Raw genomic sequence first — 138,212 nt, forward strand, 5'->3', positions numbered from 1 at the left:
GGCTCTGAGCGTCACGTGGGGGGCGGCCTGCTCTCCGGCGCCCCCCTAGCGGAGCATCGGCTCACACACACCTGGGAGGTGGGAACAGGCCGGCGCTTCTCAGCCAGGCCCCTTGGAGTTTATATGCCCCCACCCTGGGTAAGAGATTCTGGTTCAACTAGAACTATTTTTCCTAGATCTTGTTCCTCTATAACTTTTTTGCTCACAGGAAAAATAGCAGGATTATAAAGCCTCTGGGAAAGGGTCACAGTCGCCAGAGTCGGCCCTAGGAGGGCTGAGCTCCTCATTCATTGTTGGTAGGAATATAAAATGGTATGACCTCTTTGGAAAACAGTTTGGAGTTCCGTAAAATTTTAAACATACACCTGTCATCCAACCCAGCCATTCTACTCCTAGGCATTTACTCAAAATAAGCGAAAACACCTGTCTATACAAAGATTTGGACCTAACTGCTCAAAACTGTTTGTAATGGCACCAATGTGGAAACCGCTCGAATGTCCATCAGCAGCTGAATGGATAAATAACTTGTAGTACAGACACTCCAACAAATACCACTCAGGAGTAAAAAGGAATGCACTGGTCAGGCATGATGAGATTACACGCCCGTAATTTCAGCACTTTGGGAGGCTGAGGTGGGCAGATCACCTGAACCCAGGAGTTGGAGGCCAGCCTGGGCAGCATGAAGAAACCCCATCTCTATGAAAAAAATACAAAAAATAGCCAGGTGTGGTAACGCAAGCCTGTCATCCCAGCTACTCAGGAGGCTCAGGCAGGAGGATCACTTGACCCCAGGAGGCTGAGGCTGGAGTGATGAAATCTCAAATGTCGCCCTATCTCAGAAAACAAAAATAGGGGTGCCAGGCACGGTGGTTCATGCCAATAATCCCAACACTTTGGGAGGCTGAGACAGGCAGATCACATGAAGTCAGGAGTTCAAGACCAGCATGGCTAACATGGTAAAACCCTTGTCTCTACTAAAAATAAAATACAAAAATTAGGCTGGCATGGTGGCAGACACCTGTAATCCCAGCTACTAGAAGGGGCTGAGGCAGGAGAACGGCTTGAATCTGGGAGGCGGAGGTTGCAGTGAGCCTAGATTGCGCCACTGCACTCCAGCCTGGGTGACAGAGCAAGACTCCACCAGCCCCCCCCAAAAAAAAGAAAGAAGAAAGGAATGTGCACACCACAAAGACTCTCAAAACAATTATATTCAGTGCAAGAAGCCAGACTGAGAAGAGTACCTACTGTGTGGTTCCATCTTAGAAGCTTCTAGGAAATGCAAATGAATCTATAGTGTTAGAGCAGATCAGTCATCACCCAAGTGTGGTATGGGGCAGGAAGGACACATCTCAAAGGGCACAAAGATATTGGGGAGGATGAGGGACAATCAATATTGTAGTCATTGTGATTGATTGTGATCATTTAGAAAGTTATTAAGTTATGAAATGTTAATATGTATAAGCTTATCATATGTAATATATGACAGTGTCACCTCAATAAAACCATTTATTTCCTAAAAAAAAAAAAAACAGCAAATCTCAGGTCTCTGGGCTTAGTAGCCCTTGGAGAGAGAGGCTACAGGTGGTCAGGAGTAGATCCTGCAAATCTTTATTTTTCAACTTGTCCTAATGATCCTGGGGCACGGTCCTGTTTGAAAATCAATGATTTAAGTAGACCAAAGCAGAGAAATGGGCAGCCCAACGTCCACAAACAGCACCACACCCAGTCATCCTCGAAAATGCTCTACACCCCAACAATCAACAGCAAGCACTGGAAACACCAGAGGACATTTGGAGAAAGACCCTCAAAACTCCCACCTTCCCACACCCTTAGCCACCCCGGGAAACACAGCATCTAAATAAAACGGCACATTTAGTTCCCCCCCACTCAGAAGACTATCCCTAAAACACTCTTAAGTAGAAATTCTAAGTTATACATTTATTTCCCCCTTCTTAGGAATCAACACATGCCTTGGTCAGTGACTAACAGGCCTACCACTACACATGGCACATTGGTTAGTGCCCCTAATCTTCTTCGTCTCCCGAACGTTGGGACCCCAGCCGTAGCGGTTTAGTCTTGCTGAAAATGCTCCCACTGGCCACTAGGGGAAGTAGTGCCTGGATTATACCCATTCCCCTCAGTCCCCAATCCCCAGCTCCTGAAAACTGCCCCTCATGCAAATTTCTTTTTTTGGGGTAGTCAGTAAAGCATCTTCAGATTCAAGACCCATGTTATAATGATTCTGGACTTGTTTGTAATTGAGGGGAAATTCAAGCAGTCTTTTAACTTCTCTGAGCCTATTTTCTCATCTGTAAAATTAACACAATGAGCCCTTTGGGGCTAGCTTCCCTAAAGCACCCACACCCTTAGTGTAGCATGCCCCTCTCCCTTGGCTATTCCTGCATCCACAGCCAGCAGCAAATGTGGACAAATGGGGGTCAGAGTAGGCAAGGAAGTCCCTGGCAGACAGCAGGCAGCAAACTGGGCCGTGAGTATAAATGGCAAGCCAGTTTTTCCCTAGTGCTGCCAGGAGGGTGGAGTGTTAGCAGAAGTCTATGATGCTTCCTCCCAATTGACCACACTGGGAAACTCTCCCAGCAATGACTCTTCAAAGCCATCCTGGCAAATTCTTCCTCTTGAGTGGTTCCCAAACAGTTGTCCCATTTTCCCCAGAACTTGACAATTTCAACATCCATGATTCGGATCGTGGTTTGGGCTCAGATTTGTGTTTGTCTCTATACAGTTACATATTTTTTAAGGAAGAAGTGAAGTTCAGCTGTGCATTCCTTGTCCAAACGGGTTTGCAGCTTCAATAGTGTTAAAACTAGTGCTTGGATTCAGAGCTGATTTTCCCTGGCAACTGAGGGCAGTTTTGTTGCTAAAAGGCTGAGTTGCTTCAAACTTCCTTTCATTTCCCTTAATACCACAGTCTGTGTGGGACAGTCCTTGCTGAACATTGTAAATATCCTCATTCTCCTTAACAACATAATTCTCTAGGCCTAACTAAAATACAATAAACTAGAATGGAAAACAAGGACCCTTTAACATAGAAATTTCTAAGCCAATAGTCCATGTTTTACATCACTATCCAACAAGCAAGGGAAAACTGGATAAAAGAAAACAAAATGTCAGTTGTCAATAGCAGTGAAATAAGCTGATTACATTAAGAATTCCCTCAAAAAAAATATGCTGGCCCAGGCAATTTAGAGGCAAGTGATGTAAAATTTCCAAGGAATTGAAGATATTTTTGCTATTTAAACAGTTCCATAGGATAGAAACAAATGAAAAAACTTCTCAGTTCATTTTACTAATCTAGCACAATCCTGATGCCATGGCTGGTGGAAGCATAAACTAGTAGATGTGTTCTGGAGCAGCCAGTGAGTTACGAGGAAATTAGAGTGTGATGTCATGAAGTCACATGAAGAAAGTGTTCCAAGAAGAGTCAATGACAACTAAAATAAGAACCAAGAAGTGACCACGGACTGGCAACATAAGGGTCATTGCTGACATTGACAAGCATATTATCCACGGAGAGGTGGGAACAAAGGCTAATTAGAGTGGCTGAGGAGAGAATGTGAAGTGAGGAAGTAGAGGCTATGACAAAGAAAAACTCAAGAAGTTTCAGGAAGGGAAACAGAGAGGAGGCAGCAGCTGCAAGATGATGTGGAAACAAGGAAGAAATATTTGTTTAATAGAGTATCTAGAGCTTGTTTGGGTGCTCATGAAAATGAACCAGGAGTTGGAGGAAAACTGATGATGAGGAAAGGAGATGAGATAGTTACAGATGATATGGGATGGAAAACAGAGGACCATAGGCCTTGGTTGAGATCCTTCATCCTTGGTGAAAAGAGGAAAATAGAGTGTAGGCATTTGGAGAGTGTGTAATTATGATGTGCATAAAGATTTTTCTGTATAACCATTTATTGATAGATTCCTCATAATAGCAAAAAATAGGTAACAACCTAAATTCCCCAAAGAACATTGACTAAATATTTCAGAGTATTATGCAGTCATTAAAAGTGATGTTATGTACCTATAGCTACCATTATGCTTAATGGTAAAGGCTGAATGCGTTCCCCTAAGATTGGGAACTAGGCAAGAATTTCTGTTTTCACCATTCCTATCCAACATAGTACTGGAAGTCCTAGCCAGTGCAGCAAAGCAAGAAAAAAAGGTATGCAGATTAGAAAGAGGGAGCAGGGCCTGTCTTTATTTTCAGGTGACATGACTGTCTACATTAAAAATTCCAAAAAAACCTTTTAGGACTAATATATGGATTTAGCAAAGCCACAAGAAACAAAGTCAGCATGCAAAAATCGACATATTTCTATAAACTATTAGTGGACAATTGGAAACTAAAATGTAAAACACAATACTGTTTATCATTGATGGGAAAAGAAAGGAAGGAAGGACAGAAGATAGAGTTAAGTATATATCTAACAAAACACATGTACAGGATCTGTATGCTAAAAACTACAAAACCTTTAAAAACCCAATTAAGATCTAAAGAAATGGAGAGGCATACCATGTTCATAGATTTCTAAGACTCAACATAGTAAAGGTGTCAATAGAGTAAAGGTGTCAGTTCTCAAATTGATTTACAGGTTTAACATAATTTCTATTAAAATCCTAGTGGGGTTTTTACAGATATGGACAAACTAAATATAAAATTCAGATGAAAAAGCAAAGTAACCAAATCACTAAAACTGTTTTTAAAAATAAAGTTGGAGGAATTGCATTACCTGATTTTAAGATTTCTTGTAACTACGGTAATTAAGATAATGTGTTATTGACAAAGTCATAGAGACATAAATCAGTGACAAAATAGAGAGTTCTGAAATAGACCCACACAAGGATGGCCAACTGATTTTTGACAATGATACAATAACAACTCAATAAGAAAGAGACAGTCATTTCAACAAATGATGTTTGAATACTTGGACATGAACTTCAACCTAAACTTCACATATTACTCAAAAAGCAACTAAAAATGGATCATATATCTATGTGTAAAACATAAAACTTTAAAACACTTACAGAAGGCCAAGCTCAGCAATACATGTCTTTAATCCCAGTATTTTGGGAGGCTGAAGCAGGAGAATTGCTTGAGACCAGAGTTTGAAACCAGCCTGGGCAATATAGCAAGACCCTGTCTCTACAAAAGAAAAAAAATTTAATTAGCCAGTCACAGTTGCACATGCCTGTAGTCCCAGCTACTTGAGAGGCTCAGGTGAGAGGATTGCCTTAGTCGAGGAGCTCAAGTCTGTAGTGACCTATGATCATGCCACTGCACTCCAGCCCGGATGACAGAGTGAGGCCCTGTCTCTAAACACAAACAACAACAAAAAGAAGACTTGTAAAGGAACAGGACATGGGAGAAATTGTCTGTGGCCTAGGGTTAGGCACAGAATTTGTAGATATGACACCAAACATATAATCCATAAAAAATATTGACCAATGGATTTCATCAAATTAAAAACATTTGCTCTCAAGACCCCTATAAGAGCATGAAGGGAAAAGTCACAGACGGAGAAAAAGTTTCAAAATCATATCTGATAAAGGACTTATATCATCCAGAATACATAGAGAACTCTCTAAACTCTACGCTAAGAAAATTAAAAATCCAGTTTAAAAATGGTCAAAAGACTTGAACAGACACTTCATCGAAGAACATACATGGATGGCAAAAAAAGATAGCTCATGAAAATATATTTATTATCATCTATTTGTAACCAACAAAAATAACTCTGCACTAAGTCAAAAAAGACAGCACTGCAGTTTCTACAAATTTACTGAGACATTCACTGTTGAAGCCCCGGGTTGTCATGTAAGAAGATATCTATGCTGCAATCACCTGGAAGGGCTTCAGTTGAGAGCCCCAGCTGAGGCCCCAGCCAATAGTTCACATCAGCTGCCAGATGTGTGAATAAAGAGACATCCAGATGATTCCAGTCCCCAGCCATTGTCACTCCCATCCATCTAGCCTTCCCAATTGAGGTTCCACATCTTGAAGCATATACAAGTCTTTTCCACCATTCTCTATCCAAATTCATAACCTGCTGAATTCATAAGCCTAACAAAATAATCGCTTTAAGCTGCAAAATTTCGGAATCAATTTATTACCCAGCAATAGTAACCAGAACAAAGTGGTTCTCTTTGTTCCCATTGCAAAACATATTGACTGCAAATCACTGAACATGCTCACTAACATCCACTAACAAGTATGAAGCCACTCTCTGTCATGCTCGTCTTGATTTCTTCCTCCCAGTTGAGTTGTCGGTTTATGAAGAGACACGTGTTGTTTCCAAATCTGTCAATGTAAGCTGTATTTATTTGATAATTACATAATTGAATTAAAAATATTTAAGCAAATAAAGCCTTGGCATGAAAAGAGAGTTACTATTATTATGAAAAGTCAACAAGGAAAAATCAATAAAAGTGATTATTATAGGTGTCAACAAGGTATCTATAAAAGATTGTTGGGGGATTTTGAAAATCCAAAAGGATTCTGCATCCAGACCTCTTTCAAATGTTGTTAAGTTCTCATTCCACTTTAAGGAAATCAAAGCTACGTATTATAGTTGGTGTATTAGATGAGTGTGATTTACGCAGGAAAGACAAGCTGTGATTCCAATAAGTGGCCCCACATTTAAAGGAAAGGACTTGGTCCTACATCTAAAGATTGGCAAAGGAATATACTTTTGTATGTTTTAAGTTAAAATAAAATGTTTAATACACCAATCCTTTGACCCAGTAAGTCCACTGCTGGGTATAAACCTAAGAGAAAGGAAAACATACATCCACAAAAATACTTAAGCAAAAACGTTCATAGCAACATTATTCATGAAAACCCAAGCTGGACAACCAAATGTCCTTCAAAAGGAGACTAAACAAATCGTGATATATTCCCACTGAAATACTGCTCAACAATAAAAAGGAGCAAAGGCAACAACATGGGTTAATTTTATGGACATGACGCTGAATAAAAGAAGCCAGACCCGGCTGGGCATGGTGGCTCACGCCTGTAATCCCAGCACTTTGGGAGGCCGAGGTGGGCAGATCACGAGGTCAAGAGATCGAGATCATGTCGAAACCCCGTCTCTACTAAAAAATACAAAAATTAGCTGGGTGTGGTGGCACGCGCCTGTAGTCCCAGCTATTCAGCAGGACAATCGCTTGAACCCAGGAGGAGGAGGTTGCAGTGAGCCGAGATCGCGCCACTGCGCTCCAGCCTGGCGCCTGGCAACACAACGAGACTCTGTCTCAAAAAAAAAGAAGCCAGACCCAAAAGAGCCCATCCCATACGAATTCATTTATGTAACCACAGGCAAAACTAATCTATAGTGGGAGAACTCTAGAAATTTTCCAGGATAATCAAATCACACTTATGTGTCCATTTTCCAAAACTGTACAGCTAAGATTTGCCTATTTGAATGTACATAAATTTTACCTAACAAGTAGAATTTAAAAGCTCTAGTGGGGGATGGGGAGAAGATGGAGTTAGAAATGAAACAAGACGTGCCAGGCGCGGTGGCTCACGCCTTTAATCCCAGCACTTTGGGAGGCCGAGGCGGGTGGATCACGAGGTCGAGATCGAGACCATCCTGGTCAACATAGTGAAACCCCATCTCTACTAAAAATACAAAAGAAAAATTAGCTGGCATGGTGGTGCGTGCCTGTAGTCCCAGCTACTCAGGAGGCTGAGGCAGGAGAATTGCCTGAACCCAGGAGGCGGAGATTTCAGTGAGCTGAGATTGCGCCATTGCCCTCCAGCCTGGGTAACAAGAGTGAAACTCCGCCTCAAAAAAAAAAAAAGAAAAAAGAAATGAAACAAGAATGGCAGAATGGCGATAATTGCTGAAGCTGGGTGATGAGTACATGGCACACATTATACTATGCTGATTATTTTGTGTATGTCTAGAATTTTCCACAGAAATTTTTTAAGGTAAAATGTTTAAAGAATGTGTTATTGGGGGAGACTCAAGATGGCGCTGCGAGAACAACCCAGGATTGAAGGTCTCGGTTAATCCGCGGAGAGGTGAGTCAGAGCTGCATTTTTGGACTGATCTTTGTTGCCCACAGAACGGGGAAATTCCAAAGTATAAAGGAGACGTGGGACACCGGGCGGAGGCTCTGCCTGGAGAAGCCGGCAGCCAGGGTGGCGGCGGCCGGCCCTACCCAGCGATCCCCACAGGGCGCGCTTGTACGGGTGCCCTGTTGAAATGGCAGCCTGAGACTTGAGAGGGCTGAACTCGAGACTGAAAGGGACTTGGGCAGTGGGCCAGCCCAGGGGATTGCAGGGACACAGCGTGTGGGATACTGCAGTGGGACTGACAAAACGGTGATTCCAAACGGTCTCGCCATGGAGACCGTCCCTGAGGCACTCCGTGGGGGAGGGGTGTCCACCATTGCCGAGGCAACCCGCCCCGACTGAGACACACACCCACTGCTGACGCAGCCTGCAGTTGCCGAGGCCACCCGCTACAACAGAGAGACTCCGCTGCAGGGCGGCAGAACAGCAAGAGCCTGCAGCAACAGGGCGAGCCTCACAACAGCAGGGTGGAGCCTCGGCAGTCAAATAGTGATTAGACTGCCTCCTAGCTGGGCAGGACACCTTAACAGACATCCAAAAGCAAAGCCCCAACCCCCCAAGACAGAGCATTTGAGAAAAAAATGGGTTTTTGAATGAGCTCTGTTGCAGCAGAATCAAACATAGCAAGCTAACAACCCTGAATGAACAACAGAGCTCACAGCTCAGCAATTGAGCTCCTATAAAGTACAGACTGTCTCCTCAAGCAGCTCCCTGACCCCTCTATATCCAAAAGACTGACATTTGGCAGGCATCATCCTGGGACAAAGATAGCAGAAAAAGAAACTGGTAGCATCCCTCACTGTTCTGCAGCTGCTATAGGTGTACCCCAGACAAGCAGGGCCTGGAGTGGACCTCAGCAGTCGTACAGTGAAGGGGCTAGACTGGTAGAAGGAAAACCAAGTAACAGAAATACTTCATCACCAACAATCTGGGTGTCCACTAAGAGACCCAATTGAAAAGTCAGCAACTACGCAGAGGACAAGTGGATAAATCCACAAAGATGGGAAGAAACCAGTGCAAAAAGGAGGAAAACACCCGAAACCAGAACACCTCGCCTCCTAGAAAGGACCGAAACTCCTCACCAGCAAGGGAACAAAGCTGGACGGAGAATGGCTGTGATGAAATGACAGAATTAGACTTCAGAAGATGGATAATGAGAAACTTCCATGAGCTAAAAGAACATGTTCTAAATCAATGCAAAGAAACTAAGAACCTTGAAAAAAGATTTGAGGAAATGATGACAAGAATGGATAACTTAGAGAGGAATATGAATGAACTAAAGGAGCTGAAAAACACAATACGAGAACTTCGCGAAGCATGAACAAGTTTCAATAGCCGAATTGACCAAGCAGAAGAAAGAATATCTGAAGTAGACGATCAACTCAATGAAATAAAACGAGAAACCAAGATCAGAGAAGAAAGCACAAAAAGGAAGAACAAAGTCTCGAAGAAATGTGGGACTATGTGAAAAGACCTAACCTACGTTTGATAGGTGTACCAGAAGGGGACGAAGAGAATGAATCCAAGCTGGAAAATACTCTTCAGGACATCATCCAGGAAAATTTCCCCCACCTAGCAAGACAGTTCGACACTCAAATGCAGGAAATACAGAGAACACCACAAAGATATTCTGCAAGAAGAGCAACCCCAAGGCACATAATCATCAGATTCAACAAGGTTGAAATGAAGGAGAAAATACTACGGGCAGCCAGAGAGAAAGGTCGGGTCACCCACAAAGGGAAGCCCATCAGACTCACAGCAGATCTCTCGGCAGAAACACTACAAGCCAGAAGAGAGTAGGGGCCAATATTCAACATTCTTAAAGAAAAGAACTTTCAACCCAGAATTTCATATCCAGCCAAACTGAGCTTTAGAAGTGAAGGAAAAGTAAAATCCTTTGCGAACAAGCAAGTACTCAGAGATTTTGTCACCACCAGGCCTGCTTTACAAGAGCTCCTGAAAGAGGCACTACACATAGAAAGGAACAACCAGTACCAGCCATTCCAAAATCACACTGAATGCTAAAGAGCTTCAACATAATGAAGACTTCACAACAACTAAAGGCAAAACAGCCATTTAGCATCAAAATGGCAGTATCAAATTCACACATAACAATATTAACCCTAAATGTAAATGGACTAAATGCACCAATCAAAAGACACAGACTGGCAAATTGGATAAAAATCCAAAACCCATCAGTGTGCTGTATTCAGGAAACCCATCTCACATGCAAGGATACACAAAGACTCAAAATAAAGGGATGGAGGAAGATTTACCAAGCAAATGGAGAGCAAAAAAAAGCAGGAGTTGCAATTCTCATCTCTGATAAAATAGACTTTAAAGCAACAAAGATCAAAAGAGACAAAGAAGGCCATACATAATGGTAAAAGGATCGATACAACAAGAAGAGCTAACGATCCTAAACATATATGGACCCAATACAGGAGCACCCAGATACATAAGGCAAGTTCTTAATGACTTACAAAGAGACTTAGACTCCCACACAATAATAGTGGGAGACTTTAACACTCCACTGTCAATATTAGACAGATCAACCAGACAGAAAATTAACAAGGATATCCAGGGCTTGAACTCAGACCTGGAGCAAGCAAACCTGATAGACATTTACAGAACTCTCCACCCCAAATCCACAGAATATACATTCTCCTCAGCACCACATCACACCTACTCTAAAATTGACCCCATAATTGGAAGTAAAGCACTGCTCAACAAATGCAAAACAACTGAAATCATAACAAACAGCCTCTCAGACCATAGTGCCATCAAGTTAGAACTCAGAATTCAGAAACCAACCCAGAACCGCACAACTTCATGGAAACTGAACAACTGGCTCTTGAATGTTGACTGGGTAAACAATGAAATGAAGACAGAAATAAAGAAGTTCTTCGAAACCAATGAGAACGAAGACACAACATGCCAGAATCTCTGGGACACATTTAAAGCAGTCTCTAGAGGAAAGTATATAGTAATAAGTGCCCATATGAGGAGAATGGAGAGATCCAAAATTGACACCCTATCATCAAAATTGAAAGAGCTAGAGGAGCAAGATCAAAAAAACTCAAAACCCAGCAGAAGACAAGAAATAACTAAGATCAGAGCTGAGCTGAAGGAGACTGAGACACGAAAAACCCTTCAAAAAATCAATAAATCCAAGAGCTGGTTTTTTGAAAAGATCAACAAAATAGACAGACCACTAGCCAGATTGATTAAAAAGAAAAGAGAGAACAACCAAATAGATGCAATAAAAAATGATAAAGGGGAAATCACCACAGACTCCACAGAAATTCAAACCATCATCAGAGAATATTACAAACAACTCTATGCACATAAACTAGTAAACCTGGAAGAAATGGATAAATTCCTGGACTCCTGTGTCCTCCCAAGCCTAAACCAGGAGGAAGCTGAAACTATGAATAGACCAATAACAAGGTCAGAAGTCGAGGCAGCAATTAAGAGCCTACCACACAAAAAAAGCCCAGGTCCAGACGGGTTCACAGCCGAATTCTACCAGACACACAAAGAGGAGCTGGTACCATTCCTTCTAAAACTATTCCAAATAATCCAAAAAGAGGGAATCCTTCCCAAATCATTTTATGAGACCAACATCATCCTGATACCAAAACCCGGCAGAGACCCAACAAGAAAAGAAAACTTCCGGCCAATATCCATGATGAACATAGATGCAAAAATCTTCAATAAAATATTGGCAAGCCGATTGCAACAGCAAATCAAAAAACTTATTCATCACGATCAAGTAGGATTCATCCCAGGGATGCAAGGCTGGTTCAACATACGCAAGTCTATAAACGTAATCCACCACATAAACAGAACCAAAAACAAAAACCACATGATTATCTCAATTGATGCAGAGAAGGCATTTGACAAAATACAACAGCCCTTTATGCTAAAAACCCTCAATAAACTCGGTATCAATGGAACGTATCTCAAAGTAATAAAAGCTATTTATGACAAACCAACAGCCAATATCATACTGAATGGGCAAAAACTGGAAGCATTCCCTTTGAAATCCAGCACTAGACAAGGATGCCCACTCTCACCACTCCTATTCAATATAGTACTGGAAGCTCTAGCCAGAGAAATCAGGCAAGAAAAAGAAATAAAGGGTATTCAAATAGGAAAGGTGGAAGCCAAATTGTCTCTATTTGCAGACGACATGATAGTATACCTAGAAGACCCCATCGCCTCAGCCCCAAAACTCCTGAAACTGATAAGCAACTTCAGCAAAGTCTCAGGATATAAAATCAATGTGCAAAAATCACAAGCATTCGTCTACACCAATAACAGACTTAAAGAAAGCCAAATCAAGAATGAACTGCCATTCACAATTGCTACAAAAAGAATAAAATACCTTGGAATACAACTCACAAGGAACGTAAGAGACCTCTTCAAGGAGAACTACAAGCCACTGCTCAACGAAATCAGAGAGGACACAAACAGATGGAGAAACATTCCGTGTTCATGGTTAGGAAGAATTAATATCGTGAAAATGGCTATACTGCCCAAAGTAAATTACAGAATCAAGCTACCATTGACTTTTCTTCACAGAACTGGAAAAAACCACCATGAACTTCATATGGAACCAAAAGAGAGCCCACATAGCCAAGTCAATTCTAAGCAAAAAGAACACAGCGGGAGGCATCACACTACCGGATTTCAAACTATACTACAAGGCTACAGTAATCAAAACAGCATGGTACTGGTACCAAAACAGAGATATAGACCAATGGAACAAAACAGAGGCACCGGAGGAAACACAACATATCTACAACTATACAATCTTTGATAAACCTGACAAAAACAAGCAATGGGGAAAGGATTCCCTATTTAACAAATGGTGTTGGGAAAACTGGCTAGCCATGTGCAGAAAGCAGAAACTGGACCCCTTCCTGACACCTTACACTAAAATTAACTCCAGATGGATTAAAGACATAAGACCTGGCACCATAAAAACCCTAGAAGGAAATCTAGGCAAAACTATCCAGGACATAGGAGTAGGCAAGGACTTCATGAACAAAACACCAAAAGCATTGGCAACAAAAGCCAAAATAGACAAACGGGACCTAATCAAACTCCACAGCTTCTGCACGGCAAAAGAAACAGTCACTAGAGTGAATCGGCAACCAACAGAATGGGAAAAAATTTTTGCAGTTTACCCATCTGACAAAGGGCTGATATCCAGAATTTACAAAGAACCCAAACAGATTTACAAGAAAAAAAAACAAACAAGCCCATTCAAAAGTGGGCAAAGGATATGAACCGACACTTTACGAAAGAAGACATATATGAGGCCAACAGTCATATGAAAAAATGCTCATCGTCACTGGTCATCAGAGAGATGCAAATCAAAACCACATTGAGATACCATCTCACGCCAGTTAGAATGGCGATCATTAAAAATCTGGAGACAACAGATGCTGGAGAGGATGTGGAGAAAAAGGAACACTTTTACACTGTTGGTGGGAGTGTAAATTAGTCCAACCATTGTGGAAGACAGTGTGGTGATTCCTCAAGGCCTTAGAATTAGAAATTCCATTTGACCCAGCAATCCCATTACTGGGTATATACCCAAAGGACTATAAATCATTCTACTATAAGGACACATGCACACGAATGTTTATTGCAGCACTGTTTACAATAGCAAAGACCTGGAATCAACCCAAATGCCCATTGATGATAGACTGGATTGGGAAAATGTGGCACATATACACCATGGAATATTATGCAGCAATCAGAAATGATGAGTAGGGACATGGATGAATCTGGAGAACATCATTCTCAGCAAACTGACACAAGAACAGAAAATGAAACACCGCATATTCTCACTCATAGGCGGGTGATGAAAAATGAGAACACATGGACACAGAGAGGGGAGTACTAAACACTGGGGTCTACTGGGGGGAAAAGGGGAGGGCCAGTGGGAGGCGGAGGTGGGAAGGGATAGCCTGGGGAGAAACGCCAAATGTGGGTGAAGGGGTAAAAGCAAACAGAACACACTGCCATGTGTGTACCTATGCAACTGTATTGCATGCTCTGCACATGTACCCCAAAACCTAAAATGCAATAAAAAAAAAAAGAATGTGTTATTGCCTATGATTCTCAGTGTTAACCAACTTTTTTGATGAACTGATCAACTCCCTGCCCCAGTGAAGACCCTTGCTGTGCAGATTCTCCCATGCTCTCTCCTGAGCTTTGGCAAAGGATTGGCACCAGTGAGCTTTTTAAACCACAGCCAGGACTGGGGGACTACCACTCTACACCACATATTTTAACACTTAAATAATATTTGCCATGTTGTACAACTGATTCATTCATAGTTCATTAAAACGTTAAGTGAAAGGTGAGGTGACAGAGCAGGAAAACAAACAAATATGAACTTTGTTTTCAGACCGAGCTGGGGTCAAGTCTCAGGTCTAGTATTTTTAATCTCTGTAACTGAAGGCAATTTAATGTCCCTGAGCTTCCATGTCCTTGCCTCTGAGGGCCAGGAAAAAGTTGTGCAGAGGCTGCTGCTGTTTCCCCATTTATCTCTTACCTCTTGTTCCCAGTAATAGAAGTCCTGAGATGTGTGAACAGCATTACAGAATGTCAGCCCCCCTTGCAGCTAGGAGTGTGTGTACGACTGTGAAAGATAAGAGTACATCATGTGGCGGCTGCTAGGAATCTTCTTTACGTACACTCTTTGCTTCTCTTTCATCATCGTTTTTTTTTTCCATATTGTTGTCTGAATACGGATGTGCTGACTGGAGATGCAGCCACTCTCTTGGACGCCATAGGAATGGAGTAGTGGTTAAGTAGGCAGGGGCCCTAAAACCCTCCTGGTGCAGAGCTGCCATTCCTGCCCTGGACTGCCTACCTATGGATTTTTAAGCAAAAAACAAATAAACGTCCTCATTTTATAAACCACTCTTGAAATTTCTGCTATGCAACTGTAAATCCACAACTGAACTTAAATCTAATGAATAACAATACCTACTTCACGGTGTGCAGTGATGAGAGGGCATGCACATCTCCGTAATGTATATTAGGTATTGAAGAAATAGCTCATCACTGTCATTACAGCCTTCGAGTTACTGTCTTACTGGTTTTCTACACCCTGCTCTGTTTTAGCAATAAATAACCCACAGTGGGCTTTAACAAAGATTTGTGGAAGTGACTTGAATATCTCACACTACAGCTTTTAGTGATAGAAGACATACTGGTGCAAAGGAGAATAATTCAAAAGTATAATGGCAATCATTGGCAAGGTAGGATTTAACATTATTCTAAAAGAAAGAATGGTTGGTTGAAAACAACAAAATATTAAGATGAGCACCCCATGAACTACCGGTCAAGTTTCTCAACACTGGCAATACTGACATTTGGGGCCAGATGATTCTGTGTTGGTTAGGGGTAAGGGCAGCCCACTGTCAGATGTTCAGAAGCATCGCTGGCCTCTATCAATGACAGATGCCAGGAGCAATCTCCCTCCCTGAATTGTGACAACCAAAAATGTCACAAGACATTTTTGCAAAAAATGCAAAATGTCTTCTGGGGGACAAAATTGTTCCCCAGTTGAGAACCACTGCTAAGATGGAGGTATAAATTTATACAACTTTTCTAGAAATCACTTGGTAATAAATATAAAGAGCCTTAAAAATATTTAGACTTTTTGGCCGGGCACAGTGGCTCACACGTGTAATCTCAGCACTTTGGGGGGCCAAGGCAGGAGGATTACCTAAGTCAGGAGTTTGAGACCAGCGTGGCCAACATGGTGAAACCCCATCTCTATTAGAAATACAGAAATTAGCCAGCCATGGAGGCAGGCACCTGTAATCTCAGCTATTCAGGAGACTGAAGCAGGATAATTGCTGGAACCCCAGGAGCTGCAGATTGCAGTGAGCTGAGATCATGCCATTGCACTCCAGCTCAGGCGGCAACAGTGAGACCCCATCTCTCTCTCTTTCCCTCTCTCTCTCTCCCTCTCTCTCTCATTTTTAAATATTTATGTATATTTTATATATGTGTATATTTAGACTTTTTATCCGGGAATCCTACTCTGAAGAAATAATCGGTAATGCACACTCAGCAATAATTCAAAGGTGAACAGCCTCATTTTAAAAATGAATGAAGCCTCTGAGTATATATATATATCTCCAAAGAATATAGACAAATGGCCAATAAGCCCCTGAAAGATGCTCACATCATTCACCGTCAGGGAAATGAAAATGAAAAACAGAATGAGACCCCATTTCATATACCCACTAGTATAGTTCTTACCCAAAAGACAGAAAAACAACAAGTGCTAGTGAGGATAGAGAAAACAGAACCATCACCCTCTGCCAGTGGTAGATGGTTCAGCCACTCTGGAAAAGTGAGGCATTTCCTGAAAAGGTTAAACATAGAGTGACCACTTGACCCAGCAATTCTACTCTGAGGTAAATAACCAAGAGAAATGAAAGCATATCTGCACAAAAACTTGTACATAAATGTTCATAGCAGCATTCTTCACGGTAGCCAAAAAGTGGAAACAATCTAAATGTCCATCAATTGATGAACTAATAAATAAAACGTGGTCCATCCATTCAATAAAAGATTATTCAGCAATAAAAAAGGACCGAAGTGCTAACACATGCTACAACAGATGAATCTTGGGAACAAGGTGGTAAGTGGGAGAAGCCAAAGACGGAAAGCCATGTGTTATATTCCAGTTACGATAGAAGTCTAGAATAGGGCCAGGCGTGGTGGCTGTAATCCCAGCACCTGGGGAGGCTGAGGCAGGCAGATCACCTAAAGTCAGGGGCTCAAAACCAGCCTGGCCAACATAGTGAAACCCTGTCTCTACTAAAAATACACCCACACACACAAAAAAACTGACTGGGCGTGGTAATGCACTCCTGTAATCCCTGTTACTCGGGAGGTGGAGGAAGGAGAATCCCTCGAACCAGGGAGGCAGAGGTGGCAGTAAGCTGAGATTGCACCACTACACTTCAGGCTAGGCGATGGAGCGAGACTCTGTCTCAAAAAATAAATGAATAATAAAATCAAAGTCCAGAATAGACAAGTCAGTGGAGAGCTAAAATACATCAATGGTTGCCTGGGGGTTCAGGTATGGCATGGGGAGTGCTTGCTAATGGGTATGTGTTTCCATGCGGGTGATGAAAATATTCTAGAATTGTTCTAAAGTTGATTGTGATTGTGGTTACACAACTCTGTGACTATACTAAAAACAACGGAATTGTATACTTTAAAAGGGTGAATCATATAGTTTGTGAATTAAAGTAGAAAAAGAAGTTGAAACATCACAACAGGAACATGCACATACAAGGATAGATGTTGTTATAAGGTTCTGTGGTTTGTTTGTTTGTTTGTTCTTTGAGACGGGGTCTCACCCTGTTGTCCAGGCTGGAGTGACATGATCTCAGCTCATGCAGCCTCCATCTCCTGGGCTCAAGAGATCCTTTCGCCTGAGCCTTCCAAGTAGCTGGACCCACAGGAGTGCAGCACCACACATAGCTAACTTTTTCAGTTTTTGTAGAGAAGGGGTCTCCCTATGCCTCAGGCTGGTCTCAAACTCCTAGGCTCAAGCAATTATCCTGCCTTGGCGTCCCAAAGTGGTGGGATTGCAGGTGTGAGCCACTGTGCCTAGCCTATAAAATGTTTAAAATCAGAAAACACCTAAATGTACATGAAAAAAGGATGGTAAAATAAATTATGTTCATTACTAAGAACAAATATTAAGCAACCATTAAAAATCGTCTTTGGAATAGCTACTAACATGAAGAGATAGGTTTTACTCTTAAGAGGACAAGTAGAATGTAAAATCTACCCTTAGACTCACAAGCACACACACACACACATAAAAATTATAAAAGGAAATTCACAATCAGCGAAGAGTGGTTCGTTCTGGATAGTGGGATGATGGTGATTTTTTATCTTCTGCTCTTTTTTCTGTAGTTTTTATATTTTCTACACGGTGTATCTAATTAGGAAAATTGTTTTTTAAAGATTTTTTAAAAGGCAGTTTATTTCCACAACTTGCTGGAGATGTACAGACTATCATCTATAGAGCTGAATGGAAAAGGATAGGTCATGTATAAACCTCTAATTTTACTGATGAGGTAATCAGAGCCCAAAGAGGCTAAGTGGCCTGGCCCTTCCTCAGTCACCTTCCAGAGCCTGCTAAACTGAACAGGTCCTTTCCTCCTCTCGCCTCCTTTTCTTTTTTTCTTAAACGACCCTGCCCCTTACACACACGCATATGCGCGTGCGCACACACACACACACCCCACACAAAGCAGCTCAAAACATTGAGATTTCTTTCCCCACATTGACCTCTGCTGTAACATTTCTGCCCGATTCGGTGGGAAGGACCCAGCAGCTCCTCTTCCAGAACATTAGAGGGCAGTAGCGAGTCAGGCCCCGCCGAGCCCGCAGCACAGCGGGTGAACTACAGCTAGGACCCTCTTCTGGCATGAGAAGCACAAGAAACTTATTAAAATTGGCCCTGAGCAGGTCTTCAGCTTTCTCTGGTAAGCCCTGGCTTACAGAGTCTTTGAAGTGGGGTGCTCTGGTTCCCATCCACAAGAGCAAGAGCAAGAAAGGGACGACACCCCAGGGAGCCGCACATCGACAGCTGCCAGTGCTTCTCCCATAATCACCTCATTTTCCTGTTCCCAGTGCCATCTGAAAGGGACGCTGCGGCCTTCGGCGTCCTGGGAGGCAGCACAGATGGAAGGCTGCAGGAACGCAGAGGGAATGCGTCTGTCAAAATGTCCGGCTTCTGATGCTGGCCTCTGGAGTCCCAAGCCCTCCAAAGAGAAGAGAATCGGGCGAGAAACAAGAGGTCAGTGCTCTTCCGCAGAAACAAAAGGTCACTGAAACTTGTCAGGCCTCCCTGTTCCTAAATGATTCCCAGAGGATAGTAAATTTGGAATGCGGTCAGTGTTGAAATCCAGACATGTGGGCCTGCCTCCCCTCCTGTTGCCTCCACGACATGTGAGAGTGAAAAATAGAGCTGAGGGCACGATGCTCACCCCTTGCCATTAATTTCTATTAAATAAACTTAGCCCAGACGCAGGGCTCTACTGCTGTGCTTTAGCTGGTGTGTGAGAAATGCCAGCTCTGCCACTCACTGGTCAAGGGAACCTCCATACATACATTTTCTGTGCCTCAGTTTCCTCATCTGTAAAATGAAGGTGATAATAAAAGTATCTACTTCTTCACTTGTTATAAGGCCTTACACAGTCCCTGAGTATGATTAGTGTTCAACGAATGATACCTATTATCTACTACTAATGGTGATGAGGATAAAGATCTTAAAACATGCAGTTTTTCTGCCCTCACTTCCTAAAAAGTCAGTTCAACAACTTGGGGCCTTTAAGGTTAAGAAATTCTCTCTTACTTTAGGGACCCTCAAGAAGCTTGTTGGACAACCGTGCAAATCAACCTAGGAGTAATACACTAGAAACCCCCTATATCACACATCGAAAACTTCTCTCTCAAAATCTGCCCCAGGTCATTTAAGCTGAAGTGTGTCTCTGTTCTCGCCTAAGGTGCTGGTTGTAGAAGTTGTTCCTCAAAGGTCAATTCACCAGGGTTTTATTGAAATGTTCTAGAAACGCAATGTCTACACTTCTGTAAGTTGCTCCAGTGCCAATGGAAAGGCCAAGTCGTTCATCATAATGGGTAGATGCTGGGACAAACACATACTAAGATTAGTGAATGGAGAACACATATTCTAAAGACGGGCATGACGATATTCACCATTCCATCTGGTACTCCTCCCATGGTGGGGTTTGCATCTTCTCTCATTGAATCCAGGAGGGGTTGGGCACAACGCCACATGACTCTACCCTTAGACTCACAAGCACAAACGCACACACACACAAACACTTAACACACAGGGTTAAATCACACAGGATGATACAGTTTCCGCCTAGTTTTCTTTGGGATGCTCGTTCTTGGAAGGCAGCCACCACACTTCGAGGAAGACCATGCAGCCACTCAGAGACGCTGTGCATAGGGGCTTCATGTGACACGTCCTGCTGGGTCCCAGCCAACAACTCCTGAATCTCCAAACATGTAAGGATGCAGTCCTTCAGATCATTCAAGGCCTAGGGCTGGATACATGACCCCATGTGTCCCCAGCACCCCAAAAGTTGGCGACCTATGGAAACCTCATTTCTAGTTACCAACTCTTGCATTTGAGCAAGGATTTTTTAAAAAATATTTTGAGTATCCTGTCCTATGTTTTTATTTTTACCAACAGTCTTACATAGAACCCCAAATATAAGTAAAATAGATAAAGCTGGTGTTGCATTCATTAATATGGTTCAGGAATTTACCAGACACTGGCCTGATGTAACTGTCACCTGATATCTTCCTCTGTCCAACGTAAAAGGTAAATAAATCTTGGGACTCCCAAATCACTAAGCCAAAGGGACAAGTCAAGCTGGGAACTGTGTCAGGCAAACCTGCCTCCCATTCTACTCCTAGATAAGGTGACTACAAAAAAAAGAAAGCTGCAGACCTCCCTTGCAATTTGCCTACTAGGAAATTCCCTGTGGGTCCCAAGATCTTTACCCTAAAATGGTTCTGTTGAATTTTACTCTGACAATGTAAATTGATCACTTATCTTCACAGGAGTGGGACAAAGGACAGAACTCAAAGTCATCCCTCTGCTCACCTGAGACAAATGCATATCAGCTTCACTGCTGATTCACTGAGCAAGACTAGGGATAAGTGACAATTCCTCTACCCCCTCCCACGTGTAAATTGTGTATTTGCTGAAAGGTTGATCAAAGACTCAAAAGAATGCAACCACTTGTCTCCTATTGACCCATACCTCTCACAATTTCTTCCTCTTCCCCCAATATTCTCCCTTTAAATATTGAAGCCTTTGAAATTGTATTTGGAGAAAGGTATAAACCTGCCTCCCAGTTGCGCATCCTTAACCTTGGCAAAATAAACTTTCTAAATGATTCAGACCTGTCTCAGACACTTTTTGGTTCACACCAATTTGCCGGGCCTTTGAGGAACCCTATTTGAGAACAGGTGAGCACTTCAGAACGAAAGCACAGATTGACACCACAGTTTTCCCAAAGATCTTCAGACTCAAGTAAGGTGGCAAAAAAAAAAACCTGTATTGTATGCCTCTGTGACCCCAGCCCCTCCATCTTCGGGGGACTAGGTTGAAGTGCTGGTCTGCTCCTCTGGTTGTCTTCAGCCAGCGCGGGACTGGTGAGGGAAAGGCTGTGCTGGCCCCCACGCTGCCTGGCTACTGGACCTTGGTGTTGAGCTTCAGGTACGCCACATAGCGTGTCAGGAGCAGCCTTTGGAAGGCACCGCTGTAGAAGGCCCAGGCCGGGATCAGGCTCAGAAAGCCCGCCTTAAACAGAGAGAAGCATCAGTGTTGGGGAGGAAGGAAGAACGAGTTCATCTTTGTGGTCTTTAGAAGTGTTTTTATCTGACTACTAACAGAGCCCCAGAACCTTGCATGTCATTGATAAAGTTTAAGGGTCTCGTGCCACTTTCTCAGCACACAAGGTTTTCTCAGACATCAGAGGAGGCAGTCCCTTTGAATGCTTTTGGACAACCTAGTAAGATCAGCCTTAAGGAATTTTTTTCTTTTTTGAGACAGGGTCTTGCTCTGTCACCCAGGCTGGAGTGCTGTGGCACGATCACAGCTTACTGTAGCCTCGACCTCCTGGGCTCAAGGGATCATCCCGCCTCAGCCTCCTGAGTAGCTGGGACCACAGAGTGTGCCATTATGCCTGGCTAATTTTTTCTTTTTTTTTTTTTTTTCCCAGAGACAAGGTCTTACTGTGTTGCCCAGTCTGTTCTCAAACTCCTGGACTTAAGTGATCCTCCTGCTTTGGCCTCCCAAAGTGCTGGGATTACAGGTATGAGCCACTGTGCCTGGCCTGGAAATTCTAAATGAAGAGAACTCTGTGTTAACTACCTCCCTGATTTATTCTTTCTCTTGGTGAGTATGTCCCCCCTTGTCTTCAAGTCCTTTCTACCAAGCTTCCCTTAAAATGAGAACTGGGCTGAGCACAATGGCTCAAACCTGTAATCTCAGCACTTTGGGAGGCGGGCAGCTCACTTGAGGTCAGGAGTTTGAGACCACCCTGGCCAACATGGTGAAATCCCATCTCTACTAAAAATACAAAAATTAGCCAGACATGGTGGCACATGCCTGTAGTCCCAGCTACTCTGGAGGCTGAGGCAGGAGAATCACTTGAACTCAGGAAGCGGAGGTTGCAGTGAGCTGTGATCACACCACTGCACTCCAGCCTGAGTGACAGAGCAGGAGTCTGTCTCGAATAAATAAATAAATAAATAAAATGAGGATTTAGGAGCAAATCAGAAATGCTTTTCATCATTTGGCACAACTCCAAAGCATAGTGGGTGTTAAGCAAATAACGTGAAGCCTGGATGAATGGAAGTCAGTCACAGAAAGGTATGGATTATCAGCATGAGCACTTGCTTTTAAAAGAGGGGGAAGCCTTCAGTTCAATGCATTTCAGGCTGTAGGTACAGGCTTTGAAAGGTTCCTTGCCACCAGATTGCAGCTGTGTGCTGCAAAAGAGGTGCAGGACCCCAGAGGCAATCATCTTGTTCACAGCATGGCCTGATTAATCCAACATGCTTCAATCCACCTACTCCCTACACAACGGGATTCCAACCACAGGAAAACCTGAGCGTTTTGAGGAGCTATTAATATTTTGTCAACCAGCTCAGATCCTCAGATCTCTGCACTTCTCCAAGGTACTCAAAGACGAGGGACGGATGACAGTTTCGGGGAACCAAAGCTGACCTCTCCTCACACTAGGCATGTCGCTGAATCAACACAACTTCTTCCTCAGGAACTTCATTTTTCTCTCTGAGCTTTCTTATCTCACAGCAAAATCAAGCCCTGTCAGTAGCTCTGTCTTGAACTAAATGTTGGCAGAATGAGGTCAGCCATAAAGAAAATAAGTGAAGTAAATCCAAATTCTAGCCCCCTTGAAAAAGCCCTAAAAGAGTCCGTCTTCCATCTCCATCTTTGTCTACCCTCTCCCAGCCTGAAGTGCCACGCAGGAGCCAGGAAAGGCTGTGGCCCCAGACAAAAGTGGACTTAAATTCTAGCTTCACCATTACCAGCTGGGTGGCCGTGGGTAAGCTGTTGCAGCTCTGAGCTTTTTTTCCTCCGTTGTAAAAGGGCGACTCTAAGACCTACCTCACAAGATTATTAGAACGACTAAGCGAGGCGACATGCCTGAAGACCCCAAGCTCGACAGGGTCTCCGCAGATAGGGCTCCATTCCCACCTTGGTCCCAGCCCCATCCTCCCGGTGGCTGGAGAGCGTGCTGTCTTGGCCTGGCCTCTTGGTAATAAAAGGGTCGCTTATTTACCACTTGCTTGTATATGATTGCCTCTCTCTTTGGATACAATGATCTTTCTCAATCCTGGCAAACTCGAAATTGACATTAATGATTAATGTATTTTCACTTATTTTCTCTCTTGCTTTGCCAGGCACAAAAACTCCTTTTCCTGGTCTGTTCTTGGCAACTGTTTGTCTGAAGAAATTAGACTCTGTTATCTAAGAAATTAAGAGAAAGGTCAAGAAAACATTCAGGCCAGGCACGGTGGCTCACACCTGTAATCCTAGTACTTTGGAAGGCCAAGGTGGGAGTATCGCTTGAGCCCAGGAGTTCAAGACCAGTCTGGGCAACAAAGCACGCCCAATCCCCTATAAAAAAATTTTTAAAAAGTGGCTGGATGTGGCGGCATGTGCCTATAGTCCCAGCTACTGTGGTGGCTGAGGTGGGAGGATCCCTTGAGCCCAGGAGTTGAAAGAGGCTGCAGTGAGTTGCGACCCTGCACTGCACTCTGTCCTGGGCAACCTGGCTATGTCAAAATTAAGTAAAATATTCAACTTTGACCCTGTGTCAAGATAAAATAAAATTTTATTCTAATTTTATAAAAATAAAGTGTTTATTTTGCTACAAGGAATCATTCTTCAGACGCTGACGAGTTCCGTTTAAGCCATCAGCATCCTGGACGACTAAAGTCACAGCGTCTTCCTGAAGGTGGAAGGGATGCCATCCCCACTGGAGAGGGCTAAGCTGTGACACCAAAATCTGTCATTTTGGCCAGGCATGGTGACTCATGCCTGTAATACCAGCACTTTGGGAGGTCAGGGCAGGCAGATCACCTGAGGTCAAGAGTTGGAGACCAGACTGGCCAACATGGTGAAACCCTGTAATACAAAAATTACATAGCTGAGCGCACCTGTAATCCCAGCTAGTCAGGAGGCTGAGGCAGGAAACTCGCTGGAACCTGGGAGGCGGAGGCTGCAGTGAGCCGAGACTGCACCACTGCACTCTAGCCTGGGCGACAGTGAGACTCTATCTCAAAAAAAAAAAAAAAAAAAAAAAATCTGTAGTTTTTCTTCCCCAGAGATTGTGAGAAGTGGGAGAAAGAAAGAGAAAGGTGTGGTCAGAAGTGTCCTTTGTTGGATGTGAGCTCTGGGCCTAGACTGGGGGCTGAAGGATAAGGCCTGGGGCATGACAGTGGAGAAGTGTGACTCCTAAGGGTGGCACTGGGGCAAAGGAGGGGCCACTGTCCCCACTCCTTTGGGGTGCAACCACAGGAAATTATCTCAGCATGGTGAGACAGGTGCTGAGATTTGGTTTTCCCAGCTTTCCTCAGGTTCACATTGGTGCCGATGCAGAGATGGGAGCCAAAGGTCTCTGTGGACCAAAGCTGTAGATGGACTGTGGGCCTATAGCTGGAGGGGGCTATGGCAGAGGACAGCAGTCTGCTGCCCTCAGTAGCTGCGGAGGCCTTGCTAGGGCATCCACTGGCCAAGTAAAAAGGACAGAAAGATTCATCTCCCCCATCCCCCATAGACATAAACTTCAGAAAGGTAAGCAGCCGCCCAGGACAGCAGCCCACACATGGAAGGACTGGCATGGACCACAGGGCGTCCTCTGCCACCGCCACCTAGTGAGAGCACCAGGAAGAAGGCAGGCTTCAGGGAAGGCAGAACACTTCTCTCCAAATAACAGAATACAGCACATTTCCTAATGCCCAGTGGAGATGATGAGATCAAACTCAGTTTGGACTCTTTGGACACTCAGTGAATTTTCCCGCAGCAAGTAGTGATCTCGAAGAAGACCAGATCAGCAATAGAAAAAATAAAGACCTTATATTCTCTCTGTATGTCTGCTTTGTAGTGTGAGTTACGCAGATGATTCTATATATTGTTGAGGTTCTACAGTAAAAATAGCAAGTAATCATATGAGAAAGTTCAATATCTCTTGCCAGAGTCTTCTTTAAGTCCCAGAAGGCAAAAGAATGCTTTGAGAGACTTTAGCTCATGAAGACATGAATCATTCCAGCATCCATGAAAGAGAGAGAGAGAGAGAGATCCAATTCCCACAGTAGAAAAGGCAATGAGGCAGAGGAGGAAGCTGCAGATGATAGGTGAGTGCGGAAACGCCACCTCCCTTTCTTCAGCACGACTGGAGTCAGAGCTACACCGATGTTGTGTTTGTTTCAGTATTAGTGAGTGATGCTCAAGTCTACCTTTGTTTCATGTTGTGCTTGTTTTTAAAAGCAGCCCAGCAGTGGTAAGAACCTCTTGTGTCATATGTTGGATCTGTGGCATGCCGGGGCTGGCTCACACGCACTCATAAGAACCTGCTGTGATCATTCCCATTGCTCTTAGCAAACTAACACAGGAACAGAGAACTCTCATAAGTGGGAGTTGAACAATAAGAGCACATGGACACAGGGAGGGAGCATCACACACCCGGGCCTGTTGGGGGGGTTGGGGGGTAAGGGGAGGAAGAGCATTAGGACAAATCCCTAATGCATGTGGGGCTTCAAACCTAGGTGATGTGTTGATAGGAGCAGCAAGCCACCATGGCACATGTACACCTGTGTGACAAACCTGCACTGTCTGCACATGTATCCCGTAACCTAAAAATAAAAAATGAAAAAAGAGCCTGCTGTGTACCATGCACTCCTCAACTCGTGTACGCAGCGCCATGTCAGTGTCTGCCGTGCTGGGAATATTTATACCATGGAAGTCAAATGCCACACATGAAAGTGGTTTCTGTTTGTTTTGTTTTTTCCCCGGAGGACTGACAGCTAAACATTGACTGGAACGGAGGATCAGAGAAGACAGCAGCCCCCATGTGGAAGCACCATATATCTTGGTCTTCCCTGCCCAAGAGCTGCTGGGAGCCACCTTACTTTGTGAGGGGACGAGGGAGGCAGTCAAGGTCACATTAGATCTGCCAACTCCAGGGCTGTCTGGAGGCTGAGCTCCCGGGCTCCGGCTTCTCCCCACCTTGCCACATATTCCTTGTCCCTGGCTATATTACTGCTGGGACCTTACCTAACACATTGATGAGTGTTCCGGCAGCAAGGAAGAGTGAGCCCAGCCCTGCCAGGGCCACCTGCATGTCCTCACTCCCTGACTTCAAGAAAAGAAGTTATCAATTACCAAGAGTTCATGGGCAAGGCAGCCACAGGTTTCAGCTCCAATTGTGACATAATTCAGTGACTCTTTGACAAATTCATCAGCAGTCTTGGTTATCACATTGGGATTTAGATACTTTGTCATTGCAGTAGAGACAGCATATGGGGTCAGCACCTACAATAGGAAACAGAGATCACAGCACAGGATCAATCCATCCCAGAAGACTCTGAGAAAGTAACACTTGAGTCACCATCCCACCATTTCCCCAACCCTTCTCCTCCTGGGCAAAGTTTTAAGATCTTCAGTGGAAAAAAGTACAGTAGTAGCACAGATCTGGGAAACAGAAATTTGGTTTCTCAAGATGAGGACTTAGTTAGCCAACATTGGGGGACCCAAATGCCCTGCCCAGCACACAGCATGACTGGGAAGAACTCGGTTCTCTCTCTCAGAACTGAGTTGCCAGACAGCAAATAAAAATACAGGATGTCCAGTATAATCTGAAGTTCAGACAACGAAAAACACTTCAGCACAATCATATCCCAAGTATTGCATGGGACATACTCATACTGAAAACTATTCATAGGCAGCTGAAATTGTAATTGAACTGGAGGTCCTGTATTTAATCTGGCAACTCTATCTCAGAAGTTTGTTTCTAATACCTATAACCAAAGTTGGAGCAACTTAAAGCATTTTAGATTCCCACTTTCGCACTTCAGTTAGGAACCAAGAGTGGCACATACCTCATAACCTTTTCCTGTTGTGGTGAGAAAAATGATCTCACATCGTGCCCTAAACACCCAACACCATATTTCCACCTGTGGTCTAACCACATTGTGGCCTGGCACAGGATTCATATGGGATTCGTAATATGTGGTTTTATTACCTTATTCCCAGAACAAAGGCTTTGGCATCTTTAGAAAGAAAAAAGTCTGGCACGGTGACTCATGCCTGTAATCCCAGCACTTTGAGAGGCCAAGGTGGGACAACTGCTTGAGCCCAGGAGTTCGACACCAACCTGAGCAACAAGACGAAACCCCATCTCCACTGAACATACAAAAATCATCCAGGCATGGTGGCACGTGCCTGTATTCCTAGCTACTCAGGAGGCTGAGGCAGGAGGAACAAATGAACCTGGAAGGCAGAGGTTGCAGTGAGCCAAGATAGTGCCATGGCATTCCAGCCTGGGCTACATCAGAGTGAAACCTTGTCTCAAAAAAAAAAAAAAAAAAAAAAAAGTAAAAAACGAAAAGTAAAAAAAAAAATCCACAAAAGCTTCCTTGGTTTTATTTTTCTTCACATCACATTTGAAATTACATTGTTTCATAATTGAACCCAATTATGAGTCAGTTAATCCAAATGAGCAGGTTCCTATGGAAATTAAAGCATGATTAAGCTGTATGACACTTTTCTTCCAAGGATCTCAAAGCGTTACTCTTTGAGAAATTTAAGGAGCATGCTTTCTCAACCACAGTTTCCAAATAGGGAAGGAATAATAGTATTTTCATTCTTCAGTGATTTGGGGTTGTCAAAACACCCGTATGTACAAAATAGGGGCTCAATAAATAATGTTTAAACATATGTACTTATTTCTTCATTACGTCTTTACTATAACCCAGAGATACATGCAGGAATTATAAGGCCAGCATGGATGGGAAGTTTTTATGGATGGGAAAACAGGCTCACAGAGTTAAACAATTTGACCAGGATGACTCAGAGGATAAGCGGCAGAGCTGGGATGAAATTCAAACCCAACTCCACGGTTCATACTTCCTCATTAATTCAGCAAATATTTACTGAGCACGAACTATCTCTGTGTTCGGAGAGGCCAATTGGTTTTCAAAAGGTCATAGTCTTTTCACTTTCTCCTCCTTGCTAGAAGAGCACCTCCAAGGCCTCTGCATCAGAGAAGGGGCAAGGGACACCATTCCCCCACCCACACCTCCTGCTGCTCCATGGTACCAACTACCTCAGCAGCTGTGCCCTGCAAGGTTCAAGATCAGAGGCTGCTGAGGGTCACATGGCCAGGAAGCAGGTGGCCATGATGATCATTCGTCTTTAGAAATTGACAAGGATTTCTGGTTCCTCTTTCTTCCAGACACATGTCTGATAGAATTGCACTTCCTGAACCCCTGTGGCTATGTGAGATCACACAACCAGATCTGGCTGACGAATTACGAACAGAGGCGACATATGTCATCTCTGGGCCAGGGCATTTAGTTCATTATCCAAGCAAGGCCCACTAAAAATTCCCACCCTTTCCTCTGGCGTGTCAGCTGCTCCATCAGCCTGGGCCCTGTGTCACCACAGTGAGCCAATGTCTTCTGTGAATCCACAGTGGATGTTTCATGTGAATGCAAAATAGGACTTCGCTGTTTTAAGCCACTGAGATACTGGGGGTTATTTTTTACTGCCGCAAACCTAGCCTGGGCAGGGTTGCAGCGTTGCAAAAGGGAACCCCCAGCTTCAGCTGGTCGTGGGAGCACGGAGAGCCCTACATGGAAGGAGGACCCTCTGATGTGTCATATGGCTTCTGCTCAGCAGAGAAAGGGACTGTGGCACAGTGACATGGCTGTTACAACCACTCACTGTGGCTCAGAAATGTTATTATTGGCCAAGTTCCTACCATTAACTCATATCTGCCTACTTAATAGGCTTTGCCCTGTAGCTGGCTAGTTTATAGGAACAGCAGCCTAAAACTGGATATTTTATTTGAAAATCAGTGTGTGCAGCAATAATTTCAAAGATGTAATTTTGAGTGTGCCTTTCTCCATCTCTAATAATATATCGTAAAACTTCTTCCCACACGACAACAAAACAAAACAACATCTCGGTTTCTTCTGCATTCCAGAAACTATGTGACTCTAACTGTGGCTGAACCAAGCACAGACAAATCACCGACACGTTAGGAATCACATCGCTCGGCCCGCAGCAGGCAGTCGCAGCCCAACTCTGTCTAGGTGAGGACAGGTGATCTCCGCAATGTAGGTGGAAGGGAAGCAGAGTGCCTCCTCCCTACCTGCTTGAGAACCAGAGTGTGGGGACCTCTGTGCCCTTCACAGAAGGACCCCTCCCCCGATGACTAGTCCCTCCCCTCGTTCAAACTTGATCAAGTGCCCAGTTTTGTTTCATTTGCTTCTCCTCCGTAACTCCTCCCTTATAAGCCTGAGTCCTGTACCGGGGTCAGAGAGGAAAAGCCGTGAGTGACCCTAATGTCTGCTCTGATGAAGCATCAGGTAGCAGAAAGGTCCACAGCACTTCTAAGCAGCCACCCCCTCCCGCATTTCCTCCTCCAGCACCCAGGACGCGGGGGAGGGCAGCAGAAACCACAGCAGCAGGTGGGACTGAGGCACCCTGAAAGTCCATATGGCATCCACAGCTCATCTTCCTGCCGGCCACAAGTGCACAGCCAGACCTGCAGGAGGCAGTGTCCCCAGCCACAGGAGGTCCAGAGCAACCCTTCCTGAGGACTTACAGACCCCACCCAACCTGGATGACGACACGGAGCCGCCCAGCTCACCTGGATGATGACTTCCTTTGCTTTATATTCCACTTGCAGGGCCTTGGAAAATGTGCACACAAACGCCTGGAGCAAGAAAGAGAAACACCTGAGGCCCCCGCGTGTGCTCCCTCATAGAGCCAACTTCCTCGGACTTCAAGGGGCATGCAGAGACACTACCTGCTAGACCTTAAAATAGAGTGGGGGGGCCACCGTACAAAGGATACAAAGTTTCACCTGCACAGGGTGAATGTGTTCTGGAGCTCTACTGTACAGCATGGTGACAAAAGCTAATAATCAGAGACCGCCTACCTGAAAATTGCTAAGCAAGTAGATCTCAGTTGGCCTCTCCACACACACAAAAAAAACACGAGTATGTGAGATCATGGATATGTTATTTCACTTGATCATGGATATGTTAATTCACTTGATCATGGATATGTTAATTCACTTGATCATGGATATGTTAATTTGCTTGATCATGGCTATGTTAATGTCTGCTTGGGGGTAAATCCCTAGGGCCACTGCATAGATTAACTTGATCATTTTGCAACATATACATAGATCAAAATATCACCATGCATACTGTAAGAAGATACAATCTTTATTTGTCAAATATGCCTTAATAAAGCTGGAGAGTGGGGCAGAAAGAGAGTAAGGGAAAAACTGAACCAGATTGTCTTCTTTTTTTTTTGAGACAGAGTCTCTCTCTTTTGCCAGTTGCCAGGCTGGAGTACAGTGGCGCAATCTTGGCTCACTGCAACCTCCGTCTCCCAGCTTCAAGCAATTCTCCTGCCTTAGCCTCCAGAGTGGCTGACACTACAAGCATGCCACCACGCCCAGCTAATTTTTGTATTTTAGTAGAGGCAGGGTTTCACTATATTGATATGGCCAAGATGGTCTCGATCTCTTGACCTCGTGATCTGTCTGCCTTGGCCTCCCAAAGTGCTTGGATTTCAGGCCTGAGCCACTGCACCCAGCCAAACCAGCTTGTGTTGATGGGAGTTAGCACTCTATCCCCTGGTCTGGGAAGAGGACCCCCACTCAGCAGGAATGTCTGTTTGGGATAAATATATCCCTGGGACCACTGCATGGATTAACTTGCCTTGTAGAGCACCCCCTCCTCCTCAGGCTCTTTTTATGACTAGGGCATGAAGACACCAGGCTAGACCTCCCTGTCTGGAAGGGAGCTACAGTGTCACTTGTCAGCAGGAAGACAGCAAGGGCTCCCAGAGGAGGTGAGTGGGGCTGGAACCCTCAGAGGCTGGCCAAGTTGTGCACTTAGGGCTTCATGTGCCCAGAGTGAGTGCTTTCTTCTAATTTGCTCTCGGACTTCCCAGTGATTAGCTCAGCCTTGCGCATATGAGAGCGTCTCCAGGCAAACCTTTCCAGCAACCTGCCAGACGATCCAAAGAAATTGCCAACTGGGTGACATAAGAGGAAGAAGGAAGAGACTTGGAAGACACGGTATCACTCACCTTGGAAGCAGAGTACATGGAGTAGAGAGGCCAAGGAAACAGGGCTATGCCAGAAGAAATGTTCAGAATGAGACCTTTCCGCCTGAAAGGCAAAAAAGCAAAGCTCCCATGGCTTTGCTGCCCTGCCCAACCTTGAGTACAAAGAAAACAAAGGGGCGCCTATGAACTCTGATGAACTCTGCTCTTGCTAGGCTTTGGCAACTTCGAGGTGCTCTGCTTCTAGGAATCGTGAGTGAACTTCCCCTACCTTCCCCTGGAGGGCACTGCATGGGAGACGCTACCTGACAGTCATGTGACATGATGTGAGGTGTTTGCTCCTGGAAACGGAGGCTCTGCTACAATTGAGGTCTCTCCACCAAAATACTGATAACCAGCTCAGCTCAGGATTTAAAGGGAGTGAACCTTCCTTCCCTAAATGTGACCATATGAGCTGCTGGTCCCTTTGACCTCATGGACCCACAGCAGGACAGATGTCACATGGTGGAACATTGTCTTGGGTAGAATTTCACAGTATGAAATTCTATATGCAAGTCTCCAGGAGCCTTACCTGTCCTTTTGAAATTCAATATCCTTAATCCTTCCCAAATGGAGGAGCAGGGGACGAGAAACCGCAGATTAGAATACAAGGCCAAGCCCCTTCTTCCTCCAGGGGGGATGACACTATCAAGCACTTGCTTTTAATGAACACCACCTGGGAAAAACCACCCCCCAATGGGCATTGGAATAGGGTGACATAAATATGGAATAAGTGGAGTAGCTGACAGAGAGGCGATTTTCACACTAAATGGGAGTATTCTTTCTGACAAAAGCTGAAATTCCTAACAAAGAGATGGTCTTGATCTCAGGCCAACTTCTGAAGTTTTCTTTTATACTCAACATTAGTTAATTTTTCTTTAATCCAATGTGTGCTGAAACTGGCATTCTCTTCCTCCCTCTGATATGTGCTACATTTAACCTTCACATGAGCCTATTTGAAGAGCTGGCTGGCCCAGAACATTATGTTTTTTTCCCATAATCACCATGTGCTTTCATCACAGCTGCTATCGTTTGTTAAAGCACAGCCCGAGAGCCTCTGTGCCCCAGACCCTGAGATAGCTGACCGCCAAGGCAGGGAGGCCATGTGCGACACACTTTTTTGAAGAAGACCTTACCTTGATTCCATATGTTTCAGAATCAGCTGTGTCATCTACAAGAGAAAACCAACCGTAAGCCCAGCAAGGAACTAAGGAGCAGTGCAAGGGGGCGAGGTGGAAACGGGAAGGGAGCACAGGAGGAAGCTGGGAAAGAGCCTCATCTTCTCCGACGGCCTTGAAAATTGCTGGCACTCATTGGAAGTCACTCTGGCCACATCAGAGTCTGGCTGGAACCCACAAGAGCCAACCTGGACAAACAACAGGCTTCTCTGGGGCCTCTGGTTTCTTCCCCCTAAAGCTAACGTCTTCCTGAAAAATGAGGGCAGTGAAAAATTGGGGGAATCGACTTATGGCTGTGGGATCAACACTGAGGCTCCCATGATGCTCTTCATTCTACATGACAGGCAAAAGTAGACTGGCCATGAGTTGGAACTGGGGAAACCTAATAAGACCCTGTAGAGAGAAGGACACCTCTTCAATCCAACAGCAGAGGCGTAAGCAGCCTGCAGCTAGGCTGTGAAATAGCTATGTGAACAAATCGCGTGGCCACTCCTGTGTATTGAAATTACAAGAGCCTTGAGAAGCCCCTCCCCCTCCCAGCCTACAGACCCCTGACACTTTGGGAGCCTAAAGAAACTTTGTTCAAAATTACAGGAAGCAACCCCCATGGACTGGAATGTTCTCTCTGGTGTAATTGACCGGAATCAGGCCTGACAGGTCTGGAGCAGGTCCTGACTACTGCAGGATTGAGACAAGGGACCAAGTGAAAGGAGAGGGGCAGAGACATCAAGCTGCCTGGGAGCTGCACAGGCCACCCACTTCCCTGCTGCCCAGGGGCCCTGCAGCAGCTCTTCCTGGGCGCCGGCACACAGCCGGGCCCCGGCCTGTCTCGGAGCCTCCAGGGAAAGTCTTCACTGCTCAGGGGTCAGGACAGTGGAGGGAATGGAGCTCTCTAGAACCACTGGGCTGCCTCTGGAACACTGGATTTTGAGGAAGAAGAGGGAGGCTGAGGGGTGAGGTGGTGTCAGCCCCCTCTCTGTGACTGACTTCATAGGGATGTTATGTGAGCCTTGTCAGCCAGCCCCACATTGCCTCAAAGCCTCCGAAATGAACTCAGCCCTGTTGGCTGAATGAGCCCAATCAGAGAGACAACGTTGAATCTTGGGGTCCTTGCCTCAAAGCTTCCAGTGTTTAGTTTCTTATTCCACCTTCCCTTTGCCCTCAAATGCATATTCTCCCATCCCAGGCCCACTAGAGAACTCTACTGTCTCCAGATGGCTCCTTTGAAACGGTGCGGCTTCACTAGTCATGCTTCTAACCAGCGTGGTTAATTGGGCATGGTCTGCTTAGAAGCTAAACTTCAATTTATTTTCTTTGTTACTTAGGGAACTTGGTGTCTATCAATATATAATTTTTTAACAAATCAAAGCATTTCTCTGCTAAAGGAGTCAGAGGGTTGTCAAGTACATTTGAGAAATGCCTGTGATCAAACAGCCTCAGACTGAAAGGTCAGGGTAAAATCACGTGAAAGACTTTAGTGGTAAGGCTGCAGATGACAGTTAGACATCTAAAACTCATAATTACATCAGCTGGGGAGCTCTAAAAAGCCACCGATTGCTAAGCATAAAAAGATGTGTGGACCCAATAGCAACTGAGCCGAAAACTATAAAATACCAGCATGCTCACAGAAAGAACAACAAAAAAGCTGTTGTCAACCCAACTCATCCACCTGAAAAAAAAAGATCTGTCTACGCTGCATCCGTTTCCCCTTCTTATGTTAATAGCAGCCTGGCTTTCTTTGGGAATCCTTCCTCCTTTACTGCCAGTCCACGTTGTTCAGATAGGTGAGACTGAGCCTTCTGCTACGCTCCAACCAGAGTCCCAACTCCTTGAAATCAGGGATCAGATCTGATCATCACTGCAGTCCCACTGACCTTCCACACTGGTCACCCAGGCTGCCACATACAGCTGTGAATGCTGTGTACTGAGTAAGGTGCCGACTGTGAGGTTTGCGAGGGTGGGAAGCTCATGGCTCCCTCACAAGCCATGTCCCCTAACAGAGGAAGAGGGCTCTATCCCTAGAGGAAGGTGAAACATGTCATTCACACAAAATCGTCAGCTACTCACCAAGTCACGCAGCTGCAGGCTGTGTCCGTTCTTAAACAGCATCTTTCTCTAAATTGTCTATATAGGATCGCTTTCAGGGGTTCATGCTATAAATGTTTGTGCAGATGACCCTCATCAAAGAACCTGAATGATGAATGGTGCCTAAGACATCTTTTGATCCACAGCCTTTTAAAAAAATTTTTTGAGATGGAGTCTTGCTCTGTCACTCAGGCTGGAGTGTAAAGGCATGATCTCAGCCTACTGCAACTTTTACCTCCCAGGTTCAAGCAATTCTCCTGCCTCCGCCTCCTGAGTAGCTGGGATTACAGGCACCCACTACCATGCCCAGCTAATTTTTGTATTTTTTAGTAGAGGTGGGGTTTCACCATGTTGGTCAGGCTGGTCTCAAACTCCTGGTCTCAGGTGATCCACCCACCTTAGCCTCCCAAAGTGCTAGGATTATGGGTGTGAGCCACCATGCCAGACCGATCCACAGCCTCAAGTTCAAGGGGGCTATGTACCTTGTCCAATGCTATCCAACTAATTAGTAGCTGTGCTGGGACCAGAACACAGATGAACTTAAGCTTTGATTCAACAAATATTTATTGAACAAACAAAGGTCCAGAAAATCCAACCCAGGCCCTCCATTAGTTTTCCAGAGTGAGCTTTCCTCTTATCTACAAAGCATAAAATTAGAGGAAGATACTAATTCTTTTTAAAGTTGCACTGGAATCCTGAATACGTTTCAGCATCATCAAGCCTAGCATGTTCTGACAGATGACAAAACTGAATGCAGAAATAGGATTCAGATCCAAGGCAGAGTGGAATCCATTACTGTATTTTTTAGATGAAAAAGAGCTCAAGGCTGGGCGTGGTGGCTCATGCCTGTAATCCCAGCACTTTGGGAGGTCAAGACATTGAGACCATCCTGCCCAACACGGTGAAACCCCGTCTCTACTAAAAATACAAAAAAAATTAGCCGGGCACGGTGGCACGCGCCTGTGGTCCCAGCTACTTGGTTGGCTAAGGCGGAAGAATCGCTTGAACCCAGGAGGCGGAGGTTGCAGTGAGCCAAGATTGCGCCACTGCACTCCAGCCTGGTGACAGAGCAAGACTCCATCTCAAAGACAAAAAAGAAAAAAGAAAAATAGTTCAAGACAAAAGACCACGACATGGCCTCTCAACTAAGTCCGGTTCAATTTCAAAGAATCCTGTTTCTATAGCAGACCAGCACAATTCTCCTGAGTTACCAAATTTCTAAAGCTACTACATTTTAATGCATTTCACACATATATTCATCACATACCTTGACTACAGAGGTGATGTTACAATGGATGAGGCTCTGTAATAAATGATCACAACCACAAATCAGCTGGATGATTAGAGAAATTCTCCTGGAAAGTAGTAGGTGCTAAAGAACCACGAAGTGGGCAAAAGTGCATGGCTGAGCGGTTTCGTCACTCACCCTGCAAATCAGGCTCGTAAGTGACCTCCAGCAAGCATGCACTAGCCTCGGGAAACAACTGACACCCATTCTGCGATTCTGTACCTATGTAATCTCGACTAGGTGTCAATTAAGTTTCCTGGAAAACTTGGAACTATATTCCTGGAGGAATATAGATATGCTTTTTCAGAGGGAGCTATTCCATTTCCAGCTGGAGGAAGAGTAGTTGGCATGTGTGAGTCTAGGAGAACAGAAAGGCAAATGGTTGTATAATACAAGGTAGAGGTTCTGGGCTATGGAGGGCAGGTAAAGAAACTACTAGAATCACCCAAGGAAAAGAGGACAGACACAGACACCAGCACGAACACAGACATACACAGGCAGAGGAACAACCCTGGAACGTGCTAAATGGAGAGACGCAAACTTGTGCCAGAAACAGTGTGGAAGAGAGAGACCAAGCGGGAGGTGTGTGGTCCAGAGAGGAGTGTGGTGAGGATGTGTAACAACATCCAAGCGGTGTGACATTATAACCCAATGCAGCGGATGCAGGGCTTACACAGGACCGCAGGATCCCTGCAGAAGTGGGGAGTGGAAGCTTGAGAGACTGTTCAGACTGGTGCAGCCCTGTGACTCCAAAGGTCAGGGCCTGAGGAAGGGTCAAAAATAGTGTCTTCAAGAGCTGTTCAATGCATTAAAAACGTACTCAACCAACAACGGCAGCCGAGGGTCTGAGCCAAGCTCACTGAACTTACAATCCTCCAGCCATACAGTTCATGTCATGTGCTTCCCTCACACTGAAAGTTAAACAAATCTTATCACCTGGGGAGACAGAGAAAGCCAAAGGGCTATCCTTCTCCCATATATACTCACCACTGTGAATCTGTTAGGCAGAATTACCCTTTATAAAGCAGAGGGCAGAGTCCCAAAGAACGGGAAAATGGACAGGTAAGTCTGATGTGCAGAGAATGAGGAAGATGTCTGTATCCCAGAGATATCATGAAAAGTTGTACTCTTGACGGTGGATCAAGTGCTAAGGTGACGAGTAAAGGGGGCCTCAATACATACAGTAAAGGATCAGCCAGATGCATGCTTCCATCACTCCTTCCCAGGCCTGAGTGATTATCCAGCAAAGGGTCCCAGAGCCTGGGTAAGAGGAATCCACACACAGGAGAGCACAAGTCTACCTGGATTTCATCCGCTGTGTTCAGGAAATGGCTTGGAAGAAGGTTTGGAAGCATTCCAACATTGTTGACTGGCAGGAAGGAGCAAAACAAAAATATGTCAGAAGAGCAAGTGGGAGATTTTCCCGAAGAAACATGTACAAAAAGATTTACATATAAGGTTGTTCATCGCAGCATGATTTGATAACAGTGAGGAAATTGGAGGGAAAATTTAGTCCATCAATAGAGACCCCTTCAATGAGTCATGAGTTTGTCATATGTTGGAATGTGTGTAGTCATTAACAACTCTGGCTGCTTACAATTTTAAAGGCATAGGAGAGCACGCATGATGTAAATTTATAAAACATGTATGACAAAACCGCACAAATGTATAATTCCAGTTTTGAAAATACGTGTGTGTGTGTAGGATTAGAAAAATATGCACCAAAGTGCTCGGAGTACTGGGACTTTAAGAGATTCATATTTATTTTATCAGCGTGTCTGTCCTTTCCAATTTTTCTGCAACGATATGCTTTACACTTTTATATATATAAATGTAATTATTTTCAAAATTCAGCAGAAGGTTTAGAAATCAAATTTTATTTTCTTCTGTATATACTATACACACTGCACTGTGCATGTGGCCATAAAATACCTTGTCATTTTATGACAAATATAAATTGTTTTATGAATAAGAAAGATTCAATTCTCCACTAACTATACTGACTATTTCATGGAGCAATAACAGCAATGTTTGTTTGCTAAACTAATTTCTTTAGGCTAATGTTTCTGAGATTATTCTTCTGCCAAATGTTAACTTCAGTTCCATAGAAGAAAATTCATTTTAATATTAGAAAATATGGTTGGGGTCGAATCGTACGTTTGATACTTTCCAAAGCCATATGTAAGTTTTTTTTATTCAGTAATGCCTCTTGAAGAATTGTGCTTTGACATTCAGCTTAATGCTACAGCTTAAAATACTGTATATTTTAAGTATATTATAATCCATAAGTATACCATACTCATGGATTGAATATAAACTACCATGAAATAATCAAGTGTCACTAATCAGTGCCAGGTTATTTCACTGATGTATTAGAGCAAGCTTTGCATCTTGCAATTTACTCACCTAAAACTCCAATTTCTAAGCCTGTTAGTTTTTCTTTAATATCCTCATAGATGTCATCTTTGGTAAAATCTGCTTGTATAATCTTCACACTACTCCCTGTAGTCTGCTCTGCATGAGAGACAACAGTTTTTTTTAATGAACAGGGATCCAAATGCCCCCTTGCCCTTGAAGTTACCCCAGTGCTCCTGTATTACCTGAGCACACTCAGGACAGCCCATTGCCCCAAATCGAAAAGGGAGATGGCTCTGAGTAAATGCTGGGAGGTGCGAAGAGATTGGCAAACGGTGGTTTCTACGTGTCTCTAAGAGTTGCTACAGGGACAAGTATGTGCATTAAGATAGATTTAATGCAGCAGTTCTCAAAGTGAAGTCCACAAAGCACAGCAGCAGGGTTACTGGAAACTTGTCAGAAATGCAAATTCTCAGGCTCCACCCCAGATCTACCACATCAGAAACTCTGTGGGTGGGGCCCTGCCAGCCACCTGCTTAACACACCGCTGAGCGACTCTGTTGCTTGCTCAAGTTTGAGACCCCTGGACTGACAGCTGTAAAAGCAAGGTCCGACGCTGCCTCTGCTCCCAGGCGTCGTGTCTCTTCCACACAGACACAGCAACTGTATTCACAGAGTGTTTACATACACACTGTCTTATGGCCATCCTCCCTACAGCCTTCTAAAGTGGACATTATGATCTTCATTTCCCAGAGGTGAAAACGAAGGCTTAGAGAGACGAACTGACCCAGGAGCATCCACTCTGGTCGCTCCACATTCAGTGCGCTCCCCACTACCGTGTGTCAACTCGCCTTCTGCAGGAGTCTTCCTGCAGGTGTGAAAGCTACAACCGGAGTTTACCAACGGCTTGCTGAGCCGCTTTAGCTTTGGAGTTGGCCAGTATTTGTGGGCCAGGCAATCCTGAGGAATCGTTTGGGAGTAGACAGTGTTTCAAAGACACTACTTGCCTTTCAAAAGGGTGATAAAAAGCACATTTCAGCGTTGTGAGGCAAACACTGAAGAATGTCTCGGTCCTTGTCAAAGTTACTTCTAATATCCAGACATAGAACAAAAGCAGGATTCATTGGTTCAAGGGCACGGGCACTCTGCAGTGTGACTGCACAGCCCGCACCTCCCACACCTACCTCCTATCCCAGATCTCCCCCAGGGAAACAAGGCTCACCCCGACAGCCCACCATGGTCTTCACGAGTCTCTATAACTAAAGTGTCATCCCTTTGAGTTAGAGTTTATTAATTATTAAATTAATAATTATTAAAATTCAAAGGTCCCAAAAGCTATACAATCATCATTATTTACAAGGAACACTTCAGAGCAAATCACAATAATAAAACATTATGATATAAAAGTTGCCTCAGGGTTGTACAGTGTACAACCTCTACATCCATACATGACGACCCCGGATCAAAACTGTTTTTAAAATCTGATAAACACCAGTAAGCATTGTCCCTCATCCTCCCACCAAGAGCAGGGCATAGACATAGGGAAGGGAAGTCCCAAACACAGATGGTGCTTTTGGAGGGAGTGGTGGAAGCAACCAGGCAACCGGGCCTCAAGAATGAGCAGGGCTGATCTAGAAATGAAGGCACCAAGGTAAAAGAGAAAGCGGGCTGATTTGTGCCTCCGTTGGTTCCTGTTTGCCCCAGCACCCAAAGCCAATGAGCAGGAAAGCTGACACCTTCTATCCCACCCTCCGCTTTGTAACCGGGCTCCTCAGGAGAGTTGGTGTCCCAGGCTCTGAGAGCAGATGTGGGGATGCCAAGTGCATCAACAGGCAGAGCGGGAGCAGGCTCGGCTGGTGGGCTCCACATACCTCCCTTACGTAGGGGTCACTCACCGATCTCTGCGCCAATGACCTGTAGTTTCTCCAGCGTCCGGCTAATAAGCACAACATGGAGTCCACGTTTTGCTAGCTGAGCGTGGGAGTGAAAAATCAAATAAAGACAAAGATGATGAGCAGACAGGGAGGGCTTGTTTTAAGGTGACTTGGTCCTAAGGCTGTGTGCATACTGGAGGGGTGACGTGGTTTCCTCTCCTGGGTTTAAGTGTGCAGAAGGTGACAAAGCTTTCTGGGCTAGGAACGGCACAACCCCAGTGGGCCAGGCTAACTGGTAGGGCCATCATGATAGGAGTGAACGCTTGTTAAGTGTTTATTGTGTGCTGGGAACTTTTCTAAGTGCTCTGCTTGTCCAGGCCCATAAACTTAAAGTGCTTCTCTGAAATTCATGGGCTCAGCTATGCATCAGAATTCAAAATACTGGGGACTTTATGCTACGCCTTATATAGCAGGGGTGGGGCAGCATCCCATAATCAAAGTAGTGTTTCTTCCCCCCCAATTTTTTTTTTTTTGAGAAGGAGTCTCTCTCAGTCACCCAGGATGTAGTACAGTGGCATGATCTTGGCTCACTGCAACCTCCACCTCCCAGGTTCATGCAATTCTCCTGCCTCAGCCTCCCAAGTAGCTGGTATGACAGGCAAGTACTGCCACACCCAGCTAATTTTTGTATTTTTAGCAGAGACGGGGTTTCACCATGTTGGCCAGGCTGGTCTCGAACTCCTGACCTCATGTGATCTGCCCACTTCAGCCTCCCAAAGTGCTGGGATTACAGGCCTGAGCCACCGTGTCTGGCCACCCCAACTTTTGAGCTGCTTCCTATCCACACAGACATCCTTCCTGTGGCTCACTCGACCTGAGACCTTTCTTCCTGTTTTCTGACTCCCAATAGAAGAAAAAATGATATGGGACAGCGAGCAGAGGGTGAAGAGCTGGACACATCCCATGAGGTCAGCAGGGTGACCCTGCAGAGTGGGTAATGCCTGGACTCTCAAGAGCTCCGTGACAGGGTGTGGAGCTGTGTGCTGCACACGGAGTCACCAGAGATATTCCACGGGGACATGTAGAGCGCTGGGGGGTCACAGACTGCTGGAGGTGTGTCTGTACCTAAAACTGCTGCCAGTGAGAAAAGTTAGTTATTCCTGAAAGGAAAAAGGAAAAACCAACATTCGTTTAGAGACTGATGACATTTGAATTAGTGACAAAGGCCCCAGTTTATTCAATCTGTCTCTGTGGTTTCAGTCAAATGATTCATACTGGTTTTTTTTTTAATTGTGGTAAGATACACATAACAAAATCCAGCATCTTAACAAAAATGTGGAATACTTTACAAAGTTCTGTGTTATCCTTGGGAACTCATGCTAATGTTCTCGGTATGGTTCCAATTTTAATATCTGTGTTGCAGAAACAAGCACTACGCTGTTATTTTAAAGAGTTACATATTATAGGCTGGACACGGTGGCTCACACCTGTAATCTCAGCACTCTGCAAGGCCAAGGCAGGCAGATCACCGGAGGTCAGGAGTTCGAGACCAGCCTGACCAGCATGGTGAAACCCCCTGTCTTTACTAAAAATACAAAAAATAAAAATCAACTGGGCATGGTGGTGCATGCCTATGATCCCAGCTACTCAGGAGGCTGAGAGAGAAGAATTGCTAGAACCCAGGAGGCAGAGATTGTGGTGAGTGGAGACTGCACCACTGCACTCCAGCCTGGGTGACAGAGCAAGATTCCATCTCAATAAAAGAAAATTACGTATTATAGAAAACACATAAGAAGCTGAATTACGGTCTACAATACATAGCCTCCAATAGCCAGTAATTCACTATGACTCACAGCTTCAGAATCACCCAAGGAGATGTCAAAAAAACAAAACAAACAAAAAAAAAAACACGGATTCCCACCGAACCATCTAATATGGTTTACATCTGTATTCCCACCCAAGCCCCATGTCAAATTGTAGTCCCAAATGTTGAGGGTGGGGCCTAGTGGGGGGTGATTGGATCATGGGGGCCGTTTCTCATGGTTTAACACCATCCCCCAGATGCTGTCGTGGTAAGAGTGAGTCATACCAGGATCTAATAGTTTAGAAGTGTGTGGCAACCAGCACTTTGGGAGGCCGAGGCGGGCAGATCACCTGAAGTCCGGAGTTCGAGAGCAGCCTGACCAACGTGGAGAAACCCCATCTGTACCAAAAATACAAAATTAGCTACCCGTGGTTGCGCATGCCTGTAATCCCAGCAATTCGGAAGGCTGAGGCAGGAGAATCCCTCCAACCGAAAAGCGAATACTGCAGTGAGCCAAGATCGCGCCACGTGTGTGTGTGGCACCTCCCCGCAGTCTGCTGGCTGCTCCAGCCCTGTGAAGCGCTTGCTCCCACTTCGCCTTCCACCATGTTGGTAAGTTTCTTGAGGCCTCTGAGCCGAGCCAATGCCAGCATCATGCTTCCTGCACAGCCTGCGGAACTGCGAGCCAGTTAAACCTCTTTCTAAAGTACCCAGTCTCATCTTTATAGCCGTGTAAGAACGAAATAATACACCATTGCAGTAAAAATCTCCGGGGTGGAAGCTTCAGGATTTCCATCTTTTCCTGTTTGGATTTATTAGATTATACTATTATACGTACAAATACATTCTCATTGTCAAAGACTCCCAACAAAGTCAAAGGAAACATGTCTCCAAGGTAGGCCCCGCCCATTTCCCCGCCCACCCCCAGGCTCCCACCAACTTGACTCTGTTGTTGAGACTTCTCTTTTTCTCAACATTTACAGGCATATATAGGCACACATAGAACAAAGGTTTGTTTTGCGGGTTTTCTTTAATCCTATATAAATGACATTATAAGCAGTGTCCTGCAATATTCTTTTTAACTTAATGACGTATTTTATCTCTAAGTATCGTATCTATTTCCACAGCAGCCCATGAAGAACCATTTGATTCTTTTGTTCTGTCCTGTGGTATTCCAGAGTTCACCTCTGAACGAACACTCGTTGTTTTCAAGTTTTCCTATTACCATTATTGCTACAGTAAAAGCCCTTCTATATAGCTCTTTGTATATATGAGTAAATTAATTCCTACCGTAGACGGACAGAAGTGAAATTGTTGTGTCAAAGGGTGGGTGCTTTTTAAGTGTTAATGGTATTGCCAGGCTGGGCACCATCGCTCACACCTGTAATCCTAGCACTTCTCAAAGGTTGGGGCAGGGGAATCGCTTGAGCCCAGGAGTTCAAGACCAGCCTGGAAAACCTAGTGAGACCTCGTCGCTACAAAAAATAAAAAAATCAGCTGGGCCTCGTGGTGCACACCTGTAGTCCCAGCTACTCAGAAGGCTGAGGTGGGAGAAACGATTGAACCTGGGAGGCTGAGGCTGCAGTGAGCTGTGATTACACTACTGCACTCCGGCCTGGGTGGCAGAGTAAGACTGTCTCAAAATAAATAAATAATACTATTGCCAAATTGCCATCTCTTAAAACTATATTATCCAAAATACAATTAGAGCCATTTCTCCACACTGTCAGCGATATTTGACATGAGCAACCTTTCCCAACTTGATGCTTTTCCCAACCTGATGGTATCCTTTTCTCGATTTTGTTTGTTTGTATTTTAGAAACAGGGTCTCATGCTGTTGTCCAGGCAGGTGCAGTGAACTCCCAGGCTCAAGGAATTCTCCCCCGACTCAGCCTCCAGAGAAGCTGGGCCTACAGATGTGCGCCAGCATGCCTGGCTAATTCTTTATTTTTTGTAGGGATGAGGTCTCACTATGTTGGCCAGGCTGGTCTTGAACTCCCAGACTCAAGTAATCGTCCCACCTCAGTCTCCCAAAGTGCTGGGATTACAGGCGTGAGCCACCATGCCTGGTCCCTTTACTGTTTTAATTTGCATTTCTCCAATTATCAGTGGAGCTGAGCATCATTTGGTATGTTGTGTGAATTACCAGTACATACCCCTTTCCCATTCTTCTATGGAGTAACTTACTATTTTCTTATTGATTTGTAGAAGTTATATATCCCGGGTATTGATCATTTGCCTGCTATGTACAAGCATTTCCTACTTTGTTTCTGGTGCCCTTGTCATACATTTTATACCACTTGTAAGGTTATCAAATTTGTGAGTGTTTTCCTTGTTTTATATTTTCTTTATGATTTTCCTTAATTTCAAGGAGATAAATATGTTTTTCTGTATCCGGTTTTTTGTTAGTTTATTTTTGAAAATGGTATGAGGTTGAAATTCTTCCACAATATTTTTCTCAAATTGGGTGCCTAATCATCTCAACAACTTTCTCCACTTTGTCTGTCATTCCAAACTCAAATGTTAACTTAGTCATTTGCTAAATTCTTATGTGTGCCAGGGGCTGTTTCAGGTCTATCATTTCTGTTCCACTGACCTATTGATCAGTCTCCACGCCAGGGCCACTTCTGATTTAATCATAATCTTACATTAGCCTTTGATAGAGTTCTATATTTGCATATGTTGGCCTCATTATCTTAGCTGACACCTCTTATATGTTAAGGAAGCTCCTACCATTTATTATTCTCTGGCAAAGTGGCATTTCATCTTTTTTGTTTAGTCTTCCAAATAAATGACAAAATGGTCTAGACAAGTATTAAAGTAGGGATATTTAGGGGAAAATTTATATATTTGCAGGAATCTTATCCATAAGTATATTATAGTATCCATTTTTTTTCAAGTCTCATATAGAGTTTAGAAGTTTTGCATGTAAATCCCAGACTTTTCTTGTTAGGGGTGTGTTAATTAGGATAATATTAGTTGCTGTAACAAATAACTCTATAATTTCAGCAGTTTAACACAAAGGAAGTCTGCTTCTGTCTTATGTAGCAGACCCTATTTCAGTTTTGGGAACCCATTCAGGACCCAAGGCTGAGAAAGGGTTTGTCATCTTTACCACTAAGTCTCTGAGCTTACCCTGGGCTTTGCCATCCAGCTAGTGCCAGGATTTAGAGAGCCTGGAGAAGATATGTCCCTCTGTTAACCAACTTGATTAAGAACTGACCAGCATCCTTTCTGCTTGCTTTCATTTGTAGAACGAGTTGCATGGCCCCACACAGAAGTCAAGGAGCCTGGGAAGCACCCTGCTGGGAGCCACTCACCAGCTGCAACTCCACCCTATGGAAGAGAGAGTAGGGATCTGGGTGGACATTGAGTTGCTGCTGCCACCCGGATCTTATGTTTATTCACAGCCATGGTGACCTGAATTATTTTGGATAGAAGACACTTCAGGATTAAATACGTAGGTTCAATTCCTGTCTCCACCACTTATTCCTGTCAGCGCAAGTTAATTGTTCTGGGGGTGGTAGAAGAGAATACATTAAAAAGTGTGTGGCAGAAAACCTGCCACATAAGAAGCCCTTGGTCATGTTCCCTGTTTTCCTGTATAGTCTAATTTGTTATTAATTGGAATGGGAGCTCTTTATACAGCCACCTCGCTGAATTTGATTTATTCTGGTAGTCTGTTCATCACTGGTTGGCTTTTATCATAGATAATAGTATTCTCCACAAAGAATCCAGTGTTGCCCCTTTCTTTCCAATATTTGCATATTTTGGGCCTCATCCTCTTGGCTGACACCTCCTATACAATGTTAAGCGGTTGCAGTAACAGCAAACATACTTGCCTTGCTCCCCACTGCCCTGAGAACACTTACAATGTGTCTTAGTTTCCTGTCACTTCTGGTAGATGTCCTTTATCAGTTTAAGAACACGTACATCTGTTCTTTTTTTCCAAGTTACTTTTTTTAATAAACTGCTGGATTCAGTTTGCAAATATTTAAATTGGATCATACTTCTCTGATGCCACCCTTGTCCCATTTTGGCATTTGAGGCATGCTAATCTGCCTAGATAATGTGTAAAACATGTATGGGATCAACTTGTCCCAGGAGCTTCCCAGTTTGAAAACTGAAAGTCCCACATCTGAAATAACCTTTGCAAAAATTATAACTGAGAAAATTATGGCAGTGAAAGAGATCTGATCTAACCCACCCATTATCTTGCTTTTAAGCTTTCAAATTGTCCTTAATTATTCTTGGATTTGGGCCAAGCTAACTTGGGAGACATTTAGTTTATAATTTAAATTATAGTAACCCTTTCCCAAAACTCAACCACCTTGGTAAAGCTAATGAAAGTCCACCAGGCTAGGGAGAGGAGCCTGAATTCTGCTAAGGTGTAGACATAAAGGATTACCTGTCATTATATCAGAGGTCACAAGATAGGGTAACTTCCCCCAGTTACTCTTGCAGATAATATCATTATTATAGAAGCCAAGATTGGCCTTTTGAGATGTCTTTTCAGGTTTTTTGCATTTCTGATGACTGATGGTTCCACCTAAGCCCGCCAGTCACTCCTGTGGTCTCCCATTCAGCAGGCTCGGCATGAATTAAGCCCTTTCTCTATTGCAGTTCTGCTGTCTTAATAAATCAGTTCTATCTAAGCAGCAGGCAAAATGAACCCTTGTTCATTTGGTTACACATCCAAGGAACCCTCCAAGCAAAGGAAAATCAAACCAGTTAGTCATCCCAGAAATAGGAGGGGCTTTTTCTTATTTCTTGAAGATTTGGTAATATTGTAAAAATGTCTGGGCATTTTATTCAACTGGAGCTCTTCATAACTGCCTTTTTTCATTTATGACTACTAATCTTTTGGTGTTTTTCTACTTCTTAATATTTATATTTATATTCAGATTATATAAATGTGATCATTTATATTTTCACAGAAAATTATTTGTTTCATACAGATTTTCAATTTCTTGGTACAAAGATTTAAATGTTTTCTTTCTCTCTTTTTCTTCTCCCTCTTTTTTTGTAAATAAGTCTCCTCTTCTGCAGCTGGGCTCCTAAAATTGGTTCTTCGCTTTCTTTTTTCTTCTTCTTCTTCTTTTTTTCCTGAGACAGCATCTCACTCTGTCACCCAGGCTGGAGTGCAATAGCTAGATCAGAATTTACTGTCATCTTGAGCTCCCAGGTTCAAGCAATCCTCCCACCTCAGCCTCCTGAGTAGCTGTGATTACAGGTGTGTGCCACCATTCCTGGCTAATTTTATAAATTTTTGTATATATGAGGTCTCACTATATTGCCCAGACTAGTCTCAGACTCCTGGCTTCAAGGGATCGTCCTGCCTCCTCCTCAAAAAGTGCTGGGATTATAGGCATCAGCCTGGCCTCTTTTTTTTTTATTTATTTAAAATCTTTCAAAGCTCTGTCTCTTAAAGAACTTGTTTTGGTTGCTTGGTTTGGTTTAAACTGATCAATTCCGTTTCTTCCAATGTTTTCTAGATCACTTTTTGTTCACTGTCAATTTCCTCCTTGTGTCTCTTTTGGATTGTTTCGTTGTTCCTTTTCTAGAGTTTCTTGGGAGTTAAATGTATTTATAATCGTTCTTATTTTCCGATAGATGCATTTAAAGCCAAAAGTTTTCATCTGCATAGCACGTTGGCCACAATTCATGAGAGTACCCACTTTTATTTTTTCTGTAGTCTTAGAAGTACGCTGGAGAGTACTTTCTCAGTATAGGTGGGGATGGATGTCGATTTCTAACGTTATTTTTAAGTTTACTGCATGGTGGTCAATGAATGTAGTGGTATGTCTTTCACTGTTTGGAATCAGTCACAGTTTCCTCTGTAGCCTAGTGAGCAGACCGTTTTTATGAATGGCTCCTGTGTCTCTGTCCTTCAGGAATGTATATGCAATCTTTGTTGGTGACCCAGTTTTACAAATAGTTGTCTATTAAACTAAACTTGAGGTTTACCAAACGCCCTGCCAGATATTTGTTAAACCAGTATGACAGGTTATTCAAATTCCTTATGGCCTCAGTTATTTCTTATTCATGTAATAAGATGTTACATCACGAGTTTCAATAGAAGTGCTAAGATCCAACAGACATTAGATCACGAAAGGATTTCAGAGGAAGAACCTAGAAAAAACTGTGATATTGTAAGATAACAATGAATATACTTGATGTTTGTACTGTGCTCTTGGCACAAAGCTCATAATTCCCTTTTAATTTCCTAATCTCCTGATTGATAGGAATGATATTTGTTACGATGTTTGGTCTTGGTTCCCCGACCCTGAGACAAGTTTCTAAGATCCTTGGAACCTTCCGTGACGAGAGTGTGTTTTTGTTGTTGCTATTGTTGCTGTTCCTTACTGCTTTGTAAGAGCCTCTCATGTGTACAACATTGGCAGTCTCAACAGGAAGCAGATGGCCTATTAAGAAGCACCATTTAAATTTATTTCCATAGGTGTCTGTGGAACAGGTGGTGTTTGGCTGCGTGAGTTAGTTCTTTAGCGGTGATTGCATGCTTGTGAGATAACTGGTGGCTGAGGGCCCCTAGAGAGCTTCAGGATGGGGGCTGGTTGCCAGAGAAACCAACTGTGTGATTGCAGGGTTAGAACCTTCAGCCCCACCTGCTGACCTCCCTCTTTGTTCCGATGAGGGGAGAGGGGCTAGGGATGGAGTTAATCTCCAATGGTCAATGACTTAATCAATCATGCCTGTGTAACAAAACCTCCATCAAAACCCCTAAGCAACAGGGTTCAGGGAACTTCTAGGCCGCAGACCCACAGAGGCACTGGGAGGCAGTACCCGCAAAGAGGGCATGGAGGCTCCAGCCCTTCCCCACACCTGGCCCTATGCATCTCTGTGGTTCGGCCACTCCTGAGCTGTATCTTTGATAATAGACTGGTACCAGTAAGTAAGGTACCTTCCTGATCTCTGTGAGCCATCAGAGCAGAGTCTTGAACCTAAGGAGGGGATTGTGGGAATCCATGATTTACAGCCAGTCAGTGAGAAGTACAGGAGACCTGGGACTTTCGACTAGAATCCCAAGGGCATGAGGGCAGTCTAGTGGGACAGGGCCCATAAACTGTGTGGTCTGTGCTGACTCTGGGTAGTGTTAGAAATAAATTGAGTTGGAGGACATCTGGTTGTGTCAAGAGAGTTGGAGAATTGACCGGTGTGAAGAGAAAAAACCCGCACATTTAATGCCTGAAATGTGAGCAGAAATAGCACAAAAGAACAAGATGGAGCAGGGACCCGTCATAGAAGCCCGCTGACCACTGCCACCCCTACCAGCATGAAATAAAGGATCATCTTAATCCCTCCAAGAAAAATTCTGCGTCCCTAGCTAGCCCTGGGAAGCAAATGAGCAACATAATGAGCAAAAAGATAGTAACAGCTTAACATCATGGCCACAGAGGCCAGCTCAAGATGCTAGTTCCCCACAGAAACTAAAGACAGCATTTGAGGCTGGGCGCGGTGGCTCATGCCTGTAATCCCAGCACTTTGGGAGGCCAAGGCAGGTGGATCACAAGGTCAAGAGACCAAGACCATCCTGTCCTACATGGTGAAATCCTGTCTCTACTAAAAATACAAAAGTTAGCTGGGCGTGGTGGCGCACACCTGTAGTTCCAGCTACTCAGGAGGCTGAGGCAGGAGAATCGCTTGAACCTGGGAGGTGGAGGTTGCAGTGAGCCAAGATTGTGCCACTGCACTCTAGCCTGGTGACAGAGGGAGATTCCATCTAAAAAAAAAAAAAAAATGAATACATGTCTCTGAAGTTGTTTTTGAGAAACCTGGACTCCCCACCAAATGGAAAATACTGTTCACTGGTACACAGACCTCAGATAAGGGGCAGCTGAGAACTGAACATGGCTGCTGTTTTGTTCTAAACTTCTTCCTGAGGGCTGGAAAGAGTTATGCCCACAGACCAGACCTCAACATTTCTTTCTGGGGACCCCAAGTTTTTAGTCAAAGCTTTGTTTCCTTAACCAATTGAAACCGGAGAATTGCTGAATCCGCCTATGACTTACAAGCACGCACTTCAAGTTATCCCGCCTTTTTCAGTCAAACCAATGTGTAACGTCCATGTATTGATTTACAACTTTGCTTATAATGTCTGCTTTCCTGAAATCTACGCCGCCTTTAAAAACTGTTGCTGGTAAGCCATTAGAGAGGTCAGCTGTTAGGCAGAAGCTGCCTGATTCTCCCTGCTCGGCGCCCTGCAGATCATCACTCTCCTTTCCCTCAATGCAAAACCTCAGGGTGGATGTTGGCTTCCCTGTGTCAGGTGAGGCAGCTCAGGTTTTGTTCAGAAGGAGTAATATCTATGAACTAGAATTCTTGTGATTCTTGTGATTCTTGAGCCCTTCCCCAGTGGACCCCTCACTCATAAGACAGATAACAAGAGAAAGAGGGAGGGTGGGCACAGTGGTGCACATCTGTAGTCACGGCACTTTGAGGAGCCAAGGCAGGAGGATCACCTGAGACCAAGAGTTCAAGACTAGCCTGCAAAGCACAGTGGGACCCCATCTCTACAAAAAATATAAATAAATTATCTGGGCATGGTGGCACATGCCTGTGGTCCCAGCTATTCAGAAGACTGAGGTAGGAGAATCCCTTGAGTCCAGGAGTTCGAGGCTGCAGTGTGCTATGATTGCACCACTGTACTCCAGCCTGGGCAACAGAGCAAGACTCTGTCAAAAAAAAAAAAGGGTAAAGAGAATAGCAACTAAGAGGAATGTGTGAAAGGATTTCTTAGGTTCTCTCTGCGGCCAAGCTGTGACTCTCATCCACCTCGGGTCGGGTGTAGAGGGAGCGTTGCCCACCTCTCACCTCGTGAGAAAGGAGAGGGCTTTCAGTAGTCCCTTCCTGTCTTGTTTCAGGTTTTATGTTCACTGTGCATTCTGGTTTTTATTCCCCTCTCCTTTTTTGCCTAAATTAGTTCAGACAGGATAGGTAATGCTGTGGCAACAAGTTAGCACAGAAACCTCAGCAGTTTAACGCAACAAAAGTTTGTTTCTTACTCGTTATGCTCAAACTGTAGACTGATCTTTGACCCAGAGCCCCAAAAAACCTAGTGAGCAGGAGATTGTTGCTCCTCAGCTGCTCTGACGATGGAGCTTTCTGCTGCCAAGGGCTAGACCTGCTGCCAAGACTCAATTTAGGCCACAAAAATATGAGTGTTTATTCACCATCTTGGCTCACTGCAACCTTGGCCTCCCAGGTTCAAGGGATTCTCCTGCCTCAGCCTCCCGAGTAGCTGGGACCACAGATATGTGCCACCATGCCTGGCTAATTTTTGTATTTTTAGTGAGACAGGGTTTCACCGTGTTGCCAGACTGGTCTCAAACTCCTGACCTCAGGTGATCCACCCACTTCAGCCTCACAAAGTGCTGGGATTACAGGTATGAGCCACTGCACTTGGCCCAAAACTTCTATCTCAAAGCACAGAGACCTTGGAGGAAGCAAGGTTGGAGACAGAGTGCTGGGTAGCAGGCCCAAGAAGTCTGGTGCAGGATGGGGGGCACTCACCAGGCCAAGGTCCTGCAGAGCAATGAGCGGCACCTCCATGGGGAGAACCCACAAAAGGGCCCCACAGGGAAAGAGTCAGTGTCAGTTGCCAGACCCAGAGAGGGAGACACACAGACCTGCCTGATGCCCCTTCTTTGTCCTCCCTCCCATGCTGTCCCATCCCCCTACTCCTCAGACTCGGGTAGGTTCAGACATCTCAATTAGCAACAACGGAATGGAGAAATGCTAGGCCAGGAAAGAGAAAACCCCACAGAACTGTCTTCTGATGGCATGGTGTCCAAAGCAGGTCCCAGCTGAGGGGAGGGGAGATGTAACTTCCATCACGGGTTCAGCATTTGGACCACTGCAGGTGACTGGTTCTGTAAGTCCGGAAGTGAAACCATGTTTGCATCTGAAAGTGACCAAAGGGCTTTGTTTCACCTAGGAAGGGTGGGTGAGACAACAGGAGTGGAGGCAGAGAAAGAAACACCACTATGAGGTTTCAGGAGACACCTGAAAACAGAATGGTTGTAAACAACCCCGGAGACATGCTAATTTCTCACAGTGGTTGTAAACATGTCAACTGCTTTTTTTTTTTTTTTTAAGACAAAGTCTTGCTCTGTTACCCAGGCTGGAGTGCAGTGGCGCAATCTTGGCTCACTGCAACCTCTGCCTCCCAGGATCAAGCAATTCTCTGCTTCAGCCTCCAGAGTTGCTGGGATTACAGGCACCCACCACCATGCCCAAGTAATTTTTGTATTTTTAGTAGAGTTGGGGTTTCACCACATTGGCCAGGCTGGTCTTGAACCCCTGACCTCATGATCCACCCGCCTCGGCCTCCCAAAGTGCTGGGATTAGAGGTGTGAGCCACCTCGCCCAGTCAATTGCTTTTATTTTAATCTCTTTATACTTTCAACAATTTGAAGTTATATTGTCAGGAATAGAATATGCCCAATATTAATGATCTGAAATTTATCAATATAAATATTTTTCTTTGATTAGGTTGATGCAAAAGCATTCACAGTTTTTGCCATCAAAATAATGGCAAAACGGTGATTACTTTTTCACCAAGCTAGTATTATTTCTTGTTTTGGATTATGTTTTTTCTGATACTAATATTGCTTCCTTTCTTTCTGTTTCCATTTTCCTAGTTTTTTTTTATTCCTTTATTCCTTTTGTCTTCACTTTTCCATGATAATGTTTTTCCATTGTTTTATTTTCAACCTCTCCGTAATCAAGATTGGATTTTTAAGCCCCATCTGAGTATTTGCCGTTCATCAGTAAGTGTAACCATCATATTTACTGAGGTCACAGATTTGTTACGCTAGCTTCTGCTGTCTTGAGTTTCCCTTCACTGTGCTTTCTTGGCCATTTGTCTCTCTTTTATGACTAGTAAGCAGGATAGGATGGGCAATACTGTAGTTACAAAGTAGCGTCAAGTCTCAGGGCTTCACACAAGAGGCTTCACTCCTCCTCATGCAGTGTCTTCTGCAGGTAATGCAGCAGTCCAGGGCACCCCTCCCTGCAGTGGCACAGGGATCTAGATGTTTCCCCAGGGCTGCAACCAGGATGAGGCAAATAAAGCACTCAGGGCGCACAGTGTAAGCAGCTGCTCTTTCTAAGGCTCAGGGTCACCTCTCAAGTCTCACCTTCATCCTGGCCCTGCTTTCCCATCTCGTGGCTGCACTCTTCAACACAAAGCTTACACTGGTTTGCCTCATATTGGGCAACTGAGCACCAAATTTGATTACGGTGTGGCAAAGACAAACTCATGTCTGTGATTTAAAAATAAGTCACAAGAACAAATATAGCCACTTTCTGTGGTGGAGGTATTGGGAGGATATTGCTCAAAGGATACAAAATTTCTTTTTGGTATCCTTTGATGGGAAGTAAGATGGGAAAAAGCTCAGGAGATCTGTTGTACAGCGTGTATATATGTTGTATTAACTGTAGATGTATGACAGTTAATAACAACGCTGTACATCTATAGCTAATAACAATGTCTCATATTCTTTAAAATTGATGAGAATAGATTTTAAGTGATCTTAGCACAAAAACAATAAATATGTAAGGTAATTTATATGTTCATTAGCTTGACTGAGTCATTTTACAATATATATATATATATATTTAAATGTCATTTTGTACCCAGTAAATATATATGACTTTTATTTGCCAATTAAAAATTAATTAACTTAAATAAGTAAAAGAACAGCCATTTTGGCTGGGCGCAGTGGCTCACGCCTGTAATCCCAGCACTTTGGGAGGCTGAGGTGGGCGGATAACAGGTCAAGAGATCAAGACCATCCCGGCCAACGTGGTAAAACCCCATCTCTACTAAAAATACAAAAATTAGCCTGGTGTGGTGGCACATCTCTGTGGTCCCAGCCACTCAGGAGGCTGAGGTGGAAGAATCACTTGAACCCAGGAGGTGGAGGTTGCAGTGAGCTGAGATTGCACCACTGCGCTCCAGCCTGGCAACAGAGCAAGACTCCGTCTCAAAAAAAAAAAAAAAGAATAGGCTTTTTTTTGCAAGCTGCATATAAAAAGACTAGTTCTACCTATAGATTACTAAAACATTGACATAAAAATGCACACAAAACAATAAACATTTTGTAAAAATACATACAAACAGAAAGATGCACATCAGACGTATTAGGAAGTTTGCATATGGCAAGACAGGGAATAGCAACGGGGAGCTAGGAATGAAAAAATATAAAATGAGAGAGGGACTTTGTACAAATCAATGGTAATAACGCAATCCTCTATGTCTTTGACAAATAAGAAGAAGAGAGAGGAAGAAAGAGAAAGTGGGATAAAGGATCAGAAAGGGAGGAAAACAGGAAAACTTAGAGTATGCCTACCAGGGTAGACCTGTTTTATTGTTGTTGGCTTTGTTCGTTTATTTTTGTATTTTTAGTGGAGACGAGGTTTCGCCATGTTGGTCAGGCTGGTCTCAAACTCCTAGCCTCAAGTGATCCACCCGCCGCAGTCTCCCAGAGTGCTGGGATTACAGGCGTGAGCCACCGCACCCAGCCCCCACACTGCTTCTGGCCTCCATGGCAGACCTATATTTTGATGAAAGTAGTATATACGTCATTTGCTATTTATTAAGTAAATTATACCAATTCCAACTTTTACAATAGCCATGCTACAAAATTTAAATTTCTTGTCTATAAAAGCTTATTTTACAGCTGCCTTTATTTACCTAGTTTATATTTTAGCTAAGGCTACCCTTAGCTTTATCAATAAGACCAGAATCACATACATTCTGACAAAAGAATTTTATATTTTTATGTTAAATTGTTAAATAAAACTTTATTCCAAACTTCAAAAAAGCAAGCTGATGACTGCTTGGGTTTTTAAAAATTAGTATCACCTTAGAATATTTTTTAATAAGTCGCCTTGATCTTACCTGACACCCTTAGGCAGGTAACTTTGCTGTTACCAAATCTTCGTTTAAGAATTCTCAGCAAACTGACACAAGAACAGAAGATGAAATACCGCATGTTCTCACTCATAGGCGGGTATTGAACAATGAGAACACATGGACACAGGGAGGGGAGCACTACACACTGGGGTCTACTGGGGAGAATAGGGGAGGGATAGTGGTGGGGGGGAGTTGGGGAGAGATAGCATGGGGAGAAATGCCAGATATAGTAGGTGAAGGGGAGGAAGGCAGCAAATCACACTGCCATGTGTGTACCTATGCAACTATCTTGCATGTTCTTCACATGTACCCCACAACCTAAAATGCAATTTAAAAAAAGAAGAATTCTCAGCCAGTGAAGGTGCAGACAGCTCACAGCCAGTGAAGTTGGAAACAGAGGGGTTGTTGGGACATTATAGCTTGAAAGAGAAGTTGACTTCCAGGTGACACAAACAATAGCCTTTAGAAAGTCAGCCCACTGGGTATCTAACGCGGCAATGTTATTTTGCATTCCTTTTTAGACTAACTACAGAATCCTTACTGCTTAAATGCTGTTCACTCATATCACTCAGATCTTTTGTCTTCTTGCTTAGATCCTTCATTACTAAGTCAATATAAAATTTTAACAAGTGCTAACATATGTCTTTGAGAATTGTGCTCTTACGACACTGACTGTAAAATGTTGTTTGATCCTTTGAGTTATTTGGCTAAATGGCCACAACAGTTATGCTATAATCCTAATGTCTACAAGATTTCAGAAATAATGTAATAAACATACTACCATGCTCTACTAAAAACAAAGAATATCAAAAGAAGTTTTTAAAATCTGGTTTTATGATATTTTAAATAACAAGCCTAAAAGAGAAAGTTAAAGTGAAAAGAGAGACATATATATAGAGAGAGAGACTTATTCATATCAAGTAAAATAGGCATTAAAGCAGATAAGTATCACTAGAAATAAAAGCAAGTTAAAAGTCTAAATTTACCAGGAAGTTATAGCAATTGTAATCCTGGATTACTTAATAAAATAGCTTTACATAAAACTACAAAGGGAATTGAAAAATGCACCATCAGAGTGGGAGATTTCATTTTGCCTTTTTAATAATTGTTGGATGAAACACACAAACATTTGGCAGGGATGCAAATTATGTATACCACATAAATAATGCATCTGATCTAAGCGCCATGTCTAAACACAGAACAGGGCAGAAGATGTTCCTTTGAAATTTGGCTCTTTGAAAACAGTGATAATACTGACAGCTCTCCAGCAGAATTGATCAAGGAAAAGAAGAGAGCACACGAATAAGCGGCACACAATATGAGGAACTTTAAATGAGCATAATTAGAGATACAGCCAAGATTTAAAATATAGAAAAAGGGTTAAGAGAGGAGAGTGAGCACACACAGTTAATTTTTCTACCTTTTAAACCACAGGAAATGTGTGTGTGTGTGTGTGTGTGTGTGTGTGTGTGTGTCTACATACATATTTTCTCCTTTTAGGTTTTTTTCTAGGAAAACATAAATCCATGGGGAAGGTGACAACGAGAGACAAGAGCAATCTCAAATTGTTTGTTTTTGGATACAGGGTCTCACTCTGTTGCCCAGGCTGTAGTGCAGCGGTGTGATCTAAGCTCACTGCAGCCTCGACCTCCCGAGCTCAAGTGATCCTCCCACCTTAGCCTCCTGAGTAACTAAAACCACAGGCATGCACCACCATGCCTGGCTAATTTTTTTTTTTTTGGTAGAGGTAGGGGTCTTGCTATGTTGCCCAGGCTGGTCTCAAACTCCTGGCCTCAAGCTACCCTCCCTCCTCGGCCTCCCAAAGTGCTGACATTACAGGCATGAACTACCATGCCTGGCCCCAGCCTACAAAAATTTTGTTGCTAAAAAATGGACAGGCAAGATCTCAAATCCTAAACCAACAATAGACTAAGCTGAGAACTGACAAAATGTATACAGGTAAAATCCTCAGAAGTCTCAGGCACTGCCGGTACTGAACCTGGGAGAGAGAAGCTAGACTCAGGAGGCTTGTGTCAGAGTGAGAAGTCACCAACCCCGATGGCCTTCTCCACTCCAGGAAGGGAGGACAGGGCCCTCTCTGAGAGTGAGGAGATAAAGCAGTGGGTACTCAATGTGCTGATTCCAGAACAGCATGTGGCCTTCACTCTACAGGCAGGAGGTTACATGGTTTTTCTCTGGGGAATCTGACCCACACCATGGAAAAGACTTTGAGACATTCACTTAGGACTCCTCTCACCCTATAGTACACCCTGATCACACTCACAGCTACAAGACTCACTCAACACAAGGGAAGTCCAGGCAGGTTCCTAACCTCACCCTAGTGAAACAGACAAGTGCTTATGAACAGCAGCTAACCTGAAAGACAGACTGCCAGACAAACACGGGAAAGAGCAACTTGGTTAAACAGTGCCAGGCAGGAGACAACCTTTCTTTTTTTTTTTTTCTTTTTTTTGATATGGAGTCTTGCTCTGTCGTCCAGGTTGGAGAGCAGTGGTGCAAACTTGCCTTACTGCACCCTCTGCCTTCCGGGTTCAAGCAATTCTCCTGCCTCAGCCTCCTGAGTAGCTGGGATTATAAATGCATGCCACCACACCCAGCTAATTTTTGTATTTTTAGTAGAGACAGGGTTTCACCATGTTGGCCAAGCTAGTCTCGAACTCCCGACCTCACAAGTGATCTGCCCGCCTCAGCCTTCCAAAGTGCTGGAATTACAGGCATGAGCCACTGTGCCCAGCCAATCATTTTTAAAAGAAGAAAAAAATACCGTCAGAGAAATTAGAGAAGCTATTACATCTATGAAAAGAGCAGGCTGTTCCACAAATGAATACTTAGAAATGTAAACAATTTTTAATTTCTTTAAAAATTTTAATTTTAAAAAATTGAAAAAGAAAATATCAAAAATGAAAACATTCATTTGAAAGGATAGAAGCTACAATTGATGAAATTCTTTTGCAGAAAAAAAAGCAAAGTCACAAAGAAATAGAAATTATGAGAAAAAAAAAGAAAGAGAAATAAAGGATGATTTCAGGATCTGCATAATAAGAGTTCCAGAAACAATATTTTCCAACATCTGAGTGACAGGAGTATCCAGCAATCCAGCAAGAAGAGAAAAGCAAAGAAGATGAATGGGAACATCCTGGCCACCTGCTCTGTGGGGCAACCCTTGCTGTGCCCCCACTGCCTCCCTCTCCATATGTCTGCTCATTTTCTTTTCTTTCTTTCATTTTTTTTGAGATGGAGTCTCACTCCATCACCCAGGCTCAGTGCAAAGGCGCGATCTCAGCTCACTGCAACCTTTTCCTCCTGGGTTTAAGCAATGTCTCACCCTCAACCTCCCAAGTAGCTGGGACTACAGGTGCATGCCACCACGCCCAACTAATTTTTGTATTTTTAGTAGTGACAGGGTTTTGCCATGTTGGCCAGGCTGGTCTCGAACTCCTGGCCTCATGTGATCCACCTGCCCCCTTGGCTCATTTTCTGAAATGGTTGTTGAGCCTTCCCAGTGGTTTTCTGAACTCGATGATGACTTTACAATCAACTCATTTCTTCTTAAGTTTTGGAAACATAGTAAAAGAATATTACAAAAAAAAATTTATGCCAACCAATTTAAAAACTCAGGTGGAAGGGATATACTTCTATATAAATATAAATTACCAAAATCGGTGCAAGAAAAAAATTAACCCAAGTAGTTCCACCACCATTAAAAATTAACAATAATAATAAGATGAGAATGATAAGTGATCCCACAAAGAAAACTGCAGCCACAGATAGTCTTACAGATAGATTCTATCAAACACTTAACAAAAACAATCATTCCAAAATTATACAATGCTTTTCAAAGAATAAAAAGAGGTAAAATTCCTCTATTCAGTTTATGAGGCTCGTGAAAATTTGACACAAAAACTTTGAAAAGCTGGGCGTGGTGGCTCATGCCTGTAATCCCAGCTACTCAGGCGGCTGAAGCAGGAGAATCGCTTGAACCCAGGAAGCAGAGGTTGCAGTGAGCAAAGATCATGTCACTGCACTCAAGCCTGGGTAACAGAGTGAGACTTAGCTCAAAAAAAAAAGAAAAACAAAACCAGATTATGGAATACATATGACTCAATTTACATTAAGTGTAAAACAAGCAATAAAACCGACATATTATTTAGGCATACCTGCATATGTAATAGAACCACTTTGTTAAAAAGCAAGGAAATTATTAAAATAAGTGTTTGACATTTGTGGGAGTGAGGGAGGGTAAACATAAATATGGCATACAGGCAGCTTCAAGGACATTAGTGATGTTCTATTTCTTAAGCTGAGTGATAAAAGACACAGAAGTGATTTTATCATTTTTGTAACCGTATCTATGCATTACATACACTCCTGGCTGATCTATCCTACACACACACACACACACACACACACACACACACACACGGTGGGGGCGGTGCTATAACATACTACGATGTACTTAGGATATTCAAAGCTTGGATCAGAAATTGCAGGGTTGAAGTCAAGTAGCACAAGAACAAAGGAATGAATCTAGAGGAACATAAAAATAATTAAAAGCTGCTGTTTTCATTTAAGACCACATGAAAGAAAATATGCTGCGAGTACAGACGGAGGAATTTAGACGAGACATTAGGAAGAAGAATTTCCTTACTGGCCTAAAACACTGCCATATATTGCAATGTAAGCATATGCTGTTATTCAAAAATAGGGCAAGACAGTTATTTTTCTTGGGTTGATCTGAGACAGAACTAGCCAAGTGATTTTAATCCAAGAGCCAACTCTGTGCCATTACCTGAAGCTATTGGGAGCACTAGCTTCAGAAGAATTCTGACTGCCCTGTCTGCCACACTGAAGGTGGGCAGGCCTCCCAGACATTGCCTTCCCAAGTATTGGGAGATGGCACTAGAATGGCTCAGATGTGGAAGATGAAAGTCAGCTAAGCTTTCATCTTGTATTTTGCTTCTAGCATTCTCTGGGCAATAACAGCCAAGAATACATGCTTACACACATCAGAGTGACAAGAAGTAAAGTTAACAATACTTTATGCAAAATGAAAAAGATCTCTCAAATCCTCTTGGGGGGTTTAAGATTGCTATAATCAAACAGAAAACAATTGGTAGTGGTATCCAGTACTTAAATTCACATACGCATTGAGCCAGCAGTCTTATGGATAGGGAGGTAACCCGGGATGTAGGCTCGAATGTATGTTCAAAGAGGTGACCTACAGCATCATTTGCAAAATTAAAAATGAAAAGTCACCTAGTGTCCATCCCTAAAGGCTGATAAAAGAGACATGGTACATGCACGGGATGGGATATCCTGAAACCACTGAACAGAATCAAGCCCACCTGTATGCCTTTGCTGTGGTCAGAGCTCCATGCTGTATTATTAAATAAACAAGGCAAAGTTTAGAACAGGGTTTGTGGCTCTGTGAAGTAGAATCCCACGTGTGCTCGGTGGGCAAAAATTAAGCAGAGGTAGAAATTCTGATAGAGACCGCTGGTGGGACTAAAACTTGTTCTCTCCTTCTTCCTGGGTACAGAACTAAGTGACATTTCCCAGCCTTCCTTCCACTTGGATTGGCCACAGGACTGAGTTCTGTCCATGGGAAAGTCAGTAGACCCACACCGGAAAGCTCCGGGTGGACCATAATTTCTTCCCCTTCTTCCCTTCTCACAAGTCAGAACAGATATGTGTTATGCTGCAGCTTCAACCGTGAAGAAGAGAGAGAAAGCCCACATGATAGACGGAACTTGCTCAGGTCTACTTGCCAATAGGGAGAGCTCTCATTTTTCATGACGCCTCTAGACCTCGTGGGGTTTGTTGCTGTTGTTGTTGCTACAACTGCCAATCATCACACTATCAACATCTATATACCAACACGTAACCATAGATTTGTTTTTTACTTTTTCTGAAAGAATCTCAAGACATTTTAGCACTGGTTACCTTTACAGAGAGGGGTAAGGTAAAAGTAGGGTTGGGAAGAGGCCTTTATTTCTCTTTTTGTACGTTCCTGAACTGCTTGAATTTTCTAATTTTATACCTGCATTACTTTTATTTTTAACAGGAGATATTTAGGCAAAGAGATGGTAGCCTTTTGTCATTTTCTTCTTTACCCCTCTTTCAATTAAAAATATATGTATAGGCTGGGCGCAGTGGCTCAAGCCTGTAATCCCAGCACTTTGGGAGGCCGAGGCGGGTGGATCACTAGGTCAAGAGATCAAGACCATCCCGGTCAACATGGTGAAACCCTGTCTCTACTAAAAATACAAAAAATTAGCTGGGCATGGTGGCACGTGCCTGTAATCCCAGCTACTCGGGAGGCTGAGGCAGGAGAATTGCCTGAACCCAGGGGGCGGAGGTTGCAGTGAGCCGAGATCGCACCACTGCACTCCAGCCTGGGCAACAAAAGCAAGACTCCATTTCTCTCTCCTTCTCTCTCTCTCTCTCTCTCTTTCTATCTCTCTCTCTCTCTTTCCCTCCCTCTCTCTCTCTCTCTCTCTGTGTGTGTATATATATATATACACACATATATATAACTATATGTATAAATATATATTTATATATATATATACACACACATATATATAAATATATGTATAAATATATATTTATATATATGTATATATGCATATTATTACCCATCAGGGAAATACAAGTTAAAACCACCATGAGACATCACTACACAACTATCATTATGGCTAAAGTAAAAACTAGTGGCAACACCAGATTCTGATGAGGATGTAGAGAAATGGATCACTCATACATTGCTAGGGAATACAACAACTCTGGAAAAGAGTTTATAGTTTCCTAGAAAGCTAAACATGCAACTTCCACACAACCCAACAACTGCACTTCTGAGCCTTTGTCCCAGAAAAATAAAAACTATGTATGAATGTTAACAGAAGCTTTATTTGTATAGCCAAAAACTGGAAATAGCCTGGATGTCCCTCAGTAGATTAATGGTTAGATAAACCATGGTTCATCCATACCATGGAATGCTACTCAGTACGAAGAAGGAAAAAAACTATTGATATAACAGTGTTGGTGAATCTCCAGAAAATTATGCTAGGTGGGGGGAAAGGGAATCCAAAAAGTCTACATAGTGATCCCACTTATATGACATTCTTGAAGTGACAAAATTATAGCAATAGAGAACAGATTAGTGGTTCCCAGGGGTTAAAGAAGGGATGGGAATAGGAAGGAAGTGGGTGTGGTTACAAAAGGGCAGCACAGGGATCTTTGTAGTGATGGAATTGTTCTGTATCTTTACTATATCAATGCTTAGACCCTGATTGTAATATTGTACTATAGCTTTGCAAGATGTTACCTTTAGGAGAAATTGGGCAAAGAATATATGTTATCTCTCTATATTATTTCTTACAATTGTGTACGAGTCAACAATTATCTCAAAATGAAAAGTTCTATTTTGAGAGTGACATCAGCAAGATGACAAACTATGATATCTTAGTCCACACTCCCTGCAATTTAAGATTTATCCACCAATAAAATAGCTCTGGGAGAAGTCCTGATTACAAAAAAATAAGTTTTGGCAACTCAGTGGAGCACAAAAACTGAGGATGGACACATAGGAAAGCATGAAAAGCATTTTATCTGCATCACCCCATCTCCCAGCCTGGCACACCTTGGCTCCAAAAGGATCCCCTTGGCTGTGACTGTCCCCCATGGGAGAAAAGGAGAACAGGATGACTCCAGCAGCCTCAGCCACCACCAACATCTGCCTTTTTTACCCTTGAGGACTTCAACACAAAGAGGGGAGAGTAAAACTGTCAAGTTTTTGTATGTAATTAAATTGTTATTGATTTAAAGTAAACCATTATAACTATAAGATATTTTATGTAAGCCTCAAGCTAATCCCAATGAAGAAAAAGTAATAATAGATACAAAAAAAGATTAAAAAAATAATGAAAGCAAATCAATGCAAAAAATCATGAAATAAGCAAGGAAAACTACAAAAGAGGAAGAGAGACAAAACAACCACAAAACAGACAGAAAACCATTTACAAAACGACAATACTTAAGTCCTCACCTATTAACAATTATATTAAATGTAAACAAATTAAACTCTCCAGTCAAAAGGCATAGAATGGTTGAATGGACTTGAAAAACAAAATCTAGTGATATGGTGTCCACAAGAGAGTCACATGAGCTGGGCGTGGGGCATAGGGAAGTCAAAGCTGCAGTGAGCCATGATCATACCACTGCACTCCAACCTGGGTGGCAGAGTGAGATCTCGAGATAAAAAAGAAAGAGAGTGAGGAAGGAAGGAAGGAAGGGAGGAAGGGAGGGAGGGAGGAAGGAAGGGGAAGGAAGAGAGGGAGGGAGGAAGGGAGAAAGGAAGGAAGGAAGATAACAATGTCATTCACAATAGTGACAAAAAGAAGAAAATACTTAGGAATGAACTGGTAAAAGACTTGTACACTAAAAGTTATAAAACATTAATGAAAGAAGACACAGAGAAATGGAAAGAGGTCTGTATTCATGGATTGGAAGAATTAATATTGTTTAAATGTGCATACTATTGAAAATAACCTACAAATTCAATGCAATCCTTATAAAAAATCTCAATGGCACTTTTTACAGAAATAAAGGAAATCCAAAAACTCATTGGAACCACAAAAGATCACAAATAGCCAAAACAATTTTGAGCAAGAAGAACAAAGCTGGAAGCATCATACTTCTTAACTTCAAAATATATTATAAAGCTATGGTAATCAAAGCAGAATGTTTTACTAACATTAAAAGAAGACATTTAAACCAATGGAACAGAATAGAGAGCCTGAGTATAAATTCACACATCTATGGCTAACTGATTTTTAACAAAGCTGACAAGAACACACTATTAGGAAAAGATGGTCTTTTCAATAAATGGTGTTGGGAAAACTATATATCCACATGCAGAAAAATGAAAGTGGAACTTATTTCACACCATATACACAAATCTACCTCAAATGAATTGGAGACTTAAATGTAATGCCTAAAGACATAAAACTATTAGAGGAAGATGCAGGGGAGACACTTCTTGACTTTGGTCAGGGCAATGATTTTTTAGATATGACACTGAGAGCACAGGCAACAAAATGAAAAATAGACAATTGAAATTCCATCAAACTAAAAAGCATCCACACAGCAAATAATCAACAGAGTGAAAAGGTAACCTACAGAATAGATACAGTATTTGCAAACTATATATCTGATAAAGGATTGATATCAAAAATATATAAAGAACTAATAAAACTCAATAGCAAAACAAAACAATCTGATTTTAAAAAGGAGGAAGGACTTAAATAGACATTTTTCAAAAGTAAACATATAAATGCTCACTAGGCCTATCAAGGGTGTTCAATATCTGTAATTATCAAGGAAATGCAGATGAAAACCACAGTAACCTATCATTCACACTCGTTAGAATGGCTACTATAAAAAAGACAAAAGGTAAGTATCGGTGAGGATGCAAAGAAAAGGAAACCCTTGTACACTGATGGTGGTAATATAAATTGGTACAGCATTATGGAAAACTGTATGGAAGTTCCTTCAAATAATCAAAAATACGCTCTTTCCCTGCCACCGCCGTGTCATGCGGAGGTGGAGGCTTGGGTGCATTCAAGATTCAGCTTCACCTGTAACCCACCGCCATGGCCGAGGAAGGCATTGCTGCTGGAGGTGCAAAGCACGTTAATACTGCTTTACAAGAGGTGCTGAAGATCGCCCTCATCCACGATGGCCTAGCACATGGACTTCGCAAGGCTCCCAAAGACTTAGACAAGTGCCAAGCCCATCTTTGTGTGCAAGCATCCAACTGTGATGAGCCTATGTATGTCAAGTTGATGGAGGCCCTTTGCACTGAACACCAAATCAACCTAATTAAGGTTGAAGACAAGAAACTAGGGGAATGGGTTGGCCTCTATAAAACTGACAGAGAGGGGAAGCCCCATAAAGTGGTTGATTACAGTTGTGTAGTAGTTAAGGACTATGACAAGGAGCCTCACGCCAAGGATGTTATTGAAGAGTACTTCAAATGCAAGAAGTGAAGAAATCAATCTTTGGCCCACACAAAAACAATAAAAATAATAAGCAAAAATATAGCTACTTTATAATCCAGCTTCTGGCTATATATCCAAAGGAAATGAAATCAGTGTGTCTTCAAGGTATTTGTACTCCCCTGTTCATTGCAGCACTATTCGCAATAGCCCAGATATGGAAATAATCCCAATATCCATTAACAGATGAAGGAATAAGGAAAACGTGGCACACGCACACGAGTGCACATGCACACACACGCACACACGCACACACACAATGGAATATCATTCAGCCTTTAAAAAAAATGGAAATGCTGACATCTATGACAACATGGATAAACATGGAGGACATTATGCGAAGCGAAATAAGCCAGACACAGAAAGACAAATACTGCATGATCCCACTTTATGTGGAATCTAAACAGTCAAGCTTATGGAAACACAGAGTAGAATGGTGAGGCTAGGGGCTGAGGGGAGGGGTGAATAATGAGATGTTGGTCAAGGAGACAAAGTTTCAGTTACACCAGATGAATGAAATCTAGAGAACTAATAGACAACAATGTGAACATAGTTAACAAGTCTATATTGTATTCTTGAAATTTGCTAAGAAGAGTACATCTCGTTCTCTCACCCCTCCCAAAAAAGAACAAGAAAAAAAATCATGGTAACAATATGAAATAATAGATATGTTCATTAACTGGATTATGATGATTATTTCACAATATATACATATTTCAATATATTAAGAAGTCATACACTTTAAATATATATAATTTTTATTTGTCAATTATTCATCAATAAAGGTGTGAGGAAAGATTCCATTGTTTTTAAGTTAAAGGAGAATAAAATAAATACACAAAAATCAGATGGTGGTGCTCTTGAAACAGGCATAGGGATGTGTGTGGAGAGGGCGGGTGCTGCCTGGGGCTTTAGTGTGGCTACCCTGCTTGTGTCCAGCTGGGATGAGTTCTTTTCTAAGGCCAGAGCAATGACACATACTGCCTAAGGGAACCTGTCTACACCTGGGCAGAAATGGTGGGAAACATGCAAGGCAGGCCATCAATTTGATGTCTTTATTTGATGTAAGCCTATTTGGCTGCTCATAAGTATTGGGTTTTTCTCATAGCCTCCAGTAATTAGAGGTAAATGAGGGTGGCGGGTCTGCTCCCCACAAACCCAGCCCACAGATGGTGCCTTACAATGCAAGCAAGATGAACTCTACCACACATAAAAGATCAAGTGTATCAAAGAGTCAGGAACCTGTTCTTGAAAGCTCAGTGGGGTCCTAGCTCTCTGTCCCTTAGGCAGTCTACTAAATGTCTTGCATGAGGGCTCCTACCAGGTAGATAAAATATTCTAAGGGATGGATACAGTGAACCTTCTAGCTACATCAGGTGGCCAAAACCACTATGTGGCAGGGCATGGGACCAAGTCACAGTTCAAGGCCATGAATGCTACTCTGCTATACCCACAGATATTACACCTGTAAACGAAAAAGTGTCTGAGACAGGTCTCAATCCTTGCAGAAGTTTATTTTGCCAAGGTTCAACACATTCCTGTGGCACAGACTCAGGAAGTCCTGAGAACATGTACCCAAAATGGTTGGGCTACCATTTGGTCTTCTATGTTTTAGAGAGACATAAGACATCCATCAATACATGTAAGACATATGTTGCTTCAGTCCAGAAAGGCAGAACAACCCAAAGGGGTGGGTGTGGGGTGGGGGTACAGTTCCAGGTCATAGGTGGATTCAAAGATTCCTGATTGGTAATTGGTTGAAAGAGAAAGACCTGGAATCAAGAGAATGGAGTGTCTGGGTTAAGATAAGAGATTGTGGAGACCAAGGATTTTATTATGCAGATGAAGCCTCCAGGTAGCAGGTGTCAGATAGAATATATTGTAAATGTTTCTTGTCAGACTCTCAGTTAATTCTCTCCTGAATCAGGAAAATCCCCTGGAAAGAAAAGGGGATTCTCTACAGACCATAGATTTTCCCCACAAGAGAGAGCTTTGCAAGGCCATTTCAAAATGTGTCAAAGAAATATATTTTGGGGCAAAACACTTCGATTCTTTCAGAGCCTGCTACCTGTGACACTGGTGTCTTTTTGCCCAATGAGTCTGCTTTGTCAGTCTTCAGGTCTCTGTGTTGATATCAACGCTGCTCAGCTGTGCCTGAATTCCAAAGGGAGGAGGGCATAATGAGGCATGTCCAACCACCCATCCCCATCATGGCCTGAACTAGTTTTTCAGGTTAACTTAGGAATGCACTTGGCCAAGAGGAGGGGTCCATTCAATTGGTTGGGGGACTTAGAATTTTATTTTTGGTATATATACCTTTGTTCATATAAGGGTTGAAGTGCCCGTACATTTTTACACTTTTTTTTTGTCTGTTTTTTTCCCCTATTTGTGGAGAACAAGGTCTCGCTATATTGCCTAGACTGGTCTTGAACTCCTTGGGCTCAAGCTATCCTCCTGCCTCTGCCTCCCTAAGAGCTGGGATTACAGGTGTGAATCACCACGCCCAGCGCTTGTACAACATTTTGTAACCAATCCACTCATTTTGAATGACTTTTCCTCAGTATGAATAATTTCCTTAGGAAAATTACTTGTAATATCTGCCAGGCTAGCAAGCCCTCTAATGAAGGTCAAGTTAGCTGAGGCATAGATGTTGATGAACTCTGATTTGTCATTTTTAAAAATGAACTAGAAACTCAATTTATCCGGGGTCTGGCAGAAATAACACATTCAAACTGAGTAATTTGGAGACAGTTTAACAGGGAGAAACCACAAGGGACAGTGCAATACCACAGAGCTAGCAGCACTGAGCTGCTGTCACCGTGTCAGAGGTATTTGAGCCAGAGCAACTCCATCTTAAATAAGACCTGGGTAAAATGAGGCTGAGACCTAACTAGGCTGCATTCCAAGATGGTTTAAGGAATCCTGTGTTACAAGGTGAGACAAGAGATCAACATAAAATACAGGTCATAAAGACCTTGCTGATAAAACAGGTTGCAGTAACAAAGCTGGCTAAAACCCACCAAAACCAAGATGGTGACCAGAGTGACCTCTGGTCATCATCACTGCTACACTCCCACCAGCGCCATGACAGTTCACAGATGCCATGGCAACATCAGGAAGTTACCCTATATGGTCTAAAAAGGGGAGGCATGAATAATCCACCTCTTGCTTAGCATATCATCAAGAAATAAACATAAAAATGGGCACCCAGCAGCCCTCAGGACTGCTCTGTCAATGGAGCAGCCATTCCTTTGTTTCTGTACTTTCATAATAATCTTGCTTTCACTTTACGAATGCACCCTGAATTCTTTCTTGCAGGAGGCCCAAGAACACTTGCACAAGACCCAAGAACCCTCTCTTGGGGTCGGGATTGGGTCCCCTTGCCTGTAACATCTTTCTGGTGACCACAAAGGGACTCTAGTGTGGGAAACCCCTTCCCAGAGGCTAACTTTGGGTAAGTGGTGAGTCCAATAACATCTTTCTTATGAAACCTGAAGACTCAATACTAAAGAAGCCCCCAGACCCAAAGAAAATAGACTGCAGCCTGATCGGACGGCTTTGGGTAAGTGGGGTGCCTATACCCAGGCAAAGCATAGGATTGGGTTACAGGCCCAACTTAGGAGAGTTACAGTCTCTCCTAAGACAGACTGAGTTAGAGGCCCTTCTTAATAAAAAATTACAGACGTGAGCCACCACATCCAACTGAAGCCAAGTTTTACAAAACCTTGTGTGAAAAATAATTATTCTTGCTGTACTTTATACAAATAATCAGGCCAAGTATAATAAAGCAAATCGGTTTTACCATGATTTGTCTTTAGTAAAAATGGGAAAATGGAGCAAGAAATAGTATGTTTTGAGAACCATGGTACACTTGTTAGTAAATTCTAGTCTCATCAGCTGTTTTTAAGGTTGTTTCTGCAATTTAGACTAACCGTGTTTATTCCTGTGAACCAACCAGTAATATTTGACTGCTGCTCAGAAGAAATAAGAGGAAGGGGTAATGTCAAAATCTGAATCAGTATTCTAATTCTGGGCACACTGGAATCAGCTAGCAACCCCCTATCAGCTTGGTCCCAACGGTTTCCCCGTTCATGGAAAGCCTTCTAATTTAGTTTACTTGGGATAATTTTAATTTTGCTTTGCTGTTGTGGAATACATCATAATTGTACACTTTGTGTAGAAAGGCAAGACAAGCTCACTCAATGCTTTCCTAAACTGGCACTCGTTAATCTTCCAGATAGCGCCTTTGTTGTAACTCGGAGTTATGAATGACCCTTGCCATGCTGATGCTTTCTCACTGAGCTCCTCTCTACTCTGAGCACAAGAGCCCCCAATAGTTAGGCAGGAATATTGTGGCCCCTATTCAGCCTGAAGAAGTTACAGAAGGTGGATCTTCATCCCACTGCAACCCTTAAGATTAAGGGTTCTCTTATAAAAGGGAGCGGGGAAATGTCTGAGACTTTTGAACCAGAGCTATTCCATCATAAGTAGGAGCTGAGTAAAATGCAGCTGAGACCTACTGGGCTGCATTTCCAGATGGCTGACATTCTAAGTCACAAGATGAGATAAGAGGTCAACCCAAGATATAAGTCATAAAGACCTTGCTGGTAAAACAGGTTGGAGCCAGGCCCATGGTTCGCTCCTGCTAATCTCAGCATTTTGGGAGGCTGAGGCAGGCAGATAACCTGAAGTCAGGAGTTCTAGCCAGCGTGTCCAACATGGCAAAACCCTGTCTCTACTAAAAATACAAAAATTACCTAGGCATGGTAGTGGGTGCCTATAATCCCAGCTACTCAGGAGGCTGAGGGAGAAGAATCACTTTAACCCGGGAGGTGGAGACTGCAGTGAGCCAAGGTCGCACTACTGCACTCCAGCCAGGGTGACAGAGTGAGACTGTCCCAAAGGAAAAAAAAAAAAACAGGTTGCGGTAAAGAAGCCTGCTAACACCCACCAAAACCAACTGGGCTTAGTGACTCATGCCTGTAATCCTAGCACATTTGGGAGGCCGAGGCAGGTGGATCACTTGAGGTCAGGAGTTCAAGACCAGCCTGCTCAGCATGGTCAAACCCCAGCTTTACTAAAAGTACAAAAATTAGCCAGGCATGGTGGCACACATATGTAATACCAGCTACTTGGGAGGCTGAGGCAGGAGAATCACTTGAACCCAGGAGGCAGAGGTTGCAGTGAGCCAAGACTGTGCCACTGCACTCCAGCCTGGGCAACAGAGCAAGACTCTGTCTCAAAAAAAAAAAAAGAAAAGAAAAACCAAGATCACTGCTACACTTCCACCAGTGCCATGACAGTTTACAGATGCCATGGCAAAATCAGGAAGTTATCTTATATGGTCTAAAAAGGGGAGGCATGACTAATCCACCTCTTGTTTAGCCTATCATCAAGAAAAAAACATAAAAGTGGACAACCAGCAGTGAGTAGCCATTCTTTTATACCTTTACTTTCACTTTATGGACTTGCCCTGAATTTTTTCTTGCAGGAGGTCCAAGAACACTCCCTTGGGGTCTGGATCAGGACCCATTTCCTGTAACCACCAGGCTCCTGAAAGTGTTGAAGAAAGCTACGTAGAGAAGTCCACCCAACAGGGGCGGTGACCTTCAGCAGAGGATACAAGCTGCCCTCCCCGACCAGGGAGACCGCCGAGTCTCCTGCTCTACTCTCTCCCCTCCAGTGTTTCCCATTAGCCAACATGGCTGAAACCAGAGGCCAAGGGAGCCCAGTGCTGCACGTCAGACTTCCAGGCAGAGGCTGGATCCACAGGGGCAGGCAGGAGAGACAGACACACACCGCCACTGGGCAGAGCAGACGAGGGTGCTCCAGCTGCTACCCACCTGCTACAGAAATGTGACTGCCACCCGCCGACCTGAAAGATAAGTTTACCACACAACCCAGAGACTCCACTGCTAGGTAATCTACCTGAGGGAAAGAGAAATGTGTCCACACAAAAATTCAAGTGTCAGTATTCACAGCAGCATTATTTAAAATAGCCAAAAAAAATGAAACAACCCAAACACTCGGCAACTGGAAAATGAATAAACAAAATGGGGTACATCCATACAATGGAATACTATTCTGTGGTAATTTAAAGAGCTAATGACACGTGCTACAATATGGATGAACCTCAAAATCAAGATGCTAAGTGGAAGAAAACAGTCACGGAGAACAGCAAGTAGTATGGTGACCTTCATATGAAATGTCTAGAAAAGACTAGCGGCAGCCTAGGACTGGGCATAGAAATGGAGGATTAATAGCAACCAGGTGTAAGTGATCTTAACCGAGTGATGGAAAGCTTCCAAAACTGGATGGTGGTGATGATAAACAACTCAGTTAATTTCCTAAAAATTACTGAAGTGTGCACTTGGTACACTTCAGTATGGTCGGTATATACTGAATTTTATGGTATATATATTATATCTCAAAAAGCTGTTCAAGATTAAAAAACTAACTGACCCACATGTATATGATGCCATCAATACTGAAGTTTTTAAAAGTTCACTCTCACAGGTGATCTTCAGCCATGACTGGACGGCAGAAAGTGGTAACAGCACAAAGCTATTGTCACAAGTTCCCCGACCCTGCAACCCACGCGGTGAGGTTTCACTTCATTAAAAAGATAAGCAATTAGGTCAAGTGAGGTGGCTCATTTCTGTAATCCCAGAGCTTTGGGAGGCCAAGGCAGGAGATCACTTGAGGCCAGGAGTTCAAGACCAACCCGGGCAACACAGCAAGACACCCCCACCTCCACCACTATCTGTACAAAAATAAAAATTTAAAAATTAGCTGAGCATGGTGGCACAGCCTATAGACCCAGCTACTCAGGAGGCTGAGGTGAGAGGATCGCTTGAGTCTAGGAGGTCAAGGATGCACCACTGCACTCCAGCCTCAATGACAGAGCAAGACCCTGTCTCTAAAAAAACCAAGAAAAGAAAAAAAAAAACATAAGCAGTCACTAGTTGCTGCATCAATTGTTTCTGTAAACAGTTGATTTCCTAGTTCACGTGTGTGTGTGTGTGTGTGTGTGTGTGTGTGTGTGTAAATGGATAATAGGGGAGGTTGCATGTGTTGGGGCAGAAGGCTTACGGGACACCTCTGTACGGTCAGCTCAATTTTTCTGTGAACCTATAACTGTTCTAAAAAATAAAAGCCAATTTTAAAAGCTTTTTCATTTTTAAAGAATCACTAAACCAAGGACAGTCCTATTTCAGGACTGACCCCTGCCAATGACATCCCCAAGTCTCCTCTCTTGTTCTCTCCATGGAACATTCCCTACCCCCCGCCCTGGCCTCCATTTTTGAGTCCTAGAATCCATCAACAGGATGGCTGAAGAATTAGGCACCTTTGTCTCCTAGTTCACTTCGTCAACCTCCTGAAGGGGAGGTTGTTCAATAAATGAAAGACCATTTTCATTTTCAGCACAAAGGATGCTCTCTGCCTGGTGGGCTTCCAGCCTCTCCTTAATTGTGCGTTTCTCTCAAGAGCCACAGGCCTTTTAGACGTTCCCTGTGAAGTGGTCTGGGCCAGGAGCGGGGGCAGAGAATACTTGTTTGTCTGGGCTTGCACTGTTCCCTTTGTCTGCTTGAACAGGACTCAATCTTATTTCCAGAATGTCCAGGCTGACAGGCTCCATACACCGGTTTTGCCACCCCGCTTTCAGAAAGTTAAGCTGCAAAAGCTTCCCTTTCCCAGAATTCACTGCTGGGCCCCATCCTGACGCAGAATGGCCACCGTGGATGAATGGGCCTTGTTTTCCTTCTCCTATATGTTGGGGCCTGGGTCAAGGAAGGTGCTTGTAGCTGCTAATCTACAGCGGGTAGTGGGAATGCCAGGAAAAACAGGGCTTCCTCTGTGTGGCTGAGAATAAAAGAAAGGGCTTGAATTCAGGTGCCAAAGGAGTGGAAATGGTGTGAAAAACAGGGTGAGCAGTGGCTTCTGAAGTACGAAAGAGCAGGCCACTGTCATTCTCCCTCCACCCCTAGCCGGTCCCTCTCCTCAATCTTTCCCACCTGCCTCAAGTCATGCTTGAAATTCTTTTAACAGGAAGCAAATCCTCTCCTGTCACTCTAAATGTAAATGCAGATTCGGTTAAATGCAGTGCAGAATGAGCTTCTAGAAGGGTGGGTGGAGGAGAAGAGCTTTCCCTATTCACACCATTAAGTACATCAAAAAAAACCTGGACACAATGCATAAAACAAACAGAAGAAGACTTCAAAACGTGAGAAGAGATTCATTTAGGGGCCTGGAAGCCTAAGGAAGGGCACTGTGGTATTTCCTGGGCTTTTTCTTCACATATTCCAGACGTTCCTGGAGAAGCTGACAGTTCAGAAATACCACAGGTGCAGATGTTAAAAAAAAGTCTCACTGGGTACAGTGGCTCATGCCTGTAATCCCAGCACTTTGGGAGGCCAAGGTGGGCGGATAAGAGGTCAGGAGTTCCAGACCAGCCTGGCCAACATGGTGAAACCCCATCTCTACTAAAAATACAAATAGCCAGATGTGGTGGTGGGTACCTGTAATCCCAGCTACTGGGGAGGCTGAGGCAGGAGATTTGCTTGCAGAGGTTGTAGTGAGCTGAGATCACACCTCTGTACTCCAGCCTGGGTGAAAGAGCAAAACTCCCTCTCAAAAAAAAAAAAAAAGTCAGAACAAAAGCCTGCCCTCTGTAACTAGAGGACCAGAAAAGGGGATGCCTAGTGAGACGGAGAACACTTTAGACAACAGCTGCTCTACTACAAGCAAACACCTTGGGAAAAGCTATGACCCCACACACACCCCTGCCAGTAGAGGCTGGGTAGGGAGTTGGGACTTCCAGGCTGGGGAGGCTCTGTGGCAAGGAGCCTGGGACTTTCAACCCAGCTGCCACCATCCCCACCGATGTCAGTGGAGATATGAATTCCACCCTCACCTGGCAGTAACAGGGCACCTCTTCCCCTTTGTCCTCTCCCTTTGCCTGGGACGATAACAGAGACGTCCTCATGTAGAGCCAGGACTTTCACCACTGCCCTGTGGAATGAGGCCATCCCTCCCAAGTGTCATCAGAGACCTTATAGAGAGCAGTAAGAGGTACTCCTGCCCCTTCCTGTCAGAGTGGTATTAGCAGAGGCCCAGGAAGATGCCAGAACCCCACCTCCACCCAACAGTAACATGTAAGCAACTCCCTGAAAGTGGAGAATTGAGCCCCCACTCCACCTGGTAGAAACTAGTCAGTTCCTCCTCCTCCCCTGCCAAAGCAATGTCAGTATGGACCAGTATAAACTGAAGATTTAAATAAGGTCCAGAGTTCCATAACATAAAACCAAAACATCAAGGATTCAATCGAAAGCCACTCATCGTACAAAGAAACAAGAAGATCTTAATCTGAATGAGAAAATACTAACAGCAGATGCTGAGGGAATAAAACCTTTTGGGTCAGTGGGGAAACTTTTGGGAATCCTAGCATGGAAAAAGGTCACCACGATTACTTCAACCATATCAGAAGCCTCTGTTCAAAGTATCAGCTGTTCAAGCACATCCAATACTGCTCACAAGTTCAATAAAAACTGGGAAATAACCTCCGGAAGGAGAGATTAGATGACTCATGGTCACAAGCCCCCTCCCCACACAGGACTAGGGGACAAACACTCAGCAACTTAGAATGACCTGGGGATATAAGCCCAGGCAGCCCTGACGATCAATGGCAACCCTCTCGGGCCCCCTTCCACCCTTCCATGCTGTGGAAGCTTTGAGTTTTGCTTGCTCAATAAACTGCACTGCTGCTCACTCTCTCGATCTGCAAATGCTTATTTGGAGCTGGAACACGCACCGTGGGGTTAAGGGTCTCTGCTTGATTCTTCCAGCAAGGGAAGCCAAGAACCTGAGCCCAGAGCCCAAGCTGCAAATCCAGTTACATACTTGGCGAGCCAGCCAGGAGCACCATCTAATCTCCCACACAATTAGTAACTTTAGACCTCCTTTGCTTGCTATTCTTTTTATGTACTATAAAACATACTGGAGGTAAAATACGGGGCACCTGTCGGCCAGTTAAAAGTGACTAGCGAGGCTGCCAGACTAAAGACACAAGTGTGAGACTTGCTGGGAAAGGACTCTCTAACAATCCCTGGCTCTTTGGAACTGGGAGCGTTGGTCAGTCCAGAACCAGTTCTTTCTCAGCTCTTTCTCTGGAATGAGCCAAGGGTTGGCTGGGGACAAAGGGCAATGGTCCCAAACTCCCAGTTCAATCCAGTCAAGGTTGTGGCCTTGCTTAGACATCCTAAAAAAACAGCTACCCATGTGAGCCACACCCAGTCTTTCAGACCCCGACCTCCTGGGTCCAGATATCTGTGAGGCAAAGTTCTTCCAGGTTCTTTCCTCTAAGATATTTCCTACACATGAGGCCATGCCTCTTCTTGCTAGGACTTGAAGGCTTTTGGGGTGGCAGTCCAGGGACCCTTGCCCAGGGTGTCCTCAGGCTTATGCCTACAGTATAAATACACAGGACCAATTCCCTTAGTCCGCTGTGTTAGGCTATGTCCTAACAGAACCAAATTCTATCAGTGGGTACTGGGGGCGATAGGACATTTTGTTTTCTGCCACCCGCAATTTCCCAATCCAACTGAATGGTGCCAGGATCTAATGACGTACAATTTGTCTTGCTTAGGATCCACTCTCTTTACAGCAGAACTTCTCCATCTAAAGTCAGAGCTGGCCTGAGACTCAAATAGCTAATTACAGGGCCCACAGCCCTAGGGCATATTCCTATAATGGAAAGTGGGGGGAGGAGGCTCTGGTCCAGAGGGCATTGTCCCAGCTTTGGCCATGTGGCCAGCCATTACCTACTTTAAGATTGTTATGTTTAGAGACCATTCTCAAGGAATTTATCCTCCTGGGCCAGTTTTATGATGAGGCCTATGTTAATTGGGCCCTTGCTGTGGAATATAAATGACACCCATCACCCAAGCCTCATCAGCCTAGTACTTCAAGGACACGCCAGTACAGGGTCACTAAGCCTGGCAGTCCACCTGTCCTTTAAGGTGGCCAAAAAGGACATTAGACAGGGTGTCCATGATGCCGGTGAGCATGATTAAACCTGGCACATGGGGAAGGCCCAGAAAATGATCATGCATCTAGGGCGCAGGAAAACTAAAAAGTGCTGTATAGCTGGGGACACCCCGGCGCTGGCAGCTGTAAGCAATAACTGGGGTGTGGGCATCCCTGTGTTCAATTTCAGATGGGTGCTGCTCTTCCTGAGGCAAGATCACCCTTTAAAGTGTATCCTGGATAACTGGGACCAATCTGACCCAGAATCTTTAAAGAAGAAGCAGCTGATTTTTTTCTGCAGTATGGCATGACCCCGGTATCTGCTGCGGAGTGGAGAATCCTGGCCACCTGAGGGAAGTATACATTATAACACCCTTATACAGTTAGATCTTTTCTGTAAGAGGGAAGGCAAATGGATTGAGGTCCCCTATGTGCAAGTTTCCTTTTTCCTACAGGATAATCCTCAACTATGTAAGGCTTGTAACTTATGCCCTACTGGCCCCTCCCTGTAGCTCCTCCCAGTACTAACCAGGTCTCCTCAGCTCCTATGACCCAAGAGGGGCCAGGGAAAGGTGAAACAACCAAGGCACCTCAGGCTACTAGGATGCCCCAACTCCGCCCTCTACAAGCGGTAGGAGGGGAGCTTGGCCCAACCAAAGTGTACGCTCCCTTTTCACTTTCTGACATAAAGCAAATCATTAGGTATTTCTCCCACCCACTAAGCTGTAACTGGGAAACTCTACTCTTCACGTGCCTTTCTCATTATGCCGAAAAGCCCTACTCCTGTATTGGGAAGGGACATTCTCACAAAAGCCGGAGCCATCGTGTGTGTGTGTGTGTGTGTGTGTGTGTGTGTGTGTGTGTGTGTATGGGTGGAAACATCAGCTGCCCTACACATCGCCAGTACCACCAAAGGCCCAGAATTCTTCCACCCAAGAAAAGAATCTAACTCCCCCAACGAAAAGACACGTATGTGGTAAATCCTTCCATGCTTGCCTTCCTACCAGCCGGACAGAAACTTGCACTCTAGCCTACCTAGTGCCCCCATAACTTACTCCTGCTCAGGAGGAGGAGCTGTGCCCATTCATGCCAAGCTTTGCCCAAGGGCAATCACACTGCATCCCCTGGCCAGGCTAGGGGTTGCTCCCACCTTAGGCATAGAGACCGCTAAATCAAAGGTGTCCTTAACACTCTCCAAGAAATTAAAAACCAGCCTAAATAAAATCTCCCTCCAGCTTACTCCAATCCAGAACCAAGCAAACCCACTAACAGCTGTGGTCCTTCAAAACAGGTGGGCACTAAACCTCACAGCCAAAAAAAAAGTGCCTTTTTCTAAATAAAAATGTTGTTTCTATGTCAATAAGGCCAGAATAGTTCAAGAAGGCATTAAACAACTTCAGCATAGGGCGAACCAACTGCCTGGTGCTAAGACAACTAAAACTGCCTCGTGGTTCTCACAACAAACCCTCCTTGGGCTCCTTCCCTTCTTAAAACCCTCCTACCAGTCATCCTGGGCATGGTCTTTGGCCCACACCTTTCCAATCCTTAATCCGTTTTGTTTTCTCTTGAATGGAATCCCTAAACCTGCAAATGGAACCCCAAATGACCTCAATTCCCAACATCTACCACAAACCCCTGAATCGACCCACCAACCAAGAAGCCTCCTTTCTGGAGGAAACTTCAGCTACAGGGCCCCTTCTCTGCCCCTACTCAGCAGGCAGTGGTCTAAGAGCATTCGTCTGCCCCTCTCCCACCAGCAGCTGGGTTTTCCTCTTCAGAGGGGGCACTGAGGGAATAAAACCTTTTGGGTCAATGGGGAACCTTTTGGGAATCGTAGCATGGAAAAAGGTCCCACACTTCAACCATATCAGAAGACTCTGTTTAAAGTATCAGCTGTTCAACCACATTCCAATATTGTTCACAAGTTCAATAGAAACTAGGAAACAATCACTGGAAGGTGAGATTAGGTGACTCATGGTCACACGCCCCCTCCCCACACAGGACTGGGGGCAAACACTTGGCAACTCAGAATGACTTGGGGATATAAGCCCAGGCAGCCCTGACCATCGATGGCAACCCTCTTGGGCCCCTTCCACCCTTCCATGCTGTGGAAGCTCTTACTTTTGCTTGCTCAATAAACTGCATTGCTGCTCACTCTCTCGAGCCACGAACGCTTGTTTGGAGCTGGAACACTCACCGTGGGATTAAGGGTCTCTGCTTGATTCTTCCAGCAAGGGAAGCCAAGAACCTAAGCCCGGAGCTCAAGCTGCAAATCCGGTTACAATGCCGACATGGAAATAACACAGACCTCAGAATTATCTGACATGACAATGTTTGGATCATAAAAATGCTTCAGTAGGCTGAGTACTGTGGCTCATGCCTGTAATCCCAGCACTTTGGGAGGCCACAGCAAGTGGATCACCTGAGATCATGAGTTTGGGACCAGCCTGGCCAACGAGGTGAAACTTCATCTCCACTAAAAATACAAAAATTAGCCGGGCATCATGGTGGGTGCCTGTAATCCCAGCTACTCGGGAGGCTGAAGCAGTGAATCACTTGAACCCGGGAGGCAGAGGTTGCAGTGAGCCAAGATCACACCACTGCAAACCAGCCTGAGTGACAGAGCAAGACTCCCTCTCAAAAAAGAAAAAAACAAGTTCAGTGAGCCATTATAAACACAAAAAACAAATGGAAAAAATAGAAAATCTCTGCAAAGAAACACTTGAACTGAAAAATATAATCACTAAAGTTAAAATCTTGATGGATAGGCTTAGTAGCAGAACGTGTGGGACTAAGAAAAGAATCAGTGAACTTGAAGATTAAAAAAAAAATAGAAGTTACCCAATATAAGCAACAGAAAAAAAATACACTGAAAAAATTGAACAGAATCTCAAGGACCCAGAATAGAAGTTACCCAATATAAGCAACAGAAAAAAAATACACTGAAAAAATTGAACAGAATCTCAAGGACCCATTGAACTATAAAAAGGTCTAATATTCATGTCATTGGAATATTATAAGGAGAAAAGAGGGCAGGGCTGAAACAGTATTTAAATAAATAATGAATGAAAGTTTTTGAAATGTGTTTTTGTGTTTTTCTGAGATGGAGTCTTGCCCTTGTCGCCTCGGCTGGAGTGCAATGGCACAATCTCCACCTTCTGGGGTTCAAACAATTCTGCCTCAGCCTCCCAAGTAGCTGGGTTTACAGGCCCCACCATCATGTCCAGCTAAATTTTGTATTTTTTAGTAGAGATAAGGTTTCACTGTGTTGGCCAGGGTGGTCTTGAACTCCTGACCTCAAGTGATCCACCCATCTGGCCTCCCAAAGTGCTGGCATGAGCCACCATGCCCGGCCCAAATGTGTGAAAAGATGTAAACCTACAGATTCAGAAGCTGAGTAAACCCCAAACAGAGTAAAGCCAAAGAAATTCATGCCAAGAAATATCATTTTAAACTTTTGAAAAATAAAGACAAAGAAAAAATTTTGAAAGTCAAGAGAGAAACAAACCCTTATGTAGTGGGTGAAAGCAATTCAAATAACATCAGATTTCTCATCAGAAACGACAGAGGCACAATCTTTTTCAAGTGCTGAAAAGAAAGGACTGTCAACTGCAAATCCTTTATCTAGCAAAACTATCTTTAAGGAACGACAGGGAAACGAAGACATTCTGGAATGAAGAAAAACTAAGAGAATTTGTTGCCAGCAGTCCAACCATAAAATAATAGCTAAAGCAAATTCTATAAATGGAAATAAATGACTGAAAAAAGGAATCTTGGGACATTGGGAAGGAAGAAAGAGCAACAGCAAAAGAAAATACTGGTAAGTACAAGATATTCTCTGTGGTGGAGAACATTGTGTGTCAACTTGGCTAGGTCATGATGCCCAGATTCTTAGTCAAACATTATTAAATGTGTTTCTTTAAAGATAGCTTTAAATGAGATTATCATCTATATTAGTAGACTTTGAGTAAAGCCTATGATACTCCATAATGGGGGGAGGGGGGCCTTGTCCAGTCACCTGAGGGCCTTATGAAAGCAAGATTGACCTTCCTGGACAAACAAGGAATTCTGTCACCTGATAGATGGCCTGTGGACTTGAACTGCAACTTTGTCTCTTCCCGGGTCTCCAATCTGCCAGCCTACACTGCAGATAGACACACCAGCCTCCATAATCATTTCAATTCCTTCAAATAAATCAACCTCTCTCTCTCTCCCCCCCCTTCTCTTCCACTCTTCTCTCTCTTCTTCTCTCTCCACTCTCTTTCTCTCACTCTCTCCCCCTCCATCTCTTCCTTCCTCCCCTATTCCCACTGCCAGCTGTGTGTGTGTGTGTGTGTGTGTGTGTGTGTGTGTGTGTGACAGAGAGAGAGAGAGAGACACTATTGATTCTGTTTTTCTGGAGACCCATAACTCAAAAAATAAGAAAGCAGTATATGTGAAGGGAATCATAGTTTAAATAGCCAATGAGAACCAATCCTAACCTTGGAAAACTTACTCTATGCAAACCATTTTGCCAGCCTCATCCTATTTAACCCTTACAAAAGCCTAATGAGATTATCATCACCTCCAGTTCACTGATGTGAAAATTCAGCCAGTGAGCCTTGGAGGGAGGCTTTGACACACATCTGATCAGTTCCCAACCTCGGGCTTTTACCCATTACAGTCCACAGCATCACAGGCTCAGCTGCACTCATTGGAGCAGCAGTTAGAAGCGAGAGAACAGGCTCTCTAGAAGGGAGAAAAGCCTGCATGAAAGAGAAGTTGGGAGCCCAGAAAATTGTTTAACCCACCGTCAGTAGAGAACATGAGGAGGCTTGGCACAGTGGCTCATGCCTATAATCCCAGCACTTTGGGAGGCCAAGGCAAGAAGACTGCTTAAGCTTAGGAGTTTGAGACCAGCCTGGTAATAAATTGAGACCTCATCTCTACAAAAAATAAAATAAAATAAAAAGGCAAAGAGGGTGGGGGAAAGTCCATGAGGAGAAGTGCAAAGCAAAAATTAGTCAAGGATAGAGCACAAAGTTGGCGAAGACCCAGAAGCACAGAAAAAAAGTGTAACTTGTCCAAATTCTCCAGAGAGTATCACAGTGAAGACTGAAAGCCACAGCTTCTGACCCCCACGTCCTTCGTTTTATGAAACAATAAAAAAAAGAATGGCTAAGGAGAGCTTCCACGTGGGGTCTCCTCTAAGTAGAAAGAAGAGTATCTGAGTCTTGAAATAGCAGAGGACCACACAGAGGTCAGTTAAGTCAACACGAACTTGAGAAAAGATTCTGGAGAATCATGAAGAATCACTTGGCAATCCAGGGAACGTAGAGGTAAGATGAAGAATCTTTTGTTGACATATTAGGTCTTTCCAAAACCTGGTCCAAGGTGAAAAATTATTATATAAAAGGTTATATCGTTTTCATGCAAATAGCTAGAAACATTTTCCTTTTGATTTGGGGGATGGAAGACACGTTGTTTTGAAAAATGCTTCCTGGGTGGTCTCTCCAACTTCAACACTCAAATAAGACCACTCAACTACCAAGTGTCAACTCTGTTTATTTTTAAGATATGGAGTTCTTCGCTCTTATCCTAATTCAGGTAGAGCAACTTGATCACCAGTAAGTTGCTCTACATGAATTAGGATAAGAGCGAAGAACTCCTTATCTTATAAATAAACAGAGTTGAGACAGAAGGGTCAGTGTCAACAAATCAGCAGCAGCAGATGAGCGATGGGGGGCAGACCCGAAAGACCAGCACGAGGGGCTTTTTTAGTGGGCATGGTTGAGGTTTGTTAATATCCCCAAAGTTTCTAGCAAGTGCGTTTGGGATGCCTCGCAATGTCATTTCAGATAAGATGCAAACCTTCTGGGACAAGAAAAGTCATGGGTACTGTGCTGCAGCTGAATGCATTTTTCATATGAATCAAATGTTCCCAAGATTCATATGTTGAAATCCTAACCCCCAGTGAGATGACACTTGGAGGTAGGGCTTTCAGGAGGTAATCAGGTCATGAGACTGGGGCCTTCACAATGAGATTAATGTCCTTATGAGAAGAAACACCAGGCCAGGCATGGTGGCTCAGGCCTCTAATCCCAGTACTTTGGGAGGCCGAGGCAGGCAGATCACTTGAGCACAGGAGTTCAAGATCAGACTGGGCAACATAGTGAAACCCCATCTCTAGAAAAAATTTAAAAATTAGCTAGGCATGGTGGCTCATCCCTGTAGTCCCTGATACTCAGGAGGCTGAGTGGGAGTAACACGTGAGGCCAGGAGGTTGAGGCTGCAATGAGCTGTGTTTGCACCACTGCACTCCAGCCTGAGCAACAGAGCAAGACCCTATCTCCGAAAAGTAAAAGAAGAAGAAACAGCAGAGAGTTTGCTTCCCCTGTCTCTGCTCTCTGCCGTGTGAAGCTACATCAAGAAGACTGTTGTCTGCAAACCAAGAAGAGAGCCCTCACCAGACATCAGATCTGTTGGCACCTCATTCTTGGACTTACCAGCCTCCAGAACTGTGAGAAATACATGCTTGCTTAAGCCACCCAGCTTACGGAATTCATTCTAGCAGCTCAAGCTGATGAAGACAACATCTCTCTCAGAAATGGGTGTAAATTACTATAACATAATGGAAAGCACGGGAGCCTTACGTATATTCACAACCTCTGACTCAACAAGGCCACCTCAAGGAAAATAGCTCCCAAAATAATTGGAGATGAGCAGAAAAGTTTCTGTATTGACTCCCAATTTTATATAAAATGAAGAAAAATTAGGAAAAAAAATCCTAACAAGAAAATGGTTAAATTTTGGACCATCCATTTGATGGAATATTATGTTGCCATTTAAAAATCACGGTTTGGGGCAGGGCGCAGTGGCTCATGCCTGTAATCCCAACACTATGGGAGGCCAAAGCAGGCAGACTGCTTGAGCTTAGGAGTTCAAGACCAGCCTGGGAAACAGAACAATAGTGAGACCCTGTCCCTACAAATAATACATGAGCCTGTTGTTCCAGGAGGACACGCTGCTTTGGGAGGCTGAGGTGGGAGGATCACTTGAGCCCAGAAGGTAAAGGCCACAGTAAGCAGTGTCCGTACCACTGCATTCCAGCCTGGGCAACAGAGCAAGACCCTTTCTCAAAAAACCACCACCACCACCACAACAACACAGTTTTGACATAAGAAAATGCTCACAACCTAATGTAATATTTAAAAAATAATGCTGTGTATAATTTGGGATTTCAGATAAATTTGGGAGAAACAGTAGGTTTCAAATATCTTTTCCTTCAAGAATGTGGTACTTTTTTCTCTTATTTGAAATAGTTCTTATATTTCTCAATGGAATTTTAAGTTTTCTTGAAAAAGGTCTGCAAATTTTATAGTAACCATGTTTCTAGGATTACTTATTTTTCTATTCCAAATGAAAATGCTTTTCATTATATTTTTAAGGTGCTACTGATTTTTTTTTTTTTTGAGACACAGTGTTGCTCTGTTGCCCAGGCTGGAGTGCAATGGTGTGATCTCAGCTCACTGCAACCTCCACCTCCCAGATTCAAGAGATTCTCCTGCCTCAGCCTCCCAAGTAGCTGGGATTACAGGTGCCCACCACCACACCCTGATAATTTTTGTATTTTTAGTAGAAATCAGGTTTCACCATGTTGGCCAGGCTAGTCTTAAACTCCTGACCTCAGGTGATCTGCCTGCCTCAGCCTCCCAAAGTGTTGGGATTACAGGCATAAGCCACCACGTCCAGCCCATGTTACTTATTTTTAAACAGCCTTCCTCTTACAGTTTCTAGAATTCTTTCTATTCTTCTGTTGTATTTGACAAGGTTCTAGAAGTCAGTGTAATAGACATGAGTAAGAAATAAAATATATAGGAACTCTAGGAAATAATGTTTTATTAATGAAAATGTTAAATTTGTAATAATAATAGCACATAAAACCACATATGTTGTAAGTGCATTTTTAAAAGTATAACTATCAATCTATTTACCTATCTACAGAGAAGTCAGCTTGAAAGAAAATAACCCAAAATACTAATTGTATTCTAGTGACTCTGGGCTCTATCGGACTTTCTTTTTATCGAATATTGTATAATGCCATTAATCTTGAAAGTCATTGATCATATGTCCTGCCTAAACAAATAGCTTTTTAAAAATCAATATATACCCTAGCTTAATGTAAAGAATAAATGAAAGTAGATTATGATGTTTTTGAAAAAATTATATTTAAGTATATAAACTCACATGGCACAGTTACACTAGAAAATACCAATGCCCCACAAATTCCCAAAACAATCCCTAAGGGGAGGTACTGTCACCTTGGAGTTTCACTGTGTTTAAGAAAAGAGGTCCAGGGAGTGAGATTTTTTTTTTTTTTTTTTTTTTTTTTTGAGAAAGAGTTTTGCTCTTGTTACCGAGGCTAGAGTGCAATGGCGCAATCTCGGCTCACCACAACCTCCGCCTCCTGGGTTCAGGTAATTCTCCTGCCTCAGCCGCTTTCATCTTTTAAAATTGGATTTGGTTCATGGAAGGGGCCAAATATTTCTTACTAGCCCTGATGATCAAGCTGAGAAACACCGGTTTCAGCCACACCCACACACAAAGACCTGATGTAACGCAGCGCAGACTAGGCTGCCCACCGCTTGCAAAATCAGTCAGGAGGAGGAAGGGTGCAGTGAGGGGAAAGTAACTTTGTTTCCAAAGCTAGCAGCAGGGAAGCAGCTGGCTTACATCTTAGGCCTCCAGAAACTACTTCAATGGCGCCATCTCGGCTCACCGCAACCTCCGCCTCCTGGGTTCAAGCAATTCTCCTGCCGCAGCATCCTGAGTGGCTGGGATTACAGGCACGCGCCACTATGCCCAGCTAATTTTTTGTATTTTTAGTAGATACGGGGTTTCACCATCTTGACCAGGATGGTCTCGATCTCTTGACCTCGGGATCCACCCGCCTCGGTCTCCCAAAGTGGCATACTGCTTTTATATGGAAAAATCTAGTGTTGGGGTGGATGTCTCAGGACTGTGATGTGTTCAGTACACGAGCGGTGACAGCAACAGGAAGACAGCTTACCTCGAAGGCATACGCTTTCCCAATTCCATCGCCTGCTCCAGTGATCACTGTGAAAAGCAGGAACGCTTTTAAACGACAGAATTCATCTTAAAGCTTCTCTTTCTCGCCAGCTCCGTTTTCTCACAAGCCTAGTCTCCATGACAGTCAGTCCCCAAAGGCGCATCAGTCTGCTCTCCAGCCCACGCCCCTGAAGCCCCTCCCTAAACATTCAGATGAAGGGTTTCTTTTTTTTTTTTTTTTTTTTTTTTTGAGACGGGATTTCGCTCTTGTTACCCAGGCCAGAGTGCAATGGCGCGATCTCGGCTCACCTCAACCTCCGCCTCCTGGGTTCAGGCAATTCTCCTGCCACAGCCTCCTCAGTAGCTGGGATTACCAACCAAGCAAGCAGCAAAAGAAACTCTTCACCTGCTTCAGGAGGCTGAGGCAGGTGAAGGGTTCGTTTTGCTGCTTGCTTGGTTGATCGGCTGGTTTTTGGAGGGCTTGTCGAGGCTGTGGAAAACGTATTGCAAAATGAAACAAGGAGCCGCAGCCAGGAAACATCTCCTGCAGGCCCCGTGAGGTCGCAGATACTGGGAGCCTTCACTCTGCAAAGGCAGGCAGTGCTCCTCATTATCTCTCTGCCCTGGCACCCATCTGTCATTGTAAGGACATTTCAAGGTTCCTCGTAAAAGTGGAGCTCTGCCCCCTTCTCTCCCCCACCACGCAGCAGCTGTTAAAGGCCTACAGAAGGTAGGGAATTTAGCAGAGAAGAAAAGACAAAAATACAGAAAGAAAATGCAGTGCAATGAAGAGACCTGAAGAATGTGTACTCAATAGAACAATCTGTTCATATACAACAATCAAATAGGTCTTCTGGTGCTTTTATCTCAATGTTACAGAAATACTAATGATTGAGCTCTAGGATACGCCTCATTCATGAGATCACCACAACCTCAAAATTCACTACAGTTCAGTATATTGTAAACTGACAGTTTACTTTTGCAACAATTACAGGACATGCTTTCAAAAAGTGTGAACAAAAGATGCATTTAGCTTAGTTGAGAGTGAGTGCAGGCCAGGCTGTACAAGCCTCACGGACCACACTGACAGGAGTACCTGGCTTTCATGATTACTAATACTGTGTCTATATGATTACTAATACTGTGTCTATTCATTTAGGAACTTCTAAGCGGCCCCATGACACCATCTGCGGCTCTGGGTGGAGGAACTATGCTCAGGGCCATCTTGGGCCGTAATATCTTCCCCTCTGTTTGGGGAATCTTCAACTCACCCAATACAGGGCCTGCACTACAGGCAAGATGGTACCCTCAATAATAACGACAGATAACTGTCACACTGTCACCTCTTGCTATGTACTACTTCAAGAGTTTTAGATGCATCATTTCATTTAATGTTGAAAAAAAACCTAAAATGCAGGGGCCATCACTATCTTTTGTTTATAAATGAGGAAGTCAAGGGGAAGAAGTTTGTAACTTGATTAAGGTCACTGCTAAAAATGATGACACAAGGATTTGCACCCAGGCCATCTGACTTTGGGGCCCTCAAGTCTATAAATATATACTAAGGAAATCCAGCACAGAGCTCAGGGTGCCCTACCTGAGGAATTAAAACTCTAGCCTCTAGTACTTGGGTTTCCTTTTTGTCCCCTACTTGAAATATATTATCTCCCTGCTATCTGCCTATGCCCAAACGTATTTTACTCCTGCTAGAGATATCTCTATCCATCTTGACTCATTAAAACAGGTTATGATCATGTTTTTGACTTTAAGTCACCAAATGCTCTGGCCCCATTTGAACTTCTTTTAAAATGTGGGTTCTTCGAAGGGCTTTCCCTACACAAATGAACAGCAGCTGTGCAGAATGCTATGTCCACCCACATAGGCACATCTGAATCTGTGTGGAGTGGGGTATTTAAATCCAGAACACACAGGTCAAGCTGCAAAGCAAGCTCACTGCAGACAGCATAAAACCCCAAGAGTTCAGACACATACACACCCCTCCCTCAAATGTAAGAAGCAGTCAAAAACCCATTTGTTATCCCAAACAATTTCTCACATGGTAATTTTTAAAATTTCCATTGCTAAGTGTTTAAGGCTGCCAGGTTTAGCAAATAAGGATCCAGAATACCTACTTAAACTTGCAATTCAGGTAAATTATGAATTGTTTAATATATGTCTCATGCAATGTGGGGGTTATAACATACTTAAAAACTATTCCTTTTTTTTCTGAAATTTAAATTTAACTGGGTATCCTGTATTTTATCTGGCAGTCCTATAAGGATATTCAAATTTTTCCTATTTTGCCTAGATAATATCTCTAAAATCACTTAATCATTTTTGTCATTGGATTTTTTTTTCTGGTGTCCAATTTTGAAATATAAGCCCCTGCAGAAACCTTAGCATTTTATTCAAGGAGATGCTGAAACAACAGTCTCATGCCGTTCACCTTAACCTCAGTGACAGGGCTGAAGTTATGCATGCGGGTTCCAGCAGATAAGCCCCACGGAGGCAGCATTTAACTGACACCAGCCAGACCCAGATTCCATTCCATACAATCCTGTTACATGGCTCCATAGAGATACATGTTGCTTTGATTTTGTAACACCTTCACTTCTTAAAAGCACTTGGACCCTATTTTTTTTAACATAGTGAATTGAAATTATTTAGATTTCAAATTTTGGAAATACCTTATAATAAAATGAAAGCACCCTGGGCTTTTTGTAAATCTGGAAATGAGGGTGTAGAAATTTCTGCATTATTTATTATTTGTGCCAGCAAGAAAATCCAAAAGAAGAAAACTCATCTAATGGGGTTGAGAGGACAAGTGCCTAGGAAGGGCTGAGCAGCCTTCTTCCCTAGTGTCGCCCTAATGCCCTTAGCTTGTGTTGCAAACCATTCTAATTTCACTCACACTTTCTAATCCCCCAGTTAAAATTACTCAAAAGAATTACTTCTTTGCTCTCAAAGAGAAAAGTTGCAATATCTCTTTTATAAGCAGGGGCTGAGCACAGTGGCTCATGTCTGTAATCCCAGCACTTTGGGAGGCCGACATGGGTGGATCACCTGAGGTCAGGAGTTCAAGACCAGCCTGGCCAACATGGTGAAACTCTGTCTCTACTAAAAATACAAAAAATTAGCCAGGCATGGTGACAGGTGCCTGTAGTCCTAGCTTCTCAAGGGGCTGAGCCAGAATTGCTTAAACCTGAAGGCGGAGTTGCAGTGACCTCAAATCACACTATTACACTCCAGCCTGGGTGACAGAGCATGACTCTGTCTCAAAAATAATAATAATAAGCAGGAACAACAGCAAAAAAAAAAAAAAAAGGCACACAAGATGGAATGCTCCCTTACCTGCCCACTGTCCCATTGACCGCAAGAAAGTCTTGGGCAAAACACCCCAGTAGTTCAGTAAAATACATCTGGAGAATCTCACACACTTCACCAGGCAGGCCAGGCACACCAGCAGCCCTGTGAGGATGAAGAACTGTTCCAGAGTGTCCCCCATGGCTGTGCTGAACAGACTGTTTCAGCCCTGGCCGTGGCCCTCTGTGCGTGCCGCCTGGGACTGCGCTGCTCTGGAGACTTCCAGATATTCTTTCAGGAGTCACTGGGCGTGTTCCATCAAGTCAGGGGCATCTAGATTAAAGTAACTTCTTTACATAATCCTCTGATTCACAAGGCTTTGAATAAGGCTTTTGTTACTGTGGAGGAGCTGGTGAAAATGTAAAAGGTGGCCATGAAGGGGGGAAAACAAAGCCTGGACAAATAGAAAATGGCAGCCCAGGGGTCTCTCCCTGAATTCGGAAACTTAAAAAGGATGCAGAATCCAAGCCATTCATTCATTTGTTTAGCTCTAGGTATTGACTGCCCACCAGGTGGAATCCCCTCTGGAAGGCATTAGGAACATAATGGTGACCAAACAGGGTCTCTCTGGTTTGGAGCTTAGATTCTGGTAGCCGGGACAGATGATGAACAGATAAATAAGATAACTTAAGGCCAGGCAGTGACTTATGCCTGTAATCCCAACACTTTGGGAAGCCGAAGCAGGCGGGTCAAATGAGGTTAGGAGTTTGAGACCAGCCTGGCCAACATGGTGAAAACTGATCTCTACTAAAAATACAAAAATTAGCCAGGTATGGCGGTGTACACCTGTAATCCCAGCTACTTGGGAGGAGAATCACTTGAACTTGGGAAGCAGAGGTTGTAGTGAGCCAAGATCACGCCATTGCACTTCAGCCTGGGTGACAGAGCAAGACTCTATCTCCAAAAACAAAAAAAAAGATAACATCAGATATATGTGTTATTGAATGAAGTGTTTGAGTAGCTACTCAGGGAGTGCTTCAGAGACGGTGTTCAGAAAGGAATTCTGTGAAGAGGTGGCATTTTTAGTTGAAATTTGAATGAAAAGGAGCCAGCTCCACAAAGATGAAGTTTCTTTTCCAGGCTAATGGAACAGCTAGTACAATGCCTGAAATGAGAAAGCTCCGTGTATTTGAGGAATAGAAACTAGGGCAACACAGCAGAGGGACTAGCCACCGAGAGCAAAGGAAGGAAAGGCCAGAGCAGGAGGGAGGAACCACGCCCTCCCAGTGAGTGTGGACTTTCAGAGCAACCAGAAGCCCTTGCATGGGTTTGGCAAATAGAGTTATATACTCTGAATTAGGCTTTTAAAAGGTCACTGGGTGCTGAGGGAAGATGTCCTTTTGGGGATGGGTTAGAGGGTGGATGTGACAACTGAACGAAGGGCAGCCAGGACGCTGACATCCTTTATGCAGAGGGCCCACGATCAACCCTCAGCCTTCTCTCACTTCTGCCTGTGCTCCCTCTCAGCTCACTCTGTGCTGCAATCAACAGTCTTACGCTCACCCTGAATGAAGGATTGGCCAGAGCATAGATTCAGACATCTTTATGCTAGATATTGTCAGATCTGCCTTCATGTTGCATTCACGCCAACAACGTGTGAGGGTGTTCGTTTTCCCACTGCCTTAGCAATAGAACATGCTGTCAAGCTTTGGGACTTTTGCCCCCCAGTAGGTCAGAAGTAGCATCCAATGTTGTTTTAATTTTAAATCATCTTAATAGCCAGATTGGAGATATTTTCATACATCTAAGGGCTATTTTTACTGTTTTCTTCGTGAACTTTCTCTCTCCTGCCTGTTTTCTATGTGGTTTTTGGTCTTCCCCTTCTCTGTATTTAGAGATGGTTTCAGAACTCGGACTAGACAGAAATTCGACCTGCTTACTCTATCCTTCCTGTTCATTGATCATCTCTTCAGATGTGTCTGATCATTGCTAAATTGGCCATTGTGGTTTTTATTTTAATGATATCAATTTCATTTCTAAAAGTTCCTTTTCTTTTTTACAAAACTGAGGCTTTTTCTTCTTATGGTTTTCTATTCCATGCAGGTGTTTTTAATTTTAACTTTTCTTACCTTAAAATAATTGTCTTATGATCTGGCTTTAACAATTCTGGTGCCTGCACCCGCCATTCTGCTGCTGTCTCCAGTCTCTGGTGGGTCTCACTCATGGTGCCCTGTTTCCTTGTATGCTTGATCATTTTCACCTGTGCACATTCCATTTTGCTTGAAAATTTCTCTGTGAGGTTTTCTGAGAAAGCTGTGTTCCTCCACAGAGGAGCTGGATTTGCTTCTACCAGATTCCTAGAGGGACTTCTGTTTGTGGGAATTAAATTCATGGCTAAATACATGGTTTTTTAAACCATGCAGGTGCAGTGAATGTGGTCTGCCGTGACAAACCACACTGGCCTGTGTGGATAAACCCATAGGACGGCTCCCTGGTCATCTCCAGTCACCACCTCTTCCTCTGCTCAGTGCCAAGGTACATTTCCTTGCAGTCTAGGAGCATGTTTATTCTGGACCATGCTTACCCTGAGGATGTAGAAACCTTTCGGGACCCCGGCTTTATTGAATGTTCATGTATTAGACTCTTCTTGACCTTCATTTCTGTCCCATACCATCAACACTGAAGCTCCCCTTCACCCCATCCAGCAAATGTAGGGCTCATGTGGCTTCAATACAGTTTACCTCTCTGTATTGCTGCTTTCTCTTATACTGTCTTTTTTTATTTTAGATGAAGTCTTGCACTGTCACCCAGGCTGGAGTGCAATGGCACAATCTCTGCTCACTGCAGCCTCTGCCTCCTGGGTTCAAGCAATTCTCCTGCCTCAGCCTCCTGAGTAGCTGGAATTACAGGTGCTCGGCTAATATTTTGTATTTTTAGTAGAGATGGGATTTCACTACTTCAGCCAGGCTGGTGTTGAGCTCCTGACCTTGTGATCCACCCGCCTTGGCCTCCCAAAGTGCTGGGATTACAGACATGAGCCACCACGCCCAGCCTATGCTGACTATGTAAATAGGTTTTATGCTTTTAATAAGCCATTTGAGAATATCTCTTCTACCCACAAAAACATGGATGAATCACATTTTGTCAAGCAAAAGAAGTCAAACACAGAAAAGTACTGCATTTGTTATCTATTCTCTATAACAAATTAATGCAAAAATTAGTGGCTTAAACAATGCCATTTATTATCTCATGATTTCTGTGGGTCAGGAATCCAGGATTGGATGAGCTGGGTCCTCTGGCTGAAGGTCCTTCACAGGTGGCAATAAATTCCAGCCAGGTGGCCATCATCTCCTGGTTCACCTGGGAAAAGAGAAGCCCAGTCACTCGTGGATTTGGTTGCCCCTCCGTTACTCCTTGCTGTGTTGGCCTCCTCACAGGGCAGCTCCCAAGGGCAGCCTCCTTCATCAGATGAGGAAGCCAGTAAGAAGAATCAAAGAGGCAGAGAGAGAAGGCGGAAGCCACACTCCAGTAATCGGATCGTGGAAGGGCCATTCCATCACTTGAGCTGTATTCTGTGCATTAGAAGCAAGTTCCTAGTGGACTCCATATTCAAAGGGAAAAGATCACATAAGGGAGTAAACAAAGAGGGTGGGGACCATTGAGATCCATTGTAGAAACTGCCTACAACATGAACATACTATAGTATGTTCTTATAGGAAGTTAAAGAACAGACAAACATAATCTTCAGTAAAATAAAATCAGAACACTGGTTGGCCTGGAAGAGGTGAAGGGATTGGCTGGAAGCATCATAAGAAACTTTTCTGGTTGATTAAGATGTTCTATATTTTTATAAGTAATGTGTTCAGAAGGGTATGCCCTAATCAAAACTCATTGTACTGTACACTTTTAAGGTCTGTGCAATTAATTGCATGTAAATTATACTCAAACGTTAAACAAATGTTATCCTGCAGTTGTTCTTTGGATGGTGGATAATTTAGACTTCCGTTACCAGAATCGTATGCAGCAGCTCATTTGTGTGCTTGGTCTCAGAACAAGATTTCCCCACGTTTACTTTTCAGCATCAAAAAGTATATCCAACCCCATGTAATAGACTTAGAAATTATGTACCAATATCTGATTGTGAATTCAGCAAAACATTTAAATAAGTGTGTATTTTTCTATTTGCAAGATGCTATGACTTGTGTGCCACTCCGCTGCCCTAGCCAAAATTCATACATTGAAGGCCTAAACCCAATGTGATGATATTTGGACATGGAGCCTTTGAGGGGGGTGATGAGATCATGAAGATGGGGCCTTCATGGTAAGATTAGTGCCCTTATGTGAAGAGACACAAGGCTGGGCATGGTGGCTCACGCCTGTAATCCCAGCACTTTGGGAGGCTGAAGCAAGTGGATTTCCTGAGGTCAGGAGTTCCAGACCAGCCTGGCCAACATGGTGAAACCCCATCTCTACTAAAAAGACAAAAATTAACCAGCATGGTGGCACCCACCTGTAATCCCAGCAACTCATGAGGCTCAGACACAGGAATTGCTTGAACCCAGGAGGCAGAGGTTGCAGTGAGTCAAGATTGCGCCCCTACTTTCCCAGCCTGGGTGACAGAATGAGACCCCATCTTAAAAAAAGAAGAAGAAGGAGGAGGAAAAGGAGGAGGAAGAGGAGGCTCCCTATCTCTCTCTCTCTCTCTCTCTCTCTCTCTCTCTTTCTTTCTCTTTCTCTCTCTCTCTCCACCACATGAGGGCACAGCAAGCAGACCGCTGTCTGTAAGCCAGGAAGAGAGTCTTCACCAGGAACCCAGTGGGTCACCACCTTGATCTTGGACTTCTCAGCCTCCAGAACTGTGAGGAAAAAAACTCTGTCATTTAAGCCACTGGGTCTATGGCATTTTGTTATCGCAGCCCTAGCTGACACAGAGTACATGGGAGCACTTAAAAATTAAATTCTTCAATGTGGAGACATGTTATTTCCCCAGCATATGTTTGCTGTTGTTTTCTTATCCACTTGAGACATGCAACTGACATTATTATAGTAATAACTTTAATGCCAATGTAAAACTTCTAAATACATTATTTTAAAAACTCAATAAATAGTAACCAAATTTTTTTTCTCACACTGTCACCCAGTCTGGTGTGCAGTGGCAGAATCTTGGCTCACTGCAACGTCTGCACCTCCCAGGTTCAAGCAATTCTCCTGCCTCAGCCTCCCAAGTAGCTGGGACGGCAGGCATGTGCCATCATGCCCAGCTAATTTTTGTATTTTTAGTAGAGGCGGGGTTTCACCATATTGGTCAAGCTGGTCTTGAACTCCTGACCTCATGATCCACCCGCCTCAGCCTCCCAAAGTGCTTGGATTACAGGCATGAGCCACTACACCCAGCCCTCCCAAAAAAATTTTTTTACCATACATCTAGCAACTCTGCATGGTTGCTATGCAGAGAAAAACAGTTTGAAAACTTGATCTTTGAAACAGGGATCATAAACTCAGATGCTCACAGCAGAGGAAGGAAGGTGAAATATGTCCATGAAACAGGGCAGGATACTTGTGCTGGACTGTTCCCCACAGACGCAGAGCAGGTATCATGTTCACTTCCACAGACAAACACTCTCTTTCATTGTCTCTGAAACCATGGCTCTCTTGAGTTAGCTTTTATTTTCCTGCTTTCCTCTCAACTCTATTTCAATGAAATGACGCTACAAACACCCTGAAGAATAGATTCTGACCCTGAGCCTGTGCTCCTGGGACACTGAGAACAGGGAACGTGGAAAACAGGATGAAACGGAAACTGTCCACTCCACCCCAGCTCTAGCTGTCCATTGTCCTGTGGAAACTGTAGCAAACCTCGTTGGCAAATCGTGATTTTTTTTTTTTTGAGACTGAGTTTTGCTCTTGTTACCCAGACTGGAGTGCAATGGCACCATCTCGGCTCACCGCAACCTCCGCCTCCTGGGTTCAAGCAATTCTCCTGCCTCAGCCTCCCAAGTAGCTGGGACTACAGGCGTGCATCACCATGCCCAGCTAATTTTTGTATTTTTAGTAGAGACAGGGTTTCACCTTGTTGACCAGGATGGTCTCGATCTCTTGACCTCGTGATCCACCCACCTCGGCCTCCCAAAGTGCTGAGATTATAGGCATGAGCCACTGCACCTGGCTGTGATTTTTTTCTAAGTGATGAAAAATCCAGTTTCTAATCAAGCTCCAAAACCATGTTAACACTGCATGGACAAAACACATCTGCAGCCCAGGGCCCATGGATGAAAGCTCTGAGGCTTCAGATTAAGCAGGTGAATTAACTTAGTGAAGTGCTATGTGCATGTGCTTGGCGGGCAGTGGGACTGAGGCTGAAGCAGGTGAGTAGACACTCAACAGAACACAGTAACCAAGTTCACTGAGTCCCCTCTCCCCAGCATTATAGTAGAGGTAGGAGGAGCAGAGGCAAGAACAAATATGGAAGAGCTGGGAACCCTGAGACAAGACCTAAAGTCAGTAAACCTAGCCCGGATATGGGTCCAAACAAGGCCTTAGATTCAGGACGTAAGGGAGCAACTCAGAGGTCAAAGAATATCCTGAAGTAAAAGATGTGAGCAGAAAATCAAATGAAGAAATACAGCTAGTATGCAAATGTTTGGAATATTTGACTATTAGAAATGTCAAATGAATCAATAAAATACTACATACACATAAGCTAGTAAATAGAGCATCAGGCTCTCATGCAGTGCTCATGAGGATGCAATGGAACTGGCCTCTCCTCTGTACCTGTAGTCCCAGCACTTTTGGAGGCCAAGGCAGACAAATCACCTGAGGTCGGGAGTTCGAGACCAGCCTGACCAACATGATGAAACACCATCTGTACTAAAAATACAAAATTAGCCAGGCATGGTGGTGCATGCCTGTAATCCCAGCTACCTGGGAGATGGAAGCAGGAGAATCACTTGAACCTGTGAGGCGGAGGTTGCGGTGAGCAGAGATCACTCCATTGCACTGCATGAAGCCTGGGCAACAAGAGCAAAACTGTCTCAAAAAAAATCATGCAGCTTGCCCTTTGATTATATGGTCTATTTATTCATCCTACAAGTATTTTTCCATACCCACTGTGTACCAAGCCTTGTTCTACTCAGTTCAGAGTTTTTAGAGCCAGCTTTATGAGCATAAATTCCACTTCAGGAATCACAGTGTCTTTCTGTCCCAGAACCAGTTAAAAACCAAATAGCAACAAGCTTTTTTCTAGCTACTGCTTCTAATGTTTCTCACTATTCTTTAGGGTGATTAATTCTTATCTATGTTGAAAATGTTTATTAAACTAAGGCTCACCACACAAAATAAGGTACATAGTTTACTCAAGAAAGATAGCCAGGGGAAAAGAAAGAGGTTTTGGAGATGCCAGAGCTGCATCTCCAAATCACTAACCATTGACCATATGTGGTTATTTAAATTTTAATTTGATTTCATTTAATTTAAAATTCAGCTGTTCAGTGGCACTGGCCATTCCAGGTGGTCAATAGCCACATGTATTAAACAGCACAGATTTAAACACATCCCTCAGTGCAGAAAGTTTTACTGAACAGTGCCAATCAGAGTTCTGTGAGCCATTTTCCTTCCCAGTGCTTACAGTTACCAGAGCTTATAAACCTCATTACTAAAAATAAAATATAAAAGATATTTATATTTAGAACATGGCTTCTAAGACTTCATTGATATCACTGAGTTAATGAACAGGGTTTTCTCAGATCCTGGGGTGGAGGGAGGAGATGAATATGACTGTGTTTCTTATGTAGCTCTTTGTCTACTATTCTATATGAAGGCATGACAGATATAGATGTATTTCTAAGGGTACTAGTCTGTTCTCATGCTGCTAATAAAGACATACCCGAGACTACGTAATTTATAAAGGAAAGAGGTTTAATTGGCTCACAGTTCCCATGGCTAGGGAGGCATCACAATCATGGCAAAAGGTGAAGGAGGAGCAAAGTCATGTCTTACATGGTGGCAGGCAAGAGAGCATGGGCAGAAAAACTCCCCTTTATGAAACCATCACATCTCATGAGATTTATTCATTATCACAAGAACAGCATGGGAAACACCCACCCTCATGATTCAATTACTTCCCACCAGGTCCCTCTAGACTCCTCTAGGAGTCTAGAGATAGAGATCAGCCGTGTGGGCAATCAGCAGAGGTTGTGTAATGAAGCCCTAATAAAAACTCTGAATACTGGGGCTTAATTGAGTTTCCCAGGTTGGCAATACTCCATGGTATTGTCACACATTGTTACTGGAAAGGTAATGATGTGTCTTGATGCTGTGAGAGAAGACAATGGAAGTTCTACATTTGGTACTTCCGCACAGACTGTCCAATCCAATGCTATTCTTGGCTCATTTTAATCTGTATTCCTTCCTCATAATAAACTGTAACCACAAGTATAACAGCTTTCTGTGAGGTCTATGAGTCCTACCAAATGATCAAAACTGAGGTTGGTTTTGAGAACTCCCCAAACTTGCAGCTGGTATTAGAAGTGAGGGTCATCCCTTGGGGGCTGTGTGCCCTTAAACGCTGTAGTTGTCCAAGCTAACACAAAGTCCATTAGAAGAAAGAGCTCCAGAGCACTCCTTAAAGGAACTGACTTTATTTGAAGCAGAATGTGGGGAAAATGCATGCCTAAGAGACTCTTGAAAACAATGCCTCTCTTAATTAAGAATAAGCTAAATCATATTCTGCTAGTTCACCAGGGAGAACCAGGGAAAGAAACAGCAAAGAAGTGGTCTCTCATGGGGTCAGAACAAACCTCAAAAACCAGCCTCAATAACTACCCCTGCCAGAATTTAATTGGATCAGACTGCTGGGCAATTTATGCCCCAGGGCACTGTCAAAAACAATAAAGCAATCAACTAGTGGTTGAGGTCTGATGGGCCGGTGTAACACCAAATCAAGCAGAAAGCTTAAACTAGAAATCAGGGAAAGAGGCAGTCACAGAGAACCCCCTTAAACCCAGTGTCACTTGCAGTACTATTCACAATAGCAAAGGCATGGAATCAACCCAAATGCCCATCAGTGATAGACTGGATAAAGAAAACATGGTACATATATAACATGGAATATTATGCAGCCATTAAAAGAAACGAGATCATGTCCATTGCAGGGACATGGATGGAGATAGAAGCCATTATCTTCAGCAAACTAACATAGGAACAGAAAACAAAACACTACATGTTTTCACCTATAAGTAGAAGATGGATAGTGAGAATACATGGACACAGGGAGGGGAACAACACATACTGTGGTTTGGGGGGGAGGAAGAGCATCAGGATAAATAGCTAATGTATGTGGGGCTTAATACCTAGGTGATGGGTTGATAGGTGCAGCCAACCACCACGGCACACATTTACCTCCATAACAAACCTGTATTTCCTGCACATGTATCCCAGAATTTAAAATTACATTAAATTAAATTTTTTAAAAAGCACATCTTCAACTTAGGATGAGAAATTCTGGTGGCCTCCTCCTCCTCCTAGTTGGATCCAGTAACCCTTGATTCAGAACCGAGAAGAGAATGACCCCATTTTGGCTATGCCCACCTGAGGCAGAGTTTCCAGCAAGCTGAGCTGGGAGAAGGAAAAGAGAGGGGCGGGGTCAAGATTCAAATGCCACAGCCTGCTATTGTTCTCAGCAAGTGTTTGTAGGTTTAACATGAATCAGTTTCCTCATTTCCCCTTATAATGTCTGGCTACTTCAATTTGGAGCTTTTTATAGATACTTTTCTTTTTATAGATAGTTTTTGCCAGCTTTGCTTGTTTCACAGAAGAGTGAGTCCACAGGACTCCTCACATTGCCATCTGACCTTTTCATAGACTTTAAAAAACAAACAAACAAAAAAAACGAGGTCCTAACTCTGTCACCCAGGCTGAAGTGCAGTGGTGCAATCATGGCTCACTGCAGCCTCAACTTCCCAAGGTCAAGCTATCCTCCCACCTCAGCCTCCTAAGTAGCTGGGACCACAGGCATGTGCCACCATGCCTGGCTAATTTTTACACTTTTTTGTAGAGATGGGGGTCTCACTCTGTTGCCCAGGCTGGTCTCAAACTCTTGGCTCAAGCGATCCTCCTGCCTTGGCCTCAAACATAAGAATTTGCAACATACAAAAGATCTAAAGACAATAAGTAAAGGCTTAATTCTTGTTTTGAACATAATTTGTCAAAGTGTTTGTGTTTTTGTGGTTTTGTTACAGCAAGCTCCATAATTGGGTAACTCAAAATTATGATCCTAAATTAAAAAATATCATTTAGAGGTGTGTTTGTACTTTCATTATACTTTTTAGTTTTGTGAATTTCAAAGCTCTATTCTGGGTTGATGAAAGCAGAAAACGTAGGGTGTGGGGAAATTTCAAGAATAGAGGAGATTCTGAAATAATCCTTAAGAAACCACCTGAATTCCTGGGAGAATTTCAGACGTTCAAAGGCTATGAAATGGGTGGGCTCAGGCCTAGATCTCTAATGGGATAAGGAGAACAAGATGACACTGGCGTCCCAGGGGACAGATAGAAAAGGGACCCAGGCCTGTCTCTGATAGGGTGAGCTGCTGGAGTGGGAAGGAGGGATCTGGGAGACACAGGAGGGTGGAGAGACCCAGGGCTGGGAGCTGAGGGTGGGGCTGTGCTTCAGCCTCCTCCTCCCACTGCACCTCCCTTGCCCGCAGGAGTCCTTTGTGAGGAGGAGGCCCCAGCTCTGTGATGCAGGCCTGGACCTCAGTCCCTAGTCCCAAAGGGGATGCCCAGGGCTCAGTTGCTTGAAGGCAAGACATTGCACTTCAGATGGAAAAAATGCTCTTTCGTCTGAAGAGCCCTAGTGCCACATGGCTGAGCCCCAGCTCCACTCCCTGGGTGATGGATTCCATCCTCACTGGGGTGTGTGCCCTGGGGCTCTTCTTCCCATTACTCCCCTACCTCCCCAGTCTGCCCTGGAGGAAGAGGAGCAGCGGGGACGTAAGGAGCCCTCAGCCCAGCCCCACAGAGAAAGATTCTCTCTTGTTTTCCTCCCCTCATTTCCACTTTTCCTAAGCAATGAGAGACACTCCTGTGATGGGAAATCTCATGGTCCCTCAGGGCAGGGCAGGGCAGGTGGGGTGAGAGTGCACAGAGGATTCCATGCCCAGCTCTTAGACCATCTGTGGGGTAGGCAGGAGGCTTCAGGGCACAAACCAACCCCGGGCTTAGTGGCGAGGAAAGGCTCAGGAGAGGGACGAGGGCTCTGCAGGAGATAGGCCCTGGCCCTGGCTCATCAGCCCTTCTGGGGGCAGGTGCTAGGGCCCAGCCTCCTCTGTGTGGGGTGATCTGGAGCTGTGCTGAGCCCCTGAGAGCCTCCCACAGAGCCTTGACTCACCTCTGGACTCAGAAGCAGAATCCTACTGGCAGCTCAGAGGAGCCTGGGGGCCTGGGCCTGGGTGTTCCCTGAGCGGAGGAGCAGGGACTGGGGACTCCAGGGTGGGGTCACACAGAAAACCCTCCTAGCAGTTCTGTAAGTAGGAAAACAGAAAACATTTCATGCAGGGTAACCATGGGTAAAAGAAACGCACACGGAGCTCCCTGAGCTAGAGGCAGAAAGCCGAGTCCTTCATGAGCACGGCGTGAGTGCAGCTGGTCTAGGGAGAGGAGAGTGAGAACTGGTCCCAGCCCCTCACCCTTTCTTGCCTCTCAGGATCAGAGGAAGAGAAGGGGAAGATGCAGGAGCACAAAGGAGATCCCAGCTCTGAAAGGTGAGGTTCTGCTGGTCCCAGGGACTCCCCAGAGGTGACTGAGATCGCCTGGCCCTTAGGAAGTCATTTGCAGAGGCCTGAGAGGGAAGCTGCCGGGAGGGAAGTCAGACCCCGAGGCCTCCTCAGATTCCCTGCTGGAATGAAGCCATGGGGGCCGGACCTGGTATGGCCCATAAGAGGGTGGGGAAGGGACCAGTGCCTGCCTGGGTAGAGGGGGAGGTCAGGGAGGCTCCAGGTCCATGTGGACAGCTGTTCACCGCGGCTATGGCTGACTCCTCTTAGAGACCACCCCAGTCCTCTCTCCCCACAAGATGGTGTGACATCCATGAGGGGGTGTCTGTGGAAGCCCTTTCTGCAAATGACAAAATGCTGCAGGGTGCACACCTTGCTGTCATCATGGGGATCAGGTGGCCTTGGACACAGATGCGTGGGCTTCAGGGTCTAATCCCCCACGGTGGCTCTAAAGAGACAGCCACCCGGCCTCCCGTGGGTTTCCCAGGCACTGACTTCCCCACATAACCCCACTTTCCGACTTCCAGCTTGCAAAACTCTCCCGAGGGAGCTGGAGGAGACTCGGGACCTGTCCTATCTTCTGGAGAGGTGAGGAGCATCCCCTTCTCCCCATGTCCTCCTTCCTACCAGGGCCTCTGAAGTAACCCTAGGGCCTGGTAGAGACATAGGAGGGGGGGCCTTGGGAAGGGGACAGGAGGGGACTGAAGCCCTGGGGTGGGCATAGGCAGAGCTTTGTGAAGTCAGCTGTGGGGGAGGTGGAGGGCCATGGGCCCCAGGTGCCAGCCCTCCCGGCCTCTGGACCCCCTGCTCCTGGCTGCAGCTTGTGCCTGCTGTCTCCTGCAGCCACCTGAGGAAGCTCGTGGGTGAGGGGGACTCCCATCTGCCCTTAGGAGGAGACCCCCCTGGGTGACGTGTGCAAACCAGCGCCTACTCAGGCCCCCCAGCCACATGGGAAATGTATGCAAGACCTGCCTCCTGCCAGCTTGTCCCCACTGGCTTCCCCGGCTCCTCTTGACCTCTTCAGAGCCTTTTGGATTACACTCAACCCTGCGAGCCGCCAGGCCACCAGAGCCCTTGCATCCCCTAAAACGCCCCACACCCCGGCCACATGCGCTTGTTCCTCCTTCACCACAGCCCGGTGGGCCTGCGGCCTCTTCTCCACCCCCACATGCCTGGTTGGACTTCTTTGTGGCTCCACAACATGGCCCGGCCCCCTCCACACCAGCAGCGGCCGCCGGCTCCAACCATGGTGATCTCTGGCCTTGGGCGCTCCAGCCAGCCCACTGGGGACCTCTCCTGGTGGAAGGAGGCTGCCACCACGTGGGGCCTCTCCACCTGCTCACATAGCAAATTCAGCAACAGCATCTTCCCGACCACCCTCCAGAGCCTTCCTTCTGGGGAGACCCACACCCAGGCAGACGGAGGCAGGTGAGTGCACATTCATCCACCCTGACGTGCAGAAGCTGCTGGAGGCTGTCATCACCAAGAAAGCAGTGATGAAGCTGCGGCAGGAGAAAGAAGGGAAGGGGGCGGACTGCCCACAGATGACACACTGGGGAAGGAGTGGGACGCCAAGACTCCCAATCCCTTCTGGAACCAGACAGCCCAACCACAGCAGCCGCCCAGTCCACAGCAGGTCTCTGATGCCATGGCCATGGGGGACCACTCTCAGCAGAAATGCAGCCAGCTCTTCTGGGACCTCCCCACTTTCAACAGCTAGTCCCTGGTGACCGCAGCCTGGGTTTCGAAGGAAGCTTCCTCAGGAAACAGGCAGAGGGTATCATTCCATGAAGCCACCACTTCTCTTCCACGTGAACCTGAGGTTGAGGCATCCTCACAGCTTCCCCAGGCACCACCCCAGCCCCACCACATGGCCTAGCCTCAAGCTTTGACACCAGCCAGGCCCCAGCCCCAGCCCCCGCCTCTGGCTGGGATCCAGACCCAGGCCTACTTCTCACCCTGTGTCCCAAGCCTACCGTTCTCTTCTCCACCCCAGATTAGGGGCTGTGGGGCATCTTGCCTTACATCCCAGCAGAGGGCACATTCTGCCACCCCCACTGGAAAGGATTATCTTGAATGGCCCTTGCAGAAGCGAACAAAATGGAAGAGGGTTTTTCCCTCTCTCCTCCAAAAGTCTCAGGCTGTCCTGAGCGAACCCACTGCCCACCTTCCCCAGGAGAGGCCAGCCCCCCACAGCCCCAAGTCAGCCCCCATCCTTTCCTGGGCTGCCACCAGCCCTGAGCTCCCAGAGCACCGGTGGCGAGGAAGGAGTGACAGGAGCAGCCCCGTGGCTTGCCTGGCAGATTCTGGCCACCTGGAGACCTGCTGCCGCCCCAGGGGGAATTCCCAGGGAGGCCCCAGCATCAGGCAGAAGACACGCAGGGGGCCCGCCTGCCCTCCCAGCCTTCTGAATTTTTGGGAAGCACAGCGAGGATGGGCAGAAGACAAGATTCAGGAGCTCTGGAAGGTTCTCTGGCAAGGTGTGCTTCCCCTGTGCGGCAGGGTGAACACTCGTGGGACTGGGCCTCGGTTTCCTCATCTATAAAATAGAGAGGATAATACTACCTATATCAGTTTGTTGTTATAATGAATAAATATTAAAAACAACAATGCCTCGCTTATGGCAAGCATTCAAAATGTGAGCTGCTGGGGCTTTTTTTTTTTTCTGAGATGGAGTTCGCTCTTGTTACCCAGGCTGGAGTGCAATGGCATGATCTTGGCTCACCGCAACCTCCGCCTCCTGGTTCAGGCAAATTCTCCTGCCTCAGCCTGGGATTACAGGCACGCGCCACCATGCCCACTGCTGGTATTTTTTATCATGATTGCTACATATGATGGTTGTGAAAGTCGTGGATTATGCAACCCGGTAGTGATGATTTTCATTTAGATTGTTGTCAAAGGCAAGTAAGAAGCAAGATCAGAGGGAAGATAAAAGCCATTAGATGTGATCTTGTCATTAGAGAAGCACAAGTCAAAACTACAATGAGACACCATCTCACACCAGTCAGAATCCTTATTACTACAAAGTCAAAAAATAACAGGTGCCGGTGAGGTTGCAAAGAGAAAAACACGTATGCACTGTTGGTGCGAGTGTAAATGAGTTCAACCATTGTGGAAAGCAGTGTAGCAATTCCTCAGAGACCTAAAAACAGAACTCCCATTAGGCCCAGCAATCCCATTATGGGACATGTACCCAAAGGAATATAAATAGTTCTGTTATAAAGACACATGCATATGTATGTTCATTGCAGCACTATTCACAGTAGCAAAGATGTAGAATCAACCTAAATTCCCATCAACAGTAGACTGGATAAAGAAAATGTAGTACATTACACTGTGGAATGCTATGCAGCCATAAAAAAGAATGAGATCCTGTCCCTTGCAGTAACATGGATGGAGCTGGAGGCCATTATCCTTAGCAAACTACGCAGGAACAAAAAACTAAATACCACATGTTCCCACTTAGTGGGAGCTAAATGATGAGCATACATCAGTGCAGAGAGGGGAATAACAGACACTACCTAAGGGTGGAGGCTGGAAAGAGGTGGAGGATCAGGAAAAATGACAAACAGGTACTAGGCTTAGTACCTGGCAAAGGTACTAAGTTCTTTCAAGGGCAACAATCCAGTTTAATTGGTCAAGCCCTAATGGTAAGTACCCCATTGCTGTCTGCTTGTTTCTTGGTCTAGCCACATGCCAGGCTCATGACGGAGGGTGCACATTCTCCAGGCAGTGTCATAGTACACATCCTTTATAAAGCATGTCTACAGTCAGGCCCTCTAACTGGGTTTATTTTATTGGATCTGTACAGCCCAATAAGACAGGTCCTACCTCTAAGGATCAAGAACAGTGTCAGAGGGAGAGGTAGGAAACTATTGCCACAGTGGAGATCTGTGCCCGGAGGAGTCATGAGAAGAGGTTTCTGCACCAGCCGAGGAAAGCTGAGATAGTGTCCTTAGGTGATCCTGTGCAAGGGAGCCATGTTGGGATGTCAGTCATGGGAAGCAGCCCTAGCCACAGAAATATTTTGTCAGTTTTCCAACAGGGCCGTGGCAACCTAGGGCATAGTCTGTAAGTGATGGACATGGCATTCAACTCGGTTTGATTCTGGTTTTGTTTATGATACAAGGGCGCGTTTTCCAGTAAATTCTGTTTTGAGCGAGTGAGCGAGAAAGGACAGATCTCCCAGTCAACTGGCTTCGGAGCAGATGGGACACAGCAGCTTCTGAAAGCCTCCTGGATCTCCTGCAAATAAATTTCTCAGATGCATATATTTAGGGAAACAGTTCATCAATGAAGATGACAAAGCCACCTGGCTGCAGAGACTGAAAAAATTTTTTAGATGTTATAAACGTTTACATTCTGATGAAGAGTGTGTGTCTAGGTTTCATTTCAAGGAGTTGATGAGTTTGGTTTATGGCTTGTTTTTGGGTATTTTTTAACCCGGCCCTGCTAATTGAGGAAGGTACTATAATCTCACACCATATCTTAGATTTCTTGGAAATTGACTCAAGTCTCCATTCTAATAACATCTTTGTTCTCCAGGAACTTTTCAAAAGGTGAACTCAGAGCCTCTAGAACTGCGGAATCTGGGGAACCCAAGTAGATGATGTTTGCTTCTTGGTTAAAGTTAGCTTTGCCCTTATTTTGTAATGTAAATTGTTATTTAAAAGGAAAAAAGCAAGGCCAGGCATGGTGGCTCACACCTGCAATCCCAGCACTTTGGGAGGCCATGGTGGTCGGATCACCTGAGGTCGGGAGTTCAAGACCAGCCTGACCAATATGGTGAAACCGCATCTCTACTGAAAAAGCAAAAAATTAGCTGGGTGTGGTGGCGGGCACCTGTAATCCCAGCTACTCAGGTGGCTGAGGCAGGAGAATCATTTGAACCTGGGAGGTGAAGGTTGTGGTGAGCCGAGATCGCGCTACTGCACCCCAGCCTGGGCAACAAGAGCAAAACTCTGTTGAAGAAGCAAAAAAAAGGCAGGGCACCGTGGCTCATTCCTATAATCCCAGCACTTTGGGAGGCCAAGGTAGGCAAATCACTTGAGGTCAAGAGTTTGAGACCAGCCTGGGCAACATGGCGGAATCTCAGCTCTACTAAAAGAAGAGTGAGGGGAGGGGAGAGGGAAGAGGGAAGAGGGAAGAGGGAAGAGGGAAGAGGGAAGAGGGAAGAGGGAAGAGGGAAGAGAGAAGGAAAGGAAAGAAAGGGAAGGAGGGAGGAAGGGAAGGGCGAGCCCAGGATTTGCCTGTATTGGAAAACATTCAGCCAGATCCTGTATTTCTCTTCTCTAGTATCTGAAGTTTAAGATATAGAAGGCACTTGATCTGAAGGTCAGGGACTGACCAAAACCTTCCACGAGAATGTAAAGAATAACGCATCTGATTAGCTCATGGTTTTCTGTTGTTCGTTTGTTTTGAGATAGGACCTCGCTCTGTCACCCAGGCTGGATGGAGTGCAGTGGTGTGATGTTGGCTTATTGCAACCTCTACTTCTTGGTTGCAACCTCTACTTCTTGGGTTCAAAGTGATTCTCATGCCTCAGCCACCTGAGTAGCTGGGATTACAGGCATGCACCATCACACCAGGCTAATTTTTGTGTTTTAGAGACAGGATTTTGCCATGTTGGCCAGGCTGGTCTTGAACTCCTGGCCTCAAGTGATCCACCTGCCTCGGCCTCCGAAAGTGCTGGTGTGAGCCACCACGCCCAGCCTAATTAGCCAATGCCTTTTTGAAAGATAAAGAGGCATTCCTACATCTGCACTTTAAACAGAAATACTGTTCAGGCAGGTCCTGTGCTTCAGCATCCTGCTTAACATTTTTATTTATTTTCAAAATTTTGTTGCCACCACAGCAGAACAAACTTGACTCTTAATTAAGGACAAGATTTCTACTGGAATTCTTCTAAGATTTCTACTAGAATTCTAGAATTTCAGATCAGGCCAAACCACTCATTTGGCCACTGGCTTTATTTCTTTGTCTCTCATCTTTGTCAGTTGAGTGTGCACACATTTGTCCAAAAGCAGAAGAATGTAGGTTTGTGGGTCTGAAAATGCCAGTCATGAGTTGTGCCACTAAAGTTGGTGGACATGTCAAGATGCCCTGGGCTTTGTCTGCAGGTGCTGGAGCCACAGTAACAAGGAGTCCTTCAGACCCTGTTCCTTGGCCAGGCTTTACCTGCACTTGCGACTTCTCTGGGGCGCCATCCTGCACTCAGCCCTGGTAGGTTTCATCTCCCCACCGGCTCCGACCTTGTGGTCCCTGCTCATTGTCAGTCCCTAATTCATGCTTCTGATGTTTGCAGATCTATGTTCTGGGAACCTTTCTCCTGTCCGTATTGATCACCTGGACTGCGCAGTATTTCCAGCCTGTCTCAGGTAAAGATTTATAAAAAGCCAAAGCAGTATAAAAAAGCAGGGAATTGTTTTTAATTTTTATTGGTTTTTTTTTTTGAAAAATTGTTTTCCCTCCCGGTGCTATTGGTCATGCTACCTCCTATCCCTAGGGTGGTCTTTACAGGGTGGGAGTCCTTCTAGAGGTATATGAAACTCCTGGCTGGTGGGAGGCCACAGTTACTATTGTATTTTTTCAAAATAAGAATTTTTTCTTTCTTTCTTTCTTTTTAAGATGGAGTCTCATTTTGTCGCCCAGGCTGGAATGCAGTGGTGCAATCTCAGCTCACTGCAACCTCCGCCTCCCTGGTTTAAGCGATTCTCCTGCCTCAGCCTCCTGAGTAGCTGGGACTACAGGTGCACGCCACCACACCCAGCTAATTTTTGTTTTTTTAGTAGAGATGGGGTTTCACCTTTAGTAGAGATGGGGGCCAGGCTGGTCTCAAATTCCTGACCTCAGGTGATCCGCCCGCCTCAACCTCCCAAAGTGCCAGGATTACAGGCATGAGCCAGCCAGCCTCAAAATAAGGATTTGTTTTAAAAAGTTTAAGAAACTGAATGAATACAACTTCTCCCATTGAAAATATATCTATTAGAATTCTAGCTCTGTGTGTCTGAAGACACAGCTCCAAAGCCCTGGCAGCATGAAGTCTTCCTGTTCATTTCAGTCAAACAATCAAACGTGTAAGAGGATAAACCAACACTCGTAAGGAATAAGAATCCTCAGCCACACGGACTCAGAGGGAGGGATGGGGCAGGGATTTTAAAGTGGGCATTTAGTTTCGCACAGTTTCCACTGATCACTGTTACTTTTCTGAGCTACTGTAGAATAGTAGTTAAGGACCAGGGAGCCCTAGTTGCTTCTATTTGGGCTTAAGAGTCCAGGCTTGGTTACTCATTAGCTTACGACTTATGGCAAATTACTTAACCTTCCTGATCCCTGAATTTCTCATCAGTACGATGAGCTTAAGAGAGCAGCTACTTCCTAGGAATGTGAAATGGAAAAAATATTAAGTGAAAAAAAATGCACATAAGACACTTATGAAAATGACAACTGTAGTTAAACGTTAGCTATTATACTTATCTGGCATATAAAACCTTCCCAGTGAATGTTAGCGCTTACATTTATCTCCTCTATTAGACCATGAGCTGAGTAAGAGGAAGGCCCCAGTCGTGTCATTTGTGATAACTCATGCATCGTAGGTACTCACACCCACAAATATCTCTGATCTCTCGAGAGACAAGAAAACTGATTTTTCACCATCTCGGATGGCTACAAAAGGATATAATAACTCGTGAAGGCAAATAGAGACATTTACAAATGGATATATTAGGACCGGACATGTCTTTGGAGCATTTGCGTAGCTGTCATTTGTGTAGATAATGAAAAGTGACGGGTACACGTCACCTTCTCTTCCATGTTGAGAAGGAAGTCAGTGTTGAGAGAAGCTAATGCGGAATCATTTCTCTCTGATTTACCTGAGGAGGTCAACAGGGAACCATCAAAACCTTCCAGGCTTGATGCCCCGTAGCCTGCCAGTTAATAAACTTCACTCATGCAAATTCTGTCCCGTTCCTAACTTTGTGGCCAGGTATCATCATTTATTTTGCATCTTGTCAGTATTTTCCATTTCAAATTACTTGTCATTTTTACTCTGTAGAAATATTGTGATGATTATTATAAATGCAATTCTGTTAGAGGAGCTGAAATTTGTCATTATGATTTTATGCCAGCTGGTAGCCATGAAAATTCATGGGTGGGTGGAATTGCTTTGATCAGAAGACATCTCTTGTCTCTGTCTCCATGCCTTCATTATCAGTCTCTCCACATTCTCGTCTCCGTGTCTCTCCTGTCCTGTGACGTTTTGCTCTACCTGTATCTCAACCATTCTTTCCTGCATTTTCTTCATGTTTCTGAAACTTTTTCCATTGCTTTCTCCATTACATACCTACTTCCTTCTTGATCAGCCAAAAGAAGCCTTTGTCTGGATAGGATCATAAAAATTAATTAATTAGCCAGGCATGGTGGCTCATGCCTGTAATCCCAGCACTTTGGGAGGCCAAGGCAGGTGGATCATGAGGTTAGGAGATCGAGACCATCCTGGCCAATATGGTGAAACCCTGTCTCTACTAAAATACAAAAAACTTGCCGGGCGAGGTGGTGCGTGCCTGTAATCTTAGCTACTCAGGAGGCTGAGGCAGGAGAATCACTTGAACTCAGGAGGCAGAGGTTGCAGTAAGCCAAGATCGTGCCACTGCACTCCAGCCTGGAGACAGGCAACAGAGTGAGACTTTGTTTCAAAAAAGAATTATTTAATTCTATGCCCTTTATTTTATAGATGAGAAAACTGAGGCAGAGAGGCAAAGTAGCTTGCCCAAAAAATACCAGGAAACCAGGCGCAGTGGCTCACTTCCGTAATCCCAACACTCAGGAGGGAGGATCATTTGAGCTCAGGAGTTTGAGACCAGCCTGGGCAGCATAGCGAGACCAGCATCTCTAAAATAAAATAAGGATTTGCTTTAAAAAGCTTAAGTGTGGTTGCACATGCCTGGAGTCCCAGCTGGTAGGGAAGCTGAGGCAGGAGAATCTTTTGCACCCAGGAGTTCAAGGCTGCAATGAGCTATGATCATACCATGGCACTCCAGCCTGGGCAACAGAATGAGACCCATCTCTAAAAACGTAGAAGAAAAAAAAAGATTAAGAATGGAGGTAGGGCAGCAGAATTTCAAACTTAGTTTTCAGAATCACAACACTTTTTTTTTTTTTTTTTTGAGACAGAGTCTCACTCTGTCACCCAGACTGGAGTGCAGTGGTGTAATCTTGGCTCACTGCAACCTCCACCCATCTGGGCTCAAGAGATTCTCTTGCCTCAGCCTCCAGAGTAGCTGGGATTACAGGTACAAACCACCACACTCAACTAATTTTTGTATTTTTAGTAGAGGCAGAGTTTCTCCATGTTGGGCAGGCTGGTCTCAAACTCCTGACCACAGGTGATACGCCCACCTCAGCCTCCCAAAATGCTGGGATTACAGGTGTGAGCCATCACACCTGGCCCAGAATCACAATACTTTAAAGCAGTGATTGTCACCTGTCTCAAACCCATTGCCCCTCACATAGGAAATATTTTGTAGCATATTTTTTAGTACCTTGAAATGAATTTTATGATAATTAACCCATCCACGCACAATTTAAAAAGTTATTATAGGGCTCTAACAGCAATGTAAAGGGGAAATAAAAAGAAAATAATTATAATAAAATAACTTTGAGTTCAATAAGTAAATTCTCGCCCAGTGCTTCTTGATTTTAATGTTCGTATGAATCATCCACCATTCTTATTAAATGCAGATTCTGGTTCAGGAGGTCTGGCTCAGTGGATTTTGGTTCAGTAGCTAGGCCCTGAGACTTGGCATTTCTAGCAAACTCCTAGATATGCCCACACTGCTGTTTAGTAAGATCACGGTTTGAGTAGTAAGGGCCTAGAAGCAAAAAAAAAAACTCCACACATTTCCGAAATGTGCCCCCACAGTGGTACCTGCCAGCCCTGGTAGAACTGATGTTAACAGTTGAAATATGGGCCGGGCACGGTGGCTCATGCCTGTCATCCCAGCACTTTGAGAGTCTGAGGTGGGTGGATCACCTGAGGTCAAGAGTTCGAGATGAGCCCGGCTAACATGGGGAAAACCCCGTCTCTACTAAAAATATAAAAATCCTCTGGGCATCATGGCAAGTGCCTGTAATCCCAGCCACTTGGGAAGTCAAGGCATGAGAATCACTTGAACTCCAGAGATGGAGGTTGCAGTGAGCCAAGAATGCACCACTGCACCCTGGCCTGGGCCACAGAGCAAGACCCTGTCTCAAAATTAAAAAAAGAAAGGAGTTGAAATATGTAGCAAATTATTTTTGCATTTTTAAAAAGTCCTCATCAAAGTGCAAATTTGTCGATTATTTATTTATTTATTATTTATTTATGTTGAGATGGAGTCTCACTCTGTTGCCCAGGCTGGATCATACAGTGGTATGATCTCGGCTCACTGAACCTCCACCTCCCGTATTCAAGTGATTATCCTGCCTCAGCCTCCTGAGTAGCTGGAATTACAGGCACGTGCCACCACCCCCAGCTAATTTTTGTGTTGTTAGTAGAGACGGGGTTGGCCAGGCTGGTTTTGAACTCCTGACCTCAAGTGATCTGCCCGCCTAGGACTCCCAGAGTGCCGGGAGCCACCATGCCTAGCCTGTCAATACTTTTAAGTAAGAAGGTACTCCAGCAGCGCAATGGAGCTGACGGGATGATGGAACAGGGTCATCAAGGCATGGAAGAGGTGAGGAGAGACTGCTGAAAAGGAGATGCTGCTCAGAGACCAGGCTGCTGCCCCTTGGTGTCTCCCCAGTGAACTGGTGCACAAGGTCCTGGACCTGCCCCACAGCTGGGGGAAGACAGGGATGGGTGCCTGTAGCAGCGTGGTGTTGTGAAACAACTTTAATAATGAACTCTGGGTGCTGACTGACAGTGTAAAAAAGAAAAAACGGATTCGAGAGTTAGGAGCCTCCCGTCAGCAGCTTTGGGTGAGGATTGTTGCTATAAGTTAGGGAGCTTTGTCATTTTTGTGATTTGCACTTTTTCGTAGGCAGTTGTTATTAAAAAGTAATGATTTATAGTCAACACTTGCAGTTGAGCTGTCCATCCATTTTATGTTCAGCTCTAACTACCTTCATGTTTCTCCTGAGTTTCTATGCTCTGTGATATATAGTGGACACGTCATGGCATTTGCCACACTAAACTGCCCTACATCCAGAGGGCTAGCCATGCAGGATGGTAGTTAACAGCATTGGAGTGGGATTCGTGCTGCTAAGATGCTGCTCAGGCCACTAGCTATCTATGTGGCCTTGGGCAAAGGAAGGAGCCTATCCATGCCTCACTTCCCTCTTCTGAAAATAGAAATAGTAGTACGTCCACTGCCTGTTATAGTTGAGAGAACCAAATGAGGTAATACAATGTAAAGTGTTTAAAACTCCACAAATGGGTTGGGCACAGTGGATTACTGGGCACAACAGTAATCTTAGCACTCTGGGAGGCCAAGGGGGGTAGATCACCTGAGATCAGGAGTTTGAGATCAACCTGACCAACATGGTGAAACCCCATCTCTACTAAAAATACAAAAATTAGCCGGGCATGGTGGCACATGCCTGTAATTCCAGCTCTTTGGGAGGCTGAGGCAGGAGAATCACCTGAAACTGGGAGGTAGAGGCAGGAGAATCACCTGAAGCTGGGAAGCTGAGGCTGAAGTGAGCCAAGATCACGCTATTGCACTCCAGCTTGGGCAACAAGAGCAAAACTCCATCTCAAAAACAAAACAAAACAAAAAAAAACCCACAAATTTTAGCTGGTAGCTCTCAAGGAGTGTGTCCTCTGGGGTACTTTACCTGCAATTAAAGCATGCTGACACTAGGTAGCACCGTCACATAAATAGCTTGATTTACCTCAGTAACAGACATAATGACCAAAGCCTAGTATGTTTTTCTTTGCTGGTAGACTCTTTCTAAAACATTTAACTTTTTTTCCAGAGATAGAATCTCACTCTGTCGCCCAGGCTAGAGTTCAGTGATGCGATCTCAGCTCACTGCAACCTCCACCTCCCAAGTTCAAGCAATTCTCCTGCCTCAGCCTCCTGAGCAGCTGGGATTACAGGTGTGCACCACCATACTCGGCCAATTTTTGTATTTTTAGTTGCAATGAGGTTTCACCATGTTGGCTGGGCTGGTCTTAAACTCCTGACCTCAAGTGATCCACCCAACTTAGCCTCCCAAAGTACTGGGATTACAGGCATGAGCCACCACACCCAGCCCATTCAACTATTTTTTAGAGCATTTCAACAAAGACATTGATTAACCTACCAAAAGTACCCAAGAAAGTGCAATTGGTACTTTTGATATATTAGTCAATGTCATGATCTTCATCATATATATTTAAATATATCTAAAGAATATATATATTTGTATATAAAGAATATATATAAAAAGAATATGTACTTATGTAGACAGTATATATATATTCATATATAAAGAATATATATTCATATAAAGAACATATATTTATATTTATATAGAAAGAATATATATATATTTATATATATATACATATATTTATATAAATATATATATACATATATTTATATTCTTTCCTTCAAGGGAACTTGCGTTTGACTCATGGCTCACATCCCACCAGGCAGCTCAGTCTTTCTTGCGGCTTATGCCTCCCATGGTGGTGGAAATGTCCCTGGGTTTGAGTGGCCCTACAGTCACTCAGATAGTCACCGGTCTGATGGCAGAACACACATCATCCTGGGCCTGCAATACCCCCAGGTCCACTGGCTTTGCAGCTTCTGGGTCTCCTGGGCGCTCCATCATCTTTGCCAAAGTCAAGCTTCTCTCAGGTCTTCCTTTCTGATTGCTGATGGGGGCAAGTAGAGGCCTTGCTGTGGGTACAACCCAAGGACTCCAAAAAGCTCCTTTCCTCACCTGTTGCATCTCAAAAGCACTCTCCTTGTCCCCTCTCAGGGAGAGTACACCAAGCATAATTGCCTTAATGGATCAGGCTTTTGAAAAACAAAAAATCCCAAAGTACCTCAGGAACCATCTCCATTTCTGCCCCACCACAAACCTCTTAGGACCAAAAAATCATGGAGCCTGGCCAGCTGCCTGAAGGAAGCTAAAGGGAAGAACAGAAGGAGACAATAGAAGTCGCCATTTCAAAATAAGAGTCCTGCCTGACTAATACCATGTCAACTTACATCTCAGTAGAATACATCCTATAGAGCAAGATTTGTAGAACTACTAGCTCCTACGTACAACTAGGTAACCTTTTAAACCAACATCGGTACATTTATAATTTAAAACTACTCACCCCTTCCTGCTAAGTGGTTAGCCTAATGTGCTTTTTAAAAGAGTAAGATGATATGTACAAGACTAATTAAACCTTTTCCTACTGCTTCCTGTCTTCTACATTTCCAGCTAATGAGGTTTCTACTAAAATTATAGTAAAATGTAACAAAGTAGTGCTCATGAAGGGAGCAGTAGCCTTATAGCAGAAAGATTTCATGGGGAAGTTGTCCTCCTGTCTTATCTCATTAGCTTGACATCTTACCAGGACCTCCACTCCTGGAAAGTGTTTCAGTGACATGAATCTTAACCTGCACTGGGTCTTGCCAGGCTCAGAGGCCCAGATAAAGTAGGCAAGATCTTACTCGTAGCACACAATTTCTAAAGCTTTCCCTTTATACCTCATTTTTGCAAACATTCTCTCATTTCAGAATGAATCCAATATAGTCCCATGTATTCTTCTTTCTTTTTGCGTCCGTCTGGTCGGTTGGCAAGCAGATGTTCTTCCTAACAACAGCAGAGATCAGCAAACCTTTTCTGAAAGGACCAAATAATAAACATTTTGGGCCCTCGGGGCTTCTCGGTCACAACTACCCCACTCTGCCGTCTTAGCTGAAAAGCAGCCGTTGTGGGTTTCTTTTTTTACTTTCTTTCTTTTTTTTGAGACAGAGTCTTGCTCTGTCAACCAGACTGCAGTGTGGTGGCGTGATCTCAGCTCATCGAAACCTCTGGCCTCCCAGGTTCAAGTGATTCTCATGTTTCAGCCTCCCGAGTGGCTGGGACTACAGGCAAGCGCCATCAAGCCCAGCTAATTTTGTATTTTTAGTAGAGACAGGGTTTCACCTTGTTGGCCAGGATGGTCTTGAACTCCTGACCTCAGGTGATCCACCCGCCTGGGCCTCCCAAAGTGCTGGGGTTAGAGGCATGAGCCATGCCACTCCGCCTGTGGCTGGGTTTCTAATAAACCTTTACTACGGCCACAAAATTTGAATTTCATATATTTTTCACATGTCAAAAAATATTTCTCTTCTGTTCAACTGTGTGAAAATGTAAAAACTGTTTTTAGACCCTGAGCCGTACAAAAACAATTGGTGGCTGCATTTGGCCAGCTCTTGACCATTCTCACTAATGGACAGAAAATGGTCCCCCAGGCAGCAAATAATTCAGAAATCACTTCTAATCTGTAATTTTCTAAACAGCATACTTATTATCCTGGTTACCTTGATTGTTTCTAGTCCAGTAATAAAATTAGCGCACATTCCAGGGGAGCAGAGACAAAGAGGCCACTTTAAAGCTAGTCCGGGCTGTGGGGGGCTTGTGCAGTGAGTGATTGCAAACCCCCAGTGGAAGAGGGGGTCCTCCCACAGATAATGACTAACTTCCTGTAGAAACAGCAAGCATTTTAATATGCTCTTACCAAAGATTTAAATGGGAGCAATGCTAATTATGCGTTCTTTCTACATTTACACATTGGCACTTTTTTTTTTTAATCAGAAAACTGATCGCTATTTTATCTTGTTACCATGGTGATATAAACATTTCCCTGAGCTGGAAAATACATGCCTTTGTACTTCATAAACTTCCTGAGAGATGATCAGGAGGGTAAGGTTTCAACGTCATCTACTCCAAGACTCTCAATTCACAAGTGAGGAAACCGAGGCCTGGGAGATTTAAACATTTTTACCACCAAGGTGTCTGCTGTTCTGTATCTATCCCAAGGTCACTTGTTAGCAGCAGATAAATGAGACTTTCCCAAACCAGTTCTCCCGACTGTAGCAAAATGGTCTTTGTGCCTCATCACTGGGGCTTTGATCACTAGATCACCTGCCAGAGTAATGACTTTATTTATTTATTTATTTATTTTGAGGTGGAGTTCCACTCTTGCTGCCCAGGAGAGAGTGCAATGGCTCATTCTTGGCTCACTGCAACCTCCTCTTCTCGGGTTCAAGCTATTCTCCAACCTCAGCCTCCCCAGTAGCTGAGATGACAGGCACCCGCCACCACACTGGGCTAATTTTTTTGTATTTTTATTAAAGACAGGGTTTCACCATGTTGGCCAGGCTGGTCTCAAACTCTTGACCTCAGGTGATCTGGCTGCCTCAACCTCCCAAAGTGCTGAGATTACAGGCGTGGGCTGCCACGCCAGCACGCCTGGCTGAGTAATGGCTTTAGTGACCTTAGAAAGGGCACATCGTTCTACGGCATCCTGCCCCTTCCCACCACTTTCCTGTTCTTTCAGAACAGTCTTGGAATCCACGACCTCTTCTGTAGGTACTAGAAGGGGTCTGGAGGAGAATTCTTGCATATATCCAGAAAAGCCAAAAGTTGGGGACCCATTCTTGAACTTCCTAGAATGTCCCCTTGGGGAAAACCATTGGCACTTGGAGGTGAAACACTTGAAGGGTTTTTATCTAGATATCAGATTGTCAGCATGTGGTGGCATCTTGCTAAACTTAGATAATGGGTCAAAGTTGCCTGGCTGGTTAGTGTCAGGGTCATTAGACTAGATGTATCTCTCCTGGCTTGCCAGAGTCTAGGTGTGGTCATGAGTCCTGAATGCACTGTTTTGAGTATTCAGTACCTGTTGTGCATGTGTCTCTGCAGCGAGTGATCCCCCTCCAAGACCATCCCGGGCCTCCCCAGACACTGCCACATCCACTGCAAGTCCAGCTGTGACTCCGGCTACAGATGCCTCTGAGCAGGACCAGCCCACAGTCACTACTAACCTGGAGCCACATGGGTGAACTGTGCACTCCAGTTCTCTCCAGATGAGAAAAAAGCCTTTCAACAGCTGGTATTGGGAAGCTGGGGCCAGGGCATGATCCTGATAAACACCTTAAATGTCTTGTCAACTGGATGCAAACCTTGTACTTGGTGTCATTCTTAAGTCAAATTACAAGGAAGCACCCAGATCAGGCAGTGGTAATACCAAAGGTCATCAAACACATACAGGGAACATCTTGATCACAGGGCATGTGTGGAGGTTTACTGGGCCATCACTGACTTTTGTTCCTAGTGATTGAATGTATTAGGAGTCATAGCTTGCCCTGCAGCCAATCTGGATTCTTAGACACTAAGAGGTGTCTTAAGAATCACAGTGGGTGATGGCCGGGCGCGGTGGCTCAAGCCTGTAATCCCAGCACTTTGGGAGGCCAAGGTGGGTGGATCACGCGGTCAAGATATCGAGACCATCCTGGTCAACATGGTGAAACCCCATCTCTACTAAAGATACAAAAAATTAGCTGGGCATGGTGGCGCGTGCCTGTAATCCCAGCTACTCAGGAGGCTGAGGCAGGAGAATTGCCTGAACCCAGGAGGCGGAAGTTGCGGTGAGCCGAGATCGCGCCATTGCACTCCAGCCTGGGTAACAAGAGCAAAACTCCGTCTCAAAAAAAAAAAAGAATCACAGCGGGTGGTTCATTCCTTTATCGAAGAACAGAAAATTATGACTTCTCTACAGGGTAGATAAGATTTTGATACCTGTGTTTGCCACAGCCCCGATCCTCAAAGCTGAATTGATAGATTTCTCTTTGACTTCCAAGACCCAGCAGTTATAAGGCACCCTGAAATAAATTGTTTATGCCTGGAAATGCAGGGAGGGTAATGGCTTTGTAAACTGGTTTACATTTTTCTCCTTGAATTTTTCTAGGGTCTTAACGCTTCCAAATCATTTAATGACATTGTTGGATATCCTTTACATTTCAATTGCAATCCATGAAATTACGTTTAGAAGATGCTTAGTATTTAAGTGCAGTCTTCTCCATGAATTACCCATTAGAATAGACTGGCAGCAACGGAATATGCAGAAAGTAAATCTTTAGCTTATGGTTTCATTCCTACCCCTTACACCTGCCTGAGTCTGCACAGGTGTGTGTGTGTGTGTGTGTGTGCGTGCTAGGGAGAGGAAGAGCAGAATGTCTGTATACTACATGCTGCTAAGGTAGTAAATAAATCAGTAATGCAATATTGTGGGTCCAAACTACTCTTTGCACTACTTTATTTACAGTAGTAAATAAAATTATTTTTATAAAATTGACTACCAGAAAGTGTTTTGTTTTTCTTTTTTATAATTACTCTTACCATACAAAGTCTATAGGTCCATGAATTCTTCTTGAGGTGGCAAAAAAGGAAAGTCCTCCTGATCAGAGGGTTTACTTTTCATAACCCACTAACATTTGCAGATAAGAAGGTGGCAGGAGGCTTCTCTCCAGGAATTCTGTGCTCGGGGCTGGCCCCGGAACGTTTGCAGGGTATCAGACATTGTTTCAGGGCTTCCTGCTGCTCTGAGGCTGGGCTTTATGTTAATTTCAGGCTAAGCTTGCAGTTCATCCTCCTCCTCCTATGAGTGCTGCTCGTTTTAGCAAATGTTGTCCCTCCATTTGCACAAAAGCCAGACGTTGGGGGCTGACAGTCCTGGATTCAAGTTCTAGTCCTGTAACCGACAAGCTCAGTAACCTTTGGTGAGTGATTAATCTTCTCTGAGTCTCAGATTCCTGTGCTATAAAGTGGGGTGATAAAAACCACCTCTTGGGCTTTTCATGAGGCTTAATCGAGATAATACATGTAAAGCCTACAAGATAGGGTCTTGTATTAGGCTGTTCTTGCATTGCTATAATGAAATACCAGGGACAGGGTAGTTTATTAAGAAAAGAAGTTTAGTTGGCTCAGAGTCCTGCAGACCTTACAGGAAACCTAGTGCTGACAGCCACTTGACCTCCAGGGAGGCCTCAGGAAGCTTCATGACAGAAGGGGAAGTGGGAGCAGGTCTGTCTTACATGGCCAGAGCAGGAGCAAGAGAGAGCCGGGCAGGTGCCACAGATGGTTATTATGTCATATATATGATATATGAGAGAAATATATAAAGACATTTTTAATATATATGAAATCTCTCTCTCTCTCTCTCTCGCACACACACACACACACACTGAGACAGTCTTGCTCTGTCTCTCAGGCTGGAGTGCAGTGGCACAATCTCAGCTCACTGCAACCTCCACCTCCTAGATTCTGGTGCCTCAGCCTCCGAGTAGCTAGGTGGGACTACAAGCATGTGCCACCATGCCCAGTGAATTTTTTGTATTTTTAGTAGAAACAGGGTTATGTCATGTTGCCCAGGCTGGTCTCAAACTCCTGAGCTCAGGCAATCAACCTGCCTCAGCCTCCCCAGATGTTGGGATTACAGGCATGAGCCACTGCACCCGGCCTATTACATATGTGTATGTATATACATATATATTTTTTTTAATTTTTTGCCACATAATTTTAAACAACCTGCTGTCACAAGAACTCACTATCATGCGGACAGCATCAAGGGGATGGTGCTAAACCATTAGTGAGAAATCCATCACCATTATCCAATCACCTCAACACCATTATCCAATCATCTCAAGACTGAGATTTGAGCAGAGCAAATATCCAGACTATGTCAGGTCCTAAATATGGTTGGTTATTATTTTTATAACATAAGAAAGAGCAATCTTCGCTGGGCACAGTGGCTCACACCTATAATACCAGCACCCTAGGAGACCGAGACAGGCAGATAACTCGAGGGTGGGAATTTGAGACCAGCCTGGCCAACATGGTAAAAACCCATATCTACTAAAAATATAAAAATTTAGCCAGGTGTTGTAGAGGGCACCTGTAATCCCAGCTACTCCAGAGGCTAAGGCAGGAAAATCGCCTGAAGCCTGGAGGCAGAGGTTGTTGTAAGCTGAGATCATGCCACTGCACTCCAGCCTGGGCAACAGAGGGGGACTCTGCTTCAAAAGAATGAAAGAAAGAGTAGGCTGAGGGGCCAGAGAGTGACTCTGCTCTGCTGAGATCCACTCTTTATGGCAAACACACCCATTTCCAATCTGCTGGGAACATGAGCTGCTGACTGCTCACAGCTACACGCCACACCGGGAATCACCCCAAGCTATAGGGATCTGGCCAAAGACAAATCCTTGCAAGAGCAGCCTATGGCCAGTGATTCCTTGATGTAGGCAGTTTCTCAGTCTCAGCGCTATCGACATTTGAGCTGGACAGTTAGTTCTTCACTGCGGGGCAGGTTTGTCTTGTGCACTACCAGAATGTGAAACAGCACCCCTGGCCTTGAATGAATGAATGCTTGCAGAGGGTACTTGCCACCCCTGCCTCCCAGTGTGACAGCCAAAAATGCCTCCAGACATTGCTAGACACCTCCTTGGGAGCAAATTCACAGTCTCCTCCCCTGGGGAATGACTGACGCAGGAAAACAAAGGTCCTTGCCTCTGTTTGGAACAGTGCTAAAGGCCAGGGCATCCCAGCTCCAAAACTCCATCTTGGTTGCAACCTCACTGCAATGCAACTTCTCACTCTGCCCAGTTCCCAATTCTGCCTTCCTCATGTTCCTTTTTTTTTTTTTTGAGAACGAGTCTTGCTCTGTCAGCCAAGCTGGAGGACTGTGGCATGATCTTGATCCTGGCTCACTGCAACCTCTGCCTCCTGGGCACAAGAGATTTTCCTGCCCCAGTCTCCCCAGTAGCTGGGATTACAGGCATGTGCCACTATGCCCAGTTAATTTTTGTGTTTTTGTAGAGGTGGGTTTTTTGCCATGTTGGTTAAGCTGGTCTTGAACTCCTGACCTCTAGTGATCTACGAGCCCCGGTCTCCCAAAGTGCTGGGATTACAGGCATGAACCATTGTGCCCGGCCTTTTCTCATGTTCTTATAGGATTTTCCAACACTGATCCCCAGAAATCTTCACATCCAACTCTGTGCCTCAATTTCTTAAAAAAAAAAACCCTAATGTATTAGTTTGCTGGGGCTGCCATGTAATACATGTAAGTGCTACATACTGGGAAGCTTAAACAACAGAAATTTATGTTCCCACAGTTTGTCCAAGATCAAGGCGTCAGCAGGGTTAATTCCTCGAAGTCCTCTCTCCTTGGCTTTTAGATGGCTGTCATCTTTCGGTGTCTTAATGTGGTCTCTCTTCTGTGTGTGTCTGTGTCCTAATCTCTTCTCATAAGGACAGCAGCCATACTGGATTAAGACCCACACATATAAGCCAGGCACAGTGGCTCATGCCTGTAATCCCAGCATTCTGGGAGGCTGACACAGGTGGATCACTTGAGGTCAGGAGTTCGAGACCAGCCTGGCCCACATGGTGAAACCCCGTCTCTACTAAAAACACAAAAATTAACCAGGCATGGTGGCATGTGCCAGTAATTCTGGCTACTCAGGAGGCTGAGGCACAAGAATCGCTTGAACCTGGGAGGTGGAGGTTGCAGTGACCTGAGATCACACCACTGTACTCCAGCCTAGGTGACAGAGTGAGACTATCTCAAAAAAAAAAAAAAGACCCACACATATGACCAAATTTTATCTTAATTAACTCTTTTTTCTTTTTTTAGATGGAGTCTTACACTGTCTCCCAGGTAGGAGTGCAGTGGCAGGATCTCAGCTCACTACAGTCTCCCACTCCTGGGTTCAAGCTGTTCTCCTACCTCAGCCTTCCACGTAGCTAGGATTATAGGCACACACCACCACACCCCACTAATTTTTGTATTTTTAGTAGAGATGGAGTTTTGTCATGTTGGCCAGGCTGGTCTTGAACTCCTGACCTCAGGTGATCCACCCACCTCTACCTTCCAAAGTGCTGGGATTACAGGTGTGAGCCACCATGCCTGGCCAACTGACTCAACTCTGAAAAGGCCCGGTCTTCAAATACTGCCACATTCTGAGGTGCTCAGGGTTGGAATTTTAACATGTGAATTTAGTGGCAGGACACAAGTCAGCCCCTACCACCAACAGACCTCACACTATGGGAGGCTGCTTCCTGTCCAGAATATGGACTCATTCATGGGAGCCATCCTGGTCTACTCAGCTCCAAGTGAGGTTGGGAAATGCTGGCACAGTTCTGGGGTCAAACCTGGGTTCAGGTGAAGCTGGTAAACTCATTGTCAATTCACGTCCCACCTGACCCTTCTGTTCTCTGGGGATTTCTCAAGAATGTATGATCTGGGTCCACCACACACCTTCTCAAGCCCCAAACTTTCTCTTCTCTCCTTAAATTCTAAATGCAATTTCCATAAGCCTAGTGTTCAAGCTGACTGGAATAGAACCCTGCAGAATGAAGGCAACATGAGGTAGGAGGGAAGGAAAAAGGAAATAGGAGGTGTGAAAGAAAAGTAAACCTTGGGACCCCCAAAATCACTAAGCTAAAAGGAAAAGTCAAGCTGGGAACTGCTTGGAGCAAACCTGCCTCCCTTCTTATTCAAAGTCACCCCTCTGCTCCCTGAGATAAATGCATATCTGATCTCCTCCTTTGGAAAAGCCAATCAGAAACTCAATAGAACACAACAGTTGGCCCAGTGCGGTGGCTCATGCCTGTAATCCCAGCACTTTGGGAGGCTGGGGCAGGTGAATCACGAGGTCAGGAGTTCGAGACCAGTCTGGCCAACACAGTGAAACCCTGTCTCTACTAAAAATACAAAATAATTAACCGGGCGTGGCGGTGTGCACCTGTAATCCCAGCTACTCAGGAGGCTGAGGCAGAAGAATCACGCGAACCTGGGAGGTGGTGGTTGCAGTGAGCCGAGATCGAGCCCCAGCCCAGGTGACAGTGTGAGACTCCATCTAAAACACAAAACAAACAAACAAACAAAAACAGAAAAACAAAACAATGCAGCAGTTTCTCTTTCGCCTGTGTATGACCTGGAAGACCCCTCCCCACTTCGAGTTGTCCTGCCTTTCCGACTGAACCAGTGTTCATCTTACATATATGGATTGATGTCTCATGTCGCCCTAAAATGTTTGGCCACATGTTATCGTGACCTTCTGAGACTGGGTCACGGGCGCACCTCCTTGACTTTGGCAAAATAAACTTCCTAAATGGAAGGAGCCTGCCTCGGATATTTTGGGTTAACAGAGTGTAGGGTACAGAGGTGATATTCAGTTACTTCCTGATTGTCCCCTCCACTTGAGACATTCTTAGACCATAGGTTGCAGACCAGTAGGTTGAAACAAATCCAACCCAAATATATAATTTTTTAGGCCCACTCAATATTTTTAAATTTTTTGGCTGGGTACAGTGGCTCATGCCTGTAATCTTAGCACTTTGGGAGGCCAAGGTGGACAAATCACCTGAGGTCAGGAGTTCGAGACCAGCCTGCTTAACGTGGCAAAACCCCATCTCTAATAAATAAAAAAAAAAAATCGGAGCATAGTGACAGGCACCTGTAATCCCATCTACTCAGGAGGCTGAGGCAAAAGAATCACTTGAACCCAGTAAGTGGAGGTTGCAGTGAGCTAAGATTGTGCCACTGAACTCCAGCATGGGTGACAGAGCAAGACTACATCTCAAGAAAAAAAAATTCAATTAACTGCTAACATTGTAAAACCAAGGATTTGGGGCGTCTCCTAAAACCTCTAATGATGTGAAAAAATTGGGCTTTCATTGCTGAATAGCAAGAATTAGCTGAGGCTGACTAGGTCTATCCCTTTTACTTAGAGTCAGTCCTTTCCAATTTGCCACAGTCCCCACCCCCTGTTGATTTACACCTAGTCCATTTATTCCTCTATGCAGGCATTCGGGTTCATAGCTCATGGTTTGAACCTCCTTCTCCTCATTCTTAATGACTTCATTGTGACAAGCCTGAGATAGATCCCCAAATTCATTTACTGTGTAATCATTTCCAAGCTTTTGGGGTCTGGGGAACTGGTACTCTGGTAGCTTTCTTTCTTTCCTTCTTTCTGCTCCCTGGTAGAGGGAGATGTTAAGTTGTAGATCATTTGGAGTCCCAATGAAGTGCCCAACAAAGCCGCAAGACAAAATGCTAATTAAAAAAGTATTTGTATTTTCCTACACCAGCAATAACTAACTAGAAAATGAAGTAATAATATTAAATGTAAATAAGATTTCATTTACAATAACAACACAGTTGTAAAGTGTCTAGAAATTAACCAAGCTATGAATTCATTAGATATTTTTAAGGAAATTTAAAAAGTCTACTTCTTCGCCAGGTGTGGTGGCTCACGCCTATAATTCCAGCACTTTGGGAGACTGAGGCAGGTGGATCATGAGGTCAGGAGTTTGAGACCAGCCTGTCCAACATGGTGAAACCCCATCTCTACTAAAAATACAAAAATTAGCCAGGAGTGGTGGCACATGCCAGTAGTCCCAGCTCCTTGGGAGGCTGAGGCAGAAGAATTGTTTGAACCTGGGAGATGAAGGTTGCAGTGAGCCAAGATTGCACCACTGCACTCCTGCCTGGGTGATAAAGGAAGATTTCGTCTAAAAAAAAAAAAGTTTACTTCTTGAAGTGAAGACCCTTAAAGAAATAAAATAATAAAAATTGTACTAAAAGAAGACATAAATAAAGCAGTATGCCATGTTCTTCAATAGTAATATAAAAACTATTAATTTTCCTCAGAATATATAAATTCAATGGTATTACAATCAAAGTGGTAATTTTGTGAGTTTGTGAGGAACTGACACACTGAGTTTAATGCTTCTGTGGAAGAATAGAAGTCCATGCACAGCTCAGGAAAGTTTGAGAAAAGAAGGAAAAGGAGAATTGACTTACCAAATGTTATACTACAAAGCCAGAAACAGTGAGGCGGTAACGCAGGAATAGACACAGAGTTTAATGCAAAAGTTGAGAAAGCCAGGAGCAGACCAGGTCTGTATGGAAACTTGATCTCTGATAAAGAAGCATAACAAACCAGATGGGCTTAAGAATGCAAGATTTAGGCCAGGCACAGTGACTCATGCCTGCAATCCTAGCACTTTGGGAGGTCGAGGAGGGCAAACTGCTTAAGTGCAGGAGGGGGAGCCCAGCCTGGGCAACATGATGAAATGCCATCTCTACAAAAAATTCAAAAATTAGCTGGGTGTGGTGGTGCACATCTGTGGTCCTAGCTACTCGGGAGGCTGAGGTAGAAGGATCACTTCAGCCCAGGAGATTGAGGCTGCAATGAGCCAAGATCGTGCCCCTAATCTCCAGCCTGAGTGACAGAGCAAGACACTGTCTCCAAATAAATAAATAATTAAGTAAGTAAACAAACAAATAAATAATAATGTCAAGTGATTTGGACTTACCTGTGAAAGGCAGAATTACAAAGCTAGCAATAGAAAACATAAGAAGATTTTACACATTTTGAATAACAAAAGGTTTCTTAAACAGTATACAAAAATAGAGATTTCTCTTCTTCAAAAATGACAGATTTCTGTTCAAGAAAGAACACTGCAGACAAAGTTAGTGCATTTAGTGTGAGATCTGCAACGTTCCACACCTAGGCATCAATGTCTAGAATGTGCAAAGAATGTATGTTAACCACGACAACAGGCAGAACCTCCTAGAAAAAATCTTCAAAGCGCAGAACAGGCAATTCATGGAAGAAGAAACCCTAATGACTTAAAGTAGATGAAGAGGTGCTCAGCCTGACTCGAAATCCAAGAAGTACAAATTAAAATACAAACATGCCACTTTGCACCCATCCTAAATGTTAGAAATATAGTTAATATGGCCAAGCAAGGTGGCTCACGTCTATAATCCTGGCACTTTGGGAGGCTGAGGTGGGCAGATCACTGGAGGTCAGGAGTTCAAGACAAGCCTGGCCAACGTGGTTCTGAAACCCTGTCTCTACTAAAAATACAAAAATTAGCTGGGCATGGTGGCAGGTGCCTGTAATCCCAGGTACTCAGGAGGCTGAGACAGGAGCATCGCTTGAACCCAAGAGTCAGAGGTTGCAGTGAGCTGAGATTGTGCCATTGCATGCCACCCTGGGTGACAGGAAACTCCATCAAAAAATATATACATATCTGTTATATATAATATATATTATATAATGTATATCTGTTATATGTTATATATTATCTAATGTATATCTGTCATACATAATATATAATATAATGTATATCTGTTAATTATATATATCATATATTATCTATATTATAATATATATAATTATTATATATATTTTAATTACAAGTGTGAGCCACTGTGCCCAGCCACTAAGAACTAGATTTATGCACAGTAACAGATATGCTGCAAAGGTTATTATATTATATATAATATAACCTTTACAATATATAATATATAAATAATATACATTATATATAATATACAAATAATATATATTATATTACATAATATAAAAAACAAAAATATATTATATATATTACATTATATATATATACACATACGTATATATATGTAATACGGGGCCAGGTGCAGTGGCTCACACCTGTAGTCCCAGCACTTTGGAAGACTGAGGTGGGTGGATCACTTGAGGTCAGGAATTCGAGACCAGCCTGGCCAACATGGTGAAACCCTGGCTCCACTAATAATACAAAAATTAGCCGGACATGGTGGAACACAACTGTAATTCAGCTACTTGGGAGGCTGAGGCAAGAGAATCGCTTGAAACCAGGAGGCAGAGGTTGCAGTAAGCTGAGATTATACCGCTGCACTCCAGCCTCGGCAACAGAGCAAGACTCTATCTCAGGAGAAAAAACAAAAACCAAAGAAATGCATATAATACTCTGAGTATGTGGGGAGACAAATTCTCTAGTCTCACTGCACAGGTGGCAGAGTAAACAGGTGAGTAATATGACAGTAAAGTACTTAGTGAGATTAAGCATTTAGGGCTCAGCAAGCCCATCCCAGTTATGAGCTTCCCGAGCTCTGCGCAGGTCCAATAGGGACTATGTATAAAGGAGGGTGATGCTCACAGCACTGTTTGAGAGAGCACGCTGGAGCAGCCTGGATCCTGGATGTGTCTGTCAGTCAGAGAACAGATGTGCTTGATGGATGTCATAGAAAACCATGCACCAGTTAAAAAGCTAGGGACTAGATTTTTTTTTTTTTTTGAGATGAAGTCTCCCTCTGTTGCTCAGGCTGGAGTGCAATGGCACCATCTCAGCTCACTGCAACCTCCACCTCCTGGGTTCAAGCAATTCTCCTGTCTCAGCCTCCCAGGTAACTGAACTTACATGTGTGCGCCACCACACCCAGCTAATTTTTTTATTTTTAGTAAAGATGGGGTTTCATCACGTTGGCCAGGCTGGTCTTGAACTCCTGACCTCAGGTAATCTGCCCACCTCAGCCTCCCAAAATGCAGGGGTTACAAGCGTGAGCCACTGTGCCTGGCCACTTGGAACTAGATTTATGCACAGCAACAGATATGTTGAAAAGGTTAGAAATAGTCGGACTTGTTGGTTCACGCCTGTAATTCTAGCACTTAGTGGGAGGCTGAGGTGGGAGGAACACTTGAGCTCAGGAGTTTGAGACCAGCCTGTACAACATAGTGAGACCTCATCTCTATGAAATAAATAAATAGGTTAAAAATATATTGATGAATGGAAAAAATAAGAAACTGAATGGAAGCTATACCTCAATGCTAGTTGTATAAGTTAAAAAGCAACCTCTTTGGCTAGGCACAGTGGCTCACGCCTGTAATCCCAGTACTTTGGGAGGTCAAGGTGAGTGGATCTCCTGAGATCAGGAGTTCCAGACCAGCCTGGCCAACATGGTGAAACCCCATCTCTCGTAAAAATACAAAAAATTAGCTGGGCATGGTGACATACCATTGCACTCCAGCCTGGATGTCAGAGTGAAACTCTATCTAAAAAAAAAAAAAAACACCCTAATACTATATATGTACATGTGTGAATGTACACATATATGTATATATACAGATTTGTGTGTATACACACACACAAGCACATTCTTTTTTCTTTCAGAATATACACTTTGTTTGTTTGTTTGTTTGTTTGTTTTTGAGACGGAGTCTCTCTCTGTCACCAGGCTGGAGTTCAGTGGCGAGCTCTTGGCTCACCGCAACCTCCACCTCCCAGCTTCAATTGATTCTCCTGCCTTAGCCTCCCAAGAAGCTAGGACTACAGGCATGTGCCACCACACCCAGCTAATTTTTGTATTTTTAGTAGAGACGGGGTTTCACCATGTTGGTCAGGATGGATTCAATCTCTTGACCTCGTGATCCACCTGCCTTGGCCTCCCAAAGTGCCATTACAGACGTGAGCCACTAAGCTGGACCAGAATACACACATGGTTTCAAATAATCTTTTCTCCTTTTTAGTGCTATTCACATTTTGGACCAGATAGTTCTTTTTTGTGAGAAGCTGTGTGTACATTGCAGGACGTTTAACAACATCTATGGCCTCTCTCTACCTGATGCCAGTAGCACCCACTCAGTTGTGACAACCAAAAGTGCCTGTGGATTGTCAAATGTCTCCTGGGAGCCAAACTGCCCTGGTTAAGCACCACTCACCTAAACCATATGTCAAACGCAGTAGCATGACCACTTAGGTTCTCGGAGGCAGGGGTTGTGAGAGGTGCTGTGTGAGAAAGAAGAAATACTAACATAAAACAAGAACAGAGTCATACACACAATGGTTATGATGTGCCATGAACTGAGAATGATTCCCTCTAGTAGCTGAGGTCCAAATACAAGAAATAAAAAAAAAAGCAAACTAAAATTGGCCCTCGTCCTCTGAATTGGTGTATGTTTATTGGTATTCAGTCAGCCACAACCTAAGTATCTCTGAAGGCAAAGAAATTAGTGCACAATATAATCCTTTGTACTTTGGTTTTCACTGTGACTTTAGACTGAGTGAAGAAGCCTTGGTGTTTCTTTAATGAGATGAAACTAAAGCAATTTCTGAAGGGTGCAAAAGCTCTAGTGTCAGGAAGACTGTGTTGGATTAACCAACAGACAGACAAAACCTACACTGCAGTGTTGAACAAAGCAGACAACAAACACTGCTGGAAAACAAGATCCGCCCCAATGGACTTACCTGCATTTTGCAGTTAGAAACAGCCAGAAAGAAGCCTTTAAAAATAAACAGTACAGTCATCCCTTCCACATTCATGGGTTCCTCATCTGTGGACTCAACCAGCCTTGGGTCAGAAATATTTTTAAAAATTGCAAACCAGGTGCAGTGGCTCATATCTGTAATCCCAGTACTTTGGGAGGTCGAGGCGGGCGGATCACCTGAGGTCAGAAGTTTGAGACCAGCCTGGCCAACTTGGTGAAACCCCGTCTTTACTAAAAATACAAAAATTAGCCAGGCATGGTGGCGCATGCCTGTAATCCTAGTTACTCAGGAGAACTCCTGAGGCAGGAGATTCACTTGAATCTGGGAGGCAGAGGTTGCAGTGAGCCTAGATGGCGCCATTGTACTCCAGCCTGGGCAACAAGAATGAAACTCTATCTCAAAAAAAAAAAAAAAGAAGAGAGATGCTGGAGAGCTTGCTTTGTCTCCCACATTTGCATAAAGAAGAAGCCATGCAATCACACAAGGTGGCAGCCACCTAGAAACCAAGAAAAAACGCTTCAGGATAAAATTTACCTTGCTAGCACTTTGATTTTGGACTTCCCATTCTCTAGAAGTGTAACAAATAAAGTTCTGTTGTTTAAACCTAGTCTGCAGTATTTCATTATGGCAGTCTGAGCCAATGAATACAATTTTCTAAAAGTAGCATATTATTGGCTGGGCATGGTGGCTCACGCCTGTAATCTCAGCTCTTTGGGAGGCCAAGGTGGGCAGATCACTAGGTCAGGAGTTCGTGGCTAACAGTGAAACCTTGTCTCTACTAAAAATACAAAAAATTCGCCAGGCATGTTGGCATGTGCCTGTAATCCCAGCTACTCAGGAGGCTGAGGCAGGAAAATCTCTTGAACTTGGGAGCCGGAGGTTGCAGTGAGCCGGGATTGTGCCACTGCACTCCAGCCTGGGCAACAGAGTGAGACTCCATCTCAAAAAAATAATAAAAAATAAAAATTGGTAAGTTTACAGAAAATCTGAAAGACACTACCGACTTCCTTAACCTTATAAATTAACACTTATAAAATATCATGCTCAACAATTGCAAAATATACTTTCTTCTTTTCAAGGTCACATGGAATGCTCGCCAAGATAGACAATATCTTGATCCATAAACAAGTTTCATTCGATTTCAAAATATAGAAATCTGGCCAGGCACAGTGGCTCGTGCCTGTAATCCCGGCACTTTGGGAGGCTGAGACCGGTGATAACCTGAGGTCAGGAGTTCGAGATCAGCCTGACCAACATGATGAAGTCCTATCTCTACTGAAAATACAAAAAATAGCCAGGCATGGAGGTACACACCTATAAGCCCAACTACTCGGGAGGCTGAGGCAGGAGAATCGTTTGGACCTGGGAGGCGGAGGTTGCAGTGAGCCGAGATCTCAGCCACTGCACTCCAGCCTGGGCAACAAGAGCAAAAGTCAGTCACACACACACACACACACACACACACACAAAGGAACTCTTATGGCATATATTGTCTAATCGCAATGGAAATAAATTGAAATTCAACAAAAATAAAGCAGCCAGAATAGTTAAAAATAACTTGCTGCTCTCTGCCCCCGCCCCCCCCCCCTCGTTCAGGCTGGCCCTGAGGCTGCAGCGGGTGGGTCGGGTGCGCCGAGGGCCAGTACCCCGCAGCAGGTGGGTGGGGTGCAGGCGGCGCCGGCTGGGCCGGGGGCTGCCGGCGGCGCTCTGGCAGGGCACAGTGGCCGTGCGGGCGCGCCATGGACTTCAACATGAAGAAGCTGGCGTCGGACGCGGGCACCTTTTATCCCGGGCCGTGCAGTTCATTGAGTAGAAGTGTGGCCAGGCTGAGAAGACCGAGCTTGATGCCCACTTTGAAAACCTTCTGGCCCGGCCAGACAGCACCAAGAACTGGACAGAGAAGATCCTGAGGCAGACAGAAGTGCTGCTGCAGCCCAACCCTACTGCCCGGGTGGCAGAGTTCCTGTATGAGAAGCTGGACAGGAAGGTCCCCTCACGGGTCACCAACGGAGAGCTGCTGGCACAGTACATGGCAGAGGCGGCCAGTGAGCTGGGGCCCACCACCCTCTGTGGGAAGACACTGCTCAAGGTGGCATTAGCTGAAAAGCAGCTGGGAGTCGCGGAGAGGGATTTTATCCACACAGCCTCCATCGGCTTCCTCACACCCCTGCGCAACTTCCTGGAGGGGGCCTGGAAGACCGTCTCGAAGGAGAGGCGGCTCCTCCAAAACCGGCGTCTGGATTGGATGCCTGCAAAGCGAGGCTGAAGAAGGCCAAGGCCGCAGAAGCCAAAGCCACGACGGTGCCTGGCTTTCAGGAGACTAGATTTCGTAATTACATTTTCTCAGCCAGCACCTCCGCGCTCTGGAACGATGAGGTGGACAAGGCTGAGCAGGAGCTCCGTGTGGCCCAGACAGAGTTTGACCGGCAAGCAAAAGTGACCCTTCTCTTGCTGGAGGGAATCAGCAGCACTCACGTGAACCACCTGCGCTGCCTCCATGGATTTGTCAAGTCTCAGACAACCTGCTAGGCGCAGTGCTACCGCCACATGCTGGACTTGCAGAAGCAGCTGGGCAGATTTCCAGGCACCTTCCTGGGCACCACAGAGCCCGCCTCGCCACCCCTGAGCAGCACCTCACCCACCACTGCTGCAGCCACTATGCCTGTGGTGCTCTCGGTGGCCAGCCTGGCCCCTTTGGGGGAGGCCTCGCTCTGCCTGGAAGAGGTGCCCCCAGTGGGACCTGCAAAGCTTGGGTGCTCTATGACTACGAGGCAGTGAGCTGGCCCTGCTGGCTGATGAGCTCATCACTGTCTACAGCATGCCTGGCATGGACCCTGACTAGCTCATTGAGAGGCAACAAGAAGGGCAAGGTCCCTGTCACCTATTTGGAACTGCTCAGCTAGGCAGGTTCCCTCCCAGGCCCCCCTGCCCCCATTCTGGCCTGGGCAGGAGAGGATGGCACAGCCCTGCCACTTACCTTGTTCGTTGGTGACACAGCTGCTCAGGATGGGGAGAATTCACCCCATTCTGTCCCTGCCCCTGGTCACCTAGCTGTGAGGGTGCCTGAGGCTGAATGGCCCCCGCCCCTCCCCTAGACCTGCTTCTGACCTGGGGCTCCGGAGCCCCCGCCCCTGCCTGCATCCCCCAGCGCCTCACCCTCCCGGCTCCACCAGGGAGGGAGGGACTGGCTGCAGCAGCTGCACTCAGCACCTAGGCCAGGGTGGGGCCGCCGCAGGAAGCCCCGGGTGCACTCAGCGGAAGCCCTGCCTTGCAGTTGCCAAAAGCTGCAGCAGGGGAATGAGGCAAGGCACGCTGGGCTCTGGCAGCCCCTGGGGACTGGGCACTGCCCCTGGGAGGGGAGAGCCTAGCCAGGGCTGGGGTTGGGCCTGGAGCAGCATCTTCCGGTGCTATCCTCCCTTCCCACCCCTCACAGCTCAAGCCAAGTCTGGCGGCTGCAGCCTCCATTTCTCTACACTCACTTTTTATCTGGTGTTTTTACTTCTGCCTGTGCTTGCTTTCTAGCCAATAAAGCCTCCTCGTGTGCGAGTTACCTGGGCTCCTGTCAGGGCCTGGCCTGGACAGTGGGAAGGGTAGCCTTGCTCTCTGCCCCACTCCTCCTGGGTGGAGTGACCCACAGAGCTAGCAGGGGCCCTGCGGCTGCCCCAGCTCTCCGAGCTGGGAAGTGCAGCCCTCCCTATCTTCCATGGGGCTTGCACCTATCGAGGGCAGTGCCGTTCCTGGAAAAAACAAAATAAAATAACTTGCTGCTAAACAATGCACTGGTCAAAATCATAAATCACAAAGGAAATTATAAAATATTTTGAACTGTCTCTGGGTTTAAAAAGAAAAATAATAAAACAAAAATAAAATATTTTGAACTGAAAGATAATAAAAACAAATTATTATTTGTAGGATTTTGTAACATTAAATGTTTATAAGAAAATAAGTTAGATCTCAAATCGGTGATATAACGTCCACCATAAAAAAAATTAAGCTAAACTTGAAGAAAGTAGAAGGAAAATATAATAAAGAGAAGAAATGTGTGAAATTGGAACAAAAAAATATTTTAAAAATCAACAACTGATTATTTGTGAAAAAAGTTAATAATATTGATTTTAAAAGCTCTAGAGAAAAGACACAAAATTCCCAATATCAAGAATAAAAAAAGAGCCATCACGTCAGATCCCGCAGACATTAAAAGAGTAACAAGAGGGCCGGGCACGGTGGCTCACACCTGTAATCCCAGCATTTTGGGAGGCCAAGGTGGGTGGATTATGAGGTCAAGAGATCGAGACCATCCAGGTCAACAAGGTGAAACCCCGTGTCTACTAAAAATACAAAACTACCTGTGTGTGGTGCCGCAAGCCTGTAGTCCCAGTTACTCGGGAGGCTGAGGCAGGAGAATTGCTTGAACCTGTGATGCGGAGGTTGCAGTGAGCTGAAGTCATGCCACTGCACTCCAGCCTGGCGACAGAGCAAGACTCTGTTTAAAAAAAAAAAAAAAAAAAAAGTTATGGAAAAGAAAAAACATATATACCTGAATTGAACCTTAGAAAGACTGGAAACAAAAAAGAAAAGAAAAAGAATATTATGAAAACTTTATGCCGATAATTTTGACAACCTAGGTAAAATGGAAAATTTATTGAAATACATAGTTAAGAATGGATGGCTTAGGCCAGCTGTGGTGGCTCACACCTTTAATCCCAGCACTTTGGCAGGCTGGGGCGGGAACATTGCTTGAACCCAGGAGTCCAGGGACAGCCTGGACAACGTAGGGAGACCCTGTCTCCACAGGCAGGGGAAAAAGAATAGATAGCCTGACTAGCCTATACTTCTTAAGGAAATTGAATTTGTAGTTAACATCTATGAAAATCTTTTCCTAAAAAGAAAATTCTAAGCCTAGATGGCTACGGCAGTGAATCTATCAAACATTTTAGGAAAATATAGTACTAACTGTACACAAACTGAATCTATCAAATGTGTCAGGAAAATATACCAACTGTACACAAACTCTTTCAGAAAAATAGAGAAAAATACTTCTGAACTTATTTTATAGGCCAATCCTACCTTAATGTCAAAGTCAGATGAAATATTACAAAAATAGTAAACAAAACTCAGATCAATATTTCTCATAAACATAGTTACAAAAGGCTGGGCATGGTGGCTCACGCTTGTAATCCCAGCACTTTGGGAGGCCGAAGTGGGTGAATCACCTGAGGTCAGGAGTTCAAAACCAGCCTGGCCAGCATGGAGAAAGCCTGTCTCTACTAAAAACACAAAAATTAGCCAGACGTGGTAGCAGGCGCCTGTAAACCCAGCTACTGGGGAAGCTGAGGCAGGAGAATCACTTGAACCCTGGAGGTGGATGTTGCAGTCAATGAGCTGAGATGGGGCCACCCCATTCTGGCCTAGAAGACAGAGCAAACTCTGTTTAAAAAAAAAAAAAAGATACAAAAATTCTTAACCAAATATTAGCAAATTGAAACAAGCAATTAATAAAAAGGAGAATTCATTGTGATCTAGTGTAGTTTATCTCAGGAACAAAGGTTAACATTTAAAACCAATCTCTGTAATTGTATTAACAGACTGAAAAAGGATAAAACCTCACGTCAATAGATGCAGATAAAGCATTTGACAAAATCCAATGTTCCTTTTTTATTTTTTATTTTTTCTATCTTTTTTTTTTGCTTGAATTTCTCCCCCCCAAAAAATCCAAAGTTCCTTTATGTTAAAAACACATAGCAGGCTGGGCACAGTGGCTCATGGCTGTAATCCCAGTACTTTGGGAGGCTGAGGCAGGCAAATCACCTGAGGTCAGGAGTTCGAGACCAGCCTGGCCAATATGATGAAACCTGGTCTCTACTAAAAATACAAAAAAAAAAAAAAAAATTAGCTGGGCATGGTGGTGCGTGCCTGTAATCCCAGCTACTCAGGAAGCTGAGGATTGCTTTAACCTGGGAGTTGGAGGTGAGCCTCCCAGTGAGCGAAGATGGCACTGCGGCAGTGAGCCAAGCTGGTGCCACTGCACTCCAGTCTGGGCAACAGAGCAAGACTCTGTTTCCCCAGAAAAACAAAAACCAAAAGCACTTAAAGCTCAATAATAGAAATCCAAAAACTCAATCCAACACAAACAAAAAAGTAGCAGGTTGGGGCATGCAAATAAACTGAACAGCCTCTTCACCAAACTAGTTATAAGGACGGCAAAAAAGTACATCGAAACTATGCCGAACATCATTATTCAATGAAAATTAAAACCATATTGAGATAGCACTGCACATCCATTATCATAGCTAAAGTTGAAGAGACTAGCGTTGGCAGTCACTTAAAACGCCTGGGATTCTCATTTACTGTTGGTGGAAATGTAAAATGGCACAACTACTTTGGAAAACAGTTTGGCAGTTTCTTAAAAAGTTAAGCATACATTTTTCAAGTTAGTACTGTCAGATAATGGACACCCAGAGAAATTTAAATTTTAGAAAAATAGTGAATAATTTTTCAATATAGGCTCTAAATATTGCATGGGATATATGTATCCTAAAACATTACTCCTTATTTATCTGAAATTCAAGTTTAAATGGATACCTTATATTTTTATTTACTAAATCTGGCAAATCTACTTCCCATACACCCCAGCTATTTCACCTCCATGTAATTACCAAAAGAAAAGTATCTCCATGTGTACACCAATGTTCACAGCAGCTTGCTTGCTTTTCTTTCTTTCTTTTCTTTCTCTTTTGCTCACTTTCTTTCTTTCTCTCTCTCTTTCTTTCTGATGGACTCTCACTCTGTTGCCCAGGCTGGAGTGCAGTGCTGCAATTTCCACTCACTGCCACCTCCACTTCCCAAGTTCAAGTAATTCACATGCCTCAGCCTCCTAAGTAGCTGGGATTATACATGTGTACCACGATGCCCAGCTAACTTTTTGCATTTTTAGCAGAGATGAGTTTTCACCATGTTGGGCAGGCTGGCCTCGAATCCCTGACCTCAGGTGATCCACCCGTCTCAGCCTCCCAAAGTGCTGAGATTAGACGCGTGAGTCACTGCACTCAGCCCATAGCAGCTCTCTGTGTAATAGGTCCCAAACTGGAACCAACCCAAATGCCCAAGAACATGGAGTCTGGATAAATAAATTAAGGTATATCCATACAATGGCATACTACTCAGCAATAAGGAATGAACTATTAATACATACAAAACATGGATGAATAATTATGCTGAGTGAAAGAAGCCAAACCAAAAAGAGTAGTTATCAAATGATTCCATTTAAATATAATTCTAGTCCAGGAGCAGTGGCTCACGCCTGTAATCCCAGCACTTTAGGAGTCTGAGGTGGGCAGATCACAAGGTCAAGAGATCAAGACCATCCTGGCCAACATGGTGAAACCCTGTCTTTACTAAAAATACAAAAATTAGCTGGACATGGTGGCAGGTGCCTGTAATTCCAACTTGGGAGACTGAGGCAGGAGAATCGGTTGAACCTGGGAGACAGAAGTTGCAGTGAGCCAAGATCGAGCCACTGCACTCCAGCCTGGTGACAGAGCAAGACTCAATCTCAAAATAATAATAATAATAGTAAAATGAATAAATACAATTCTAGAAAGGGCAAACTGATCTGTAGTGACAGAAAGCTGAACAATGATTGCCTGGGCCAAGTGTGAGGTAGAAGGCAGGGAGGAAAGGGTGGTTTTTCAGCCTCTAAGGGGGATGGATATACTTATCATCATGATTGTGGTGATGATTTTCCAAGTGTAGACCTATGCCAAAACTCATCCAATCATATTTTTCAAATAGGTACAGTTTATGATGGGTCAATTATACCTTAATGTAGCTGCGCGATTTTATTTGTAATGTTCTTGTACAAGTTTACTCTGTATATAAGAGTTTGTGAAACTCCATGGCCAACAAAACAAATATTTTACTCACTTAGAGAGATAGGACCAACAAACACGAACCCTAAATAAAAGCACAAGTGTTAAACAAGAGGAAACGAGAGGTAACATTTGTAAATATTAAAGCAATGTGTTTCGATTTCCCTGTGAACTCATGCTCCTTTGCAGCTTTCGTGGAGAGAGCCCTAACGCTTATAACCAGAGCTGAAAAGAGCTGTTATCTGACTTTTATTTTATTTTATTTTATTTTATTTTATTTTATTTTATTTTATTTTCACAGACAGAGTCTCAGTCTGTTGCCCAGGCTAGAGTACAGTGGAGTGATCTTTCCTCACTGCAACTTCAGCCTCCTGGGTTCAAGCAATTCTCCTGCCTCAGTCTCTTGAGTAGATGGGATTACAGGCGTCCACCACCACCCCCAGCTAATTTTTGTATTTTTAGGAGGGATGGGGTTTCGCCATGTTGGCCAGGCTTGTCTCGAACTCCTCACCTCAGGTGATTCTCCCGGGCCTCCCAAAGTGCTGGGATTATAGGCATAAGCCACTGCACTGGGCCTTATTTGACTTTACTTACAGAATGATTAGTTTGCAAACCAATCCTCGTGGAGAGGGAGTGAATTTTCTACATTTCTTTAGAATATCAAAGGATAGATGTGGAGAATCAGGGCATAGATTTTTCTACCAATGTTGTAAAGACAGTACCCCCTTCTACTTGTGGCAACTAGTACCACAGTTAAAAGAAAAAGCCAGGGAGCTGGGTGTGGTGGCTCACACCTGTAATCCTAGCACTTTGCGAGGCCGAGGCAGGTGGATCATCTGAGGTCAGGAGTTTGAGACCAGCCTAGTCAATATGGTGAAACCCCGCCTCTACTAAAAATACAAAAGTAGGTTGGTGTGGTGTCACATGCCTGTAATCCCATCTACTTGGGAGGCTGAGGCAGGAGAATCACTTGAACCTGGGAGGCAGAGGTTGCAGTGAGCCAACATCATGCCATTGCACTCCAGCCTGGGCAACAAGAGCCAAACTCCATTGAAAGAAATAGAGAAAGAGAGAGAGGGCGGGAGGAAGGGAGGGAGGGAGGGAGAGAGGAAGAGAGATAGAGAGAAGAAAGAAAGAAGAAAGAAAGAAAGAAAGAAAGAAAGAAAGAAAGAAAGAAAGAAAGAAAGAAAGAAAGAAAGAAAGAAAAAGGAAGGAAGGAAGGAAGGAAGGAAGGAAGGAAGGAAGGAAGGAAGGAAGGAAGGAAGGAAGGAAGGAGAGAAAGAAAGAAAATAACCCGGAAAGTAAGGGAAAACCCCACTTTTTCCAGCCTGAAGGATGGTGGGGAAAGAAAGAGAAAAGCAGAGTGGAGGAGGAAAGCAGGTGCAAAGGTTCTCCTCTTGTACATCCTCTCAACTTCTTCGCTCGCAGTCCCCAGGAAGACTGACCCGAGTGTAAACACAGGGAGCCCCCAGGTAGAGAGATACCTGTCCTGCAGCCTTGCTGACTCCCTCAACCACAAACCGGTGCCTCTGCTGTAGCTGAAAGAAAGGGTTTGGCTTCTCTGGTTCTTGGCTTTCTGCATGGTTTGAAGTTTTCCAGACATTTGCATGTGTCCTGAAGGAAAGGTGTGGAAAGTCGTGAGGGTGCTGTCAAGATTCTAGCAGGACCTGCAGCTAGAGGAATCTTTTATTTTTTATTTTTTTGAGACAGAGTCTTGCTCTGTTGCCCAGGCTGATGTACAATGGCACAATCTCAGCTCACAGCAGCCTCCGCTTCCCAGGTTCCAGCAGTTCTCCTGCCTCAGCTTCCCAGGTAGCTGGAATTACAGGCATGTGCCACCACACTCAGCGAATTTTTGTATTTTTAGTAGAGAAGCAGTTTCATCTTACTGGCCAGGCTGGTCTCAGACTCCTGACCTCAGGTGATCCACCTGCCTCAGCCTCCCGA

The 138,212-nt window shown here is 44.3% G+C and overlaps 1 protein-coding gene, 1 non-coding gene and 3 pseudogenes across 4 annotated transcripts; 3 read left to right on the forward strand and 2 right to left on the reverse strand.

Moving 5' to 3' along the window:
• Positions 1-20,376: 20,376 nt before the first annotated feature.
• Positions 20,377-88,820, reverse strand: HSD17B3 (hydroxysteroid 17-beta dehydrogenase 3). Of its 2 annotated transcripts, XM_054254221.2 has the most exons (12): positions 88,605-88,820; positions 85,255-85,301; positions 40,379-40,454; positions 38,535-38,642; positions 37,430-37,497; positions 36,108-36,143; positions 32,714-32,748; positions 31,563-31,644; positions 30,106-30,171; positions 26,613-26,762; positions 24,389-24,504; positions 20,377-21,500 (listed from the first exon to the last, which is right to left on the reverse strand). In XM_054254221.2, the coding sequence occupies exons 1-12, from the start codon at positions 88,756-88,758 to the stop codon at positions 21,488-21,490; spliced, it is 951 nt and encodes a 316-aa protein (XP_054110196.1). In that variant the 5' UTR covers positions 88,759-88,820; the 3' UTR covers positions 20,377-21,487. The 2 variants fall into 2 exon arrangements, with proteins under 2 accessions (XP_054110196.1, XP_002742796.1); XM_002742750.5 differs by lacking the exon at positions 24,389-24,504.
• On the reverse strand, positions 41,687-41,790 carry LOC118148313 (U6 spliceosomal RNA). The gene has a single exon (XR_004735082.1). It is a non-coding gene; the product is annotated as a U6 spliceosomal RNA (small nuclear RNA).
• LOC100414926 (ribosomal protein S12 pseudogene) lies at positions 64,725-65,171 on the forward strand (annotated as a pseudogene).
• Positions 88,821-99,445: 10,625 nt separating the features above from the next.
• LOC100385506 (spermatogenesis-associated protein 31E1-like) lies at positions 99,446-104,654 on the forward strand (annotated as a pseudogene). The gene is made up of 4 exons (XR_013524844.1): positions 99,446-99,544; positions 100,257-100,314; positions 100,854-100,914; positions 101,170-104,654. The product of XR_013524844.1 is annotated as a spermatogenesis-associated protein 31E1-like (transcript).
• A 25,313-nt stretch (positions 104,655-129,967) lies between these two features.
• Positions 129,968-131,721, forward strand: LOC100407160 (endophilin-B2 pseudogene; annotated as a pseudogene).
• The last annotated feature ends 6,491 nt before the right edge of the window (positions 131,722-138,212 follow it).

This window comes from Callithrix jacchus, chromosome 1, assembly GCF_049354715.1.
Source record: "Callithrix jacchus isolate 240 chromosome 1, calJac240_pri, whole genome shotgun sequence".
In the NCBI taxonomy this organism is placed as follows: domain Eukaryota; kingdom Metazoa; phylum Chordata; class Mammalia; order Primates; family Cebidae; genus Callithrix; species Callithrix jacchus.

What these genes read in the sequence shown, in the direction of transcription:
- HSD17B3 (XM_054254221.2), bottom strand. Translation starts at nt 88,758, where the DNA reads ATGGGGGACACTCTGGAACAGTTCTTCATCCTCACAGGGCTGCTGGTG. An exon ending in CTGAAACATATGGAATCAAG is followed by an intron (nt 31,645 to 32,713) that starts GTAAGGTCTTCT and finishes TTTGCCTTTCAG; the next exon opens with GCGGAAAGGTCTCATTCTGA. An exon ending in CAAAGGAAGTCATCATCCAG is followed by an intron (nt 26,763 to 30,105) that starts GTGAGCTGGGCG and finishes TTCCTATTGTAG; the next exon opens with GTGCTGACCCCATATGCTGT.